We start from the raw sequence: 118,991 nt of genomic DNA on the forward strand, positions 1-118,991 counted from the left end.
TTCAAGAGTTCCTAAACACCTTTGAGCTTATAAATATGGCTGCAAAGCAACTTGTGTCAGCGTTGGTTCTAAGCATCATCAGTATCTTATGACAGGACCATTCTCCTTTCAAAGAGATAGAATGAGGTAAGTGGGTACATGTTTTTCACGGACGCCACCTCCTGTTTCCCGAGCCAATTCAAGGTCGTCAGGAGCAAAGCCTGAGTTGGGTAGATCCTTCATTTATTAACTTACTAATCTATTCTTTCTTTCAACAGATATCTGTTGAGTGCCTGCTGTGTGTCAGTGTTGTTCTAGGCTATGAAAAGAGCTAAACCTCCCTTTTGTTCTAACGATGACAACAGTAGAGTGTGCTATGAATTATAGGCATACTTTATACTATTTAGTGTACAGGATGGAGGAACGTGCTCAAGAGAAGAGTAGTGTGTGTGTGTGTGTGTGTGTGTGTGTGTGTGTGTGTGTGTGCGTGCGCGCACGCGCATGTGTGTGTATGCCTCTGTGTACAAGTAGCAAGATTAAGTTGAAACTGAACTTAAGGAGACCGGTCTCTAAGTTGCAATTCTTGAGTCACTCAGTATGCTCAATGACTGTGCTAAGCTAAGCATTCATACAGCAGGCGGGACAAGACATGAGCTCAGATCTGGGCATCATGGGAATCTGTTCTTCCACCAATGCTCCTGAGTAGTGGCCTTGGGAAAGCTGTTAACCTTTTCAAATTTAAACTCTTCTGCGGTAGGATGAGAATTCGCTTTCTATGGCCTATAGTTTTGTGGGGGCGAAATGATAGGATGTAAAGTGCCTCCTGGGGACCTCATTCTGAATAACAGCCAGTTGCTCTTTCCTGCCCTCCTCGGGACCACAAGGAAGGGTGGCACCCAGAGATCACCCAGAATAGACGATGTATGCTGTTTCTCTCTTCTCACATAGTCACAGTGTGAAGACCATAGACCAGGGGGGACTGCATTTCTAGCCCCAACTCCCTGGTTACAGTTTCAGCCAGGCCACTTTTCCTCTTGGTCAGTTTAGGCCTGGATTTACACTGGCCCCGGGAAGGTTAGGCTTGTGACCCGGGCCGAGGCTGGGAATCTATCCGGGCATTTTGGCTGCCACTTTGTGCCCCTGGCTTCACTATGTCCAGCGTAATGACCCAGTAGGAAAAGGGCATCGGCTTGAACGCAGCCTGAGCTATGTCCACCAAGCCAAGTTCATGCCCAGCCTTGCTGCAGTCCTCATGGCAGAGAAGCACAGTGATTCTTCACCCCCTAACATTTCATGAATAATGTATGTAGCTGGCTGGGGCAAGCAGTGACTATGAACTGCATATGCTCAGTGCTTACATTCTACCAGGGAATGGGTGGCCACTAACCGCACATCTTCCTCTGCACTCTGACGACATCCCCCCTCTAACACAGCATGTTAAAAACAAGAAAACTGAGCATCAGTAAGTTAAAGGAACACGTCCAAGGCCATGGCTCACAGGTAAAAGAGCCCAAATTATATGCACACTTGCTTCCCAATAAAGCCAAGGATGCTGTCCTCTTGCTCTTGCATGCAGAGCTCTAGGGACAGAGAAGGAGCAGCCCTGGCCCTGGCCCTGGCCCTGGCCCATGAGTCCTGCTGTCCCATGAGTGAAGTTCATCATTTTAATGCATGACTTCCAAGGAAATCGCATCACAAGGGCTGAGACATCTGACAGATAACTGAGACGTTCATCTCTGGGAAATAAAGGGAACAGCCTTGAAGACACATGCGACAACTTTCTCAGCCCAGGCTAGGAGTCACCTGTGCCTCTGCCTCGCCACTGCGCATTGGATACTATGGCCATCGGTTTCCTCCACAGCCACCTGCTAACTGTGGGAAGTCATGTGCCTGGAAAGATGGTGACGTTCCCGGAAATGCTCACGGCAAACAGGGCAAGTGAGAACTTCCTCTCGTCGCTTCTTAGAACGTGGATCGGGGCTTGTGTACTCCCTTTTGTGATGGGACCGCATGTGGAAGACCAGGTCAGCCGTCAGACGAAAGGCTAGGTTGCACTTTGCACACCAGTTCTGAGTAGACAAGCCCAGGGAGGAGAGTGTGGGTGGCAAGAGAGCCCGAGAGGCCGTGGCAGAAGGCGCTGAGGATGTGGGTGCTTGCACCTGGGGGTGCTCCAGCCATGGCGTGGGAACTCCCTGGAAAGCACTACAGAGTAGAATGTTCTGTGACAATGTGTGTAATTTCCAGAAATCACCCATGAGCTTGAAAGTCGACAGCTGAGCCCAACATGGGATGTCCACAGTGGCAACAAGTCCCGAGAGCTCCCATGGGCCCTCCGCACCTCCACCAGCCAGAAACATGGAGGAGCGCCTAGGTTTCTCTGCTGGGCGCTTGGCTGGCTTGCGGAAAGCACTTTTCTGCTCACTCCTGGCTGCACCTGGCCATACTGAGCACACTGTGCCATCCACTGAGGCTCTGGCAAGACCCAAGGGCAGCTGCTGAGCACCAAGCTGGCCTTCTAGGTCCTCTGCCTTCCTCTTCTGAGCCTGATTGCCCCCTGGCCTCTCCTGGAGACATGACAGCTCTGTGAAGATATTCTGCCTCTGCTCCATGTACGCCTTGCAGGCCAGAGGCCTGTCCAGTCGAGGCTTGCTCAGTGCTGTTGACAGACTCAGTTCACTACAGGCTGCACTTTGGCGACTCTTACCTGTGGCAGTTTCAGAGTCCAGGAGATCCGTTTTCTTGAGCAGCCCTGGCTGGATTGGCTTGGGTTCCATGAGTCTCCATCTCTTCTCAACTGAAGGGCTCAGAGAAGGACCTTTGCCCTCAGTCATGTGATCAATGGGGCCTGACAGGCTAAGCAAGGTAGATGCTCCAGAAGCCATTAATCTATAGGGGCTTAGGGTTCCAGAGGACTGGTCCCTGCACCCAGGAGGAAATATGAAACAGAAAAGTCCTGATGAAGCGTGGACTGGATGCACTTGACCACTGGTGTCTGCAAAAAAAGAGAAAGCAACAGACAGTGAGACTGGCATGGGTCATTCAGTGTCCCTTGTAAACTGATTCCAGACAAGCCTGCTTTTCCTGGCCTTCCTTTGATGTTTGTTCAGGGAGAGCAGTGTTATCTGAGGACAAAAGACAGAAAAGATGAGGCCTGACAGCTGAAGACTCCAGCGGCAGGTGGAGACAGGTGTCTGCCCGAAAGATCCCTGGAGCAGTGGCACCAGACTATGCCATGGTCCCACAGAAGTCAACTGGCACTGCAATTCACTGGGCCTGGCTCAGAACCATGACAGCTGGAGTGATAGGGAGGGGGAAGAGAATGGGGGATCCTAGACACCTACCAACAAGCTGACCCTGCAGAGAGGAAGCCACGTGCCATCAGCTCTGGCCCCAGGAGCTCTGTGTCCGGCCCTCGCTCAGGGTCCACAGACTGCAGAAGCCACAGCATCAGGTGGTGGCAGGTGGAAGGGTCATGCATCCATATCGTGGTTCCTTATGGCATTCCTTCCCGCTCCTGTCTCCTAAAGCAGCAGCCTCTTTCTCCACAGCACATCTCCCTCCTGCTCTCACTTGTCTTCTGATCCCTCTGGACCAATCTTCTTAGATTCCTTGTCCCTGCTTTCCCCCACCCCTACTCCCATCCAAGCCATGTATGACCAAGTTGCCTTTCACTGTGGACCCTGCTCTGGCTGAGATCACACAGCTGGCCACTGCTTTGTTTTACACATCCTCACCCCCAACCCAGGCTCTGGTTGCTGATAGGGAGTGCTTCCTGGATAGTCCCTTGGGAGTCAGGGGTTTGATATTTAAGCCAGGGATAGGGGGAAGAAGGGCGGCCTTCTGTTGTGAGGACGTTCCAGGACTGTTTCAGGGAGACCTCACTTTCACCTCACCTGAGTCACACAAGGCAAGCTTTAGAAGGGCCACACTACAAGTGGCAGGGTAGCCATGGCAGGGTGCAGCAGACTATTGCCCCTTTAGAGCAACAGAGCGGATGTCTGATGGTGGATGTGGCCCAACATCTTCCCAGCCAAGTGCAGTTTCCAACCTGCTCCTGCTAGTGGGGTTGTCTACTGCTACCCAGTTCCTGTCTTTCAGGTCCCCAGCCATCCCTCTGACAATGAGACCTACTCTGCCCCATAACCCAAGAAATTCCTTCTCTTGGGGGCTGGAGAGATGGCTCAGTGGTTAAGAGCACTGCCTGCTCTTCCAAAGGACCCAGGTTCAATTCCCAGCAACCACATGGCAGCTCACAACTGTCTGTAACTCCAAGATCTGACACCCTCACACCAACGCACATAAATTAAAATTAAATAAAATATTTTTTTTAAAGAAATTTCTTCTCTGCTGAGTTAGCCAAAGGTGCACCGTGACAGTTCTAGAAGTGACAACCCCAACCCAACTCTGAGGGTTGTGCCTCCAGGACTCTATCAGGGACAATGTCAACAGAGTACACGCTCACATGTGCATACGTGTCAGCAAACACACACAGAGGCTACCACCCAGTGGCACCAGTGGCTCAGCCCCATGCCTGCATCTGTCAGCACCAGGGCAGCCACTACCAGATTAGCAGAGTATAAAGAGTGTCACCTGCCAGCCTGGCTTCCCTGACAACTCTGACATGTTTACACCCTGCATAAGGACAGTTTTCCCTGCTGCTTGGCATGATGATTTTAATTCTTGTTGTCACGTGTGCTAGGCCACTTCAGGTATTGAGGGGCAGGAGCTTCTATGAGCGCAAGTGGCCAGAGGGCTGGAGGAACACTTGGCAGGGTGGAGGTGGGGCTGGGCCTGGCCCTTGCATCATGCAGAGACACAGCCCACTGTCCACTTGGCCTTATTCCTGCCTAGAACTTCAGTCTCCCTCATCTCTACTCACCAACTCGCTCACTCTTGACTCATCCCACAACTAACCTCACTCATTACTCCCCTACCCACGTCAGCTGTCTACTTGTGCCAGACCACTAGGCATCTGCATATGAGCTGGCCTCGGGCCATGCCCTGGAGGTGCCACGGTTTAGAGGGAACAACCTACTGTGAGGGAGGCACATAGAAGGCAACACCATCAGCTCTTTGGGGGACGTCTTCAGCACTGCCCTATCTCCATTGGCCTGGCCATCTGGTTCTAAAACTGAGAAACAGAATCTAACCATCTCCGTGCACAGTAATGGCAGAACCAGGCTGGCAGCAGCACAGTGCTGGCTGCACCAGCTTTCTAGAGCTTTTCATCACAGGAAAAAGTTACCCTGAGCCAGACTGACCTAGAAAGGGACCAGGGTCCTTACATACTGTCCTCCGGGCTTTGTTGGGCAACTTCCTCATCTCGCTGCCTTCTTCCTCCCTGTGCAGGGAGCACAAAGCACATATACCCAACCTGCCCCTTTCTTCCAGAAGTCCCCAAAGAGATAAAATCACCATCAGCTTTTTAAGAGAGTTAAAATACAGAAGTTGTCCAAAGTGCAGGAGAAGGAAGCCTCAACACACTCTCCTTTGACAAAAGCTTTTGCACAGCTGCTATGGCAAACAAACAAACAAACAAATAACCAAAAAAATGCAAACACAGTCCCCTCCTGTGTGATTCCAGGTCCCCAAGTCCCTCTCCTCATACTGTGTGCTGCCAGGATGAAGCGGATCACCTCAACATCCTTTCTAGATCACAGCTTTCAATAGGGGCTGCCTCTAGCATTGGACATCATATTCGCCAGTACGCTGAGAATGCAGAGGCAACAGCAGCAACAGGGTAACCTGAGCAAAGCAACCCAGGTATATTATAGGGCCTGGGAGCTGTGCAATGAGGAGAGCCATGCTGGAGCCGGAGTGGGGTAGACTTGTGTCCAAACCCCCAAAATCTCATCTTGAGACCAGCAGAAGTAGGACCATCCCCTCCCTGCCCTGGGCCTGAATGTCCCTGCGCATGTACCCTTACCACCCCCACCTCTGGCACCCTTGAGGTGGTCACACAGCCTGGTAACCAGGTTACAAGTTAAACTTCCTCTCTCCTTATAAGGTCATGTCCAGTACTGGAATTCCTCTTCATGCAAATAAAGCATTCCAAGCACCTTGGCCCCTGGCCAATGATGTAAACTCACCCTGAAAGCCTCTACCACAGAGGCTTAAATAGCCTTCGTTACCCTCAATTAAACAAGCTGTCTCACTGGAGCTATCTTGTGAGAAGGATGTTTCTTGCACACTTTCTGATGACCAAGATTCTGCTTTGCACCCACATGCTCTGGCTAAGCTTCTCCCATGGGAGAAGCAGAGCTGGGGTAGCAGTCTATATCTGTAAAATGGACTTGAAACATCTCCACAGTCCAGTCCTCCTCTCCCAGCTATAACTAACTTAGATAAATTACTCCTCCCTTTCTCAAATAATAGCAAGTCTGTCTGAATCCCCACCACTAAGTTTCTATTTCAGGAGCTTACACAGACATGCATATACAGTCACATGGGCACATTCACACACACACACACACACACACACACACACACACACACACACACACACACAAACCCACAAAAAAAAAAAACCAGAGGCACGCATACACATACGGACATGCAGATGCACATACATACACACACACACATGCAGACACATATATATATACACACATAGACATGCAGACACACAAACAGACACACACACACATACAGATACACATACATACACACATACAGACAGACACACATACATACACACATACAAAGAGACATAATACATACATATACACACACACTTAACATACACATAAATAAATACCTTACCCTTTCACACACATTCATACAGGGGAACTTACATGTATATATGTCTAAACATGTATTCATACACAACTATACAAACACTCCCATGATACACTAAAAGACACACATCCTCTGCCTCTCCCTCTCCTCTCAGATACTTCTCTAAAGTCAACTGGATTCAGACAATTTTATACCCAAGGCTGCTCAAGAACCTGCCTTGAAATTCCCTGAGTTCACGGAACTTACTCCCACCTCTGCAGAGACCCTGTGGTGCGGCCTTCATGGTCCAGGCAGCATTTTCCAACTGGAGACAGCTAATCCAGAACCAGAACTTTCCGTAGCATCCAAGCAGATGTGACCTCCCTCTTTTCAGGGACATGCAGGGCAGAAAGCTGGCCATCAGGATGCTTCATGTCAGCCAACAGCTCCATGCATTTGATTTCACTTAAATTTTCACAAACACAATGAGGTGCATTTGTGTCTCTCAAGCCAACTACATGTATCACCAGCCTATCCTCACCCCAGATATTGGGTTAGATATCCTATCCAACCTCATGTCCCACCAATGCCATCATCCAAATCCTTTAAAAATGGGGGAGGGGGGGATAAGAAAGGAGGAAAGGAATAAATGACGATGAGGAAAAAAGGAAGGAGAAATGGAGCAGGCAACAGCAAACTAATAACTAACTAGCGGAAGATACGAAGAAGATGTATATATGTGTGAGTTATGTGTGTATGTGTTTATGTGAGTGTACAGGTATTAGCCTTTGACTGTATATGCATTTGTGTATAAGTGTTATTGTGTGCACATGCTCCCTGATGACCACCTCTGGCTAGACATCAGCATTGCTTGGGCTTGGTCATGCAGCCAAGTGCACAGGATTTCCTATGAAGCTCCCCCCCCCAGCCCCTACATCACCCACTTCCACCCTCCAGGACAGCAGCCAGATGGAAGCTCCTCAAAATGGAACATAGCATGAGACCGATACGGCTGCCTCCTGCAGAAACCTTGCTTCCTTCGTGTGCTCACTTCTCCTTCTGTGTAGACTCCAAGTCCTTCCTTGGATGCTAGCATCTTTCCCAAGGTCAAAGTCAGACTTCTAAGTCTCATTCATCCCCAGAAGCATCTGCATCTTCTTGGTCCCTATGCCTCTCAGATGGCCACCACAGGTGTGACAGCTCATCTCCAAGTCATTCCACATCCCAAACACAGAAGCCTGACCCCTCACACAGTGCTCGGTGCTTATCTGGTCTCACCTGCACCACCACCACCCTGTGCACCTGTGGACCCGCTCTCTGTCCAGCTGTTTTCTGGAGAGTGAAACTGAACCTTCCCCATGCTCCTCCCACGGATGCCAGCTGCCCTGGGCAGTGATGGATCTATGCAGTCCTTGTTCCTTGCTCTGAACCTCGTATGAAAAGACTTTTTGTTGTCCTCGGCTGCCCTCAATAGCCTCAGTTAATCCTAGACTCTCCGTCCTGACACTCTTTATGGGTCCTCATCACTCCATCATTGTATGTGTTCCACTAAGGGGCTTTTCTTATCATCTTTGGTTCTTTTCACTACGCTGTCCACAAGACAGACCTCTGAGTTGCACAAACATAGTTCAGAACCATCCCATATTAATCTACCAGAACCATTCTGTCCTATTAGAAAGAAATTCTAAGACCCTCTCACCATTATTCCAGACCTCAGATCGTATGATGATCCCATGATCCTGAGCGTTTTCTGACACCAGCATCCCCAAATCAACAGGGCAGATTTACTGTGGCCAATCTCTCCTGCCACAGGAGAGACTTCTTCCTGTAGATCCTATCCCTCCTGAGCTACCAATATCAGGGTGCTACCATCGACCAACACAGCAAGGGCTACATTCTGAGAGATAAATTTATTTCCAGTCGTATTACCCATCATTGGGTACAAACTGCAGATGCATCATTCAATGTCTGAGAAGCACTGGCTACATTGTCCCATGTCATCTTGCTGCCTATACCTTTGTCACTTGTCCCAGCTACCGTGGAGCCCCACATTCACATCATCAAGATCAAGCACATGGGCTCCAGGGACAGGTCTGGATCCCATCGTTCTCAGCCATTACCCACACTAGGACCCCTGTTTTCCTATTTGCAAACAGGAACATTTGGGCACTCCACCTCATTGAGTTGTCATAAATATTGGTTTGGTCAATATCTCTAAAGTGACAAAGAACCTGGCTCAGTACCCAGTTTGTACACAGATTGTTGTCATTTTTAATCACAAAGGGACAGAGTCACTTCATGGCCACCTTTCCATTACTTGTGAACTCAAAGGAGCTAGCGTACAGCTGTGCTAAATGAATGAGCAAATGGCCAGGGCATCCGCTTCCTTTTTTGCTCCATTTACAGACAGTAAGATGCTTAGTAAGCAACTGGATGCCTCCGAGTCCTGAAAGTCCTCTCAACATCACATCAACCTTCCTGGATCTGAGATGCAATTCATAAACTAGTTCTGCTTAGTGACACATGGACCCTGACAGATTGTCTTCAGTCTTTGCTTTTCTTCTCAGTTGAAACAAAACAAAGCATTCAAACCAAACAACAACAAACAAAAACAAAGCAAAACAAACAAACAAACAAAAAACACAGTGCATCTAATCTTTTGGTGTCCCTAGTCTCTGGACTCTTCCCAATTTCTTTTGGAAGATTGCAGAATATATCACACATTAACATCTTCTGTATAAGGATGATGAGTACCTGTGTTTCCCTGTGGGGAACGCACATGTTTCTAGGCCTGTCCTACCTGTGGGATACTGGAAACATTAAAGACCTAACAATTTTCCAGGCTTTCACAGAGATACAGAGATGAGGGCTTCCTAGCTGCTCTTAGAGGTTTCCATGTACATCAAAGGCTCTAGCCTTCTAGAGCAATGCTTTTGTACTCAAGCAAAGCCTTCCCAGGACACAGTCAGTTCCTGGGACTACAGTGAGGCTAGACGTAGTACTAACTCAGCTTGGCCATGTGTACCCACACAAATGTAGATGACATATCATTGCCACCCCTCCGTCCACAGGAATCTGCAGAAACAGAGGCCAATGAATACAGAAGGCAAAAGCAGTGCTCCATAGAAGCTGCACTGGGTGGATAAGGGTTGGCCAGGATACTAGAGCAAGGAACAGCACTCCAATAAACATCATCAACAGGCCAACAAGTAATGTTATCTGGGACGATATTCCAGCTAGAACCTGTGAGGTTGAGTTAGCCCAAGGACTCAGATTCCAAAACACAGATTGAGTTGCTGTCTCAGTCTAGCTACTCGGTAAGTGCTTGAGCCAGGATAAGTATTCACAATGTTAACCCCCTCCTAAAAAAATGAGAATAGTGATCTTTATTTAAGGATGCTTCTAATTGGATTAAACAGGGGGTCTGTGTAAGATCTCAATAAAGGAAACTCTTGCTCCTGGTACTGTTAGAAAGGAGAAGCAGATGCCTGCCCCGGCGGGGGTTGCACCTCCAGGGCAGCATTCACAGGATAAAGTGCATGGCGTATCTACCAGGCCGTTCTACAAGGCTACTCAGGCAGTAGCATCGCCTAAAGAGAGAAGGGCAGCAGCATTTTTATAGAGATAGAGATAGAGATAGAGATAGAGATAGAGATAGAGAAAGAAAAAAATAAAATTTAAAACACTGGCACTCCAAGACTTCGCTTCGTATACTTTTTTTTAATGGCTTATACGTTGCCAACTCCTGGATTTCTGAAAAAGAATGCTGCCACACAAAACAAACGTGTGGTTCTAAGTCAGTTGAGAAGCGTCCCTTTTCTCCCCGCCATTACCAGTTCCGACTCCCTGGAGTCAGTGGTTGGAGGACTTACAAGACAACTGAATTCTCCAATGCAGAACATGTTCTCCCAAAACAAAGCTCCGAGCATGCGCTTATTAGTTGTCCAGGATTCTTTATCATAACACTGGAAACTCTTCTATTAACCACACCACAATCCTCATTGACCAGATTCAACTTCTGCTCAGTTTTGTGTGGCTTACTGATCGCCAAGTGTCCTTTTCTACAGCACTGAAAAGTTACACTGGCTGAATTATCATTAAACGGCACGATAAACTACAAGGTCGATTTAACTTGTTTCTCTAAGAAGCCAAGGTTGCAAATTTTAATTGCTAATTAACATCTTTGAAAACAAGCAACCTAGTGTATGCTTGGTATGTAAAGACACACCAAAAATATCATTAAATATGAAATATCTTTGCCAAAACTGAATCTTTAACAAAGCAACAAAAACTGCTTCAATGTACATGTTGTACTTGGCCTCCTAACAGTATAAACAGGCTGGCTTTCCTAGATTTCTTCTCCCTTTTAAAATAGATCTAAGGTAATCTTTGAGGGTTACATGAAATAGTTCCACATTTGCCCTTCTACCTAATATAGACAAAAACATACACAGCCCTGGGCTTCCATTGTCTTCCTAGAGCCCAGCTCTGAGCACCACCCCCTCTGTGCCCCAGAATAAGACAAGCACAGCTTGCCCAGAAGGCATGCATGGTTGGAGCTGTCCCCAGATGCTGCTGCTACAAGGAGTGGCTTTCCTGGTGTGCTGTCTGTGCCTATTAGGGAAGAAAGTGATGCCCAGCAAAGAACACAGAAACCTATCAAAACCAGGTATTTTCTCTCTGCTCACCCTGAAAACTCAAAAATACACAGTTTGACCATTTATCAAATTTTCCACAACAGGCGTAGAGTTACATTTCCAGATCGTTGTAAATATCTGTCATGGAACGCATCCAGAATTGTGCCATAGCATTCGGCACAAGCCCTGTTGAGAATAATAAAGCATAGGGATGCATGTATGGAAACACGGTATCAAGAAGTGCGACTGTGACACACACACACACACACACACACACACACACACACACACACACACACACACACATACACACCACGACGTCAGCCAAGGAGAAAAAACATAATTGTGTGAAGGAAAAAAATAGTGAGGTCAGCGGGAAGAAAGAGACGAGAAGTGTTTTTTAGAAGGAAAGAAAACAGGAATGCAAGGACTAATCATCAATAAAGATGAACCTACAGGGGGGGAAAGTGAGAGGAGAGAGACACAGGAATAAACAAAATGAGAAAGGCAGAGGATGGGCCCCAGATAGTGAACTGGAGAAAGATGTGAGGGCGACAGAGAGAAGGCAAATTCCGCTTGGCAAAGCTAAAGCGGGACTTGAGAATTCTTCACCGGGAAAAGCCAAGGAAAGGAGAAGCATTCCGCCGCCCTCACCCTTCCGTGAGTCTGTCCAGTAGGGCCTCCGGGCATGTCTCACCTAGGCTCTCCCACAGCATCAGCGGGGCCGGAGGGTACCAGCGGCGTGCCAGCCAGTGTGCGCTGTTGAACTTGGCTGTAGAGCCCGCGGGATTCCAGGCCCCGCCTCGGGGGCGGGACCTTCAGGTTTCTAGAGGGTCCCCTACCCTTGGTTCTTCCGGGGCGGGCAGAGGAGGCACCCGGGACCTAAGACCCAAGTAGCATAGCAAAGATCAGACCTCCCGCTCCACCGACCTCTCCCTCCTCGCCAGCCGGCTCCGGAGCTTGACAGACTGCCAAAAGCTCCAGGCTCACTCAGTAAGTCCTGGTGTTTGGAGGCGACATCTTCAGTCACCTCTGAGTAGTTGCACAGTGCACTCCAACTTCTAAGTTCCTTTTTTAAAAAATATATTTTATTAATTTATTCACATTACATCTCAATTGTTATCCCATCCCTTGTATCCTCCCATTCCTCCCTCCCTCTTTCTCCCTACTCCCCTCCCCCATGACTGTGACTGAGGGGGACCTCCTCCCCCTGTATATGCTCATAGGGTATCTAGTCTCTTCTTGGGAGCCTGCATCCTTCCTCTGAGTGCCACCAGGTCTCCCCATCAAGGGGATGTGGTCAAATATGGGGCACCAGAGTACGTGTGAAAGTCAGACCCCACACTCCACTCAACTGTGGAGAATGTCCTGTCCATTGGCTAGATCTGGGTAGGGGTTTGAAGGTTACTGCCCGTATTGTCCTTGGCTGGTGCCATAGTTTGAGCAGGACCCCTGGGCCCAGATCCATTCATCATAATGTTCTTCTTGTTTCTAGGTTTCTAGGTTTCTAGGTTTCTAGGACCCTCTGGGTCCTTCTATTTCTCCATTCTCCCATGCTTCTCTCACCTAGAGTCCCAATAGGATGTCCTCCCCTCTGTCCTACTTTCCTGGTAAGTGAAGACTTTCATGGGACATGCCCCTTGGGCTAATGTCCAGATATAAGTGAATATATACCATTTGACTCTTTCTGCTTCTGAGTTAACTCACTCATGATCATTTCTAGTTGAATAATTTTGTCCACAAATTTCGGGAATTCCTTGTTTTTAATAGCTGAGTAGTATTCCATAGTGTATATGTACCACAGTTTCTTTATCCACTCTTCTACTGACGGACTCTTAGGCTGTTTCCAGGTTCTGGCTATTATGAATAAGGCTGCTATGGACATGGTTGAGCAAATGTCCTTGTTGTGTGGTGGAGCATCTTCTGGGTATATTCCAAGGAGTGGAATAGCTGGGTCTTGAGGAAACCTTATTCCCAGTTTTCTGAGATAGCCCCAGATAGATTTTCCAAAGTGGCTGTACTAGTTTGCATTACGACCAGCAATAAAGGAGTGAACCCTCTTGGCCGTGATAGAAGTCATGAAGGCTTGGTGGCACAGGAAAAGCTACTGCCAGAAATGCTGGAGGACTCTCCCTGTCTTCTCGCTCCCCCACTCCCATTTGCTCTCGAATCGCTTTCCTTTAACTGCTAGAATCCCTCCCAAGCTAGCAGAGCTACGGTATCACAGCACCTTACCACCTTCCTTACCTTCACTGGAAAAGTACCTGTTGCCTTCCCACCTTTCTAAGTTGAGGATGACAGCAAGGTTCCTGGCTGCTAACAATCACCAAGTGTCCTCTAGGTAACTACCTTAGAAGAAGGGGTGGGGTGAGGCAGGAAGGGGCCCTGTGAACAAGACGGCTGAGAATGGGTGCCCATGAGGCCATGTCCTGCAGGACTAGGAATTTCCACTTTTGTGGGTTCCCTGGAAGATGGGGTAGAGTCGGAGGCAGGTGTTGTTTGCTGCAGTTGCAGGACTCCTGTGTACGGGGCCCTGATGTTTGAACCTGGGTTGCTAAGTATCTTGAAGGATACCCATCCAAGTCCTGAGCTTCTTCTGGCTATTCATTTACACAATTGTTCTGAGGCCAACAGGGATCCAGGACTCTTCAAAGCCTTTCCCAGGGCTGGGGAATCTGTTACCAAAGTAAATGAGAGATAGATAAGGCTGGAGATGAACTTTCCTCAGAATTATGGGTCTCAGTCAGTGTTCTGCTGCTGTGAAGGGATGACGTGACTAAAGCAACTCTTATAAAAGAAAGCATTTAATGAGGCTTTCTTACAGTATCAGAGGTTTAGCCCAGAATTAGCATGCAGGGAGCATGGCAGCATGTAGGCAGGTGCTAGAGCAGTACCTGAGAGCTACATCCTAACCCATAGGCAGACAGAGAGACTCTGGCCTTTGCTTGAGCTTTTGAAACCTCAAGGCCCAACCCCAGTAACACACTTAATCCACAAGGCCACACCTCCTAATCCTTCTAATCCTTTCCAATGGTGCCACTCCCTGTTGATGAGGCATTTAAATATATGAGCCCACGGGAGTCATTCTTACTCAAACCACCACAGCAAATCTTTCTGTTTACAGAAAGAAGCATAGACATTAGGCCCCTGGCTGGAGCTCCAGGCACCCACATAGACAATCATCAAGGTCAGAGAAACATATTTTAAAAGCCACTAAGATCGAAACATAGGTTACCCAGGCAACACTGTCAAGTAGCCACACAGTACTCAGTGACATCAAGCTGTGAAAATGTTTTGGAAAACAATGGACATATCAGGTGCCCACCTGCACTCTTACAGAGGAGTAAGCGCATGGTGAAGATATCTTCAGAGGTGCAAAGCCAGGGCATACCACTGATGCGTGTGAATCAGCTAAGACGTGCAAAGGAGTCGCATCCTGAAGACATGCTACACTGGGCGGATGATATACACATGCACCAATTTGGGGAGATCTTTGAAGAAGGAAGGAAGAAGGACTGGCGAAGAAGTTCTTAGAAGGGGAATCAATGGGCCCAGCCACTGACTAGAAGCAGCCTAGGATGGGGCGTCTTCTTGATGGAAATGTGTCAGAGTATGAGGGATGGGACAGATTCTCATAACAGTCCCTTCCAGTTACAGAGAGAGAGAGAGAGAGAGAGAGAGAGAGAGAGAGAGAGAGAGGGAGAGAGAGAGAGAGAGAGAGAACTGAATGGTGACATTGAATGACACACAGTACACACACAGAGGGGGATCTGAATGGTGGCATTGAATCACACACACACACACACACACACACACACACACACACACACACACACAGAGCGGGATCTGAATGGTGACACTGAATGACCCACACACAGAGAGGGCCAGTCCAAATGGTGACCGTGGATGATACACTCAGAATGGCAGGTAAAACTCATTTTGTCAAGCTGTATACGTTTAGAAGAGATATACCAAATAAAAGCACGCAAACGTAAAACAAGAATGGGTCATAAATGATAGCTAGGGTGGGGATGGTGGCCAGACAAAAAGAAGCATGAGTCTTCAGCACCGGAAACTGTTCTTAGAGTTAAAGAGAACAAGTTCCTAAAGGAAAGGCTTCATTTTCCAAGAAAACAGCAGGCATACTAAACATGTATGCATATATAAATAAAACAAATGATACTTAGAAAGGAGTATTTTGCCAAATTCTCTATTACACCGAGAAACCGAATACAGCACATGCCAAAATTTAGAAAACTTAAACAGCAAGACAATTATGAAGCTCTATTCAATGGGGCTTCCCCAAATCATGTGGTAAGATCAGTCCTGTCTCCCAAAAAGCCTTAGACAGTACTGTGTAAATCAGGTTCTCTGATCACAGTGCGATTAATGTGTAATAAATGACAAGCAGAATGTTAAACACACACACACACACACACACACACACACTTGAAAGCTTTAAGCCATATAGATATAATTATTTTTCAAAAGAGAAATCACTCAAAACAACACACATCAAAATTTCAAATATCCCATGAGAGAAGAAATGGGAAGGTTTGTGACCCAAAGAGCTTATGTTAACAGAAAAGAAGCGAGGGAATAAATAAGCTAGAAATCTAACCAAATATATTAGAAAATGAATAGCAAAATAAATCTCAAGAAACTGAAAAGGAGTGGTGATTCAAAAAGAAGTATACATGTTAAATGAAAACAAAAGTATAGCGGATCTGTACACACTAGGCTCCAGACGTGTCTATCATTGCAACCAAGGCACAAGTGACACCAATAGACACAAAGCAGAAGCCATGTCAGAGCCCCAGGGCCTCCATTCTCTCCTGGACAAGCAGATACCTGTCCAATCCAGCCTCCAAGTGGCCCTTAGGGAGCAACCATGGTTCTCTTAGTCACAATGATAGAAGCTAACGGTTCCCCGGTCTCTCTCATTCTGATCAGACCCCCAGATCACGGCCCTCTGTGGCTGACTTACTTCTAGAAGGCAAAAAGGCCGCTGTAGGGCTTCTGAGTGCTCTATCAGCGTCTTTGGCCCCAGTTGGGTCTTTGATGCCCCTCAGCCTACTGGATACCAGAGACACCCTTCTCAGCCACCTGGGCAGCCTACCCACGGCCTGTGCAGAGGCTGCTGGGGCTGTTCTATCCCCTCCCTCAGCCCTGAGGATCAGAGCGACCTTTCCTTTGCAACCCCAAGCATTTACTAGCTTCCTGCCCTGTCAGGAATCTACTCTGTCTTGGTGTAGACATGGGTAGGCTGGACTGACTCTTAGGCCCTTCCTGGCTGTCAAGGGAGAGAACAGAAAAGGGATCTACAAGAGTGGACTGGAATCCTTCCTTCCTGGATAAACTGAACCACAGCAAGTTAAGTCCTGGCTGGCCTCCAGGCACTTTGTCCATCTGCATCAGCATCCTTGCAATGGACTCTTGGTGTGCTCAGGGTTGTCGAGGTGCCCAAGGCACTTGCTGATGACAAGACAGAGGCTCTCTGGTCTGGGATCCTTCTGATACCCTTGGTTTACCTTCTTTCATCTTTTTCCTTGGAAATGGTGGTTGGTTAGGCATACATGATCCTAGGTCTCAGCTCCAAAGCCAGGTCAGCAATCTTCCCTCTGCAAGAGAATTCCGTCCTTCGCTTAGCCCAAGGACAAACATCTCAGAGGCTTGAACTGGCCTTGACTCATTGATGTAGCACAGGCTGGGGCAGTAGGGGGAAGGGGAAGCCTTTGGAAATGATGTCATTGGGCCAGAGCTTCCAGAGATTGGCTGTGATGCCCAAGGATACTCTCAACAGCCACCCCGTTACCTGGGTCTTACTTTCTCCCATGGAAACCTGCTATGAAGTCCACTGGGGCTAAGTCACGTGCTAGGATGGATGAAAGGGCTGTTGACCCAAGTGAAGATGTGTTGACCCAAGCTAGATGCAGCTGCTCTGGACACACCTTAGGTCATGTGCTGCCAGGCAAAGGCATTCTACAGCCAGGATGTGAACTGCAAAACATGGTCGCTGATGGGGGTCCTCTCCTTCTAGGAGACTCTAGTTTGCATCACATTGATAAAAAAAAAAAATCTAACCAGCACAGCTACTCACAGGCATGCTGCGGATGAGTCTGAAAATGGGGCCAAGTTGAACTTCTGAGTCCTCTAAGAGGCTCAGCACACAGGTGCAGGATCCACAGTATAGAAGTTTTCCAGCTTCCTCTGTCCACCCCCGAGGGCCTAGCAGCTGGACAGTCACATGGACAGGCTGGGCAGGCTAGATGGGTGAGCATGTCACATGAGGCACAACTCTCACGGAGCATACAGGACAGTAACAAGGGACACAATGGATGTCCAGAACATTCCCTGAACTCTGCTGGACTTGGGGGAGGGGTGTCACATGGTAGATCTGGAAAGAGATGTGTTGTCTTGGAGTGGCCTTGCCTCTGTCTAGGACACACCCAGGACAGAAGTAGCCTGAAACTAGAGGCCAGAGGCATAGGGCTCCATAGAGGAGAACTTCAAATGTTTTTCTTTATAAAAATCGAAGGAAGGAAACTAAAATAGTGTATGTAACTCAAACATTGGAAGAAACCAGGTTTTACAAAAATCTTTTCACATGAACATAACCCTGTCCCTTTGGAATAGATAAAAATAGAGTTGTCAGAAATACTAGTGGGCCTTGTCTAGTCACATGACACTAGAGAGTCCTGTTCTGGCAGGTGCAGCAGAAACACACATCTCAAGGAGACCATCCCATGTCACATTTGCTAATGAGCAGCAACAAGTTCCAATCCATTATTTCTTTTTATTAAAATCCTATCCTCAATACACAGGATACAGCAGCAGAGACCTCTTAGCTCTTGGCTCTGGGGTGCCCGAGAGGTTCACTAGCCCAGGGATGAAGGGGGAGCAGCCGCAACCTGGAGGGAAGCCTAGAGCAGCTGGCTGGAGGATGGTGACACTGAGAGCAGGAGGCTAGAGGAAGGTGCCAGGTGCAGTCTTGGCTAGGTGCCAGGCTGACCTTGGGGCTGCAGGGGTCCTGAGCGCAGAGGGCCTTCAGGAAGCCATAGTTGGTGCACTGCTCCTACAGGAGAGAGGAGAGAGACAGAAGAGTGAGACACCACTGCAACCAGGCCCTGAAGCTGCAGTTGCTTGGCTGGGCTGTAGGGGGCATTATGGGCAAACTCAACCCGGATCTGCCCTTCCTCTCCCTCCGCTGAGTCCTGCCCTCCAGCCTGCACTCTCCTTCCTGATCTGACATAAGTAACAGAAAGTCTGGGTGGCATGGAGACGCGGAAGATCTGCAGGTTCTGACCTTGAGAAAAATTGTCTCTTGTGCCTTACCCAGCAAAAGGATTTCTGGGACCGGCTGTGATTGAGGATTTGGGGGATGGGGAGACCTGCTAGAGATGGGGGAGGAGCATATGCAAACCCCAGCAGGAGCCTGTGTCAGGGATGCTGTGGGCAGAGGCTCTGCCTTGCTGGCTTTGGAGGTGGAGAAAGGCCCCTCCCACCCCGGGCCATCCCACCCCGACCTCCCACCCCGCACTAAGGAACCGAGTATGGATTCCTGGAAACAACTTGATTTTAGCTCACTGAAGCCATGGCATACTTCAGTGTGCAAAGTCTGTGACAAGTACAGGGGACCACGCATGCTGTGGGACAGGAGTAGGGGTGAGTTCACGGTTTTTAACAGGTAGGTTGAAGCACAGCCATTCAAAGGGAAGGCTCTCTCACATAGCAGATGGAAGAAATAGTTTGTGTCAAACAAAAGATGCCAGATGGGGGATAAAAACTTCCCTCTCAGCCTAGAGTTTTTCCCTCACTCTTTGCCCGACTCCCACTCTTCATAGTCCCAGGGTTTCCCCTAGCACACACCAGTTTCTTGTGCCCAGAAAGCCGTCTGGAGAGTCTTTATCAGGCCTTTTACAAAACCCTCCCCCATAAGCGGGGCTGCTTCTAAACCTCTCTCTGGTCTACTGCTCCGTAAAGGGGTCAGCAAAACCAAATGCTGCTCAGTAACCCTACATGCATTTACCCTCTTCATTAACAGCAGGTGGATTTTGCTAAGGGACTCCGGGTGCTCAGCTACGAAGTAAAGTGCCCCAAGGTGGCCTTGCGGGTGACCTCTAGCAAGTGGAATACAGACAGGAATTGTTGGGTAGTGTTTTTCAAAAGGCCCCCTGAACACCCTCCTTCCCGCTTTCTCCCAGGGATAATGTTGTGTTTATTGGAGCATAAGCAGACCCTTTGTGAGGATGAAAATAACTCATGAGTCTGGTCAATTCAAGAATGGTTAAGACTTCCCTGTGGCTGCCTGGCTAAAGATGTTACTAGAAGCCATTTAGACAAAAAACTTCCTGGGAGCACTAAGCTTTCTAAAGCCACTATCTTTCAAAATAAAGCCTCTCTCACAATTCCCTTCTCACTGGTATTCTTGATGTATTTTATAAGGCAGGTTGGAGGCTGTGGTGGTTTGAATAAAAATCGCCCAATGGGAGGGAGTAGCACTGTTGGGAGGTGTGCCCTTGTTGGAATAGGTATGGTTTTGTTGGAGGAAGTGTGTCACTGTGGGAGGTGGGCTTTTGAGTCCTCCAGCCAGGTCCAGTGCCACTCTCTCTTCCTGCTGCCTGCTGATCCAAATGGAGAACTCTCATCTGCCTCTCCAACACCATGTCTGTCTGTGTGCCACCATGCTTCCTGTCATGACGACAGTGGACTAAACCTCTGAACTGTAAGCCATGGCCATGGTGTCTCTTCACAGCAATAGAACCCTAACTAAGACAGAAGTAAGGGTATGTTTTTGTACGGTCAGTGGAGGCCTGAGAATTCCAATTGCACCAAAAGGCCAAGGCTTATTATGCAAGCCAGCAGCATCCCTACTGTGTGTGCACCAGAGCCCTGGCTGGACCTCATGCAGCCTCTATGGTTGGGGACAGAAAGCATCCTCAATGATATTCAGGTCATGTGGTATCCCAAGGTTTTATTGCTGTGATGAGAAACCATGACCACAGCAATTCTTATAAAGGAGAACATCTAATTGGGGCGGGCTTACAGTGTCAGAAGCTTATGTCATTATCATCACGGCGGGAAGCATGGCATCGTACAGGCAGACATGGTGCTGGAGAAGGAGCTGAGAGTTCTACATCTTGGTCCAAAGGCAGCAGAAGGAGACCGTGTCCCACACTGGGCATAGCTTAAGCCTATATGACCTCAAAACCCGCCTCCAGTGACATACTTCCTCCAACATAGCCACACCTACTCCAACAAGGCCACACCTCCTAATAGTACTGCTCCCTATGGGCCAAGCATTCAAACACTTGAGTCTATGGGGGTCATACCTATTTCAAACCACCACGTGTGGCTTTGTTCAACCTGTGAAAGGGGCTGCTATGTCCACAATCCATGATGTGAGGCTCTGACTGGGCCCTGTCTATGGACTCTTTAGCCTCTAGGGCTAGCTGGCTCTTCATCTACTTAAATCTGAGCTTCCTACTCTCTCTGGACCCCATTATGCCCCGTGTATCTGTCTGTCCCCCCCAAAAAAATCCCTCATTTTCACGGAAACTCCCTAGAGTATGCAGAAGGCACTTGCTTGGAATGGTCATCATACATGGGCTTGTGAGTGACCAAAGACCTTGATGTTGCTGCCATTCCTGGGATCCTGTGTTGCTAATACTACCCACCTCTCCTTCAGACTCCACCCTGGTGCCGGCTCCTATCTCTGTCCTGATGGGCATTAGCTAGGACAGAACAGCTTCTCTGTGGCCCAACAGATATAATCCTGGACCTTTTGGGTGAGAGCACCATCTGTTCCCCTCCTTTCCTTAGGTTCCCCTGCCCACTCAGGCCTCCGTCTTCCTCTCAGGCAGACTCAAGTACAGCTCCCACTCTCCACGACTCCACCCACCCTCGAATCAGTTCCCCACAGAAACATCCTGCAGAGATGCTCCCACTATCCACCTCCAGGTCTTCCAATGCCAGCTTGCACTTTAGGCATCCACAGTAGCAACTACCATACAGACCTCAACCCTGCCCTGTCTAGATGGATCTTTCTGCCCTTCCCTGCCCATTTTACACATCCCAACTCATCCATTTATCCATCCTCCCTGACTGAGCCTCTTGCTCTGTTCTGTACCCATCAGGTCACCCGTTGCCAGGCTAAGAGAGGTGCTCTAGTCTCAGATTCCAGAGCACATGAGAGGAGCTCTTTCTTTCTTTCTTTCTTTCTTTCTTTCTTTCTTTCTTTCTTTTTTTTAATTTTTTGCTAGTTTATTTGATTTTATTTTTTAATCTTTTATTAATTATTAACTTTTAAATATTTTACATATACATTTATATTATTACATATATTACAATGATCCACCTGCAGCAAGACTCTTTCTGCAACACTGAAGTAAGGTAGTATGTCTCAGGCTCTCTCCCTCCCTTCACACACACACACGGAAGAACCTTTAATGTTTGACAAATAGGGTCACTACTAGCCAGACATCACTCTAACCATGGCCAGTCATTGACTTCATGGATACCATGTTTAGGAGGCTCACGAGCACCAGGTCTCCTGTCTTGGGCTCATGTTGGCACATGGTTTGGAGCCACAGTCCCAGAAAGCAGTCACCACAAACAAAAGGGGTGGCCATTCTGCCCTTGGGACTGGCCTTGAGTCCCACTTACCTGGTCACCACACTGAGGCCACATCGATGGCAACTGGTGGCAGCATAGGGGATTGAAGTTGCACACGATCACATTGCCCTGAAAAACAGATATAGAGAAGCAGGATGTGCACTCTGTCCCAAAAGGCAAAAATGATCCTTCTCTCATAGGACTCTGTGCCCAGGGAATTCTGAGAAAGACCCCAAAGGTTCTCCTGAGAAAGAATCTTACAACCTGAATGTTTGGGATTGTCACTGTGGGGCCCAATTTCAAAATCTGAGACAAAACTGTTTCTGTGGGGAGAGAAGCCAGTCACTGCCTTTGGAGAAGTTTAGAGGTTGGAGGGGTAGAAGGTGGCAAGCAGAGACCACACAGAGGGCATAAGAGCCTTAGCTTTAGGGGTTGGGACCCCCACAACCTCAGCTCTAAAGTTCAGCCTCAATGGGCCTGTGCGGTAGGTGGGGGCAGGCCCTGTATGCCAGGATAGGCCCGTGGCCAGTAGACCTTCTCTCTCTCTTTCTAAAGAACCTGTATTGACAGTTCCTCACGCAATAGGAAATATATAGGCTTATCTGGGTTTCAGCTAGCCTGAGAGGCTGCAGAGAAATCGGAAGCTTCCAGAGGCAGGACCAAGGAGGAAGAGAACAAAGCCAAGTAGAAACCAGAGATGAAAGCCCAGGCTGCTGCTAAGCCAGCTTCTGCCTCCTGGAGGACTGGACCTCCCAGGAGAAGGAAGGAGACTTGGGCTGTCTGCCCATCAGAGGTCAACGTCATAGGGTTCGTGTGGCATCCATTAGTGTTTCCATGTCAGCCCTCTCCTTCCTATAATAATTCTTTGCCTAATCTTGCTAGTGAAACCACTGAGTCAGCTCTTTTCCATGTGCCCAAAGAACTTAGAGCGAGTTGGTCAGGGGCACTGGACTTTCTCCAGTTTTCATGGCAAACAAACATGTTTTTGCTTGATCCTTTTAAATTTCCTTCAATTTATAAGTCTCTGTGATTCAGTGGATCTTGACTTGCCACCTGCCTCAGAGACATTGTCAGAGCTAAGAACATGGCCCTGGAGACCAAGGACTGGCCAGATAAGGCACTGATCACTGTCCCCAAACCTGGATGCTCCAAAGAAGAGGGCAGGTGGGGTGTGGACCCTCCTGCACACTCTACATGTGGTTGTTCTCAGCCTCTTAGCAGAGAACAGGACCCTGTTACCTAGAATTGTGCCCTCCACACCCAGGCAGCTTGGAGTCGCAGCCCCCATGGGGCCCTCTCACCTCCATGTCTCTGCTCACACACAGGCCACGACAGGTGCAGCAGCAGATGATCACAATGGGGGATGGGGCTACAGGTGGTGTGGGTGCTGGGGGAGACACTGGAGGAGGGGGTTGTCTCTTCTGTCTGGGCTAATAGGAAGGAAAGAAACTTGTCTGATCCTTGTCTGTGCCCTGCACAGCACTTGGCACTGTTTGGCCTCTCAGCTATTGTTTTGGAGTGAAGGAAAGATGTATCCCACACTTTGGGGAGGTTTTCTACAGGAATAAAAACAGAGAGCCCCCTCCCCATGGGTTTCAGACACGGAGCTCCAGAAAGTAATAACTGCCCACTTCTGAGCCCTTGGCTCTCCCGAGTCCAGCCTCACTGGCAGAAGTCTGACCTGGTTGCTGTACAGCAAGGCCAGCACTAGCCCGTAACCATCCCTTCCATCTCTCTCTGGCTTTGCATAGCCATCCTCATCCAGGCCACTCTGCAGCCAGCACAGTCCCACCACGACAGGGAGGCTGCTCTTCTTCCAGCCCAAGCCCAGGCTCCACCTGCCCCACCCTCTCTCTGACTTCTGGTCCTCAGGTGACGAAAGCCACAGATGCTTACCCATCTTGTTCCTGTGCTTTCCTGGGGACATCCCTCACATCTCAGGGCCAGCTGGGACTCTCACCCTCCTTATCCCTCAGGTACCTAGGCTGACCCCAGCCACCCTGTTCTACCCTGTCAGGAGACAGGGATGAAGACAGACCCACAGAGGCAAGAAGACCTCCAACATGGGAGCCAGGGCTTAACAGGAAATCCTGTTCTCAAGACCCCAGCTGCAACCTCAACATCAGAGTCCTTTGTGGTCCTCTGAAAACCTGAGTCAGTAGAAGCAGCTGCTCTCTCACTGAAACAGCTCCCCAGGATGCTGACTGTGTGGCCAAGGCAGGAGGTCTTAAAAGTCTGGTAAGACAGTGTCTTTGAGTGATGTGTCACTGTGAGCCCCTTCCTGGACCCTTTGAGATCCTCTTTGTCCTTCGTTCTGAGTACAGATGGGCCTTCTGATGCTTCTTTTGAAGGTCATTGTCCTTAGCTATGTGACAGTGTCAGCATCTGGAGCATGACTTACCTGTGGCTGGGGCTTAGGCGGGGGTAGCTCCTTGACAGGCTGGAGGGTAAAACAGACAGAAGAAGCTGGCGTATGTAGAATGGGTTCTGCCTCAGCTCGGCAGATGGGGGACACTGATCTGGAGCAGGGATGCACATATCCTAGAATCTATGTGGGTGCCCATGTCTGTGCTGCTGTGCCCATCAGGCCCCACCTGATCTACTGGAGCTCCTCCCCCCATTCTCCTCTACAGCTGGGGAGTGATGAGCGAATGAAGGTGCTGATCGAGGAGAAGCCCAGCAGCTAAAGCGATTTGTACCTAGGTCTAGTCTCACCTGCACCAGAGCCCCCACCTTTTCCCTCCTCTAAGATAAGCTCAGGGGAGCCTGACCTCCAGGCTGGCCTTGGCTTTCTTTACTGTCTGCTCCCCTGGATAGAGACGAGACCTGACAGTTCTGTCTTTGTGTCCTGTCGTCCCCAGGGTCAATGGTGCTACCTTGTGTCCACGTCTCTGCCTCTCAGATGAGGGGGATGCTCGTGGGCCCCAGGCTGAGCAGCAGGCAAGGATACTCACCGGAGGAAGAGAACATAGCTGCCAGAGACAGCCAATCAGCAATATAGTCAGCAGCAGGGCCAATAGGACAGGGGCAAAAATGAATCCATTGCCGCTTGGCTTCGGTTGCTCTGTGAACAGGATGGTGGTGGGGCTTTCAGTGGTGGTTGTGGTAGTCGTAAGTGTTGTTTTAGTTGTGAGTCTCCTACTGGTTGTAGCTGTAGTTGGCAGAGTTGTGGCCTGTGAGAAGGAGAGGTTATATGCCACCACCTCCAGAAACACATCCCACAGAGACCAAGGGTGATTGTGCAAGGCCCTCCTAGGTGTGTGCCCCACTTGGTTTCTAGTCTCTCTTCTCTCTCTTATTCCTGGGCTTCTTGTAACTGAGGGAACACCTGAGGAGCCCACCTCTTGTCCTGCTCCAAGGCTTTTGCCAAGGTAAGAATGTCCCAGGATCCTTCATAGTCTGAGGATCATGGACGTCACAATGGCCTCAGCTAACTTTGCCCTGGGCTATTGTTGACCAAATCTCTGGGAGGGGCAGCAAGCCTGAGATGTGCAGGAACAGACTAAGACCTCTCTTCCCCCCTCCCAACTCCACGCCCAAGCATTCACCCTTTTTCCCTCTGAGCGTGTCTTGTGGCCTAAGCAGTGTCCACTTTGCTGGGCACATAGCAAGTTAGGAGTTCACAATCCTGGCTCGGGCTCAGGCCACAGAACTTCAGGATCAGGACTGTGTTCCCAGTTGCCAAGTCAGCTGCAGCCTGTCCAAACCTAGAGTTCGAGGTTTGCTAAGCACAAGGACCATAGAAATAACTAAGAGGAAGAGCCTGGGACTCAGCAACGGCTTCATTGCAAGCAGAGACCACTTGGAAGCCATCAACGACAGCTGCTGAAGACAAGCCTTCTCTGCCTCAGGGCTATGTTTGGACATTTACTGCATGGGTGAAATCCAAGTCCATCTTCCCCGCTTACATGTGGATATGAGAGATGAGCCAGGCAAACCTGGAGAGGCCACTCAACACTCTGTGGGGTTCTTCTAAGCTGAGAGAAACTTTTCTTTTCCTGGGCACACAATCCTCTCACCTTGCGCCAGACTCAACAACCTGGCTTGAAGACAGGAGTCCCCGAAGTGCTTTGGGGGCCACACTAGTGGCTGCGGCTCCAATTCTTGTCACACATACCCTGACTGAAATGGTGAAACTGGCTGCGGCTCCAATTCTTGTCACACATACCCTGACTGAAATGGTGAAACATCTGTGCTCCGACCTGGGACACCCACATGGAAGGGCCATTTGCCCCAGACATGAAGGACAGGCCCTAGCCGACAGCTAAGTACAGGCCTCACTAGCCCTTCTGGAAACTGGGCTGGGTCACAGAAGTTGCTTATGTGTACAAGCTGCCCTTGGGGCCTGCCTAGGACCCCTCTGCTCTTTGACCTACCAACTAGATCTCCCCAACCAGAGGACCTGCACAGATGGGGTTGCATCCCGACCCGGGTACTCACACAGGGCTTGCTTGCAACGAATACATTGTTATTCAGGAAGTTTTTTCCATTGTCCAGGCTGAGTAAAACATAGATCACTCTAACAAAAAGAGAAACAGTGCGGGCTTGGCTCAAGGGATAACCCCAATTCTTCTCATGCTAACGCTAAAACTCAGGCATTCTAAACTGCTGGAGTGTGGACTTGTGAGTAAAGAGCACTCATTTCCAGAGGAGCTAGGAGCGCACCACTGTAATGACAGTGAAGGGCTACAGACTGAACCATGAGAGGCACCTACACCATATGGCCTTTGTGGCAATGAGCGAAGGCATTAGAAAGGTGTGCATAGTGTCACCGTGGTGACCTTGTACCAGAGTTTGCGCTCTTATCCCAGAGAGATGGTTAAAGAACACATCCCGGCCCTCGGCCCCATCATCTCCTCCATCCTGCCCTCAGGAGAGCCTGAGCACTGGGCACCAAGCATGAACTGGGCCAGGTAGGAGGGTACCGGAGGTCATCTGCAGGCAGATAGATGCTGCACAACAGAAGGCACACCTTACATTCCATACCACACTGGTAAACACTGACCACTGGCCTTTTCCCTCAAAGCCTCCAACAATGGCCACTTACTGTCCTGGTTTGTCTACGATCGGTCCAGGACAAGTAGCAGTTGTCCTGGTTAGATTGGTGGCTTTGACATCTGAAAGAAAATGGCAAAATTACCAGTGGATGTGTCCTTCTATCACCCTTCTCCTCTACCTGCAGGGCTGATAGTCTGACCAATAGGGAGCTATCTCCTCCCTGCCTTCTTCAATTCTGCTCAGCACCCCAGCACCAAACAGCAATCAGGTGCCCAGCAGAAGCAGAGAGCAAGAGCCGCTGGATCTCAGGGCTCACCTATTAGGGGGCTGAGATCACATTCTACTTTCATAACATAAGTGCACACATGCACACACACATGAACACATGCACGTGTGTGCCACACACATGTACACACATGCATGCACACACATATACATACACACATACACCATATGTACAAATACACATGCATGTACACACACACACTCACATGTGTACATGCACACACACACAGCATGGGGAAATTCTGCTGTTGTAAGAGAAAATATATGGCATTTGACTCTCTGGATCTAGCTAATTTTGTGATCTTCTGCCCATTATCCTGAAAAATGACATGATTTCAATTTTATGTACAGCTGAGAAAATCCACTGTGATATGTGAACACAGTAAGCTCAGTAAAGCAATCAGACAGGGAAAGAGGAGAAAAGCACTCTAAATATGTGAAAAGATAAATAAAGTAGGAGCGTGGAGAAGACAATTATGGACAAGGGAGAAGAATATAGCATCAGATTAGTAAAAAGGAGGGAAAAACAATAATGAGAAAACTTGAAAACAATTACATAAATGTAAGGAGGAAAATAAAAATTAAATCATGAAAAATACAAGTAATGAAGGTTTAAAATAAAAAATAAAGTCAAAATATTACTTAAAATATGGTAATAGGGAAAGCAGGAAAAAAAGACTTCCCTCCACTCTGAGAGAAAAATCTACAGGCCACTGCGGGATTCTGAGCGGGGAAAGGAGGAGTGTCCCCCATGGAGGAGCTCCCTAAGTGATGGTCCAGTGTCCAGTACTCAGCCCTGAAAACATGTACATGCAACACTGAATGGATTCAGCAGGTTGTACCATATGTATGTAACAATAACAATTAAAGAAGGCCAGGAATTTGAGAGGGAATTATTTAAAATTAAAAATAAATTAAATGTCTGCCCAATAATAAATACATAAGAATTAGATGAATGTAAGGCAAAGAATACAAATTTTAAAAATTATTTAAAAAATAAAACATTAAGTTTAAAAGAATACAGGTAAAAGTGCCAATGAAGGAGGCAGTGCCCCAGTTATGTCAGCCAGGTCCCGCTTTTCACTTGAACACATTACCTCCTACCCGAGTCAGTAAGGGCGGGGAGACTTGACTGAGAGAACAGTGGCCCCACTTACCTTCGAAAGTCATGACTATGCCACTGAAATAGAACCTGCAAATAGCTTCTTCCTTCCGCATGGCAAAGTCAAAGCCGTATCCACGCAGTACCACCGGGTTTGATACTGTGAGGACAACATTCAAACCGTGAGGCGATCTGGGTGCTCCATTTTTTCAGATCTAACTTTTCAGGGTCATCCACCACCTAGAAAGCCTCCAACAAGGGAGAATCTGTGTGTGAACCAAAAATCATATTGGTTCCACTTGCTGACAAGCTCCTTATCACAGCAGTGGGGTTGCTCTTTCACATTGATACCCGTATATAGGAGATAAGGCGCAGGCAGCTGGCTAGCTGTTCCCATGGGAGCCATGTAGGCTTTCTTCAGCTCTGGCCCCTGTACAACCACCTCAAGGCACATAGCCAGCTCATCCCTATGCCCTGTGCACTTCAGGTGCCCAACGGTAGTTGGCCAAGGACTCTCTTCCCTCTTCAGGCCCCCTGGATCATAGGTTGCTGCCACGCTAGCCATAGGAAACAGCCCGTTCTGCTTCGTTTGGGTTGCAGCCTCCTGCCTGGGGTTCCCTCCAAACAGGCACCCTGTGTGTGACATGTTTGCGTAAGTCAGGCAACAGTTTAACAGGTCCATGGTTGAACTGAAGTCTGGAGGCGCGTGGCCAGACACCAAGGCCATTTTGCAATGGGGCAGTCAGAAAACATGCAGCAGTCAGGAAGACTGTGTGGCTGGGCTCCTTTACCCAGAAGCAGAAGAGAGCTCGTAGGGAAAGAAGGCCTCTTCCCTTCACTGTCCACACAGCAGCCTCCTCTCTCTTACCCTGTAGCAGGAAGGACAGAGGGCCTCATAGAGCCAAGAAGCAGAACAGAAATATCAGGACCAGATTCTGTCTTTAGCCCCTGCCATCTTCCTGCCGCTGCACCTGTCACCACACTACCCATCGTCCCAAATTTCCCTGACAGCCTGTGTATGCCATTTCTACCCATGAGAGGATGTACTGTAGCCTCTCTGACACACAGCACTTTGTCCTGAGTCACAGAGCTCAGACTATATAATCATAGTCCTATTTGCCCAAGCCTAGAGCAATAGGGCTCCATGACAGAACACAGACATCAGGATCCAACTGCCTAGGCTGAAGGAAGTAGAGCAACGCAGGCCTCCCGACCCTGCCTTCTTTTGCAGGACACAAATGCCAGCCATGTGGAGACCAAGCCTGAACACACCATGATCCTGACAGGAGAGGCAGCTTTCTCCCAAGGCCACATAGATGTGCAACCTCTGTACACTGACCAGAACACTGGAATGCACAGATGTCACCCGCGTCAGCTACTGTCCTTGGAGTCAGGTGTTTACCATTTCAGTGTTGAGGTGAAGTGAACATGGCTAACTTTGTAGACATTTTGCAGTCATAGAGACACACAGTCACAGAGACACCGCATGTACCTTTCAGATGTACATTGTAGTACACCCAAATCACAGTCACCCCATGAATGTTCATCCCCCCACATACGTATCACACTTGTCCATTTTCCAACATGTATATGATCCATGTACACATAGTACACCCAAGCATGCACACCAGGTTCCATATGGTCATATAATCATAATACATAATAACAACATAAAACACATACACACGGAATATACACCTATATAAACTGCGTGCACACAAAAACTTACACACCACCCAGAAACTGATATGCGTGCGTACTTATTATATGCATTATCACCCACACACCACAAACACACGCATGCAACACATTTGTCTGCCTATAACACCGTGGTCCTCTCAGCTCTTACCTCTTACGCATATAATGCGTGTCTCTGAAGATTTAAGATATGGGCAGACCTTGGACGCTATCTGGAACACAGAAAGCAGTAAACAAAGGCGGGAGAGTTAGCCTCAGGAGTGCTGTGAGCTGGCATGCCCTGCCTATTCCCAACGCACTCACTGGGTTAATGAGGTCCTTAAGGTTTTCAGGTTTCTTATATGGAAAAGCATTTTCTGGTTTGCCTGCCAGTCCTATTATCTACAAGAGGGAAGAAGTGACTTGAGCATGCAGCCAGGAGCCATGATTCAACCATGGCTCAGACACTGGCTTCTGCCCACAGCCCATGCTTTGGAAACAGGAAGTTCTGGGGGACTAATCCCAATCACGTCTGCCTTACTACAGCAGTAGCCATCTGTTGCCCATATCCCTGGGGTAGATGAGACGATTACCTCTGGGTGGGGGTTGCAGGGACGGGAACGTTCCTCACCTAAGCTCAGAGAAACATGTGGTCACCTGGACTGTTACCTGCTTTTCCTCAGAGTACCCCGTACCCACACAGTAAATGGATGCTCCGTGTTTCCGAGCATAATTAGCCTAAGAGAGAGAAAGAGTTACAAAGCACCAAAGTGTACAGCATAGAAGAGACGCGGCTGGAGATGGCTGGACTCACCTCGCCCAGAGAATAATTGTAAGCCTCTTTACTCAGGGGGCCGTTGAGCAAGGAGATAATCATGCTGGGACGCTCAACACCTGCAGGAAAGCAAGCATGACCTGGTGCTTGAGGCTCCAGGAGAGACTGCAGAACCTCTGGAACCCCTACAGGCTATCAGGCCCAACGCTACCCACCACAGGCCTGGTCGTCTCAACATCTTAGCCACTTGAGTCAGGAGCGCAGACCCAGAACCCACCATTTAGTGTTCCGTAGGGGGAAAAGAGACTTTGCTCACAACCTATTCTACAGGAGACAGAGAAGTCCAGGAGCAGCCTACAGAGGAACATTTGGCTGTTCCCCCAGAGAAGCCCAGTCACCGCTCAGGATATGGGTGTATACCCCTGAGCAATGGGAGCAGCAGAAAAACCCTCCTGCTGAGGATGCCCAGTGAGTCAGGTGGAGACTGGTGCTGATGCTGGACACAGTCCTAGAGATGCCCTGTTGGTAACAGTGGGCCAAGTACATCATCAGCACTATATGTCAGAAGGTGTTAGGCAAGGGACTTCACATCCCCTCCGAATCTTTTCTTGCCTGCTCCCACATAGTCCCAACAAGCGCTATAGGCCTACACTCTAGGCCATGCATATAAATGGCTCCTTGTGCTGTCTTACACATGAGTCCAGGAGACAAGTCAAGAGAAGAAAGAATTGAAAAGGGAGGATCTGTCAGCCATCAAGCCCTGGTTTCCATGTGTGGGTCATTGTACTTTCCCCCTTTCTGGTCACAAGCCCATCTGTAGGCCAAAGACCTCGGCATGACCAAGACCCACACATACAGGGCTTTCTGCCCCTTCTCAAAAGCATCACAAGCGCCGCACGGCACACAGGGGCCTTCAGGCTCAGAGAAGGGACCACTGGATCCTTTCTAGCACTAGATAAAAATAGAAGAGCCCCGAGGAGCTGCATCTGAAGTTTGCAAGGAAGCCTGGCTCTGTGGGGACCCGCCCAACTACAGTGCAGGCAGCTCACCTCCTGAGTTGACCTTTTTCATCTGTGTATTTGCCTGCAAGGAAACAAAGAAAAATGGGAGACATGGTGATATGACTCCATGGTACTCAACCAGTAGGCCCCTCTAGCCCTCCACACCTTCCAAATTCCTCGGAAAATGTCCAGATGTCCTGCAGGTATGCTATACTTCAGCCTTTCAATACCCTTAAGAATTTCTTCTCTGAAAAATAAAAAAAGCAAAAGGGAAAGGTGACGTGAAGACGACACACAGTGACAATATGTGGCTGTATCAGAAAACATGGAGATGAAAAGGTGAAGTCTAAGTGTCGGTGGAGACCCTGGGATGTTAGTGATGCCTTGTCCACACTTTGAGGTGAAAGAGGGTACCAGGCAAGAGGCCATGTTACCCCTTCTTCTCTGGGGATTGCATGATCACAAAGCCAGCTTAGGACAGGGATAGAAGAACAGGGAAAGTTCTCAGCCTGTGTCTGAGCCATGGACTCTCATGGATACCCATACTCCTAACAGGGACCCTGATCTCAAGGTTACCTTCCTTTCTGAGTAGTCTTTTACTCAATGGGTAGGGCTGCAGGGATTGTGTCAGGCTAGACCACTGCCCAGCTCCTGCCCTCACTTTCACAGAGCCCTGGTCTAAATCCATATTCTCTAGTCTGCTAAAGGCACCAGATAGTCTACTTAGATGTGAGCCCACCTGGGGACTCCACACGCTCCCGACAGAAAAGTCCTGAACCTGGGAATCAGGCCTGAGGGCTGTCCATGAGGCACCTGTGTTGTTCCCTAGGCTAGAAGCCATATGGCCTGTCAGGTGCTGTTAGAACACACTGAGGTTGTCAGAGCTAGGTCTAGTAGCTGTTCTGACACAGGAAGTGGGATATGAGGATAATTTAATGTGACAAGACCACATAGACACAGCAAGATGACTCACAATTAACTCTAAAGTGGATTCCTATTAGGGACAAAGAGAGCTTGCCACGAGCTGAGATCTAAGAGCCTTATGCCTGGTACCGTCCAGCCTTGGGAGTATGAGGATAACACCCGTTATGCCCAGTGGGGTCAAATCACAGCCTGCTAGACCCAGCCCAGCCCCACCCATCTACCCAGCCCAGCCCCACCCATCTACCCAGCCCAGCCCCACCCATCTACCCAGCCCAGCCCCACCCATCTACCCAGCCCAGCCCCACCCATCTACCCAGCCCAGTCCCACCCATCTACCCAGCCCCTACTGCCTCTCTGGGCTTCATACCAGAATCTTTCCCATAGATTTTTCTCTTAGCCGCCCCCAACCCAGTTAGGTCTCTCTCTGAACCCAAGCCACAGAGCACATCAGATCTTCCCTAGACTCCTGGAGCCAGCAGCCCTGTTCCTTTTCCCAGATGAGCCAGAGCTGTCACCTCCCTGGGTCTGGGACATGCTCTCTTTCACTTACTGCTCCTAGACCCTGGACAGAGGTTTCCTAGCCCCCCAAATACCCCTAAGCTTAAATGTCCATGCCCATCTCTGTTCCAATTGCTCTGTATGGATTCCCAGGCCAGGCAGCCAAAGCTCCTCCTTCTAAATAGTCAGATGTTCTTAGAATACCTTTCTCTGGCATTCTGGGCACCAGTGGGTCACCTCCCTCTGTGGGTACCTGTTCCACAAATCTACCTGTAGTATAAAGGCCAGCCTTAGACTCTTGCTTCCACCCTGGGACTCCTTATTCCCAGAGTGGGCCTCAGCTGCTTTTACCTGGACTCCAGAAATTTCTTCCCAGTTCCCAGCTATCCCTGGCAACCAGATGCTTTGAACACCAGTGGGAACACTCATGAAGGTCTCTGCAAGTGCTCAGTTCCATGGAGGCCTGGGATACCAGCCCCAAGTTAGCTTTCAAGTGAACACTTACTTGTCCCCGGTGATGGGCAGGATGATGTTGCCTTTGCAGGAGAAGGTGATGATGGACACCCGCAGATCCTGGCTGGGAGGAAGCAGATGTTTATGAGGAGCCACCACCGTTGCATTGCATGACATCATCTAGATGCCAAGAAAGGTATTCAAGCAAACGTTTCTTTTCCCTATTCTCATCACTTCTACCCTGAGGCCTTATCAAGTAGGCGTAGGGACTTTGAGGAAAGTTCATCAAAAATTCCATAGTATATGGAAACATGGCCACTGGGAAAAAGAGGAGGCCAACTCAACCCCCTACTCCATCCCTGTGTTAGAACACACACACATATACACACACACACACACACACGCTTACACTCATACATATGCAGCACACCAACCCACGCTGAACAAGCAACAAAACTCCCTCCTCCTCAACTCTTGACTACTGTCAATTTTTCATCATCCCAGCCTACTTCCCCTGCCCTCCCTTTCTCCCCCCCCCCCCATTCATTGCTCTCTACCACAGGACCCTGAGTTCCCCAGTAGACCATCATCCCTAGTTCCTGACACAGCTGGATCTCAATCTTGAGCTTGTTTCTCTGCTTTCCACAAAGCTTCGATGGCCCCTCATAACTCACATCAGAAAATCTAAGGCCCTTGACCCGGCTCAGTAAGCCCGTCTGCCTTTGTTTCCAAGCTGACCAGACGTCCCTTGACTTACCTTCCCTCACCAGCCTCAGAGAGGATCCACTTAATTGAAACCACCTGAATCTTGCCCTGTCCCTAGCTTCTCCATTATTGAAACGATCTCATGTCCACATTCTTTTTGGATAGTATCCTGACTTCCTTTAGGAATCATTGCTTTTTCTTGTATCCTTTCCATGGCGTGTTGCCTGCCCTTTTCTTTTGACCCCAAGCACTCTGTAGCCAAGTGCTAGCTACTGAGATGCCAGTCAGTCTCCCTATCCTCCCAGACCTTCCAAGCCTGAGGAGTCCCAGAAGGTGGATTTTCCCCTATAGTACACCTCGCTCCCAGGCAGGAGCAGCAGGTGCTGGAGACACCTTGTGAAGCAAGTGCACTGGGTTCTCGGCTCTGCTCACCACACCAGCCTGGGTCTGTGCTCCCTCTCTGAGGAACTCTTGAGTCTACCAAATCCAAGAAATACGTCCTCTGCATGACTGGACGCAGCCCCCCACCCCCAGCCCTGGCGTCACAAAGCAGCCTGCGGTATAAAGTCGTACTTTGTTATTCTCTGCAGCATATCCACCACAAACTTGTGAACATGCGGCCAGGCGTTCATCATGTGTTCAGACCTGAAGAAAGAGAAGACATCCCTCAGTGTACAGGGGGTTCCAATGGGCCTGCCCCTTTTCTACCTTCGCCTCCCCCCCCCCCCCCCCCCCATCTATCTGCTTCCTTCACAAGCCGCCTAGGCACCACTAGTGCTGACCATACTAGAAGAGCCTAAAAAGCAACTTTCTTCGGGGACAGCTGTGGGCAAGGGTGGCTCAACAGCTCCATCTGCTGGAATTGGAAGGACCCCAAGTGCTTCCAAAGTGGGGGGAAAATGACAGTTGGCTGCCTGAACAGTCCTTGGGCCATCAACTCTGCCTGTATCCAAACTCGCCCCTTTTTAGGCAGAATTCTGTCTGTGGCAGAAACGAGGACATTTTGCCCAATGGCTTATTTGCCACATTTGAAGCCATCTCCATAAGGAGATTCTTGGATGCTCATCATCTTCTTTAAGGTAGGTTGGGTGTTGAGAGGACTTAACCTGTGTTATTGCCAATGAATCTTTAAAATAATAAAAACATCTTTAAATGCCATATTCTGTAGGTCTCTGGGGTTTTTGAAGACCTTGTCTAACTATTTTACCTTATCTATCTATAGAATCATATCTATTACACCTCAGGTAATTAATTTTATTCCTTTTCAAGTCTCTGATGGAGTTGATGACCAGAAAGTTTAGTTTTACAGTTAAGTTTAGTTGTTTAGAGGTTAAGATGATTTTAGGTCTAGATAGATGTTTTAAGTTGATAGAGATGAGATACGATAGATATTGATTTTCATTCAAAATTTTAGACTCACCAAGATAGGAAATACGTTTTCCTCCAAAACACTATGAATATAACATACACACACACACACACACACACACACACACACACACACACACACACACACACACACAGTTCCTAATTGTTTCATGGTTATTCTTGTTGTATGTAGTTTATTTTATATACATGTAATAATATAAATGTATATGTAAAAAAATAAAGGTCCCCAGGAAAAGACACTAAGGGGCTCAGTAGTGTGTCTAGCTGATCATAACCAGGTAGGCACTGTGTAGTCTTTACATCGGAAAAGATCTCTTGTTTGGAAAAGCCTGAGTCCTCATCTGTAGCCTCTCTGGGCTCCCCATGTGCCCCTGGCTTTCCATTTCCAGCCCCACTTTTCACTTAATACCACTGCTGTCAGAAGTCCTCTCATGCCATAATCCAGGCCCAGAGGATGACTCAGGCCTAAGCCATATTATCTTTGTTGTACTCCTGAGTTTGTGAACATCAGATTTGCTCCAACATATGTGGATCCTATATTCCTTTATCATGACACTCCGCCATTTACAAGTCCCCCCCCCCCCATTTCCCAGCATCCACAAAAAAGCCTTTTTTTTTTTTTCTGGGAGATGGACCTTAGTTGTGGTCAGTGGTGGGCATGCAAGGCTGTTTTGGACCCTAGCCTTCTGATTAGCCTACGGAACCCAGCCATCCTGGACCAATAAGAGTTCCTCCTGCAGATACTGCCAGGAGAGGGCAGATGGAGACCCAGCCACTGCTGTCATGACATCATAGCTCCCCGATCAGCATGTGAGATGTGGGATCTTCCAGTTCTGACTCTCAAATTCCTGCCCACAGGTTTTTTCTCCTCATAGTCCCTAGATGGAAAGCAAGCAGGTGAAGGAAGTTGGGGCTCCTTGATCTTCCTTCCAGTAGGATTCACATCTGATCCACATCCCAGAAACAAATACCTTTGCAATTCCACACCTCTGCTAGTCTTCACATCAAGGGGGTGACAGAAAGTACATCAGGTATAGAAGGAGGTGTGTGAGTGCTCAGTGGTCATCAGCTCTTTCTGAAATCTGAATGCTGGGATGGAGTGAATTTGAGGCTGGCATAGCCCCTGGATTTTGTTGGCTCATGTGTTTTGAATGCTGTGTGCATCAGGAGTACCTACAGACAGATCCTAATTTTCACCTCCAGTGACCCTTGTGCCCATAAATGTGACCTTCCTGAAGGATATGATCATACGTGTAGTTGTCATTGCATTAGTCACTTTTCTTGCTGCTATGACGAAATATTTGACCAAAACAACTTAAGGAAAGAAAAGTTTATTTCGGCTTGCAGCTTGAGAAGACAGTTTAACACAGTAGGCAAATCACAGAGGCAAGAGCATGAGGCAGTTAGACTTACTGCATCCATAGTCAAAGAGCAAAGAGAGATGAATGCAGTGCTCAGCTTGCTATGTTCTTTGTGTTCATCCTGAGACTTCAGCCCATGAAGTGGTGCTGTCCATGTTTAGGTGGGTCTCACAACCTCAGTTGACATAACACAGAAACTCTCATATATACATATACATACATATACATATACATGTACATATGTGTGTGTGTCCAGAAACATGTCTCCTAAGCAACCCAGATCCTGTAAAGTTGAGTTAGCCTTAACAGGTCCACCCCTTGTCAACCTCACAGTAAAACATTGCTCTTACTCTGTAACTCCCCACTTTCCTTGCTAGCTCCTGGCTATCTCAATGCATTCAATCTAACTTCAAAAGTCCTGTAGTCCTCTAACCGGTCCAACACCGCTCCAAAGTACAGGTGCATAATATTTCCAGAGACTAAGCCATTGGGCTCTAATAACACTTAAAAGCAAATCACAAGAGTAAAGATTTGCTGTTGCAAAAAGGAGGAATGGGGACATAGCAAGGAAAGATCAGACGAAAGCAAAGCTAAAACCAAGCAGGGCAAACATTTCAGCATCTAGCATCTTAAGAGTCTTGGAATCCTCACCCTTGGGTAGCCCTGCCCCACTGCCTCTGCCACACATAGCCTCCCTCTGGGGTCTAATCCATGCCTGCAGCTTTTCTCAGCACATGCCCCTTGGTTCTGCAGCATCACCAGCATCCTAGGGTGTTCACTGAAACTTAGGCTTCACATCCTCAGCTTCGTGTACTCTGACCCAGCCACATACTGTCTTGACTCAGTGGCTTTCTAGAACCATGGCACCATGCCCTGTAACCTCCAAAATCTTGCATCTTCTGTGCCTACAAAATGGTACTACACAAGTGACGCTGGCAAGCTCTGTTGGCCAGCTTGTGGTGAAGCCTTGCTCCTGTAGACCATAGCTCCATCTGTCTGTGTACTGATCCTAGGGAAATACTTTACTAAGTGGTTGTTTTTAAGCAGGGAACTACTTCAGTAGCGATGTCAGTTTAGATTCTCCATTTTGGATGATTTTGTATTTTTAGAAGACAGAGCCTTTGCTGGTTAGGGTCTTGTCCTTGAGGCAATTTCCCTACTGTTTTAGGGCAAAGAAGAAGGTTTTTGCTTAAAGATGCTAGTATTTATAAAGATTGCAGCTGCTTTCTCAGTATCCATCTTGTCTGCAATGTTAGACATTCTTTCCCCACTTTTTTTTTCTGGTTTGTTTTTTGCTTTTCTGTCTCTCTCTGGAGTCCTGGATAAGAACAGGGCGTGATAACCATGGCACAGTCTACATGCCTCTTGTCTTGAAATTTCTTCCACCAAACAAACTAGATCTTTCCTTTTTTTAAAAAAAGGGTCTCATGTACACTAGGCTGACTGGCAACCTTCTTGCCTCTTTCGTGAGTGCTGGGATTATAGCTGTGCAGCAGGAATCTCAGTTTATGCAGTTCTGAGCTAGTCAAATGCTCTACTGAGTGAGCAACAGCCTCAACTCAGCTAAACCATTTTTTCTCACTAAAGTTCTCAGAACACAAGCACAATGGCAACGTGCCACGAATGATCTCTAGCCATGATCCCAGTGTCCTCGGCACTGTCTGAAGCCACAGAAGCAAAGCATCCCATTTTCTGCATCCATCTTGGCATTCTGGTCTTCCCAGCAGCCACTGGAATGACCAATGCAGCTGTCTACTCACAGCACTGAAGGTGTTTTCTGGCCTGAATTTCTAAATTCTTTCACATTTCTACTGCAAATCAGTTCTAAAATTATTTTTAAAATCATAGCGTCCAAAATTGCACCCTCTCCCCTGGGCTCCATGTTCTGGTCCACAACTCCACCAGCTCCCCTGGAGGCTACACTGGCATTAGGGGCCCCAGGAAAGACATGACCCACTGGACCTAACACTCCTTAAAGCCTGTCCAACAACCCCAAACTGCACCCTCAGGGGTCTCTATATCCCATCCCCAACTCTAGCAGAAGACTTCTCCTTTACTGGAGGCCACACCATACTAGGAACTCCAGAGAACAAATACATGCTCAGAACTCCAGAGACCACACAGGTAGTTGGAACCCCAGAGGCAATATTGTCACCCAAAATCCCAGAGGTCCTGCAGTCAGCAAAAAAACCCAGCAAAGACACCCTGCTGGACCTGAGGACTCACTAGTCACCAGAACCCCAGGTCACTCAGGCTAGAAGATCATAGAGGAAACAGAAACAAAAAAAGCATCCAAACATATCCATCTAACAAAGATAAATTCAGAAATCAGCACCTACACCAATAATAAGCACAAAACCTGGATGACTAGAGGCCAGCATAAGAACACAATCAATAACAGCCAGGGCAACATTTGGGTAACCAGAGCCCAACTTTACTACTAGTGCAAGACCTGGACAATCCAACCTAGCTGAAGCACAAAAAAATCATGTTAAACCCAATCTTATGAATATGTCCTCAAAGAGGAAATTAATAAACTCCTTAAAGAAATCCAGAAAAATATACACTAACACATGAAGGAAATGAATAAAACTGTTCAAGACCTAAAAACGAAAATAAAATCAATGAAGAACACACAAACTGAAGGAATCCTAGGAATAGAAAATCTAGGTAATTGAACAGGAACTACAGACTCAAACATCAACAACAAATACAGAGATGAAAGAAAGAATCTCTGGTGTAGAAGATTCAATGGAAGAAATTGATACATTGGTCAAAGTAAATATTAAATCTAAAAATATCCAGGAAGTCTGGGACACTATTAAAAAAATAAGCATAAGAATAATAGGAATAGAAGAGGGAAAAGATTCCCAGCTCAAAGGCCCAGAAAATGTTAAACAAAATCATAGAAGAAAATTTGCCTAGCCTAAAGAAAGAGATCCCTATACATATAGAAGAAGCTTATAGAACACAAAATACATTGAACCAGAAAAGAAATTTCCCCAAACACATAATAATCAAAACACTAAATGTGCAGAACAAAGAAGAATATTAAGAGCTGCAAGATAAAAAGGCCAAATAGCATATAAAGGCAGACCTATTAGAATTACACCCAACTTCTCAGCAGAGACTCTAAAAGCCAGAAGGGTCTTGAAAGATGTCTTGCAGACTCTAAGAGACCACAGATGCCAGCCCAGTCAGAAATATATTATATCCAGAAAAACTTTCAATCACCATAGATGGAGAAAACAAGCTTTTCTATGACAAAACCAAATGTAAACAATATCTATCTACAAATACAGCCTTATGGAAGATACTAGAAAGAAAACTCCAACACAAGGAGATCAACTTCATCCAAAAACCACAGGAAATATAATTTCACACCAGCAAAATCAAAAGAAGACACACACACACACACACACACACACACACACACACACACACTACCAACAACAACAACACTACAATAACAGAAATTATCATTGGTCACTAATATCTCTCAACATAAATCAACTCTATTCCCCAATAAAAAAGGCACAGGCTAAAATAATGGATGCAAAAACAGGATTCACCATTCTGTATACAAGAAACATATCTTAACATCAAAGGTAAACATTAACTCAGAGTAAAGAGCTAGAAAAAGATTTTCCAAGTAAAATAGATCCAAGAAACAAACTGGTGAAGCCATTCTAATATCTTAAAAAATAGATTTCCAACAAAAATTAATCAAAATTGATGGGGAAGGACACTTTATATTCTTCAAAGTAAAAATACACCAAGATGACATCTCAGTTCTATGCCCCAAACACAAAGGCACATTTGTAAAAGAAACATTATTAAATCTTAAATCACACATCAAACCCCAAACATGAATCATGGGAGACTTCAACACCCCATTCTCACCAATGTGCAGTTCACTGAGACAGAAACTAAACAAAAATTAATGAAACTAATAGATGTCATTAATCAAATGGACCTAACAGACATCTACAGAATATTTCACCCAAAGAAGAGTATACCTTATTCTCAGCCCCACATGGAACCTTCTCTGAAACTGACCATATACTAGGTCACAAAGCAAGTCTCAACAGATACAAGAAAATTTTAACTAACCCCTTCTATCTTTTCAGAGCACCATGGGTTAAAGTTAGACTTCAATAACAACAGAAATAACAGAAAGCCTACAAGCTCACGGAAACTGAACAACTCTCTACTGAATGACCACTGGGTCATGGCAGAAATAAAGAAATTGGAAACTTCCTAGAATTCAATGAAAATTAATGTACAATACGCCCAAATTTATAGGACACAATTGCTAAGATGAATGTTCAAAGCACTAAGTTCCTTCATAAAGAAATTAGAGATCTCATACTAGTGACTTAACAGCACACCTAAAAGATCTAGAACAAAAAGAAGCAAACACACCCAAGAGGAGTAGATGGCAGGAAATAATCTCAGGACTGACATCAATAAAATAAAAACAAAGAATCAATGAAAAAAAAGTTGATTCTTTGAGAAAAACAAGACAGCCAAACCCTCATCCAAACTAACTAAAGGAGTTGTAGAGAAATGTCAATTCAAAACATGGCTTTTCTGGCAAAAGATAACATCCAAAGACCTTCTAGGTCTATGTGATCTAGCTAGCAAGAGGTTACATCCAAAGATCTTCTAGTTCTGTGTGACCATGCTTGAATACAAACTCACCTTTAATCCAGGACACAGAGGCAAACAGATCTGAGTTCAAGGCCAGCCTGGCATAGAGCAAGTACCAGGTAAAGAAAAGCTTAGAACCAAGTATGGTGGTGCATGTCTCTAATCCCAAACGAAGGTAAAGTTAGTTTGTAGAAGGAAGCACCCGTGTTTGAAAGTGATGTCTAATTGAGTGGCAGAAAAGGTGACAAATCAGAGACTACTTGACAGGATAGGATATGTTCAACTCACAAGAAGAGAGAGGAAAAGGAAGCAAGTTAAGAGCCATTTTACCAGGACAGATATAGAGAGATGGGTTTCAGAGAGAGAACTCAGGTGAAGACAGAATAGACCAGAAAATGAGAAGAAGCCAGAAGATTAGAGCAGTTTGCTGAGTTAGTCTGAGGCCAGACAGAGTAATGCAAGGGCCAAAAGAGAAGCCAGACTAAATAAATCAGCTGGGAGAAGAGTTTGAGCCAGAACAGCTGAGTTGAATCAGCCAGCCCAAGAACTCAGAAAGATTGTACAGAGGTTAGAAGTTTCCAGGACTAGGCCGAGGTTGGCAGAGGAGCCAGTAAGCCTCCCAGACAACAACTGAGTCAGGAGAATAAGTTACTTTTACATATGGCAGCCCACGTTGGGTGCCAAAATACTGTTTTAATTGAAAATCCTGGATCATTCTATTTTACCAATAAAGACTAAGGAGCCAGATGATGTGAAAAACCTGCTAGCTCAGAGAGGCAGAGAAAGCATCCAGCTGAACTTCCTACTCAGCTCATGTCCCAATGGAGAAGGCCCAAAGGCTCACTAGCTCATCTGACAGCACAGGAAGAAAAGTTTAAAAAAAACAAAAAAACAAAAAACAAAACAAACAAACAAAACCCCAAGATTAAAAGTTTGCTAGCTCAAGGCAAAAAAAAAAGTCAAAGGCCAAGGATCGAGAGAGCTAAGAGCCAAGGAGCTAAAAACTAAAGAACTAAAGCTAAAATCCCAAGAGTAAAGCTCAAGAGCTAATAGCACCAAAGACCTCGTCCACTTCTACACACTGCCTTAAGTGTCCCTTCTATTCTTCAATCCCTTCAGCTGGTTTCTTGCTCCACCTCTTGAAATAGGGTTAACTTTATTAAATCCTGTGTGCTGATAGCTCTTGGATTAAAGGTGTGTGTAAGGCTGGCTGAACTACTCTTAATCACCTGTTTACAATAAAGAGAAAGTTCTTGGATTAAAAGTGTATTAGGGCTCAACCACAAGAAACAGGGATTTACAGTTCAGTCTCAGAAACCACAATGCAACCAATGAAGGATTTTTGCTGTTCAAAATCTCATGGATCACATTTAGATCAAATATTCTGCAACAAAAAGTCAGAGAGAGAATATCCAAACTAACGAAATCAGAACTAAAAGGGAGACACAATGACAAACACCAAGGAAATCCAAAAAATGCATAGGTCTGACTTCAAAAACCTATGCTCCCCAAATTTGAAAAATCTAAAGGCTCACAGGGACCCAGAATATCTATCCTATTCGAAGGAGGATCTGGGATCCAGAATTCAAGACAAAATGAAGGTTCAAGGACAAAGGGAAGAAAGGCCATTTCACAAACAGGGGCCAGAACTTCCAGAACATTGCCCATTTGTGTATTAGTGATGATCCTTGAAGGTTATCTTTGTGTTAGTATCTGAGACCAGAACATCATAGTGATACAACCATGATGGGGGGAAGGGGGTAGGACAGAATTTCAGGAAAAGCAAGCTAAGTAAAAGCTAAGTGCTCTTTTCCTTTACTTCTCAGTTGATAGAGGATCTATAAACCTCAGACAGAAACAGAAGATACTCGGTATAATCCTCTTAGTACAAAGAAGGCTATAATATCAATAGGAAAAGTCGAGAAGACTGGCACGTAATTGCCTTGAGGGAGGGGAGTCAGAAGTGAGGAATTTGACAGACACCTTGAGTTGTATGGTGCTCACTATAGTGTTGGATGTTAAATTTACTCTCCTTCGCTTGTAAACAAGCGGGTGGTATAAGTGAACAGGGCACATTAATAGGCTGCAGAATTAATGATATTTCACAGCCCCTACCTGTGCCCACAGCCCTTTCCATCCATCACAGAGATGGATTCGTTCCCTACTATACCCCCACAGTGGGGCCCTAGGGAAGTAAGTGGGACATATGAACAGGGTGGGTGCTGAAAGGACTGGCCCAACAAGGCTGTCAGCCCCACAGCCCCACAGGGCTCACCCCTCACCTGGCTGTGATACCCAAGGGAGAACACTGGACCTCAGCAGAGATATGTGTCAATGGGACAAGATGTGCCCACTGTTTTCAGAGGTCTCTGGGATGGACTGAAGAAGAGACTTCTCTTTAGGTGGCTAGGGAGGCTTCCTAAGTTGCTGGCCTATCTTGGAAGCTAGAGAGTAGACCCATGTTCCTTCACCCACCCATGCTCAAGAAGAATGAGAGAAATGAGAAGATAAAGGTCTGGACTGATGAGCAGAGCCCAGTCTAGGATGCCTGGTTTTGTCACCAACAAATACGCTGGTCACCTTGCCAACCCAGGAGTGAAGCTTCTCTGCAGCCTAGGATGTTTGAAGATGCAAGCATTTCAGGGAGTCCAGACAGGGCTTCTCCAACATTCTGCTCTGGTTGAATGGATAGAGTCTGACCCCAGCCTACTAAGAAGTGCAGAGAAAAGAGTCCAGGCTATCTCTCCCAGCCCTGTTCCACCACTCTTTCTTTCTCTCAACAGGCAAGAGGGACTTAAGAATTAGCCCAGGCTACCCAGAGCCACACTGAAACAAACTCGGTCCAGGGACTGTCTCTGGATCTTGCTGTAGGAGAAAGAAGTTGACAGCCTAGGTTAGCCAAGCAAGGCCACTTGGTAACAAGTCTCTGCAGAGCCCCTTAGTGGATTGCTCACATAAAGAGGACTCAGCTCCTAACAGATGATGGGCTGGAGGACAATGAAAACCCTTATGGGGCAAGATGCTAAGAACAGAGCCATCAAGACGCCCAGTGGTGGCCTCCCTAACTTCAGGAACTAAGTCAGTCACAGAGGCTAGGTTCTGACCATCATGACCCCCTACAGAGGCCGGGCCTTCAGTGTCCCCTATAAGGAAAAGGTACTCACTTATCCAGAACAAAGTAGATGTCCGGGGTGGCCTGGCATACTTTCTGATTCGAATCCCTTCGGTGCCACATATGTCTTGGGTTCTGGTCTTCCTGGTGCTGGAAAGTTCTGGGGCCCAAACCAAGTCCAGGGTAGTTTTCCCAGGCAGCATACTGGTACAGGAAGTCCGTTGTGCTAAGCAGTGATGGAGGCAACATCATCAGGAAGAGCACAGAGTGAGGTATCTGAGGGCAGAAGCTCAGCATTTTCTTGGTGGTCTTTGTGATCCTGTGTAAAGTCCCAGATAGGCTAACCACAGGCCACCTCTGGCTTCCTTCTTGGGTGCCTCTGCCTGCACTGAGGGACACTAGCCTTTGTGTCCTCTCACCAATGTTCACACTTCTATCCACTTAGAGCATAGGGACTGGGGACATAGTGAGCTGCTTTGGGGCATCCTGCCTCTCACTGCCTGCATAGCCCTTCCCCCCAGCACCCTGGGTTATGATGGACAGGAAGGTTGACATGGTGACTTTGTGACCTGCCCCTCTGCTCAATGCGCTGCATGCTGACAGTACCAGGTGGCAGTCACAGGACCTTTGGTGTCAGATAAGCACCTTCTTATTCCTTACCTAGCCAAGGAATATGGACATTTTACTCATTGAGACAGAGCTTCAAAATGGCCAAGATCACAGGTCACCCTGAGAGAGGAAGCCCAGTTGGGATTTGGGAAGCTGTTGAGTCCCTAAGCCAACCAGGTGATGACAAAGTCTTGAAGAGGGCGGAGGTGGTAGATTCCCACCACCATCTTCTGTGAACAGGGACAATCCAGTCATCCACTGCTGTGTGACAAGCCACCCAACCTCGGTGACTTAACGACCACTTTGTTATATTTGAAAGGTGGCACCCTCAGGAAGAATAGGGTAGGAGAGTGTTCGGGCTCCCGGGGAGACCTGAGTAGGGAAGCAGGACTAAGAATTGCCTGGAGGCACCCTCAGAGGCACCCTGGCTAAAGTTCATCTCCTTCTTGGACCCTGTGGCCTTTCTCAGTTGTGAGTCAAGAGAACCATAATACGCCGATGGGGAAGTACACCGGATCTCATGAACTCTAAAATACCAACTACGTACGACAGTCTTATCGTTTCAAATAATTCCTGAAACAGAACAAAGGCCCGCCAACCCGACGATGCAGTGTGCTGTAAGGCCTTTGCACGTTCTAGGACTTCAAAAACCTATTTCAGACTTACTAAGAACAGTTTCACCAGATTTGCTTTTGCGCACATAAAACAAGGAAAACGAAACTGAGCGAGCTAAGCCTGTTTGCACTCAGTTGCAAGGCTCCGAAACACTTTTAAATACACTTGTCTAGTCCACGCTCCCCTCCCCTCTGACACTGCAAGTGCTGTGATGCGGCAGAATCCTCGAGGGCAGAGCCCACCCACAATCCTTTGAGAGCTGAAGGCTGTGTCCATGTTTCTGAACTTCCTCTGCTGCCGGAGTTCTGACCCGCAGACATGGGTGATGTCATAAAAGGCTCCACATTTTGACCTTGCTCCCAGTACATACTCTCGAAGCTCTAAGCCTCCCATCAGAAAAGTCAACTCATCTGGACGCCACCACACAGTAAGGACACCCAAATCATAGATGTCACATGTGCTAGGGTTCCAGAAACAGCCCAGATGAGCATTTGGAGCCCTCCAGCCCCGGCACCGCAGGTGACAGCAAAGAAGCTTCCAGATAATTTCAGGCCCCACCAAACCCTACCAAAGTGCCGAAGTCTTGCCGGGGGCCCTGTCTTGGGGACCCTTGCATCACCCTCCTCAAGGGTCTAACTCATAATCTGTGAGCACAATAAAACAGTTCTGCGTTAAGTCACCAAGATTTGGCAGCTTGTCACATGACACTGGATGACCGGACTGTTCCCACTCACAGAGCATGCTGGGAGCAGAGCACAACCTCCATCCCTTTCCAGACCCTGTTAATTGCCTGGCTGACTTGAGGGTCCACAATTGTCCTCCCACTTCTTACACAGGTTTCCTGGTCCTTTGACCTCCCCCCCACCTCCCCGCCTTCACGCTCAATGACCTAGTAATTTTCCTACCTCTGCCTGGGTTCCTTGAAGTGGCCTCTAAGGACCTCTGTGAGGAGCTGTGATGATGGACAAGGGGGCATTATCTGAAACCTCTGCAAAGGCCCTATGACTGCCACCTGGTACTGTCAGCATGCAGCGCATTGAGCAGAGGGGCAGGTCATAAAGTCACCATGTCAACCTTCCTGTCCATCATAACCCAGGGTGTTGGGGGAAGGACTATGCAGGCATTGAGAGACAAGATGCCGCAGGGCAGCTATGTCCAGTCCCTATGCTCTAAGTGGATAGAAGAGTGAACATTGGTGAGAGGACACAAAGGCTAGTGTCCCTCAGTGCAGGCAAAAGCACTGGAGAAGGAAGTCAAGGGTGGTTAGAACCCAGTGTACCTGGGCTCTGGTACGAGCTTCCAAATTCTGGTAGACTTGCCAGATCAGCCACGAAAATGCAGGACTTCGGTCCCCAGGTGTCCTGTTTGGTGCACCTGCTGCTACTGCTATTGTCTACATCTCTTGTTGGAGGCCAGAGTTTCCCATACCCTCAATCTGGCCAAAACCCATATCATAGGGAATTGGCATTGTTCCATAGTTATGAAGACTGGGGTTCAAGGCAGGCTGGGGAGAAAAAGGAGGAAGATATTTTGCAGTATTGTGATGGTGACTTGGATGTTTACTTCGTCTTGGACAAGTGAGTGGCCCATGCTGCCCTGGCCCTAGATAACCCCCAGGTGCTTCTAACCCTTGGCAGAACATGGCCTGAGGGGGTGTCAGCTTCTGCCAAGAGAGAAGCAAGAGCTGTCTGTGAGTGAGACCAGAGAACTGGACCTGGCTCCCTTTCCTAGAAAGGGGGAAGAGAGCAGAAGGTCCTCGGAACAGTTTTGTCTGCTTTACTCTTTCATTGGTCATCTCTCATTGGTTTCTTCATTGAGTTTGAAAGGAGCAGGTGTGCACCTGCTTTCTGGTTTAAGTAGCTTATGAGGCTCAGGGGAGGGACCCTGAAATCCAAATGTCTAATGATTACAGTAGGATCACAGTTTAAGGAGAAGGTGGGGGCAGTGAGGGAGGGCAGAGATGAGAGGGGAGGACAGACCTAAGTGGGCATCACTAAGAAAAAGTTTGTTTTTTGTTTGTTTTCTTTTTTGTTGTTGTTTGTTGTTTTTCAAGACAGGGTTTCTCTGTGTAGCCTTGACTGTCCCAGACTCACTTTGTAGACCAGGCTGACCTTGAACTCACAGCGATCCACCTGCCTCTGCCTCCCGAGTGCTGGGATTAAAGGCATGCGCCACCATGCCTGGCTAGAAAAAGGGCTTTTATCAAAGGAAGATAGATCCTATATGTGTTTCCTAAGGAGCACTTTGCCTGGAAGAGTGAGGAATGGCTCTGGGGCTGCAGTGGAATGGTCCACAGAAGCCCACACTGGGAGAAAGTAGACTACACGCAGCCATGTGATGGCTGCGCATAAAGAAAGGAGCAGGGAGATAGAACCTGGGCAACACCCACAAGACCGAAGTGGAGAGAGGAAGAAAAGCAGGTGACAGGAGAGAGGCTGCACTACACTGGGGAGAAGAGACACTCCCCACTCCTGTGCTGGTTGAGTTTCATCAACTTGACACAAACTAAAGTCAACTGGGGAAAGGGGAGCATTTTGATTGAGATGAGTCCTCCAACAAATTGCCTGTGGGCCAGCCTGTGATGCATTTTCTGGATTAATAACTGATGTTGGATGGCCCAACCCCTGTGTGCAATGCCTCTTCAAGTCCGGTGGTCCCCGGTGGCATGAGAAAGCCGGCTGAGCAAGTCATGGGGAGCAAGCCAGTAAGCAGTGTCTGTCTCCCCCCCGCCCCCGTTGTCCCCTGCCACCCCCTCCCCATGGTCTCTGACTCAGTTCCTAGCCTGAGGTTCCTGCTTCAATTCCTCTCCTGACCTTCCTTCGTGATGGACTGTAATCTTTTAGATTAAATAAACCCTTTCTTCTCCCACATGGCTTGTGAATACAGTGCTGCTACCTTGCCAGGGAATAAGCCCTGCTTCAGCCTTGCAGTTGCTTGGCTAACCTCCACCTGTGACGTTCATGGCCACTCCCTACATGCTGGGCCTCTGAGTTCCACTGCACCCAGGCACTGCATATAGGGTGCCTGTGTTCCATGGCCCTAACTAGGCAGAGGAGACAACGGCTTCACTAAAGTTACACAGCATGCCCAGGGCACTCCGTGAACATCTAACCGCTATCTTCCAACTCCCCAGTCTGTGCATGACATGACTTTTGGTTTGGGTTATCATTATTTTTCTTGTGGGGGGAGAGAAGCGTACAGTTTAAACACACATATGCAGAGAGAGAGAGAGAGAGAGAGAGAGAGAGAGGCAGACACAGAGACACAGAGATAGAGAGACAGAGAGACAGAGACAGAGTTCTTGAGTTTTTCTTTGGTGAAAGGGTGTTTTTTTTTGTTTTTTGTTTTGTTGTTGTTGTTGTTGTTGTTGTTGTTGTTGTTGTTGTTGTTTTGGTACTGATTTTGTCATCTTCTTACTATTTACAAATCTGTTCACACTCCGTCTTCAGTGTTCGGGTTGGGTAGGCTGCATGTTTTTACTAATCACCCTGTTCCACCTGGGATTTAGGTTATTCCTCTTGTCTAAGTGCGAGTGCTGATCCTGCGTTTATTCTCCTGTTAGATTTGCAATCGTATTTTTTACCTCCTCTTAATTTTAGTCCCTCGAGTCACATTTATTTTGTTCCATCTTGATCATTTGAGATACAAGCTTGTCAATCTTGTTGAAGAATTGCATCATGATTTGTTCACAGTTTTTAATTTTCCTATTTTCCATTTTATTGGACTCTGCTGTAGTCGCTTTTGCTTCTTTCCTTTGATAGCAAAGCACTTTTTTTTTTTTTTTCGTTTCATTTTCTAGCTCTCTGTGGTGTAAAATCCATTGGTTAACTGCACAGCATGGGCCTGTGATGGCCCAAACCTGGAAGTGCCTGAGTGCAGCAGCCTTCCCAAGAAGGATGGTTGGGTTCTGCAGGTGCTTAAAAAGCTGGAATACTAAGCAATTTCAACATGTGAGGAATGCGTGTGTGTGTGTGTGTGTGTGTGTGTGTGTGTGTGTGTGTGTGTGATGGCAAAGGGGGACGAGGAGGAAGAGAAAGAGAATCAATGGCAGGGGAATGGAAGATAGAAAATAGATGTGGGGACAATATGAGAAAGTTAGAATGATATATGCATATAAAATGTCATTAAAAACCCATTATTTTGCACAGTTGCTAAAAATTAATATTAAAAAAAAAAACTAGTCTCAAGCGCTCACTTTCCATTGTTGAGGCTAAGCCTTCTGGAGGACCTATCTTTACCTGTCCTATGAGTGCTGGCAAATTTAGATAAATGACAAGAATTTGAGGTGTTGTAAGAAAGGAGTGAACACAGGACTGCAGAAGGATCTCTCCCAGGGTGGGGCACAGGTGGGATCCTTCCAGGGTGACAGCTGTGGTCAGCACATGATGGGAGGAAGCAGGCCTCTTAGAAGTCTGCTGGAAGAAGAGAAGACAGAAGACATTCCTTCTCCCATAATCCACTTCTCTCTCCCATGATCCACTTCGCTCTTATGACTCAAGTCTCCTTTCCTTGCAGGTCCAGTGCCGTGAAAGAGTGGAATGACGTGTTCTCATCCTGGGAAGATATGGTGGAAAAGTACTTGAAGTATGCCTACAGACTCCTGTCAGGCACATTCCATTTGGTGGGGGGTTGCCATGCATTGTTTAGGGAGCACAAATCAAATCTGGCATGCTAGGCAGGTCAGAGGACAGAACACTCTGGCCTCATGGATCTCTTCAGCACTGGCTAATCCTGCCTCAGAAGTAAGGGTGAGAAAGGGGGGGGGAATTGAACAAGTGAAGAACAGGAGAGTAGAAACACTGCCAGATGGGAGGGCGGGGCCTTTGAAGGAATGTCATTGTGCCAGGTGGGAGGGGGGGGCTTTGAAGGGATGTCACTGTGGACTTGCCTGTTCGGCATGATGCTAGTTAGTTTCAGATGTCGATTTTTACCGCCTAGAATCACGTGGGAAGACAGTCTCAATTGAGGAATTATCTAGATCAGATCGACCTGTGGTCATATCTTCCGGGGGCTTGCCTTGATCATTAATGAAGGCGTAGTAGGAAGGTCCAGCTCATAGTGTCCTGAACTGTCTAGAACAGGTAAGGCAGGATAACATTAAGTACATTCATTTCTGCTCTTGACGGCGGGTGTCCTTTGAGCAACTGCCTCAAGCAGCTGTCACTGTGACGTCCCTGAAATTGTGATCTGTAACCTCAAGTGTAAGCCAAGGGTGACCTTTCCTCCCCTAAGTTGCCTTTGGTCGGGGGGGGAGGTCTTCTGTCACAACAGTAGGACAGAGGCTAGGGTCCCACATATGGATATGTCTACTTGTATGCACATCATATGGGTCTGCGTGTGTCGGGTTTGGAGCACAGGAAAGGATCCAGGCTCATCTTAGCAATCGTTCTTCCCAGGAACCCTGTAGCTCCATAGGCTTCAGAATCCTTCATCAAATTTGTCTGGACTCCCCATCTGTGAAATGTCCCCAAGTGCAGAAAAGAGGGGGTGGAAGCAAAGATTTGTCATGTATCCCCCTCCCTGACTGCTTCCTGTTACATCAGTTTCTCACAGGCTGTGTTTTGTCCTCAGCCCCAACATGCGGATGTCTTTCATTTTCTTTGATTACAGAGGCGTAGTCAAAATGCCGCTCACCTCAGACAGGTAGGTACTGTCTGAACCGCTAGGCTTGCCTGCTGGGCTGACACAAGGAGTTCCCAGCTTCTGGAAGACGCCCATGTGGCTCCTGTTGTTTCCCATGGTGGCTGGCCACTGACAATTCCAGAAGTTCTCCACTCTCTCTCCCTCCATGCTCCCGGCATCTTCCCTTGGCCCTGGCTGTGAAAACACTTAGGATCTAGGGAGCTGGCAGGGTAGATATGTGTCCCCTCAAAGTGTTGCCTCTGTGTGTCCTGTTCTGAGTGCCACTGTCTGCCTGGTTCAGTAGGGTAAGCAAGTATGTGTGTGTGTGTGTGTGCACTTTTGTATGTATATAGACATATATGTACATATATACGTGTGTGTGTGTGTGTGTGTGTGTGTGTGTGTGTGTGTGTGTGTGAACCCAAGTACAGTGCTGGGGCATGGGGAGGGCAGCGAGTATACTCTTTGACTATAAAAAGAGAAATCTCAGGATGGGACTCCAAATCCCCAGAGCTAGGTGCTATAGGAAAGTATGAGAGACAGGCAGCCATTGAGGGAGGTGTCCCTTTTGTGCCCACTGTCCCAGAGGCAAGAAACTGAGAGCCTCAGTCTGTCTGAGAGGGAGAGTTTTGGATGTTCTGTCTGGGACTCGTACAGAATACAGGGAGCAGAGAAGAAGGCAGGAATATTTGGGACTAAAGGTGTGTGGAGTTGTGGGGTCTCAGAGGAAGGCTAGAAGCAAAGAGAAAAGTGGGACAGGCCCCAGGCTTATGGAGATGGGACTCCAGAAGGAACAGGGAGGGGCTATCTCCAAGGTCCAAGGAAGGCCTGGTGTGGTGCATCCAGTGGCTTGGGTTTAGAGAGACCTGGCTGAGTTTGAGATAGCAGTGAGGACATTTGAGATAAGGAGTCTTTCAAGGAACCTAGAGAGCCAGCAAGGGCTGGGCAGGGAGTAAAAAACTAACCTAAACAGAAGCGAGACAGTTAACCTGGGCAGAGAATAGAAGACTGGGCTGGCCAGGGAGGATGGCACTAGAGTAGGCATGAGAGAGGGGGCTGGGCTGGGCAGAAGAGAAGGACTAAAGTGGGAGGGGCAAGCCCTGCATTGGCCCTCACTGGGGAGAGTGGGCATGGTGTCCTCAGTTTCTAGGCAGGACTTAGCTGGGTCAGGAAAGGGACCCTTTGGAGCTTAGTCCATAGCAGGTACTCACTGTCCCAACAGAAAGCCACTCTGTTCATTCTAGGTCACTTGCTGAGCCTGCTCAGCCTTGTCACATTGAATTATCCTAAATCCCCCACACACATATCCTTCCTGTCCCGGAACAGTCACAAAAGCTAGTCCTGCCTACCCCGGGGAATTCTATCCGCTTTAATAGAACCCGACAGGCCGTGTTCCTTTCCAGCCTTGAGAACACAAGCCTCGCGGAGAGGCCCTAGGACTGATGGCCAGATTCAAATCTACTGGACATGGAGTCTGCATTGGGGCTCAGGTCTAAGCGTATTGGCTACAGTCTTTAGCAGGGCAGAAGGACGAGAGGCAGGCAGAGGTCTGCTGCAGTGAGATAAGACAGTATCAGCAGAGTGATGATGTCCTCTCCGGCCCCATCCACTGAAGAAAAGGCTACCCAAAAGGAGAGTGACGGCAGCATTGGGTCCCCATTAGGAATGCGGTGTCCCTGAGAGTCTCTGGCTCAGACACACATGCCTAGAATGCCACCATATACCTCAAGGGTAGTACAAACATGGCCTCCATCAAGGTACCCAAAGTTCGAATGCTTAGGGGCAGCAATGAACCCAGAGAAAACCTCAGCGATGTTCCTAGGGAACCCACTGAGCAATGCTGTCACCTTCTGAACTTCCTCAGTGCTAATGGGATCAGGGCCAGAGAAAGACTCGGGACATAATAGGGGTAACAGGACCTGGTGCCCTCTCCATGCCCAGTCTCCACAATGGACAAATCTGCGAAAGAGCTTGGTGCTAGCTTGGTACTGTCAACATTGCCTCACCTCACCCTTCTTCTACTTCAGACGAGAAATTCGTCACATGCTCTCCAGTATTCAGACGATTCAGCTAGCAGGATCGACATTACTACATAAAGGACTGGAAAAGGTTCGGAGGGCTGGAACTACATATGGGCAATGGCATAGTGTAGACCACCACTGGGGTCATCTCACTCCAGTGTCACCAATTTTTCTTCATTTCTTGGCAGGCGAATGAACAGATCCAGACGGCCAACTCAGGAGGTGAGCTGCCTGCACGTTCAGCAGAGTAGGTCTACAGAGCTGGGCTCCCTATAGAGCCTGTCCAGATCCTGGACCTTTTCATGTCTCTTAAAGCCAGGGCCCCTCTCCCTGTGCAGCAGGCTCCTCTGAGCACAGCACCCACCTTAGAATGCTTCTGAGATGACCGTGTGCAAGCTTTGCTCTCACCGGTCCTTGGCCTACATGTGTGCTGGTGATCAGAAAGAAGAAAGCACAAGGGTAGAGAGCAGAAGCCAGGGCTTAATTTGCCCTTAGGCGATCAAGCTTTGTTTGGCCTGCCTCCTAGGCCCAAGTATCAGCTAGCACAAGTGCCATGTAAATCAAACAACCCTCCAGAATGTAGCTCTGCTGCACTTGTCTGGAATAGGTTGGACCATGTAGGAAAAGATGCTAAGGGGACCGAGGGTCTTTTGTCTAAGACGTTCTGTCTGACTTGTGATTCAGACTCACTGTTCCCACCATTGCCAGGACAGCCCTGGCTGGGAACATGCCTAGTGTTCCCACAAACCTCACTGGGCATTATTGGCACAAGGGCTGTCCCTTCCTCCTGCTATCCAGGGACAGGCTAGACTTGTGGTGTGCCCTCAGGTCACAGATTCTGTAATTCGAGAACATTGAGAGTCCAGGTCCCCTGACAGACAGTCCCTACCTCCCCAGGGCTTCTATTTAATGGGTGATGCCCTGTGTCTGGGCTCCCGTCAGAGGCTGAGGGGTGAGGTTCACCAGGTCTGCCTGTTGTGAACACTGTGGGGCCTGTAGCTGCATCCAACATGCCCCTCTTTGCTTTCCTGTCAGCCACTACGAGATCTAGTCTGATCATCGCTGTGTTTTGGGGTCAACTGTCACAACAAGAACTGGATAAGTCTAAGGAGGAGGTGAGTCTGGCCCAGCCTCCCACGCATTGCGTGCACTAGGATGACGTAATCAATACCTTCTCCCTCTTAGGCTGATAAAGCTCGGACCATGGGGGCATATGTTTATTGTATCGGCTTGGACTACAATGATAAAAAAAAGGTAACTTAGCCTAGGTAAGCAGGGGCCCTCTGAAGCCTACTAGGGCAAGTTCTCAAAGGCAGCTACCCAGACCTCCCAGAGAATGGTCTGTACCTATCCCAGGGGGACACAGAGAACAGGTTCCACTTCAGAAGCATGACTACTGGTACTGTAAGCTGCTCTGACCTTGACACCTCACAGTCATCATCACCTGAGTGCAAGTGGCTGTGTCTCACATCTAGGGACACCCTCCTCTACCCTCTCTCACTCTCCCGACTTGGGTCTCAAGATGCCTCCTCTCTTTTGTAGTTGAATGAAATTACAGACAACGAAGAAAACGTGTTCGTTTTGGAAGGCGCATCTAACCTGTTCCATGGGCTAGTAGACACGGTTAGTAGATGCAGTGTGGTGACAGCATCTCCCTGGGCCCCCAAGGTTCTCACTGCCTACCCATTCTTCCCTTTCTCCATCAGATTGGAACACGGACCTGCCTTGAACTCAGATATGTTGAACCTTCCCCTCTGTGCCTAGGAGGTGAGATTTGAAGAGCAGCCTCTTGGGCACAGGCTGCTTGTGTGTGTGTGTGTGTATGGGTACATAGAATACATAGTATGGGTGTGGTGGCATGCTTGTGCAAGTGCTGCGTGATGTGTGTGATAGTGCACGTGTGGGTAGACGGAGCGTAGGTGGTCTATGCATCATGTGGAGTGTGTGCTTGTCATTGTGTGTGTTTGTTTTCTATGTCCCCACCTGTGGTAGGAAAATGTGTGTGTGAAGGACATGTGATGTGTATGTTTGTGCAACTGGCCTATATGGCGTGTGTGTCTTACATAGAACACTGTAGTATACATTTGGTGTTTATGTTATGTGCCTGTGTTCATGTACGTTATGTGTGTACTTTGTGGGATTTGTGCTGTGTTATTCTAGGTGCATAAGCTCCATGTGGTACCTACATGTCGCATGTTGCTTATGTGTGTCTTGTGTGATTGGTGTACCGTATGTGTGGTGGATTTATATGGTGAAGATATGGGGTATGGGCTGTCTATTGGATGTGTGTTTGTGGTGTGTTTCATGCGTATCTTTAAGAAGCATGGTATGTGATATGTTGCTATACAGTGTTGCAGCAACTACACATGGGACACTCAGTGCGTGCGTATGCGTGTTGTGTACTTAACGTAAACTGGAGCATGTTGGTGGGTTTTGTAATTTAGATGGGGGCAGGTGTGTTATCTCTATGACCAGTTATAGTGCATGTGTACTTGTCCAGGCCTATGTCTCGGTGGTGGCAGAGTGAGTTGTGTATACAATTGTCATCTTTTTGTCTCAGAACCAAAATTTTAGTTGTAAAGTAGGAAAAGTGTGCAGTCAGAAATCCATTACATGCCCAACATCCTTATTCATAGCCCTTGCTATTACAATTATTTTGGATACTTCTATTTTTGACCTTCTGATATTTACACAGACATAATAGGCTATCTTGGGGTGGGGACGCAAGTTTCATCACACACTGCGTGCATACATCCTGAGGGTGATAACAGACATCATTTCTGCTGCGACTGCATTTCAACTATGACTCACCATGATGTCCAATGTGAATTTTAAGAGAGTTTCCACTTGTGGAGTCCTGTTGAGCCTCAAAAACAGTTACAAATTCTAGAGCACTTTAGATGCCACATGTTCAAATGAAGGATGCTAAGCTGTATGCCAAGAGCAACTTGGGCTCTCCAAGAAAGTTCATGTGCAGCAAGGATTGGACATACAGGGTTTCCACACCTACAAAACAGGGGCATCAGCCATGTGATGGTGTCAATGGATGAAAATGAAGAATTGGGCCCAGTATGCTACAGGGAACAGACGGAAGCCTACATGTTTGACTGAAATATCCACAAAGACAGCCACACTCTCCAGCTTAGAGTTCCCCTGCCAGTGTGCCAAGAGCATGCTTGTGTGGCCTTAGGGAAGTGCCACCTCTCCTTGTCATGTGCTTTGTGTACATAGGCTTCGTCTTCATGTGGATGGCATTTTCACCGAGTGCCCTCTTATGGGGATAATTGCTGGGTCCTGGCTATGTGTTTTTCTGTGGGAGTTCCAGGTTTGAGAGGCCGGCACTAAGCTCTGCTATCCATGGTACCCAAAGTGTTCCATGTGGGGAAGGCTGCCATGCTTCCCCCAAAGGTTAGGCCTGCTGTGCTAGGGACTGTTGGGAGACAAGAAACAGTGTGTTTCTAGTCGGTGTGGTGACAGATGAGCATCTAGACTCTACGTTCCAGAGCCTGATACATACCAATTCTAGTCCTTGTCTCTGGCTGTCACCAACCTTCTCCACTATGCAAGAGTAGGGAGTTTGGCGACTGAGCAGTGAAGGAGTAGAGGACCCTTCTACAGTCTCTCGCCTGCTTCTAGCCACCCAACTGCTGCAAGTCTCTCTGACTGTCCCTAGACACCTCAGCCTTGGTGTCTGGGTAGCTGTGACAAACTCAAGTGAAAATACAAGTTGTCATTCTTCTTGCTTCAGCTGAGTAGTGGGGACAGGTGCCTCCAGTCACCAGCTCAGCCACTGGCCTCTTGAACTTTATTGGTCAGCTTGTGCAGAGCTGGCACATAGAGGATATTTGTCACTTTGGGGGAAATCCCAAGGCTGGTACCCATAATGAAGCAGAATGAACTGTTCCCCTTGCTATTTCTGAGCCAACCTGTATGCAATAGAGACTGGGGAGGGTTAGCTACATGGGCGCATCTGAAGCACATGGAGGCTAGGAATGTGCCAGGACTATCCTGTGGAATCCTTCCAGAAAACTGATAGTGAGAGAATCGTGCCTGCCTCCTGTGGGAATAGCTACCAAGAAAGATACCATCTTCATATCCCTTATATATTGGGCTCAAAGCCCGGGACCAGACTAACTGCTGTTAGAAAGAGCTTGTTAATGAGCTGCAGTCTTCAGTGAGTAAGAAAGGATGTGTTGGCTTTGCAGCTGAAACAAACTGGTTCCTATGAGAAGCACTCTTGGATGGATGAGGGACCTCCCTGCCTCACCATGTTTGAGCCTCCTTTCTAGGGTCTTCAACCTGGAGGGCTGGGAGTTTAGGAATGGTCTCTGTGTGCCTGGTTGGTTTTGCAGGCATATTAAATCAGGAATGGCGGGGAAAGGTGATCAGCATATGAGAGGCTCCACTAAGCTACGCTGGCACAGACCCCTGATGACGTAAAAGGATGACACAGAACCCACAGATCTTGGCACAGACACAGCTGTTGCCTGCCATGGGGCCCTGGAAGTCCTGTCTGGGGCCACCATAAACGGCAACCAGGGCCATAGCACCTCTTCCTCGTGTTGTCCTTCCAGAAAATCGCCCTGTGGCCTTAAGAGGATATGGTTTTCACAATGCAAAGGATCTCAGCCAAGTTATTTGTAGATTCAAGCTCAGTGACTCCAAGATCATCAGTAAGTAAGGCCCCTTCAGTGCCTCAGAATCGCCTATCTTCCACACAAATCCTTCCTCTCAACCAGGCAAGCTTCTCCCCTTTGCTGACCTATTCTCATTGGGTATTATGAGACAGTACAGTGTCCATGTGGCATAACCAGCCACCTCTCTTCTTTTTGTTTTTTTAAGATTTATTTATTTAATTTATTTTTTGTGAGATCTATCTGTGTGTACCACATGCACGCCAGAAGAGGGCACCAGATCTCATCATAGATGCTTGTGAGCCACCATGTGGTTGCTGAAAATTGAACTCAGGACCTCTGGAAGAACAGACAATGTTCTTAACTGCTGAGCCATCTCTCTAGCCCTCGCCACGTCTCTTCTTACGAACATAAGAAAATAATAAATCCACAGCTTCTAGGGGGCATCTGGAGTAGGCTTCATTCTTCAGAGAGGCAGGACTGCCACTGACCTACTTTCATCAAAGCATCTGCCCAACTTGTTCTCAGTTTGTTCTCTCCCCCAAGTCTATGGATAGGACAATAGCAGCTAGACTTGGAGCCCAGAGGTGTACACGGAGCCCCCCAAAACACACACACACACACACACACACACACACACACACACATGCACACATGCACACAGGCATCTTTATATGGAACAACATAAGATAAAATTTTCTGGGGTGGCCAAAGTGTTGGGTTTTATCAGTCTGCACTTTGCAATGTCTTTTCCCTCTGCCAGGCTATCCTGGGCATCAACTCACCCTGACCCAGAGTGGCTGCCTCAGTGGGCCAGATGTACATAATTTTCTCTGTCTCCCTGCAGAAGGTAGAATGCTGTCCTGGTCAGTGCCACTTTTGTGGAGACTTCTTTCCCACCCTGAATCCCACCTATTCCATACACAGGAGCAAACTCTTTCCCCTGACCAGATTTTCATTATAACGTTCATGATCAGACCCAATTAAGGAAGAAATGGTTCAAGAACTCAGGGAGTTTGACCATGGATTTAGGGCCAGCAAACTGGCCCAGGTAACAATGAGTCATTTCATATATAGCACCCCCTTATGTAAAGTAAAAAATGGAGAGAGAGTACTGATTATAAGATGAGGTTTTAACTTTGTATTTTATGTTACAAGTGCTTATGATTCTAACATTGCTTATTATGATTTACCTAATAAAAATAATACACACAGCAAAACAGAGAAATAGAAATGAATAGTATTAAACCATTAGCACTCAGCAATAGTAAGTGCTGTCAACACTCTCAAATATACAATAATAAGTTTAAGTCTACTAAAACAAACAACTCAAGTGAGACAGAGAGTCTGCTAGAGTGGCAGACATGTTCCTAGCAGTGACTGAGATGTCAGCGGCATGACTAGTGGTCTTTCTGTTAGATTATTGGTTTGAATGTAGGCTTCACAATTAAAATATCCAGGTGGCCACAACCACAACCACAACTCTGTCATAGAACATTCTAAATGGGTGAGGAGTCTGGTTGTACCAACATTTAAGAATGACCTAGAAATTTAGTTCTGACAATAAGGAAATGTCTCATGAGTGTCCCTGGAGGGTAGGCATGACCATTGAGAGAGATGGTAGAGCCAGTCTCTTGACCCTCTGACCTAGTCCTAGGCCTGAGGTCAGCAAGGGACTCTCCTGTCTCTCTCATTGGTGGCCAGAAGTGAGCAGGTACAGAGCTGTGGTTCTGATCTTTGGGATAGGGAAACTCAAAGGCTTTCTTGAAATGGAGGACAGGATAGGGAAGTGATTGGCCTCTGTCAAGCACAGGTGGCAGGACCCCCAGAGCTCTCTGAGGCCATGCAGTCCAATCTACACAGGAGAAAGCAAGCACCTAGCTTAGGGGATGAGATAGGAATGTCCTAACTATGGTATCCTTCTCAGAAACATCAAACCTCTCTGCTGGCTTCCCTGACTTGGTAAATGACATCCAGTCCCTCTGGTCATTAAGTCCCAATGTCATCTTTGACTTCTCTTACTCCAAACCCCCCCCCCACACCCACCAGCAAGTTCTGTGGCCTCCATGCCCAATGTCTGTGCAGCTCCAGAAGTCAGCAAACTTGAGTCAAAACAAGACCTCTTCCCACACCTCACCCCACACACCCTTCCTTGTCCCTTCCCCCTCAGCAACCTCAGCACGTCTGCTGAAAGCCTTTCAGTTCAGTCCCTGGTTGTTCCTCACTGGTTTAGCTTTAAACATCATCTCAGAGAGGATGGTCATGGTCCACCATATGCAAAAGTACCAAGAACTGTGTGGATTTGAAGCACCAACCATCTGCCTTCCAAGATATCTGCTCTGTTTGTCATGCATTGCTTGGGGGGACACGGGTAGATGATCATGACTCATAATTATTGACATCCCCCTCATGTCACTTTCTTTAGATAAAAACCCAACTGGTTTGAACTCCACTGCCATTATTTGTCCTAGACCAGAGATAAAGCAAGTTGGAGAGTAAGTGCTCATGATTTTTGGCTCTATAAATCCAGAGACAATGTAGTCCTCATTGTGTACAGCATTTGGCTTCCCCTCTGTTGTAGAGCATCTGTTTGGCTGCAGGTGAGCTCTGGCCTCTCTGTCACCTGGCTTTGCTGGTGATCCTCATGATAGGCTGGGCTTGCCCAGTACCCAGGCTCTGCTCAGAGCTGGGATCAAGGGATCCCAAGCATCAATACCTGGTGTTCCAAAGCTAAGGCAACAAGCTTTGTAAGTCCAGAGAACTGTGCAGGGCATGAAGCAACACTCCCTTGTTTATAGCCTACTGCTATGATGACACCAAAGGCCACGAGGCCCCCTCATGTTGACCTATACACTTGGCCATAATTTCACAAGTTGACTCCTTGTGTCTTGGGCAATGTCCAAGTATTGGAAGTTCAGAGCTGTTTCCATGAAGAAAGCCCCAGTACCGATCTCTGGGCTACTTCCTGAGGTCTGCCTTTCTGTGCATTAGAACCATCTTAGTTGATGTCAGCCTGAACAATGGGAGAGACTTCCTTGCCCACATCATTTCTGTGAACACTTCTGACTGTGTGAGTATCCCAGTGGGTTCAATGACCCTGGCTAGTCAGAGGCCCTGTGAAAATACAGCTTTTCCTGGAAAGTCAAGCATGGAGAGGGTGCTAGGTGAGACCCAGAGGCATATCATGATATACAGGCACTTTGGGTGGCCCATCTTAGTTTCTAGAAGGAGGGATAAGAGGGTAGGCAGGTGCCATCCTGGCAGCAGCCACCACCATCACCACTGCCCTCCACTGTGTTTTCAAGCTGTTTCTAAGTCCCAGGGACCTCCCATCAGTGCTATCTGCAGTCCTTGCTCTAAGCAAGTCTGTGACCCCTTGAGGAAGGGCCAAACAGGCTGAGCTCATTGTGAGTGACAAGAGAAAAGCCAGGATGATGTCTGAGCTCTAAGGATCCAAGTGTCCATGACGGAAATGCTCCTTCCCCTGTGCAGATAGAAATCTAGGGCCCAAGGGGAAGAGGGGCAAGTTACACACTGTAGAGGTGGGAGGAAAGACAAGGTTCTATATCTTGGGGTGGGGCAAGCAGCAGCTTGGCCTTCTGAGATGTGGCCACCTGTAGGCCAGTATATTGTCAGGCTGAGACCCCAGTGAGAGCTGGGATTCATGAAGTGCTGAGGAGCCTAGGCTGTCTTCACCTGGGTTCAGAACATAGCCTTGGAGCAAGACCCAGAGCTAGACAAGAGACCTACCCTCTACCACTACTGTTGTACCACCTTGAGGCCAGGCAGCTTGAGAGAATGGAGGGGAGACAGAGGGAGCAGGCAAGCACTGGGCATCCAGGAAGGGTGCTCTACGTTAAAGCTAGGCTGTCTGCTAAGGACGCTGATCTTTCTTTCCACAGAGAACTACACCAGTGACCACCACTCCTGTCCCTGAAACCTCTACCCCACCACCAATGACAAATTCAACAATTTCACCAACAAACCCTATCCCAGGCCCAACAGCTACCCTAGTCCCCACTGCTCCACCTCCTCCTCTTCCACGCCCTCCTCCTCCTCCGTTGTCTCCACTACCACCATCAGCCACTGTTCTCCCACCAGCTGAGCCAAGCACGGAAGTTTTGCTCAGCACCATGGTTCTGGTACTGATGATGATTCCTGTATTGCTGTGGTGGGTCTGGTGGCTATGCTGCAGACAGGTGAGCACCCTCTGCCCACCCAGGGGCATGAATATGGGACAGCATCATGACATTTACGGCCCGCTGAGGCAGATGTTGAGCATGCTCAAGGGGCTTCCTCAGAGTCAGGTGGAGCACTCCAGCACACTGGCACTGTGTGTGGTGCTTAAACATGGGCCCCAGGACCATTCTTATTCCTTTACTCCAGATGAGGGTCATCTGTAGGGCTGAGTTACAATAGAACTTTGTTAGCTGGCCTCCTGTACTACAACAACAACAACAAAAATACATGAAATAATCAATTTTGAAAAAAGAAAATTTTATTTTAGCTCATGGATTTTGGAGATTTTAGTTCATAGTATCCCATGCCTTTGAGCCTGTGGCAAAGACACATTGTGATGAGATTGTGGGGCAGGGAAGTCCACACCTCATCTCCATTCTGAAAGAGAAAGAATTATTCTAGGATGCATTGCCAAGGGTTAACTTCCTCCCATGGGTTCCCCGATGTCTACTGTAGGCTGCAACACTTCCAGATAGCACCATAGGCTGGGACTGAAACTTTAGCACACAGGGCATCTGGGGAACAGTTGTACAAACCATAATAGTGCATGTTTCACCCTCTAGCCTCCCAAGGCACTGCCAGCACCTGCACCACAGTCACAGGTGAGTCATTCTTTGTGTCCTGGTATGGTCACATGTCAGAGAGGTGAGTGGCCAGCAAAATGACGCTTCGTGCAGCCTATACCCAGGGCTTCCCACTCCCTCAGCCAGGACAAGAGGTGAAGGGACTCCAAAGGCTGTGGGACTTGCAAGATCACCAGATAACGAATATCCAAGAGCCTTTTTCTGATCTAGACCTTGGTCAAACAATCAGTATGAACAGCAGCTCCTACTGCCTGGGTGGCTTTCAGGAGACTTCCAATGGACTCTGCCTGATGCTGAGGTGGCAGCTGGGCTGCTGGAAGCAGAGCCTTCCGCAACAACGTTGACCCTCATCTCCAACCTGGGGGGCGGGGGTCTTCTTGCTCCTATGGATCTGTCTCCATCCCTGTCTCCTGGCAGGGGAGATAGGGGTGCCTGGGGCCAGCCAAAGGACCTGAGGGATAAGGAGGGTGAAAGAGTCCCAGCTGGCCCTGAGATGTGAGGGATGTCCCCGGGAAAGCACAGGAACAAGATGGGTAAGCGTCTGTGGCTCATATCAGCTGAGGACCAGAGAAGTCAGAGAGAGCCTGGGGCAGGTGGAGCTTGAGCTTGGGCTGGAAGAAGAGCAGCCTCCCTGTTGTGGTGGGACTGTGCTGGCTGCAGAGTGGCCTGGATGAGGATGGCTATGCAAGGCCAGAGACAGATGGAAGGGATGGTTACAGGCTAGTGCTGGCCCCGCTGTACAGCAACCAGGCCAGACTTCTGCCAGTGAGTCTGGAACTCGGGAGAGCCAAGGGCTCAGAAGTGGGCAGTTATTACTTTCTGGAGCTCCATGTCTGATAACTATGGGGAGGGGGCTCTCTGTTTCTCTTCCTCCCCCCAATGTGGAATACATCCTTCCCTTTACCCCAAAACAATAGCTGAGAGGCCCCACAGTGCCAGGTGTTGCCCAGGGCCCACAGTGTCCCTGTTCCTGAAGTGGCAGACAAAGCTCAGACAGATTTTCCTCCCTTCAACCAGCCCACAGAGAAAGACACACCCCCTCCTCCAGTGCCTCCTCCAGTGCCTCCCTCAGTGCCTGCACCTGCACCACCAGTGAACGTGTCGCCCATTGTGATCATTTGCTGTGGCTGCTGCTGCCGCAACGTGTATGTGAGCAGAGGCACAGAGGTAAGAGGACGCCGTGGGAGCTGTGGCTCCAGGCTGGCTTCAGGGACACAAGCACACCTAGGTCTGACAGCAGAGGTCTGGGTGTAGGAGGGACTATGGCTTGGTGGGACAGACCTGGGTTGATTTGTTCAAGATAGCATCCAATGCCTGTCCTCCACAGTAGGAAGGGCAGCAAATAGGCCTACCCCTACCCTACCTGAATTGTCCAGATACTTGAGTCTCCCTTTGGCGCTATCAAGGTGTTAGGACAGTAACCACTGAATGCACTCACAGGCCAGCCTCTGCTCCTCAGAGGTGTTGCTCCAGCCAATGTCCCTGGACAATTTTGCAGCCACGGGTAAGTATCTCTGATGTAACCCTTAGAATGTGGGTAAGCCAAGACACACTGAATGACAAAGGGGCTCAGAGACAATAAAAATAGAGCAGGCAAGCTCTGCAAAACCTCTGCCCACCGGGAAAATTCCTGGTCCCTGGACCTCTTCAGGCACAAGGAGGAAAAGAACTGGTCCATGTATTTCTGCTTCCTGCTGAGATGGCGCCTCCCACCCCACCCCACCCCCGAAAGAGTAAGAAGGAGGACACTGACACAGAGACCCTGACAAAGGCTTTGCCACCTCCTTGTGTGAGAGTCAAGCCCTGGAAAGTGGTCATTCAGCCTGAGGGTCTCCTCTTTGCCCAGAAGGGTCTACGTCCATCTTGAGGAGGGAGAAAGTAGCAGAGCAGCAACCCTGGGCCTTGGACAGGAAGGATCCATGAGGTCAACATTTAGGATGAAAGAGTCCCAGTTTCCATTGGGTTTTGTTCTCTTCCTCGATGTACTTTCTCTGGAAAGGACCTATCACTTCATTTTGAGGACTTCGGCTTCTCCATAGCTGTCCAGCGAGACAAGAGCCAGCCTAGTCCTCCCATGCTCGTGGGTGGCCACAGAAAAGTCAACCCACACCTTCCAGAGAGGAAGTCTCTGACAGCTATGTGCCCTAGCCTGAAGGGCCTGGCCCTGCCCACTCAGGGCCTTCGGCATCTAGCTACAGAACCTAGGCCATAGGGTGCCCACCATAAGAGCTAGGGATCGGGCTGGAGCGATGGCTCAGAGATTAAGAGCACTGGCTGTTCTTCTAAAGGTCCTGAGTTCAATTCCCAGCAACCACATGGTGGCTCACAGCCATCCATAATGAGATCTTGTGCCCTCTCCTGGCATGTAGGCACACACGCAGGCAGAATATTGTATAAATATTAAAGAAATAAATCCTTAAAAAAAAAAAAAAAGAGCTAGGGATCTTTGGGCCTCTTTGCCCTGGCCCAGGGTACCTGCTTCTGAACAGGACATAGCCCTCTCCTGTGTGGTCCCAGGCACAAGCCCTCCTGTTCTCAGGGACCCTTTCTAGGTAGGTTCCCACATCATGTCTCCCCTAAAAGCACTGCTTACTATCACACACCCCTCGAGCCTCCACATATCTCCAAAGCCAGCTACTGGCTTCTCCCCCCGGTGGAAACACTGTCTTATCTCAGATTCTGAAACTGTCCCACAATGACAATTCCAGACATTCAAGGTTGTAAGCATCTCAGGGAGCAGGCTGGGGATTTGTTCACAGTTTCCCCACCCCCACCCCCTTGGGACAGAGTCAGATGAGTCAAGAGTCCTTGTGCCTTCAGGGACAGAGTCCATGCCCTGCTTCCTCTTCATGATGGCCCCTGCTTTTCAGGGCAATGTGACCGTATGTAACTTCAGTCCCTTAAGCTGCCACCAGTTGCCAGTGATGTGGTCTCAGTCTACTGACCAGGTGAGTGGGAGCCAGGGCCACTTCTAAAGGGCAGAATGGCTGCTGCTTTGGTTTTGCTGTTTTGTTTGTTTGTTTGTTTGTTGCTTGTGCTATGCCCTCTGGTTTCATTTGTGCCTAAGAACAAGGGCATGCAGAGCCATGTTCCCTGCATGAACTGAAAGAAACCCAAGCCATGGGGACCTGAGGCTAATGAGCCACCCAGGTGCCTTCTGGACGTGGCCCTTACACAATCCATGGGTGCTCACTGGTCCAGAAGGACTGGCTGTCAGGCATGATTGACAGTGCTGGGTGGACATCACTGATAATGCTTAGTCCCCAGCTGTGGTTTATTTTAACCTTGCACTCGCCCCAGTGTCCGCCCCCAGAATACACGCAGCCCTCAACTTCTGTGCCTCTCCTGCAATTCTGCATTTGTAATTTGTCTGGAGCAGAAGTCTGCGGTGTGTTTTTCCATCCCCTTAACTGCTAAGCCATCTCTCCAGCCCAGAGTCCCTTCTGCCAGGAAAGAGCCACTGGTCCCAAGAACTGGGGCTGCCTCTGTTTCAGGCCCTCCCAGCAGGTTGACTTCAGCCACCAGCACTGAGTCTAGGAGGAGAGTAGGACCTGGAGAACAGCTCCCTGGGGAGAGAAACTTCCTCCAGGTCCAATCCACCCTGTGAGGATGCTGGTGTTGACCCCAACCCCTGAGCAGGCATTGCAGCCTTCTGGGCTAGTTTCAATGCCACTTTTGGGCTCTCTTCTTTCTTCTCTCCCTGCAGGGGCAGTGCACCAACCTCGACCTCCTGAGTGTCCTCTCTTCTCACGTTCCCTGCACCTCTAAGGCCAGCTTGCCCTCAAGACAGGAGTACCTGCCCCTGGCCTCCTGTTCTCAATGTCACCAACTCCCAAATAGCTATTGCAGGATACATCCTTTGCTCTCTCCCACTGCCCAGGTGTCCTCCAGAGCCCCACTGCCATTTCCTCCCCTGCAGCAGATGTCTCAGAGCCAAGATTGAGAGGTCTTTGCTGCTGATTTGGACCCCTGCGTCTCTGTTCTTGCACTGTAATTTTAAAGGAGTTGGAACGTGTTGCTTATCAGGAAATTTGTCATCCAGGGGGTAAACCTCAAATGTGTTTCTGTGACACTCAGAAGGACAAACCTCCATGGGGTCATGTGGCTAGGCATGGATGAGTTCCAGAGTTTTGTCACCAGATCTGTGACATGGAAGTTCTTAAGTCAAAACCTCTATGAAGAGCACACCCAGTGTCACCCTGATTCATCCTGACAGAACTTTAACAGCTGCCGAAGCACACCTGGCCACTCCAAGGCGTGTACCCTTGCACCCAGCTTTTTAAGTTAATGCTGGGGATCCCAAACTGAGGGTCTCATACTTGTATGCAATATACCTTACTGAGCCACTTTATAGCCCAGTGGTTCTCAACCTGTGGGGTGCAAGCCCTTCGGGGGTCACATATCAAATATCCTGCCTGCCCAATATTTCCATTACAATTCATAACAATAGCAAAATTAGTTACGAAGTAGCAAAAAAGTCACCATAGCATGAGAAACTGGATCAAAGGGTTTCAGCATTAAGAAGGCTGAAAACCACTGTTCTAGTCCCTTGGCTAATCTTTTATTTTGTTCTTTATATAGGCTTTGCTTTGCAAAGAACTTTCAAGTCATGTATATACAGAGATTTTTTTTTAACAAAGTCCAGGTGTTGGTACTGCACTGTCAGACATGAAAAATTATATAGGATAAAGGGCTATGGAGAGTGACTGGCAGGTGGCAGAGCCCCCGTGTGCAGTCCCATGGGGCAGGGTCCAGAGAGAATAGACACAGAGATCCCTGAGCACATCACTCAAGATGACCTATAGATGTGTCCAGAGCAGCGACCTGCAAACTTTACAAAAGTTATTGGGACAATGGATCTCTAGAAACACAGAGAATAAATATTTGTGGTACTTATTCCGAGAAAAGTATATATGTGCAAGAGAAATTTCTCAACTATTCCTTAGAAGCAGGGTGCCTGTGGCTGTCTCTACCTGGTGTTCTCTATCTCTGAATAGGGCTCAGTTCACACTTCTCTGAGGCCAGCCTTGGGGCTCTCCATGTGAAGAGTATATGTAGCCTGCCCTTCTAGAGATCCTGGGACCCCACCCAGCATGCACCAGCCCAGCTTGCTAGTTTGCTGAAAGCAAAAGGCCGGTTTATGAGCACAGTGGGAACCTTTGTGCTCTAGCTGCCATGAGGTAAACTTGCAGCCCTGGCTGGAGGAGAAGAGCATTGCTGAGGAGCCAAGGGACTTGGGAAGAAAGTTCCCTCCACTCTGGCCATCCCCAGTGACCCTCACCAGGCTTTCTCTATAGTGGTCAGTGTCAGAGAAAGCAAGGGGAAAGGTCCCACGTCATCAGGTCCCCCTTGTCACTCTCACTCTTTTCTAGCTCAGCCAGTCTGGCATTGGTCAGAGAGCTCCCACCCTAGTGAAAGGAAGATAGGGTACAGCTCTCAGTTACCTGACTTACAAGGAGATTACATTTTGTTCAGCTATCAACCGAGCCTCCACCCCTACATCTTTGGGATAAGCGGGATATTGTCAGACAAGTCTCACTCTGGCGCATCACCCAAACCTAAGTAGACAGAGTCAATTCTTAGCCTAGACCAGAAGGGTAGAGAGAACACCCCATGACTGAACATCACCTAAGTCACATGACGCACCCTTAGAAGAGTCAAAATGAGCCAGGGTGGGCGTGGTAATGAGCAGCACCAACATAAACTGCCAAGCACTGGTCCTATACAAAGAAGGCACGGGTGGCACATGAGCAGAAAGAGAGTAGATACAGACCTCTGAAGGCAGCTTGCATGCCAGGCAGTACTATCAAAACCAGCTGGCAGGCTGAGCCTTCCAGGGCTCCTCTCAGTCTGTGAGACCCCTTGACAGTTCAGTAGGAATGGAAGGCTCTCACTGAAACCTACTGGGAGCAACCCGACTCCTGCAGATGTCTGGGAAAGTCTAGTCTTTACTGTGATCAAAAGACAAAAACAGAACTGTATCCCCAATGTCAAGGCCCTCAGTTATCTGTCTGACCCCCACTACCCAGTCCCTGGTTGCCTTTCTGTGGGATGGACTGCATGACCACAAGATCTTGAGGGGCTTCTTGCTGCATGTACTTTAGAGATTAAAATTCCTTTACTGTCTGACTTCAATCTGTGGCAACTGAGTGCAACTCTGCCCTCAGTCAAGGGTGACTTTGGACACATGAGACCAAGGTCTCACACTGACCTCAGTTGAGTTGGAAGACAAGGAGGATGCTCTGCCCACTCCAGCAGGGAATATGCCTGTTGTACCAAAGATGCTCTCAGGAGACAGCTCCCTGCTGGCAGAACTGGGTGCCAGGTTGCTCTTCAATGCTGAGGAAAGCAGTTTCACCATCAGTTTCAAATATTCTGTGATTTTTTTTTCACAAGACAGGAGTCACAGGCATAGCTAACTGGACACTTGAATTGCAGGACCCGCAAATCAATATCTAGAAAAATTACCAGTCAGTCATACCCCTACCCTGTCAGTGCCTCTATTACGTCCTCTGTATGTCTGGGCTCCGGGAAGGAATGAACGCATTCTAAAATAATATCCTAATGCAATGGTGGCAGTCTCTTCACCTGAGCTGAGTATCTTTCTCCATCCTGTTCAAGTTAATTTGAATGAATCATGGCTTACTTAACAATGCTAAAATACTTGTCTTTATCTACTACTAGAAGTGGTTTTATTCCTTCATTTTCTTCCTTTCTCCTTTATTGTTTTTAAGTTATCTGTATTATCAGTAGGGCCTAATAATTGTTTATTATCAGTATTATTACTTCAGTACACCCGGCTAGCAATCAATGAAGACACAAACACTTCTTATATTTTAAAATAGCCTTAGTTAACCTGGGGCAGGGCAGATATCAATCCTCTAAACTACCTCCCATAGTGGGGCAGGCATGGGATCCCTGCCTCAATCCCATGCCATCTGCTCCTAATAATTTCTATCAAGCTACCTCCCATCCGTAATCCCAAATACTTGTTAATGTTCATCCTCTGGGCCGAATTCTCCATCCACGCCAGCCATGTGCTTCTCCTCCATCTAATCCATGGTGGCCTTCCTTTCTCTCCTCTCTACTCTGGGGTCTCTCTCTTCTTCTCTTTCTTCTTCTTCCCAGAATTCCTCTCTCTCCTAGCCCACCTATCTCCTTTGCCCTGCCCAGGTGGGATGGCCTTTATTAATCAAAAGGTGGGTCACAGAGACAGAAAGCAGTAACTATCATCAAAATATATCAGACCATCCCCCAACACTCATTTCCTTTTTTCTACAGTACGTCTTTGTTTTGTTTGTTTGGTTGGTTTGGTTTTTGAGACGGGTTTCTCTGTGTAGCCCTGGCTGTCCTGGCACTCTATCTATAGACCAGGCTGGCCTCGAATTCAAAGATCTGCCTGCCTCTGCCTCCTGAGTGCTGGAATTAGAGGTGTGTACCACCACCTGGCCATTACATCATTTTAAATTATCGTAAAATTTGATAACATTAATTTGGGGTGTATTATTTTTTTTGTTTTGAGATATGGTCTCAGTTTCTAGCTAGGGATGATCTCAAACTCCACTTGCTCCCCTCTCTCAATAGTGTTAGGATTTTGGGAATATAATATAAAGTTATAGGTAAATTACACATAAGAGTAATTTCTTTTTTTTTAATTTTTTGGTGTTTTGTTTGTGAGATAGGTTTCTCTGTGTAGCCTTGGCTATTCTGGCCTCACTTTGTAGACCTGGCTGGCCTTGAGCTCACAGAGGCCAGCCTCTGCCTCCCTCAGTGCTGGGATTGTAGGCGTGTGCCACCACACCAAGCTTAAATGTAATTTCTATAAGGAATTTGTCTTTACAGTTTAGGAAATACTTGCCTCCAGCCTCTCAAATCAGAACCCCATGCACACACCCAGAATCTACCCAGCATTCTTTGATATGACATAGAAAATTATTTCAGTAAACACATGCAACCCCCTCCATCAATTTGATGTCTGTTTATTTCTGTGTACATTTTCTGTGCAACATCAGATAAAAGCCTCAGGCAACAGAAAGACATCAACAAACTATGAAATTGGTTTTAATTGGTAAACAACGTTGGTATTTTGTGTTTTGATATATGGACATATATAATAATATGTATCATAAACATTAAAGATAAAACCATGTCTGTGACGAGACTGAATTCTGTAAGAAATCAAAAGCCTGAATATATTATTTCTGCTTCCCCAACCTCCAAAGTTAACCTGACTTGCTTTTATAAATGTCTTCATTTGAAATGTGGCCAAGAAAATCTGATAGTGACATAAAATACTTTCTTTACATTGACCTTACTACTTAATGAACACATGAACATTAATTTCAGCCACCACAGTTATAATTCTATAATGCTTTGTGTTTCACTAAGCAGTAAACATGTGTCACTTAATATACAAATTGCCAGTGGCATTGGCAAGCATTGAGTTTACTGTCATTTTTACTTCCACTCACACCTAAAGGTCTCAACCACACAGCCTGGCCTCCCATTGCCTTCTCATGCTCATTTGGAACCCTGTTTCTTTCTGTGTCTCCCAACTTAGCACTGTCCACCAGCCAAGAAAGGGCCTGCTGCATAGGTCATCTTCCTGGTGTGCTATGGGTGCCGTGGAAAGCCAAACTTGAGGGCAAGAGTCCATCAGAGCCACCTCTCTAAAACCGAATGTTTTCTTTTCACTCATCCTGAAAACTCAGAGATTTGTAATTTGATTGTTTGGCCTCTTTTTTCCCCATGATGGGCCTTGAACATGTTATATTTCCAGATGTTTGGAAGTGCCTGTTAAAGACCTATGGCTGGTGTGTTCTTACCCTCGTGCCCAGCACACACCCTGGCTGAGAAGATCAGAGCATTCACCAGGGATGGAGTCATTTATGGCTGGAAACACAGCCCAGAAAGTCAACTTAGGAGTGAAGAAATTAAAATCAGGCTTCGCAAGCTCAGAAAAGCGGACCCCAGAGAAGAAGGAATTGAGATGGACCCCTATCCCCCCAATGCCTCTAGGTTCTGCATGGGTCAGCATAGGGCACAGTCCAAAATCTCTGAACTTGGCCCACCTCAGCCACCCATGCCCTCACTTGCAAGGAGGGCTGTTCAGGCACCTGGGCTGGAGCCTCCACAGTGCACACTTCCAAGAGTCTGTATCTGTAGCCCTGAACCCCAAAGAGAGAACACCAAAACAGCATCAATCCAGGTCCCAGGTCTGCAGCCAGCAACTCCAGGAGACTAGCTGCCTAGGATTTGGGCCAGCTGCCTCCAACTGAATTGAGCCAGGCTCAGGCAGCTGTGAACGGGTAAGGTGCTTGTCTGGCTCAGCCATAGTTGCTGGAGGCTACCTCTCCACCCCTCTTCCACCCAACTGTCCCTGGCCCAGCACACTCCCACCACTACCTCCTCCCCTAGTGTCACTCTAACCTCTGCTTTCATGGTTCCTGCCTGTTCTACCCAAGACTCTCTAAGACCCCTCCTGCAGTCCTGCAGCTCAGGACCCCTGTGTCTTCTTGGGCCTAGACACTCTCCCGCATATTTGCCAAAGCTTCCCAACTGCCCCTCCACCTGTCTGGAAGCTCCCACCCCTACCACTCTCTCCATTTAGAAAGACAGCCTTGTGCCAGGTTGGGATAAGTTCTGTAGCACGGGAGAACCTGAAGACTCCAGTAGGAAAAGGGTAGAAAATGAAAGCTAATCTGTGTGTTAGCTGTGTGGTGTCATAAAACACCTGAACCAATAAGCTTTTTTGTAATGGGTTTATTTTTTTAGAGTATATTTGTTCTGCTATAAAAAATATGTGTAACAATATTACATACTCACATAATTGTAGCGATTTAAATCACATTTTTAAAAAATATTAGATTACTAAAACTAAATATAAAAATTTCAAACTGTAATTACGATTTTTTTTCCCTTTATGACCCACTGAGTCTACTTAGAGCTGCAGGTATCGAGTAGGTGGAGGGCCAGCACTTGAGTGTGGGCAGCACCCCTCAAGAAAGTGTTCTAGGGTTCTCCCCACCCCCTCCCAACCTCTACCCCCGACCCCAGCAGCCAGCAGCTACCAATAGCACTCAGCCAGGAGTCCTGTCTTATCAGCATCTCCTTGGCCCAAGTTTTGGCTCACAGTTGTGAAGACTCCTGCCCAACATCAGGCTGTCTTATGTCTTTGGGACTTTAGAAAGGTGGTACTTCGGGTCAGCATCTGGTGTGGACGCTGTATCTCATGAGCTAGAAAAAGAAGTGGAAGAGATGAAGGTCTCACTGTCCCGTGGAAGGATATGTCCCCAGGGATTAAAGATTTCCCACTAGGCTACAGTACTGCTACCCTGGGGACCAAGGCCTTTCATCTAACCAACATCAGTGTGCATAAAAACTAAGAATGTGTGCATTTTTTTCCTAAAATTCAGTGAAAAAAAAAAAAAAAAACAAGCCATATATTGGAAGAAAAGATTGCCATACCTGATAAAGGCCAGGTATTCAGAATACACAACGTAAATGAACAAATAGGAAAGCTAAACACCTCTGATGGGAGAAAGAACACACACACACACACACACACACACACACACACACACACACACACACAGGCTCTGCAGAGCAGGAAACAAGGGCCAGCTCGTGTGAATACATGGCCAAACTACCTAGGAATGATAATGAATATAAGGCAGACTAAGGCCACAGTCTAAGAGATAGCTATTCAATGGGGGAAAACATAAACTATGACAATAAGAAGTGTCACAGGAGATGTGATGAGAAGCCTTAGGTGATAAAGCCAGTATCCTAAATGTGATCAGTTTCGACTCATTACATATTTGAGACAGTTATTATTTTAAAAAAACCAAGATCTCCAGAGACCTAGTGCTATACCTTGTAAACTTTATGTTGTATATATTGAGATCTATTTCAGAATTAATAAGAGGGAAGGGTTTAAATTCTTAATGACTTTTATGAGTATCAGACATAAAAAGAAGAGTGGTCATGGTACTTCTACACATAGTTTCCCTTACAGTCTGGGTGATTCTGAATTCCTTTCGAATGCGGGTGTCTGGCGCTGGCACCGTCTCCTTCCCCACCCATGACACTCCAGGGACTTTTATGCAAGCGAGTGAGCACAGGTCAGGCCCATCCACAATCCTCCCTGAACTTTGACAAGCTGCTGAAGCGCTGACCACAGAACAGCATAAATGACAGCATGCCTGGTGAGATGATGTCATAAAGGACACCACAGACTCAAGCTGCTCACTGCAGGCACTGTCCCCTCAAGCTCTGAGCCTTTGTGAAGAAGGTTCATGCGCACTGATGCCATGAAGAGGCCTAAATCACAGGGAGAGACCACAGGTTAGGGCTTCAAGACAATTCTAGCTGAGTCCCACTCTGGAGTTCCTTAGCCCTGGTGCCACAGGAGACAAAGAAGAAGCTTCCAGACAGTTCCAGTCTCTCCTAGAACTCGGGACTTCCCAGGGTCCCTTTCCGAGGGGCCTCCCACCCTACCTTTGCTGAGGGTCTGACCCAGTTAACCTGAGATCACAATAAAATGGTTCTGTTAAGTCATCAAAGTTGGACAGCTTGTCACATGGCAGTGGATGGATGAACTACTCCCTCTAATATGGGACCTGGACAGCAGCACACAATCTTCATTTCCTTCTGAAATCAGACATTGCCTACAGCTTTCAGGACCCACAACTGGCCTCCCACTTTTCACACACTTGCGCCTTGGTGCCTTGTCCTCTTCACTCACAGTAAGTGGAGAGCTCGACCACCTTTTCAGTTAACAAAACACATAGATTCCTTGAGATAGTCCCTAAGGACACCCTGTGAGGGGCTGGGATGAAGGACAAGGAGTCCTCATCTGAGACTCCTGAAAAGGCCCTCTGACTAGCATTTGGCATTGTCAGCATGAAGGCACTGAGCAGAGGGGCAGGTCACAAAGTCACCATGTCAACCTTTCTGTCCATCATAGCCCCAGGGTGTTTTGTCCCAAGGTGGGGGAAGGGCTCCTTAGGTAGCTGGGGGAAGGACACCCCAGAGTAGCTGCCTCCCCAGTCCCTATGCTCTGAGTATACCAGGTGGAGTGCTACCATTGGTGGTAGGATACAAGCGGTGATCCTCGGCCCCTAGGTTCAGGCAGAGGTGGCTGCTATTCAGCCTCCATGTGACCTGCCACAGCATCCCAAGAACTAGCAAAGTCACAGGGACAGTCAAGAACATAGCCACAGTCCCCCCATGCCTTGCTCGGCGGCGGCACTCTTTCTGCTCCTGCTCCTGTGGCCTCCTCCCATTGTTAAAGCTGGGGGCCTCCGATACCACGGCCCTGGCTGGAAACTATTCCACCGCATGGGCAAGGGCTCCAGAAGTTCTCACCAACGCCAGATCCAACACATGAGGCAAGACTGGAGCCAGGATGCGTCGGTAGAGGGATGTCAGGGTGTTTTCGACCTCTACTTCATCCTGGACAAGTGAGTTGCCCTCCAGCACGGTCCCTAGATAGCGCTTGGGCATCAGCGGTAGGTCAGACTCTATAGGACAGCCAAGGTCATTGTGAGCAGACCCCGGGATGTAGGCTTCTGTCACTGGCTTCCTGGATGCAGGGAAGCCAGCACAGGGATGCCTCTGTCCCCATTGCCTTGGCCCTGATCTAGTTGTCATGCCCCTCAGGCCCAGAGGCTATTGGGAGGTACCTTTTCAGTGAATTACCCACAGAGAGACTCTGCAGGGATTGCCACTGCCACTGTGGGCACTCTCCCAGCCCTGCTGCTCCAAATGGCCTTTGTTTTACTGCCCTAAGTGTCCAGCTTCTTTCTCCCAACTCAGGAACCATGCACAGTTCCTCCCCGGGAAGAGCCTGTTTTATCTCAGCTTGGTAAGACCCCCGCTCCTGGCTGTCACAGGAGGGAATGGGGACTGCAGACTCCGAGACCTCAGGGCTTCTGTCACTGTCCCATATAAGTATCAATTACTTGGCTTACAGAAATTGGTAGTGTGCTCTTAATCTTTATAAAATTGGAAATCATGTTTACACTCTGATCACCTGATTTTAGCCATTTAACTAGTCTGCATTTTTCTCTTTTATTTTCATACATGTATAAAATGTCTTTTTTACCATTTCATTGCTATTTACCTCCCGCCACTACTAATCCCCTTCTCAATTGATCTCCCTTTCTACTTTCATGTTTGTTTGTTTGTTTGTTTTTTAATGACCCAATGAGTTTCACTAGGTTATTTACAGAAGCATGGGCACCTTACCAGTGGCTACACTACTGAAGAGAAATTGTCTCTCCTCTCAGCAACCATTAGTCACAAATAAACCCTCAAGGTCGGGTGGGGCCCCATTAGCCCCTCCCCGTTTCATGACTGAGCATGTAAGTGTGTGCTAATTGTATGTGTTTGTGTGTGTGTATGTGTGTGTAACTGTGTTTATGTGTACATGTGTGGGGTGCATTTTTGTATGTGTGATTGTGTGTTTGTGTGTGTGTGTGTGACTGTGTCTGTGTATATAGGAGTATGTGATGAGTCCTAGCTGCTGTGAATTCTAGTTCAAGAGTCAGGTCATATCTAGAAGTCAGTGTTCTGCACCACTCCCTACCCTTCCCTACCCTTTTCCTCTGGCTTTTAATTTTTTTCCAATATTAGGTAATACTCCACTCACCTTAGAGGACATGATATATTTATATCTCCTTTTCATCTGAGTATTCAACTCAGAAGCAATCACTTGTTCTTTAACCATTTGTGAGCCTCTGCAATTGTTGCTGCTCATTGCAAAAACAAACCAACCACCTTTGGTCAAGGTGGCTTGGCTAAAGTTGATGGTGGCAGCAATCAACCTGCATACACACAGTTATTTAGAGGGCAGTTTCGTAGGCACATTATACCCATTTATCAAATCAACAGTCTTAACTTCCTGACTAAGGCCCATGATCTCCTCATCCACAGAGGCTAGGTTTTTATAAGACCAGATGCCAAGTCTCTGTTGTGGGGTAGGTCTCAAATCCAACCAGAAAGCAACTGCTTATCCATAATAGACTTGCTTCAGTTACACCAGTGGGCACAAGGCTTGCCTGGACAGTCATGGGCAGTCAACAGTGTAGCATACAGGTTCCACAGCTGAGAAAGAAATTTTTCCACCAACAGTCTACATAGACCTTCCAGCAAGGTGAAGACCTAGCCAGACAGGGGGTAGCCTCCAGCTCAGTCCCTGCTTGACTTCTCTGTGTCCTTCCACCTGAGTGTATGATGTCATTGGCAATAGAGTCTTAGCATCTGCTTTTTATGGACAACTCCAAGCAGTGGCAATTGGTCTGTGTTGCTTTGGGGGTCTCCTAGAGACATAGGCCACCTCCAGACCTCCTCAAGCTTTTACATTTTTATTTTACTTCTTAATCAGATTTACATCTTAATCACAATACCTTAAGGAATTTCTCCATATAGAATATTTTTACTAAAAAAGTAGATTGCTATAAAATCCCAAGTGACAGGCTCTCACTAAAAATTTAAAATACAAACAAGCGAGAAATATAAAAATCTCAGATACATGGGTTAAAGACAGCATCAAAAATAGGGAATTTATGAAAGTTCCAAAACAAAACAAACACCTGAAGTTTTACTGTTATTTCAAAAATCTATTTATTATCAATTTTTATAAAATATCAGGAAACATTCATTAGTGGTTTTCCTTTTTTCTTATTTCTTCTCTCATATATTAATTCCCTCCCTCCACAGTGATATCACAGGCTTTTAATCCTGGCAATTGGAAAGCAGAGGCTGGTAGATCTGTGAGTTCAAGACCATCCTGGTCTACAGAGTGAGCTTTAGGACAGCCAGGACTACACAGAAAAACCCTGCCTCAAAAAAACAAAAACAAAAACAAAAACAAAAAACCCACACAGTTGTAAGCCAAAAACCATTTTGTAATGAGGAAGCATTTTAATGAAACTAGTGTTATACTCAGCAGCCCATCTCAACCGAAAACAGCTTCATTAGTAGTAATCTATAGAGAGCGTGATTGGAATAGGAACCAAGAGGGTGCATTGAAATATAAGTTATCACTTGCTATCTCTCTACACTTTGGCATGGGAAGATAAGGAAATGTGACATTTTTTCACCATTAGCTCTGGGAGAAAATGCATATTTCATATGTTATCTATGTTTTATGTGCACAATTAAATTATTTTATTAAGCCAAAAATTATATTTGTAGTTCTCTGGTGGTCTAGCAGTTAGGGTTTGGTGCCTTCTCCTTATGGCTTTTTCATACACTGTTAATTTTGGCTGATCCTGTCCTTATCAACTCTTCTCCCCAATCTCTCTGCCCTGCCACCTTTCTACCCTCGGTGTTTGTCTACCCTTCCATATCCTCCTGTTTCCACATCACATGGGTGGGTACATGGGCTCTACTACCCTCCTCCTCTAGCCGTAGAGCCTCCTGCTCCCCTCTCAGGGGCCCCTTCTCGTTTATTAGAATATAAACACACTCCCACATAAATGCACACACATAAAGGTTAGAAGCTAGGATTCACATACCTCACTTGATATCGTGCTTTCCAGTTGCATCCATTCTCCTGAAAATATTAAAGAAGAGAGGGGGTAGGTCCTGAGAGCTTAAAGTTTAAGTGGAAGTGGGGACAGGTGGTGGAGGGAATGGAGTGGTTAAAGAGTAGGCTCATCGAAACCAAGGACATATGGGTAAGCTTTAGGAAGCCTAACTTCTTCATAAGCTAACTTAAAATATTTTGAAAGAAGTTTGAACAAGTACCCCACATGGTGAACAGTGCTGCTCATAGAAGACATGAGTTATTAAATGAAAATATACATAATCGGTTTAAAGATTCCCAAAGGTACCCAAAACACCAGAGGTTGCTTCCATTTCTCTTGGATGCCCACCATAACTAGATGATAAGGCTCAGTTGCTGAAGGCATCACATACTTTTGATGCAGGACACAGAGAAATCAATCTTGAACTAACCAAGAAACTCTCTCCCCGGCGTATAGATTTTTTATAGTCCTAGAAGGTGCTATTCAGGGTGATGAGGGAAAAAAAGTTAGTGGTCTTTATCCAGCGCTGGCCCCTACATGCCACAATACTGACCTGCCAGGCAAAAGGCATCCACTAGTGCAATAGAAGCATGGCTGTTTATGGAGGTAACAATAATTTCATTTTTTTCTTTATAATGAAAGAAATCTCTCTCTCATGTGTGTGTGTGTGTGTGTGTGTGTGTGTACAGTGTCATAGCAAAGATTTTCCCTATTCTCTGTGTGTTGTCTTTTCACCAGATTAACTATTCCTTTTGATATAGAGAAGTTTTTTTTTAATTTTATAGGTCCCATTTTTTATTAATGGCTTTATTTATTGAGAATTAGAAGCTCTCTTCCAAGTCCTTACCTATGCCTGTATCTTGTAGTATTTTCTCTACTTTTACCACCAGCAGCTTCAGAGTTTCCAGTCTTACAGTAATATCTTACATCCATTTGGAGTAGATGCTTGCACAAAGTAAGATGTGTAGTTCTAGTTTCGTTCTTTTACATGTACATACTCAGCACCAGCTGTTAACTCTGTGTGTGTGTGTGTGTGTGTGTGTGTGTGTGTGTGTGTGTATGTGTGTGTGTGTATGTGTGTGTGTATGTGTATGTATGTGTGTGTGTGTATGTGTGTGTGTATGTGTGTGTGTGTATGTGTGTGTGTGTATGTGTGTGTGTATGTGTATGTATGTGTGTGTGTGTATGTGTGTGTGTGTGTGTGTGTGTGTGTGTGTGTGTAGCATAACTTGAGATAAGACATGCTGATATTGCCAGCATTGTTTTTTGTTTTGTTTTGTTTTATTTTGCCACAGACTTTTATACTTTTACATGAATTTTTACTTTTTTTCTGTGAGGAAAGGTGTTGGAATATTTTTATGGAGATAATACTGAAACTATATATTGCTTCTGCTAGGACAGCCATTTTCCCAATACTGATTCCTCCAGTCCATGAGCATGAGATGTCTTTCCATCTTCAATATCTTCCTGAATTCCTTTCTTCCAGGTCTCAACATTTTTGTTGTAGCGTTCTAGGACTTCTGTGGCTAAGTATATATCAAGGCTTTTGTTTGCTTTTGTTTTTAGAGGCTATTGTGACTAGAACTGTTTCAGAGATTTCTTTCTCAGTATGTTTGTGATTGATATTTAATGAGGATGCTGTTTTTTACACGTTGTGTATCCTGCCACACTGATGAAAGAGGTTAGCAGCTCTAAGAGTTTCCTAGTGGACCCTTAAAGTCTTTTATGCATAGAATTACAGCGTCTGCAAAGAAGGATGCTTATACCTTTGTCTCTCTTATGTGAAACCCTTTTCTTGTTTTGTCTGCTGGTTTTAGCCAGTTTGTCAGTTATATAGGAGTAGAAAAGGTACACCTGAATCTTGTTCTTAATCTTAGTGAAAATGTTGATATTTTTCTCCATTTAACATAATGATGGCTATAAATTTCCTGAATAGTTTTCATTAAACTATACTGAAGTATGGCCCCTCTAGTCTTCCCACAGCTATTGTAATGAAGTGAGGTTGGGTTTATCAGATCTTTTCTATGTGTTTTGAAATGATCACATGATTTCTGTCCTAGAAACCACTTACATGAGGTAGTATGTTTATTTATTTGCCAACTTCATCATAATGATTATTCTCTCTGATGTGTTCCCAGATATTGAGATTTTTTTTTTTAATATCTACAGCCAGTGATGGATATTGCTCTTTAATTTTCTGTTTTGTCTTTCTCTGATTTTAGTATTTGGGAAATAATGGCTTTGCAAAAGGGATTTGGAAGCATTTCTTCATTTCCTACATTATAGAATGATTTGAAAAAGATTAGTGTTTATTCTTTAAAGATCTGGTAGAACCTTGTGGTAATTTCATCTAAGATTTATTTAGCTGGGAGATTTATTTTGTTAGTTTAAATATCATTGTTTGTTTTAGATCTAGTTAAATTACTTAGTTCATCTTGATTAACTTTGGTAAGCCATATGCGTCTAGAGATTAATTTCTTTCAAGTTTTCCAATTTAATGGAATGCATGTCTAAATTTTCCTGAATTTCATTGGTGTCTGTTGTAATATCTCCCCTTTTTTAAATCTAATTTTATCAGTTTGGATGTTCTTTCTCTTTTGGCTAGTTTGGAAAAGGGTTTGTCAAGTTTGTTTATTTCTCTTTTATTCTTTTCAAAACAAATTAGTTCTTTTTTTATTGATTTTTTTTCTAAATTTATATTTCACTAATCTTTGTCCCATTCCTAATTTTTTTCTTTACCTTTACTATGTAGGGTGTTGGCTTGTTTTTGCTTATTCAAGGTCCTAAGATGTGTTATTATTCATTTGAAATCTATCTGACTTTTTAAGGTTAAAAAAGCAATAAACATATTGTAATACATTTCCCTATTAAGGCCGTTTTTAATATACCACGTAGGTATTATACATTGTGGTTTTGCTCCCAGTCAATTCTAGCACTTTTTGGCTAACTTCTTAGTTGTTTCAGTGGCCCTGTAGAGAACGGGTATTATTAGATAATATGGTGGTGTTAAATCTCCATGAGTCTATATTTTCTCTAGTTTCTCTCACTGCTGCTTTCTAGCTTTACCCTACTGTGTTCAGAGAGACGCACACAGGAAAATGTCAATTTTCTTGAATTTGTTGAGGCCTGCTTCATCTCCTAATGTATGATCATATTTAGAGAAGTTCCACGGGCTACTGAGAAGAATGTACCTTCTGCAGTGTTTGGGTGGAATGCTCTGAGGTCTGCTCGGTTCATCTGATCTATGGTGCCATTTCATTCTAACACTTCCTTGTTTTGTTTTTGGTTTTGTCCCATGTACTGGTGGCAACGGTGTACTCAAGTCACCTGCTGTTACTGTGTCTGGGTTAATCTGTGCTTTTATAGCTAGTAGTTTTTTAAAAATAAAATAAAATGTGTTCATGTTCAGTGTGTATGCGATTAGAATTGCAATGTCTTCTTGATGGAATGTTACTATAATCAAAATGAGGTGACATTCTTTGTCTCTTCAAGTTGGTTTTGGTTTGAAGTCTTTTCCCACAGATATTAGGGCAACAACGCCATCTCTTCCCTAGCTCCTGTCGCTTTGCTGATTTCTGGTGTTTAATGTTTTCCTAACCTTCATGTCCCATGCTTCGCTTCTCGGATCATTTATTTCTTTCCAAGATGTGTTTATCATTCTCTTCAGTGCAAAGAATTCTTCCCAGTACCTTTTGTAGCACTAGCTTAGTGGCCATAGTTTCCTTTAACCCAATTTAACTGTGAGATGTTTCTCTTTCTCATAAATCGTATCGGATTGTTTTGCTGGATGTAATAGCTTAGGTTGACAGGTGTGGTCTCTCAGAACTCGAAACTCATCGTCCCAAGCCCTCTAACTTTTAAAGTCTCTGCTGAGGTGTTAACTGCTATTCTGTTGGGCTGGCTATTAGAGTGACTTAGTGTTTCTTCTTGCAGCTTTCAATTTAATTTCTCTGTTCTATATATCTAGTGTTTTGACTACATTGTGACATGGTAGTTTCTTTTCTGGCCCTATGTGTTATTCTGTATGCCTTTCATATCTGAATGTGCCCTTCTTTCCCTGGGTTTAGAGATTTTTTTTTCTGATGATTGTATCAAAATTATTTTATTTTTTAAATTTTCTCTGTGTCTCTCTATGTGTCTCCTCCACTCTCTGTCTCTGTTTTTCTATCTGTCCGTCTCTGTCTCTGTCTCTCTCTCTCTATTCCTCTTTGTCTATCTTTCTGCATCTGTCTTTCTGTCTCTGTCTCTCTCTCTCTCTGTCTTTCTGTCTCTCTGTCTTTCTCTCTCTCTCTCTCACTCGCTCCCCCCCCCCCGTGTGTGTGTGTGTGTGTGTGTGTGTTCATTTGTGCCTGTGAATGTGGGAGCAAGTCAGAGGACAACTTCAGGCGTTCGTTCCCTCCCACTTGGTTTGAGACAGCCTCTTGTTGATTTTGCTCTGCATGTGCCTCACGAGCTGGTTTGACAGTTTCCAGAGACTCTGTAATCCTGTTTTCTATATCCTCCTTGGAGCACTGGGATTGCAGGCATGTATGCTACTGCAGGCGTGTTTGCTACTGCATACTTATGAAGGTTCTGGTCTGTGAGTTCTGACTCGTGGCCTCACACTTACACAGCACTCAATTCACCCACTGAGCCATAGGTTCAGCCCCTTTGAAAATACTTTTTATGCCTTTTGTATATTTTTTTCTCCTTTTTCTATGACCCTACTTCATAGATTTTGTCTTTTTATGGTGCCCCAATGATTGCACATGTTCTCTTCACTTTCTTAAATGTTACTTTTTAAAATTTTTGTTTATTTTACTAATTCATTCATATTACATCTCAATAGTTATCCCATCCCTTGTATCCTCCCATCCCTCCCTCCCTCCCGCTTTCCCCCTACTCCCCTCCCTTATGACTGTGACTGAGGGGGACTTCCTCCCCCTGTATATGCTCATAGGGTATCAAGTCTCTTCTTGGTAGCCTGCTATCCTTCCTCTGAGTGCCACCAGGCCTCCCCATCCAGGGGACGTGGTCAAATATGGGGCACCAGAGTTTGTGTGAAAGTCAAACCCCACTCTCCACTCAATTGTGGAGAATGTCCTGTCCATTGGCTAGATCAGAGCAGGGGTTCAATGTTTACTGCACATATATTCCTTGGCTGGTGTCATAGTTTGAACAGGACCTCTGGGCCCAGATCCGTTAAATGTTATTTTTATCCTTGACCGGATGCTCCAGTCTCTCTACCCTTCCCTTCACCCCTCATGTTTCTCCTCCTCATAATCCCTTCTGCTGTGAGGTTTTCCACTGAGCGTTTTATTCAACTTATTGGTTTCCTTCCCTTCCGGCGTTTAGTTTTGGTTCCACTTCAGTATTTCTATCTCTTCACTGAGTTCCACTCTCATACTCTTTATTGACTCGTGCGACTGTTTGTGTTCTCCTGTGTCCAAAGGCAGCCCGTGTCCTCTTTCATTTCTGCATATGCATGGATAGTCCTTCTTCATCTCTTTACTTTCCATGGGACACAGCAGAGAAACAGGGATCTGAGAGTCTTGATGGAAATAAGCCAAGCATGGCTCTTGTACTAACTGAAAGTGACAGCCCCGGGGCAGAAATGAGCAGGGATGAAGCCTCATTTACTGGCCACATCTGCTAGAAAGGCTGATCCTGGTTCAGGACAGCCAGGTTTTGCAGAGTGCTCAGAAAATGGTGCCTCATTAACTGCCTCCAGCCCTGAGCTTCCATCCCTTCGTTCTGCTGTGGATGCTGGGAAATATGGAGAAGTGTGTGGACTCTCTGACTATTCGTTACTTCCATGATCACTATGGCAGGATACCTGAAAAGTTTTATATTTGTGTTACTCTAATATGGAGGAGAGAAGAAAATACATCAGTCTGGCAATTCTCCACGCCAAAGTTTCTGTCGTGGATGGGTTTTCAGAGTCAAAGCTTACCCAGCAATTGCTGAACGCTATAGCATCACCTAAATACATGGACAGTGCAAGAGACTTGAAGAAAGATCCTGGTTCAGACCCGTGATGGTGTAAATATTACTTTTTTAAAAAATGAAGGACTGTATTATGACTCATTAGTGGCTCAATAGTCCAGTCTATGCTGGTGGGGAAGGCATGACCACTGCAGCTGGTTATGTTATGGTGACCAACCCTCAAGATCTGCCCTATACTGGAGATGTTCCACAACCTACAAAGTCATCTCACCTGCGAGGTAGTTCTGATTCCCTAATAGGCCAAGTGTTCGATGAGGAAACTATAGGCCAACCCTGCGTCATCCTCTAGGTTTTTTCCTAGTTCTCAAACTCCTTCCAATGACAGTAGTGCCAGGAGCCCTAGCCCCATGCATTCATGGACACAACTGAAAATTGGTAAGTTAAAAGTCAATAGCAGCGGGGTGGAGAGCCTCCCATATCAGAATACTAGGCAGCGTTTGCAATCAAGACATCTCTTTTCACCGTGAAACTATGTAGCCCTCATCTAGCATACCCAGGCACCATGGTGAGCCATTAAAGGCCTTGCTTGGGACCTCACAGTCTCAGTAGATGAGGCTGTTTGGTTACCTTCTGTTCACTACTGACCCTTAGGAAAGTCACCTCTCACAATGATCATGGCCAGTGGCACTGACAAAGGGGCAGGTTGCTTTAAAAAAAAAAAAAAAGCTGATGGAAGTCTGGAAGACAAGGAGCGCTGAAACTTCCCATCCCCACCCCTATGAAGTCGCTTCATACCTTGACATATGTCTCCTCTGTCTTCAGGTCAGGCAGTGTGGGCAACAACTGGAACCACATTTATTCATTTATGGAGAGTTTGGTGAAGAAGTTTCAAAAGTATGGCTTCTCCTGGCTGCCGTCTCCTCTGTGCTTCAAGGGAGTGGGCCCCCTGACAGGCAAAGAGCGTGTCTCTTAGATCTGATGGGCATGAGAGTCTCTCACAGAGGGAGATGCAGGCTGGTGTGCCTACAGAGTGGAGGACAGGGTGCAGTGGGCAGGGAGGGGCCAGGGGGTGTGTCTGCAGCACTGGCTGATTCTGCTTGAGAATGAGATGTAGTGCAAAGACAGAGTCCACCCTCTGGGACCCCTCAGAGTGGAAAGGACGTCATGACACGTGGGAACTGACACTTAGTACAGGATGCTCAGGGCCAAGGGGAGAAGATTGAGGAGCATGCGATGGAAAGACAAAAGAGAGAGCAGGAACCCTCATAGGAAAGTTTCAGTCGCAGAGAAACCCATGTAAACTGGGTCCTCAAGGCTGGAGAATGAGCAGGTTTGGAAGGTAATGTTACTACGACCACAATACTTAAGAGACACAGCTTAAGAGAGGTATCTGTGGCTCACAGGTTTGGAGGGTTTCAGTTCATCTTCACAGGCATGGCAAGAGGAGCATGTAGCCAAGGCTAGCCAGATCATGGTAGACCAAGAAGGAGAAAGCTAATGGCAGAGGCAGGGACCAAGCTATAGCTGTTAATGGTCTGTACTTGACGATCTTCTTCAACCAGCTAGATACCATCCAAAGATATCTATAGCCACCCAAAATAGTGTTACCAGATGGAGAACAAATGCTCAAAACATGAAACTATGAGGGACTGTGATACAGCACAGGTAACTCAGGAAAGCCTGGGAGAAGAGGACCATGGGTAGCTTAGGGACAAAGCCATAGACAACCTCATGCTAAGCCAAAGGGCTCTGATTTCCTACTGTAATGTGCCATAGGGAAAGAGGGGAGTGGTAGGCATGTTTGTAAAGGGCTTCCCAGAGAGGGGATGATCTCTCTGAGTCGGAGGTGGGGAGGGTAAAGAAAGGTGTCTAGAGATGCAAAGAATTAGCTATCAGGGACCAGAGATAAGGATGTCCCCACTGCGTGGCTTGTTCAGAATGAATGATTTGAGTGTGTGTACATGTGAAAAAGAAAAGGATGGGGAGGCAAAGAAAGAGGAGGGGGGGAGAGGAGAGAGGAGAGCTGAAGCATGGGAGGGAGCAGGGGTTGTCCTGACACGCTTCTGTGGACCTATGTCTCTCCATAGGCTTTAAAAGTCTTTGCCAATTTTACCTTGAGTCCTCAGTGCAAAGAGCTGGGTGGGAGCAGGGGCTTGGAGTATGTCTACTCCAGGACAGGTTGATGATCTAAGGTTGGCTTCTCAGTGGTTATGCTTTGTCCCCAGCCCTAAACTGCGGATGTCCTTCATTACCTACTCAACAGATGCCAACGTTGTCTTGCCACTCACGTCAGACAGGTAGGCGTTGCTCTGAACTCTGGGGCTAGCCCAGCGGCCAGGAACAGAGATCTTAAGGAAATGGAAAGGCCTGTAGAGACCTCTGGGGATCCCCCAGCATTGCCCATGCTTAGGGGACCAATGTACCCAAATTAACCTCCAGCCTAAGTTTCCTAGCACCCTTGAGCCTGTACTTAGTTAGAATGGGCCCGATGCTTCTGGAAGTTCTTCACTCCTGAATTTTACCAAGGCTCTGTCTGTAATAATATATGGGGCCCAGGGAGCTGGTGAGGTATGTCTGTTAGTACCTTTAGAATACTGGTCTGTGTGTGACCTTCTGTGAATAAGTTGCTCTCTGCTTGGGCAAGCGGAGCAGGGAGACAGCTGGGAAATCCTGAAGAAAGTGATAGAGTATGGGGAGGGCAGATTGGTTCCCTGTGATCATAAGTAAGAAAGCCTAAAGATGAGGTTATGAGTCACCTGCACTGAGTCACCATGCAGGAAGGCATGGGGAACAGGTAATCACAAAGGGAGGTGGGCCAACTGTACCCAAAATCCCAAAGGTATGAAGCTGGGGCTTCTGACTGACTTGGAGCTGGAAGGTCAACTTTGGATGTTTTTACAGAGACTCCAGAGTTAAAGAAACAGAAAGAGGTATAGGGACATTTAGGATTAGAGTGTCTGGAGGTATGAATAATTTCTGTTCAGGGTCCTAAAGAAAAGGTAGGAGCAGAGAATGAGGGAGACCAGCCAGCCTCAGGGAAGGAACAAGAGTCTCTGAGTCTATGAACATGGCATCCCAGGTCCATCTGGGAGGTGGGACAGAAAGAGACTGGTGCCCAAGGGTCCAGTAAGGCCTGGTGTAGTGCACCCTTGCCCCTTGGTTTTGGGGGAGACTTGACTAGATTCGACTGGCAGAGAGAATTCTTGAGGGAGACTGGCAAGGAGTGAAAAGAAGCAGCCAGGCATAGGAGGGTCAGAAGGAAGAGGTTGGGCGGGGTAGGAGGTTGTCCTGGCCTGAGTGGAGGATTGAGTCCTTGCTGGGTGGAGGGTTGGGATAGAGCTATGTAGAGGACAGTGGGCTAGGCCAAACCGAAGATAGATTTGAGGGCCAGATAGTGGGGAAGGTGCTGGGATAGGAGAAAGCTAAGGGTAGGGCAAGAGAGAAAGAGGTGGGCGAGGCTGTACAAAGGGGAGAAGAACTGGACTGGGCTGGCAAAGGGATGAAGGCAGGACTGGGGTTGGAAATCCCTGATTTGGCCACCATTGGACATGGCCATCTCATTTTCTAGTAGGGTGTACCTGGGCCAGGCGTGAGGCTCTCAGAGCTCAGTTACTGTGGATCACCTTCCTATGCCTGCTTAGCTTTGTCACATTGGATTACCCTGGACCCCATTCTCCCTTTTCTTGTCCTGGAATGACCATCGGGCCCAGCTCTGCTGGCCTCAGCATGTTCTGTTTTTAACAGCACCTAACAGGCCATGATGTTTCTAGCCTAGAGACTAACACAGATGCCTCTTGAACAGCCCTCAGGGCCTGACTCCCAGGTTCAGGACTCCTGTGTCGGGAGCTTGTGGAGTCCACAGTTGGCCTCACATCTTAGTAGACTGCCTGATGTCTTTAGCAGACTAGAGGAAAGGGAGTTGGACCAGGGCTCTGTAAAGGCAAGGGTGGGAGCTGGGCAGTGGCTCAGCAAGCTGACACACACCCTAGATCCCTAGCCATTGAATAAACTACTCAGAAGGAGGGTGACCTTGGCATTAGGTTGCCCATGTAGAATTCAGATAGTCCCTGGGAATCTTTAGCTTAAATACATATTCCAGGATGTTCTCCAAGGACTTAATAGGCAAGATCTCAGTCGAAATCTCCAAGGTCTGGTTGCCCCCAAAATATAGATAAACTCAAGAAACCCAAACCTTCCCATGGGGCCCACTGAATTCCCTGTCCCCTCCTGACCTGCCTCAGTGCTCCTGGGGTAGGGACAGAGAAAGGCCCAGCTCAGAAGAGAAAGACAGTACCTCTTGTCCGGTGCCCTTTCTTAGCCAAGTAGTCTGCACAGTGAGCAAGGCGGTATGATGGCCTGGAGAAGTCTTACCACTGTGGGTAGCCTTCATGGCATTTTTCTTTTTTATTCTTTTCAGAGAAGAAATCTACAAGGCCCTTGGCAAACTTCAGAAAATGGAGCCTCGGGGACTTACATACATGCAGAAAGGATTTATAAAGGTACAGACAGCTATAGCCACCTAAGGGTGCTGGCTCAGTATGGAGTCCCACTGGGGTCATTTCACTGTGTCACCATTGTTATTTTTTTTTTTTTTCATTTCCCGCCAGGCAAATGAACAGATCCGAAAGACTGCCTCGAGAGGTAAGCTGTCTGCACCTTCAGCAAGGTGGGGCCCACAGAGCTGGGCTCCCTACTGAGTTTGTGTGCAGATCCTGGATCTCTTTAGGTCTGTCTCTTGAAGCCAGTGCTCCTTTCCCTGTCCAGCAGACCCCCCCACCCCGATGCAGCAGCACCCCATTCAGAATGCTTCTGAGGGGACCAGAAGCTGTGTGTGGGCTTTGCCCATAGATGTGCTGGTGAATAGAAAGAAGACAGCACAAGAGCCGAGCCAACCAAGGGCTTGGTTTTCCTCTCGCTCCTAAGTCTTCTCTTCTACCTCTTGCCTTGATCAGCTTTCTAAGCCCATAAATCAACTATGTGCAGCCAAGACCTGTGTCTCTCTGGACTACAGGCCTTCAGTACATGTCTGAAATATGTGGCATCCAGTGGGGAAATTTGATGAGAGGCCATTGGGTCCCTTCCTAAGACTTTCTGACTTGAGGTCGTATGGTGAGCAAAACGGTATATACACATAGATCGTATAACAAAATTTATGTTTTATTATGCTGAGGGTCATCACACAAGGTTCACACTCTGAATTCCTAACTATGGTCCAAGCCTATCTCCCCAAGGCTGCATACCCGTGCAATGTATCTTAGCTGAAGGTCAGGTCCAGTCTCTAAAAGAAGTCTCTGGTTTGAGGGTCAGGATCCTGGGGGAGAATCTCCACCCACAGGGCAGATCAAGGTGGCATCTCTCCAGATGTGCAAAGCAGAGAACATTGCTCTTGGTCCCTGCTAATATACTGTCCAGTGGGCGTCATGGGGTTCTAGGACCATGTTTGCCTATGTTGAGCGAGTGATATCACTGAGTTCTGGTCGTCAGATGCATACAACCTTGGGTATAGTCAGGTTCCTGACTAAGCTCTTTTTTTTTTTTTTTTTTTTTTTTTTTTTTTACATTTCTAAAAGATTTTTACTATGCCCATTGCAGGTCTTGAGTCATTGGGCCTCCTGTTTCCCAATAAATTGTCCCTAAGGTCATATCTAAAGCTGGCCCCAGATTCCACCTGAAGGCATCCTCAGCAAGGAAGGCCTTCCTGCTCTCCCACCTGCCCAGGGAGAGGCTGGGCCCTTGGTTCAGTAACTAGACTGCCTTTAGGACAGAGGTTCCATAGCCAGTGAACACGAGGCCAGGCCTGCTGGTAGGGTTCCAAACCCCATCTGACTCTTAAGCTGCAGACTAGGCAGTGAAGAAAGCCTTCCTTTTACTCTGAGGCCAAGGACTGAGGAACAGCCAACTTCACCACAGAGGACAAGGCTGTGTCTGCAGCCACACTCAACTGGGCAATCCCTAGAGTCTTTCCCACTAAGGCCATCCACTCCTTGCTTCTTCTGCAGGCAGCAATGTCAACAGTGTGATTATTGCTCTAACTGATGGAATATTGATGATACAGCCATTTCAAGAGACGATGGAAGAGGTGAGCCCAGCCCACAGATGTTCATGCTTTGCCTCTGGTATTGGGGGATTTATTTTCAGCATTCTTCTTTCTTTCAGGCTGACAAAGCCCGGAAAATGGGAGCAATCGTTTACACCGTGGGTGTACATTTGTATAACAAATGGCAGGTACTTTAGACCAGGTGACCAAGTGGCCTTGTCTAGGAGCAAGATTGTAAATGCATCTTTACAATACCAAGAGGGTGGTATTTTCACCTACCCAAGGGGATGTGGGTCAAAATTAAGCCACTGTGGATGGGTGGCTCATATCTTCGCGTAACCCAACCCCTTATGCAGAAGAGCTTCCCATTCCTTAAGTCTGGGCTTTACAGGAAAGCCAGCTAGCTCCTGATGCCCTACTGTCTGTCACCATAGCCTGAGGGCAGCAGCTCCTCCGTCCCAAGTCTGGGAACCTGTTGAGTCATGCTTCTGGTTTCTGGTTTTGGGGTTCAACCCAGTTGCTTTTCTCCTATTATAGATGTTGGATATTGCAGACAGCAAAAACCACACTTTTGGGGTTGATGAAGGGTTCCCTGCTCTCCAGGGTATCATTGACACGGTGAGCAAGAGAGATGTGGAAGGCTGGGGAACCCCTGTCTCTTTCCCCCTGAGACTTACTATTCTCTCTCTCTCTCTCTCTCCTCCCGTCTCTCCTCTCGCCTCTCCTCTCTCTCTCTCTCTCTCTCTCTCTCTCTCTCTCTCTCTCTCTCTCTTTCTCTCTCAGCTTGCTTACAGGTCCTGTACTGAAATATTATCCGTGCAGCCTTCCTTTGTGTGCGCCAAAGGTAAGCACTGAGGGGTCACTGACATGGGCAGATGGTATAAATCAAGAGTGTGTGTAGTTGTGGTACTGTGTCTGTGTGTGGTGCTTTCATGATGTGTGTGGTAGATGTGACTTAATGTATCTAGAAATAACCTATAAAACAAACTTCTTAGCATGACTATGAGGAAGATTTTAAACTGGGTTAAATAATGAGTGTTGGGGGGGGTGCAGGGGGAATCCACTCTAAATATAGACCTCACCATCCTGTGACCTGAGGTACCAGGCTGAATAAATAAAAAGAAGAAAATGAGCAGAGTGTAGCATCCATCTCTATACCTTATGACTCTGGAGTAATATGACCAAATGTCTCAAGTTCCTGCCACCATGCCGTCTTCCCCTACATGAAGAACTTTGCTTTTAGAGCTGTGAACTAAAATAAGCCCCTTGAAGTTTATTTTGTCTGGCATTTTGTCATATCAACAAGAAAAGTAAGTCATGCAGAAAACTGGTATCGGGAGTAAGACTCTTACAAAATGCTGGCTGCGTGATTCCTAAGCCTTTGAAAAGAGTTTACAGGAACAAAGTACAAGAGTTTGGAATTTTGAGAATGCTCCAAGCAAAGCCTAATGGGTCATTCTAATGGAAGTTTGGAAGACCAGTATGCCAAGAGAAATTGAGACTCTGGAGGCCTTTCTGGATTCTATCAGAAACCCAGGTAGAGGCCGTTCCGGTCATATTATGGCAAGAAATGGGGCTGTGTGTGCTTGAGAGTTTGAATGAAGCTGAATTCAAACTGAAAGGACTCATCTGTTTGACAGAAGAAATCGCAAAACATAAAATAGTGTTCAGGGTGTGTCATGGTAATTGCTCGAGGCTAACCAGGTCTACAGAGAAAGGGAACCACAAAAGTAAAAAGATGTGGGGAAAAAAATGTGCTATTTGACAGGAGAAAGTGGGGAAATTTAAGGTTGTAAACAAAACTAGTAGTGAGAAAACACCTGTAATTGATTAAAGTCATTAGCATCAGTAAAGAGAAATCTGATCAGAGCAAGGACAATAGGAAAGGTGCCCTGAGGGCAAGACATACCCCACCCCACAAACACACACCCATATAAACTGGTCCACCTTGTGAAGTGCAAATTTATTAAAAAAAAAAAAAAAAAAAAAAAGAGCCTGAACTCAGAAGGGATTCCCAGTTCAAAAATAACTTTGTAGGGAAGTGTTTTCTCAGATCCAGCAACCAAGACACATAGATGCCATTTCAGCTTTATCCCAAAGAGACACGACTCCAATCCAAGCTGACAGCAGAACTTGGTAGTGTCATTCATGTGGTCCTGGTTTTGTAGACCCACAAGATGCAAGATTGAGGGGGTAATGGAGTCTTGTGAGAGCTCTTTAGGCCACCCAATTTGTAGCAGGGTCAGAGTACAGAGAGAAGAGACCCTAAGAGACCTTTGTTTAAAGCTATGGAAGTGAAGCCTACAGCCTACATTGCAATGGAGACCCCACCACGATGGCGATGCTAGAGCCATGGAATATCCATTAAAGAAAGCTATAGGCATGTTATGGAGCTGTCTAAAGAGATCCTGGGTGTGCAGAAGGAATCCGAGGCTACCTACTGCAGAGCAGGCCTACCCAAGCCCTTTGAACCCAGTCGTTCCAATATGAGCTACAGCATGCTGTATTTCCATAATAGTGAGTCAAATAAATCCTTTTTTAAGTTGCTTTTATGAGGTACTTAGTTGCAATAATGAGAAAAGTAATATGTGTATACACTGTTTGAGGGCAGTGTATGGTCTGTAAACATGTGTTTCTATGTAGAAATGTGTGTGCATAGGAAATTTGTGTGTGTGTGAGATGTGTTTGTGACATAGATAGTATGTGTGTAGGTATATGTGGTAGACAAATGTGTAGGTGTGGTCTTTTTGTGTGGTATAAGTATGGAAAATTGAGTTGGATTAGTTTATATCAAGTATATGTCCTGTGTGGTGTATATGTTTTGTAGGTGAATGGAAAAAAGAAATTAAAAAGGAAAGGACAAGACTGCTCCTAGGTATAGTAGTGAAGGAAGTTTATTGTAGATAAAAGGGAAAGGATAGTCACCTGGGAGAGTCTAGAGAGAAAACAGCCAGACTGAGCTGAGCCATGTGAGGAGAGGGGGAGGGAAGAGGGGAGAGCCAGACCAAGAGGCCAGGAAGGTGAAGGGCAGAGAAAAGGCCACATAACCAAAAGGTTGAATTATAGAAGGAAGTGCAGCTGGGGGAAGGGCAGCCCAGCCCCTGGCCTGGAGAAGTTTAGGGTAAGGGACCAGGTACAGTAGCCATACCCTGTAACAGGTAGGGACTGAGGGATGCTGGGAGAACCTGGCAGCCAGCGTCCATATTCATGCGTTAAATAAGCACCTAAGCCATTTGTCCTGGGTTTAACCTAATGTAGGTAGAAAAATCTTCATGCAATTCTTCTGTGGTAAGGTATGTATGTATGTATGTATTATGTAGTGTCTTGGGAGAATATTATGGGAGAAGGGTACACATGTGATTTAATACATGGGGAAGTGGTAGAGGTAGCATTTGTGGTCATCACCTGGTAGTGATGACTCCTGTGTGGTAAGTGATATAATAGGGCTCTGGAGAGCTGTGGAGAGAGTGGCACAAATAGGCATGGGAGGAGAAAGTCTGATATTTGACTGTGCTTTGTATGTTGGGGTGTTCTGTGGTGTGACATATTGGGCTGTGGAAAGGTATATAATGTGTATGTGCCACATGATGTGTTTACACGGTATGTGCTACATGTCTGAGCTGTAATGTGGCATGTGGTGTCTAGTGTATATTTATGGGATTTATGGCATGTATTTGTGTTGTCTGGCATAGAAGAGTAGTGTTATGATATCAGTGGTGTGTTTATAGCCGTGAGTGTGGAATAAATCATGTGTGTTGCTTTGTGTAGGGCATGAAGTATGTCCATTTGTGAGTATATATATGGTATTAAGGAGTTTGGTGTCTGTGTGTGTGTGTGTGTGTGTGTGTGTGTGTGTGTGTGTGTGTTATGCGTATGTGTGACTAAGTATGTGGAATTTGTAAAGGGCACATGGTGTTTGTGGGTTTGTGTTTTGTGGTTACGTATGACATAGGATATATGCATGCATGCATCGTTTGTAATGTGTATTATAGTTAATATGCAGTGGTGCTCAGTGCAGATAGTATGTGTGCATGACGTATGTGTGCCTATGATGTTACTGTCTGTGTGTGGGGGGTGAGCATGCTTTGGGTATACTGTGATGTAATTTGGAAGGTAAATGCTGTGGTGACGATGTGATGTATATGTAATTGCTGCCTATTTATCTCAAAACAAAAGCTGTCTTATAAAGCTAGGAAGAAGGAATTTTAGAAACGTTCAAGGAACCCTAGAAAATGGGATGGAGCCACCAATACATCCAGAACACCTTGGCCTTGCTAGAAATATCAGGAGCAGCTGGGGTGGAAATACCTGCGGGGTTTCCACTTCCACAAAGTAGGGGCAGTAGCAAGGTGATCATATCCACAGGTGAAAACCTACCTGTTGGGTACAGTGGGCATCTATGCTGCTCCTGGAAACAAGAGGAAACACCCATGCCTGGCAGTGACAGCCACATTTACTTCACCCCAGCAACGACACAGTTCTGACCTCCAGAACTAGAACTGACAAGAATGACCTCTGACCCTCTATGCCAAGGTCCCAGCCTCTGTGTGCCAAGGACATACACATTTGTTTCTGGAGGGAGGCCTTTCTTGTCAGTACTTGCATGCAGACTTGGTCCCATATAGCTGGAATTTGTACCCTGCAGAAGAGGGAGATACAGGAAGCCCCTAGTCTCCTTTTCCAGCTTCAGGACAGCTCCTCTCTTCCTCTGCCTTACAGCTCAGGCAGCTGAGTCCTGACCTCCACTCTCTTCAATGGGAGCCCAAGGCTGAGGGGCTTGAAAAGACAGGACGATGCTTGCATGTGAGCTCTGCTACCCTCAGTTCCTATCTGAGGCCAAGTGCCACATATGTGGGAGTCTGGGGGACAGAAATAGGCTGGGAGATGTAGAGAAGTTGGTGGGGGGACAGGCATAGCATCTAGAGGATAGTGGGTGCTACAGACAGAAGCTGGCCCTGATATTTCCATCCTAGTCTTTGGCTCTGGGCTGCTCCTGCCCCTCCCCATGTTGTGGAAGAGTCCAAGGAGGCCGTGATGAGGGATGAAGGGAGAAAACATCTCTATTGGAGTGCTTCTGGAAAGTAAGCAAGCCCAGTAATGCAGTGTGCCTGTGAACATACAGGCCTTGGTGTCTGGGCAGTTGTGACAAAGCCCAGGTGAAAACGTGGGTTGTCACCCTTTCCTCGTAGCAGCCGAACAAAGGTGACAGATGCCTCCAGACATCAGCTTAGCCACTGACCTGTTAAACTGTTGACCATCTTGTGCAAAGCTGCCACATAAAAATACCTGTCACCCATCCAAGTACTAACCAGGCCTGTCACCCACAAGAAAACCTACAGAATCAACCAACCTGTGCCCATGGGCACTTACAGAGATGGAACCACCAACCAGAGAGCCTACATGGGATGGACCTAGGCCCACTGTGTATATGTTACAGTTGTGCAGCTGGGTCTTTGTGGGGGACTCCTAACAGCGGTAGCAGGGGCTGCCTCTGACTCTGTTGCCTGCCTTCAAGATCCTTTCCTTCTACTGGGCCGCCTCCTCTAGCCTCAATAGGAGAAGATGTGCCTAGCCTTACTGCAACTTGATATGTCAGGGCTGGTTGTTATCCATGGGAGGCCTCCCCTTTTCTGAAATGAAAAGAAAAGAAAAGAAAAGAAAAGAAAAGAAAAGAAAAGAAAAGAAAAGAAGAGAAAAGAAAAGAAGGAGTGTGGGAAGGGTGGGTGGGAGGAGAAAAGGAAAGGGAAACTTCAGTCAGGCTGTAAAGTAAATGTATGTATGTATGTATGTATGTATGTATGTATGTATGTATGTATGTATTTAACTGATCACAAAATCAAAACTTAAAGTTGTACCTCCTGTGGACTCAGTGGCAACTTTAGTACTCTTTCCTGTCAAAAAACAAAGAGACAAAAAAACCTGGAATACCTGTCACTCCCAGGGAAGCCCAGAGCAGAAGTCTGTACCCCAAATGAAACAGAACTGGCTGTTTGCCATGGCACCAAGTCAACCTGTGTTCTATGGAGTCTGAGGAGGAACCTCATAAAGGAGGGTTCTTGACCACTTACCCTGAAGCATTTGAAATACATGGGGGACAGGACTGAGCTGGACCTGGGCCCCAAGGCAGCTATGCATGCAAATGAGGAAAGGGTAGAGAAATCCTGGCTACCCAGCTGTCCCCTCTGTGCCCTTTCTATATTGGTGTCAGTGTCAGAGAGCTCTCCTACTTATGTTAGAAGACCTTGCTAAACCCCAGAGTGATGGGCAAAGTGAGTAAGTGAAGAAGAAGGATGCGTTGGCCTCTGGACCTGTATCTGAGCCAGGCCATCTGCTGTGAGGGACTCTCTTGGGGGGTCAGGGACTTGCCCTACTCTTTATATCCCAGCCCTTGATCCTGTGGTCTCTATTTCCACACCATAGAGACAGAGGGAAGAACTGATAATTCTTTATCCTCAGGGGTACTAGAGGTATCATGTAGGGAGCTGGCCCTTCCCCTATGCAAAGAAGGCCCTGGCTTTGCTATGGAGCCCACGTGGATTAAGGATTAAGGTCTTGGAGCAGGAAGGTTTCAGCTTAGGTGACCTAGCTTGGAACAGGCTGGGACTCTGTCATGGACTTTGGGCTTGTTGGGTCAGGGATCACAGTAGAACACCTTTCCCAGCTACGTTATTAGCATGGATGTTCAGTGACACCAGATAAGGATTTGTCTACACTACATGTCCCATAGACGATGGCTCAGACACTGATCCTGTTTCCTAAGGGCCCCTGAGAAGTCCATCTTCAGGGTAGCCCTCCATGAAAGGTTAACACTGGAGAGAGCACAGAACTCAAAGTGTGAATTTCTTCTTGCAGAATCCTACCAAGTAAACATTAGCGGACACGGGTTTCATAATGCAAAAGACATGATCCAAGTTATTTGCAGATTCACATTCAGTGATTCCAGAGTCGTTGGTAAGTAGCCCTTTGGTACCTCTAAGGTACACAATACCACACAGCATCATTTCTCTACGTCAGCCATGACTTCTGTTCTTGCTGACCAGGTCCAACGGGCACTGGGTAGCTAAAGGCAGCAGGGACTGATGGGAAAAGGACCAGGCAGCATGCCTAGCCACCTCTCCCTTCATATAAACTAGGGGAAAGAATAAGCCTCCAACTCCCAAAGGCATCTGGAGGCTGGCGTGACACTGGTCTGTCCTCATTTAGCCTGTCTTCTGTAACCCTTCCTAAGAGTTGAATACAGAACTACAGAAATACAGTCTACAGGTGAGACAGAGCATCAGCCTCCAGACTGAGTCTAGAAGATGTCCAGAAAGCCTTTCTGGGAAGCCATTCCTTACAGCACAGAGGGTAAACCAGGGCTTGGGAAACTTGAAGCTTAGCCAGTGGGGATACAGCTCAGTTCATGGCTTTTTGCCTCAGATCAGTGGACCTGGAAGATAAGATATGTCACTGAGTGAGAGGCTTCTCATGCCACAGGCTCATCTCAGGCTCCCAAAGCAGGGAAAGAAAAGTCTCTAGTCCCTTAGGAGCCTTCTTCAGCTCAGTAAACAATAGCTACCCACCCATTTCCTAGGTCTACACCTGGATGCCATTTTTCATCCTCTTATCCTATCTCTGTCCCTAGTCGGCCAGCACGTCATGTTGCTTTTATGTCAAAGCTGTATCTGGAACCTCCACAGCCCCTGACAGATCCATCTTACTAGCAGTAAAACCCAAACTTCTTCCCAGGGCCCACACTTCGCAACTCACTCCTTTCAGCAACTTAGTAGATTCTGCCTTGGTGCCTCGCCAACAGCCTTTCACTTATCCCAGAGCCCCCAACCCTCAGATCATCCCCAGGCTTCTCCCAGCCCAAATATCAGCAACTCGCACAATCTCAGTGGATGTGGTACACCAAACACCAAAGCACGGAGCATGTACATGGTCATCAAGCACCCATGGCCAACTCTCAGTAGTTCACAACCCTGATCACCAACACCCTCACCACTGAACATCTTTAATTAAATTCCAGGCAGGGCACCATTTCATGTGTAAATGCTTCTGGTTCTTTAAATAAGACATCATATCACTAAAAGAAGGGACAAGTCACCAGTAAGAGAGCATCCGTCCCCACTCCAGCATGCCCCAACCACTCTCTCTGCTCACAGCACACTGTGCTCTGTCTTTTATGTTGTTGCACATTTCTGGTTTTGCTCTCTTCCATTCAGTCCCCAACAAATGAGCCCTGGGATGCAGGAACCCTTGCTGCATGTGCCTGCTGGGGTATGCGTGCCCCCAGCACTGGGTAGAGTTGGAGCTCAGCAGATAACAGGGAGTAGGCAGTCATCAACCTTGTCAGCTCTCACACAAGGTGGCAGTGGAGGAAGGACACCCATATTGACCATCTTGTGTGTCATTTTCTTTTAGATGAAAGCCCCAGTGATATGAGTGATCACCGTATAATTTGTCCTGGACCAAAGATACAACACACTGGAGAGTAAGTGCCCCTTGTTGGAGGCCTTAGGGGCATCCATTGAGGAGTTTATCTGAATAAGTTCCCGCTGCTGGAGGCCTTACTGGGGAGTTGAGGGGTTTGTGTTTATCAGCTTGTGGAGAACCTGGGGTGTCCTCTCTGCTGTAGAGCACCTGTCCAACGTGTGGCTTCTGTTTCCCTTCCACATGCCCCTGTTAGTGACCCTGCTGATATTCAGGAATCCACAGTGCCCAGGCTCTGCTGAGGGCAGCATGCAGAAGATGAGTTAGAGGGTTCAACCCTGTATTCGAATAGCTCCCTGATTCCTTAGCTCATGGCCACTATGGCCATGTGACACACAGGCCTCTTCCAGCCCCGTCTGCAGCCTTCACCATCACTGTGCAAAGGTCGGCTCTTTATGCTTTGGGGAGTGAAGTGTCTCTGCTTACCTGCGGACTATCAGGGAGTCCTGTGCTAGAATCCCAGCGTCATTACACCAAGGGTTGATGTGTGCAAGAGTTTGAGCAAACTGTGTCTCCAGGGCCCTTTGCATCATCTGTTCTCTTTTCTGTGTGTTAGGGAAGTCTTTCTTCAAGTCAGCCTGAACAATGGCATCTCCTTCATTGGGAACAAGCTCGTCATAACCAGTACCAGCTGTGGGAGCACTAGGGTAAGAGCCCCAAGGACCTCAGGTAGTCTGCAGCAGTTCCTAGAAGAGCCACCTGGAATGGGTGTGAGGCTTTCTGCCAGATGTTCAGGGCAGATGACACCTCTGCATGGATGTTCCAGGCCCAGGAATCCAGAGTTGCCACCACAGCAGTCAAAGACCTGTGCCAGGAAATCAGCTCCCCAGCAGCTGATCTGGTCTCAAATTTACTCAGGCCTCGCCACCACCCTCAACTTGCTTGGTGACCCCTGTCCTTTACAGTGTCCTCAGCCTCCCCCTGGATCCCCTCTCCTCTTCATCACTGGCTGCCCATCTATAGGCTTACTATCATCCTGGTGAAGGAAGCTGTCAGGCTTGTGGACCAATGGCTCAGCTCAGCCAGGGCCCCTGAGGGGGAAAATGCTACCTGTCCGGTTATCCATCTGTCTTCCAAGAGCCTGAGTTAGTTCAGTGTGACAGGGTGGTATGCCCAGGAGAAGGAGCTTTGTGTCCACTGTGACAACTCTCAAGTTCCTCCCAAAATTCAGAGAGAGGAGGGGAGAGCATCTCAGGCAGAGCTTATGGGCAGAGCTGGGACACAGAGATTGGCCTTGGAAGGTGGACTCACATCTTCTGGCCCTACCTCTTTAGTGGCCTGGCCTCTCAACCCTCTCCCAGCGATCTGATCACTATAGCCTAGTGTACTGTCAGCGAAGGCCACAGTGAGAACTGGGATCCTCAGACTATGGGAGATCCTGAGTCGTCCTCTCCTAGGTATAGAGCTGGAAGCCCAGGAAAGGTAGGTTTCCTTCTGAGGACCAGCCTAGGCCACTAACTACACTGAAGCCCTTTGTGTCTAGGCAAGCTGGGTGAAGAAAGTGTGTGCACAAACAGGAAGTGAGGGGTGGGCACAGGGGAAGAAGTCACTGGTGCTATTGGCCACAGGGAGATACATCTAGCCAGCGACAGGCAGAAGACATAGACGATGAAGAAAGCGAAGGCCACTTTGACTTCGACTGGAAATTGCTCATCTTCCTGCCAGTCTTGCTGGTGGCTCTACTGCTGTTGTATGGCTGTTGGATGTTTTTCAGCAGAAAGGTAAGTCCCCTGGCCACTCCTTACCTCCTTGCCCGGCACCCACACACATTGCCCTCTCTCCATGGAACAGTGTCATATGGCCTGCTGGCAATTTCCCATCTGTCCCCAAGTCCTCACATCATCCAAGGTAGGCACAAACTCTTAATTTCATATACCCAAGCCCTATACCATCTTCAGTTCTAAGAAGCCTCCAGCCTAGCTGGCAAAGGAATTCAGTCTGAGATGCTTGGCCTGTAAGCTAAGGTTACCCTCATCCCCGGAAAGATGCCATGCCAGCACCCTTAGACCAAGGCAATCTTGATTCAGCTGCACATGAGCAGGCTTCATGAGGACAAAGCGTCATAGGCAGCCCTATGTCAGGGCAGGATCCCTCATTTAGTGCTGGTAGCCCAATAATACAAGGTGATGCCCACTGGGCAGAATTAAAAACTCTTAGGGCAGACCTACCCTTAGCAGCAACTCCATTTCTGATGCCAGTATGTCATAGACAGCCCCCACACTGGCCTGCAAATACAAGGAAGAAGCAGAGCCATCGTGCCCCACCAAGAACTTCAGTCACTGTGCAGGCTTGAGAGCGAAATGTCACCCTTCCAGGTATGGAACCAGGGCTTAGCTAAAGCAGGTCAGGCAGGATGCATGTCCCTGGCACCCTGAGACAGGGTGGGGAAAGGCAGGAGAGCTGGTGAGCTAGGATGGAAGGAGGCTTCCAGAGAGAACGTAGTGGCCCTGGGGACGACCTGCAACACAGAGCTGTCGGGGCCCATCTTCTCCTAGGGGTACTGTGAACAGAGTGAAGAGGCCACTGGAGGTATGGGAAGGCTGAAGGACAGTGAGTTTCTGCCAAGGGAAAGGATGAGTGTGGACTCCACTTCAGGGCTGTGAAAAGTGTGCAGTGCTCAGGCACCTTGGCTCAGGTGCTCTCCCTCCTACCAGGGAGGGATGGGGCTGCCTCGGGCCAGATGGAGTCTACTGAACACAGCACCACAGGCACTGGGCATGCACCCAGGCACCCCCAGGCCATGTTGTTTCCCTGCTCCAAGCCAGGGTCCCTTCTGTCTTCAGGGGTAAGGTAGAGCCCACCCTCCCCACTCCAGCCCACTTCTGTCTGTTTTACATTCCAGCCTAAGAAGTCAAAGCAGAAGCAGCAGCAGCAGCAGCCACCTCCCCCACAGCCAGAGAAGGTGAGTTGGGGGCGGGGTGGTGGAAAAGGGTGACACTGTACACTTACCTTCAAGAGGTATCATGAAGCCCGAGGCCCAGAGTCTTTCACTACTTTTAACAGTGACTAGGGGAATGCAGATCAAACCAGACACCATTACCAGATTCCCAGCATTCCCCAGTGAGGCCTTTGGTAACACAATCAGCACTTTGGCGGCCTGTCCCAGCACATGGAGCTGTCCATTACTGAACTGGCATCTTTCAGTGGATCCCACCGGACCCTCTATAGAATGCCGAGGTCGCAAATGGGCTCTTAGTATAGGGGCTGCATGTGTCAGATCCATCTCAGGGCTCAGAAACTTTGGGCTTTGTTTACACCCATCTTTATCAAATGCTTGAAGGCCAAGGGCTTCACCAAGGTCAGCCTATAGAGCTCGGGGCTGGGGAAGGTTAAGGATATCCTAACAGGCCCTGAGCTAGGAGGGATGTCCCCAGGTTAGCACAGGGACCAGCTGAAGAAACAACTGTGCCTTCTTTGGGGTGGGGACCAGAAGAGGTAGTGGAAGGCAGATGCTGGACCTGGGCCTGTGCTGGCATGAGAACAGCTTCCCTGTCCGCGTGGGATGGTGTTAGCAGCAGAGTAGCCTAGGGAGGCTGCCTCTGTAAAGGCCAGAGCCCAGCAGGGGAGACTGCCACCTGACATGGCCCATCCCCTGCACAGTCTCCAGGCTAAGCTTCGGCCGGCAAAATGGCCTCTGGAGATCCAAGAGCACAGAGGCGGGCCCTTGACACTTCCGGAAGCTCAGTATCTGCAAACCAGAAGGGCTTTGGTCATTTTTCATATGAATGACCTCCCTGGGTTGTAGGTGACAACCTTCCGCTCACTCCACGTTAGCTGTCTGACCCTAGGATGCAGATGCTGTACAAGGGACACTGTACACACACACATACACACACACACACACACACACACACACACACACACACAAACACACACATCAAAGAGCTGCAAACAAGAAACAGACCAGTTCTTTTCACTTCTAGAAGCCAGAAGAAGAGACCCTGCCCTCTCCTTCTACATCACCAGGTGCTTCTCCTCCTCCTCCTCTACCTCTTCCTCCTCCGCCAGCTCCAGCTCTATCACAGGTCAACCCAAACCCTACTGTGATCGTTTCCTGCTGTGGCTGTGGGAACAGAGGAGTGCAGGTGACTGAGGGATGGGCAGGTTGTGAACTTATGCTTGGCTGGGGAGGTCAGGCACAGTCAATCATCACTACAAAGGTCTGAATGTGGGAGGGGCCTGGGACATATATCACTTTATGTCTGAGGACACATGGTTCCCTGTCTCTCCCCCATGGCTGGAAGAAAGCAGCTCACAGAAGGAATCCAAACATGCTTGTATCCTTCTTTGTCAGTGTCCAGTTCTCTGGACATGACCACTGTGCCCCATCTTGCCAGGCTTTGGTCCCCAGATCATTGCCTCGGCCCCAACAATGTCTTTGATGCCACCCTCAGTCTGTGGATGAATGAGCCAAGATGTATTGGGTGTATCTTGCAAGGTCAGATACAATAAAAACAGAAAGACCCAGCCATGAGCTACTGTCTGTCCATGAAAACTGGTCAAATGCCAGTGGCCCTGGCCAGCCTGGATCAAGACTCTTTCTTGGAGGCCACTCTAGCAACAGAGATCCCAGGCCATGCAGATAACTAGGGATTCCAGAAACAAGATTAGTACCCCAAACCCCAGAGACCATACAGGTCACAAAACCCCAGGGGAGAAACCCTACCGAACCTGAAGATTTGCTAGTCACTAGAACCCTAGGCCACTCGGGCCAGAAGACAGAAGAGTACAGAGAAACCGGGGGAGGGGGGCATCCAAAAGGAGCTTATGCAGCGGTCCTGATGTCCACTGAGGTGGGCAAAGAGTAACAGGATGAAGGTAGTTAACATTGAAGTTTTAAGGAGCATCACATGCTTCTCATGTGGAGTTGAACCCAGGAAGCAAACAGCCATGTATTTATCTGAAGTCCCTCCTCCCAGGAGGTCAAGGGCACCCCAAGAAAGGGGAAAGACAGACAGCAGTCCCAGGACCCAAGACGGAGACCCTAGAGGACAGTGCAAAGGAAGAACACCATTGGTTTACCCCTGGCTTTGCAGTCTTCCTCTGGTCATCTTCCTTCCTGCTCTGCCTCTGTCTGGGGGTGGGCCCATTGCTTCCTCCTGAGAGCTTCTAAGTCTTCTGCAATCACCAAGGCCATGTGAGAGCCCTGCCTGCCCATTCCCTGCCTGTGAGCTACAGAGAAACCAGCACAGGTCTCCTGAGAGAAAAAGGGCAGTGCCAGTGGCTCAGCCCCACCCACTCCATAGGGTCCAAGGGGTCTGAGCTTCAGGGCTGAGACCATGAGAGTCTCTACAATTAGGTTTGAGGTTTTTCTAGCCTCCCCACCTTCCTTTATGCTTCCTTGGCCCATTGTGACTGACCCTGATAGAGACATGAGCCTCTTGCCTGCTTGACATATATATCCCAAGTTCTGGTTTTTTTTCCTCTTCCCAGGCAATGTACTCAAAGCCTTCACAAAACCCATAGCTCCCCGGGAGACCTCTGCTTGCCACCACACACACCCTTGAGCCTCCAAACGTCTCCAAAGCTGGCACCTGACATCTCTTCCCACTGGGAGCACTCTTCTGTCCCTGATGGTTCTGAATTCTCTGTCTTCTACCCCTCCAGACACCCAAGCCTTTAGACTAGTCCCTCTCAGGAGGGGGATGGGTTTTGTCCTTTTGTGCCCATGTTGACAGAGTTCTAGGTAATGCGGGCCCCAGTGTCACCGAGCGGGCAGCTCCCATGCCATTTTGCTTGCTCATGGTCACATCTGCTTTTCAGGGAAACATGGACACATGCTGTAGCTACCTCCACCCAAGCTGCCACCAGGTGCCATTGATGTGTTGTCATCCCAAGGTGCAGGTGAGCCAGACGCAAGGACACTCCTAAGGCACAGAATGGTTTTATATTTTAAACATTCAGTCTTATGGTTCTGCAGTTTAGTGTGAGCCGTGCATGAAAAAGGGTAGGTGATAACTGGGACTTCTGAGTCCCTTCAAGGGGGTAACATGAAATGAAGAGTAAATGGGACCTGAAGTTCCCCCAATGAGTACAAAATTACATGCTACTGAGACCTATAGCTCTCTTCAAGGCTTTCAACCCCTGTAGGGACAGTAAAGGTTTGGTGGGAACTGTTTAGGGACTCAGGAGGGCTTCATCTGGCACCTAACGCTTCCTGCAAGATGGTCAGCCTGTAGCACTAGGCTTGTACCTATAGAACCAAACAGGCCAGCTCAGCCAGGTTCCTGCTTCTGAAGGGCAGCCTGGGATGCTTCACCTGGCCAGTTTTCTGCCAGAGCAAGGAAGGACCCCCATCTAAGGGGGAAATCACTTATGAAAAGTTGGGGGGCCTTAAGCCCAGCCTAGCAGCAGGGAGCAGAGATAGCACTCAGGATCCCTAGTCACGCCATCTCCCACTACAGGCCACTTGTGTGTTCCATGCCACCCTCCCTGAAGGCCCCTCACCCAGGCCCTCCTTCTGATAGGCAACCAAAGCAATAAGGATGAGATCCTGGTGGAACTGGGGGCGTGTCTCCTTCCCTCTTTGTGCCATGCAGCGGTAAGGCTGTTTGTAAGCTCCTGTTCCAGGCTGGGAATGGCCCCAAGCATGAAGAGTTGAAGGGGTCTCAGAAAGTTAATGAATCTGCACAGAGGCCACCTGGCCTTGAATTTGGGAGGGACTGCTTTCTAGAACCTCATCTAGCTGTGTGTTTGTTCTGGTTAGTACATGTGCTTTTGTGCCTCAACAAATCATAACCCAGGAAATGCTGTAGAAGATTTTGGGTTCCATCAAGGTCAGCAGCAGATCTGGAACCAGCGGGGCCTGCACAAACTGATACACCAACCAAGGACAATGCGTGCAAAGACCCTGGACTCCTGTTCTGATATAGCCGATGCACAGTTCTTTCTCCATGATGGGGTTGGGGGTTGGGGACTGCCTCTGACAGGAACTCTGGTACCCTGTATTTGATCACTTCCCCTTGGTGGGGAAGCCCTGCAGGCACACAGAGGAAACAGTTCCAGGCTATCCTGATGAGACCTGATAGGCTCTGGTCAGCCGGTGGGGAAGGAGGGTCCCCCTGTCAGAGGTCTAGGGGAGAGGAATAGGGCAGAAGAGGGAGGGAGGTTGGGAATGGGAAGATACTAGTGAGGAAATAACAATTGGGATGTAATCTGAATAAATTATAATTTTTAAAAAAGTTTCAGTGTACCGCAAACCTGGGCATTTTTGTGGCAGAAGTTAGTGGTTTTGTTTACTTTTTAACTTTTGTAAAATGAATGTCTGTCCCCTGGCCTTGAACTTCTAAAGGAATTTGTCCAGTTGGCAACCATCTCCTTCATAAATGTATACAAAATCCAGTCCAGTTTGTGAATCTTGCGCCCCCATTGAGGTCTGGGGTCTCTTCATTCTGTGTTTTATCTCTGTGCCTGGAAAACATTTCAGAATTTCTCTTTGATTAAAGCTATTAATTGGAACTGTATGTAGAAAATTATTCATGCATTACATTTCATCTTTAGGGAAAACTAACTGAATACTATTTTGAAATAAGAATAATTCAAGCAGCAAATTGAAACATCCCACAGAGCCCCTTAATATCAATAGGCACTTCATTAAGTCATAACACAATTACTTAGAATGTATAGGACAGAGCATTTGATAGAAATCACTGCTAGTGCAGGATATTAAGTAACTTCAAAATTAGCTGCTACACTTCTATTAAACAGCCTTTCTATTTTTCTTTTTTTACATATACATTTATATTGTTACACATACATACAATAAACTGCCTACAGCAAGAAGAACCACAAAACAATCAGGACTTATATAAATGTTATATTCATAGCTTTTGGGGGGATATCAAGTATGTAAATATATATTTCTTGAGACATTTTTTGGGATTTGAACACTTTATATTACAATTTTCAAAGGAAAATTACACCAATACAGTTTTACTAAAATGTAATTAAAATACATTTATTGAAAATTAGGAAAATACCAACAAATACTGTCACTTAATAAAAGCTTACATTTTTATGTTGAAGGCAAAAAAAAAAAAAAGATGAAAAACAGGTCCCCAACATCTGGGAAATCAGGCTAACTGTGGGGACTCTCAGTCTGCTCCTGAGCAGAGTGTCTCATCCTTCTATGTTCACCCCTGCAGGAACTGCATGAAGCCTGGACCTCATTTTATTCTCACAGTGCCTCAGAAAAACTCTAGATAGGCTTGTTCTAACAACTTCCCACAGGCTAGTGATTAACCAAATCAAATGAAACTAGAGACCCTGTGAAGACTGGCACAGTCAGGAGCCGGCCAGACCAGCACCCTCCTGCGACTCCAGGATTCTTACCTTGTGCGTGCCTCTTTCTCTGTCCTGCTGTCTTCACAGCTGAGGGAACTGAGGCACTGGCATTTAGTTTGGGGGCTCAGCGTGGCAAGGTTGTTGAGTGGTGCAGTCAGGTTGTGAACTGATCCTTCTGAATCTAGACCCTGGCTTCTCATGGTGTCGGGGTGATGAATGAAAACATTTGGACAGTAAATCTTATAGTATAAAGTGTGACATATGCAAGGTGCTTGTGAATATTCATATCTCATGGTCCTTAAAATAACCATTTATTTATGTATTTATTTTTGTTGTTTTGTTTTTCCGAGACAGGGTTTCTCTGTATAGCCCTTGCTGTCCTGGACTCACTTGGTAGACCAGGCTGACTTCAAACTCACAGAGATCTGCCAGCTGCTACGTCTGCCTCCCAAGTACAAGATTAAAGGTGTACACCACCACTGCCCAGCTCTCTAAAATAGCCATTTAATGCCCATCATTTAGAATCTTCTTCTTTGTTCTTGAAGTTCAGAAATAACATATGAAAGAGACCAACTGTTTACAGATACATGTAAACAAACAGAACGGAAATAAGAATTTCCACGGCATCTTAACTGTGCATAGGAAGCAAAATAACTAGATATGTAAAGCCAAGAGTAAATCCTCCAGAAACAAGCAGACAGTCATGAGGTCCTTTGAGGTCCTTGCAGATATACTGTAAGTTTACAGAAGCCAGAAAGATATTTCTGTAAGAAACCAGAAAGATACTTTACTTGTGATAATACTAAATAGGGTTTGTAGAAGAAAGGCGTTCACAGTCCTAAGGCAGATGCCAGGTTCTTTAAAGAAAGTTATTTAAAGCAGTCAAGTCAACAGGGACTTTACTGATACCAACTGAATCAACAACCAGAAAAAAATTCTCCAAAAATAATAATCTACTTGTGAGTAATGCACAGCAATGGGGGTCCCACATTCCATAGCAAGCTGTACGTATTAAAAGAGTTAGAATAAAGGGAAACTTTAAAGGCAAACCTAAAAGGTTCACACAAGTTATTTTGAGATCCTTTAGCTACAAGCATCAAGACCAAAGGTGGCAATGGCACCATTTCACCTTTGAACACACCATTAATGGGTAGATGTCCTTGCACATATTTTTGTATAAGGAATTTAATAGGCAACGTATCTTTAGGCATCTAGATTATAGGTTGCTATGGAGTTGCTGTGTATGCACATCCATTGATGTGAGAACTCTGTGGTGCTCTTTAGGCAATGTGGGCCCAGCAGTGTTTTGTGCTAGTTTTTCTATATGAATGAAATTTCCTCCTTCATAAATACTCACCGCTCCCTACTTTAATCTTGGTTTATACTAGGACTTGGCACAAGCAACTCCATGTTGATTATGATTTGATTTGATTCAAAGGAGCATCATCAAGGCCTGCACTGTCAGTTGAGTCCTGATGTGTTCTGACTACACCACCTTAGGTCGGGCAACGTCAGCCCTCTGGCCCAATTTCTATGACATCTCTACGACCTTCACTTTGTTTTTCTTCCTTCCTCCAGGGGAGATGTGCCAACTTCACTCTCATGAATCCTAGCTGCTCACAGGCCTCCTGCAGCCAAAAGGTCTGCCTTTGTTCCAATAGGGACTGCTTCCGTCTCACACACCCACCATGCGCCTCAAGGATTGTCCTCCAACCCAGTGAGGACTGTTTCAACAACCCACCACGGGCAACCTGCAGATCAAAAGTCTGCTTTCAAGCCAACGGAGAAAGTCTCCCTCCTGCACGGATGCAGTGCTCAAAGATGTGCCCACCTCCCGATCAGGAGCACCACACTCTGAACTATTCACAGTCCCTATGCCCAACCAAGTCTCTCTCCAGGATGCTCCCTCTGCTCCCTCCCCAAGCCCGCCAATCTGTAGAATCCCTTTGTCACACCTGCCCCAATCGCCCAACCTCTAAAAGACTCAAATTCTAAGTTTTGCTTATTGCACTGAACACATGTAGCCGGTCTTAGAGTGTAGTGAGAAAAGCTCTGGTTTGCTGCCCATCAGCCAGCTTCACACCTATGGAAATGCTCACCCGCTGAGGGGAGATCCTGCTGCATGTGCCAGGACAAAGCTCCCTGGTCCCACTTCCTCCCATTCTGCCCTCACCTATCTGCAAAGGCTGGGACAAAAGGGATCCTCCCCGCAAAGGTCTCTGTGAAACAGCCCCTCCCAATCTTTAAACACTCCCCTGAGCCCCTTTCCCTAAGTTTTTGCAAAGAGATGTATGCTTGAATTCTTCATCTGGATTGCATGTTCCTTGTTTCCGTTTTCTAGACCCTTGAAGTTTGAATGTGTCCCAGGAGGAAATAAAGTCCCTTCTGGAAGCAAGACTTCTCTTTCTAGAGTATGCCGTGTACCCCACCCCCACCCCCCTACCCGTGCCCAAGAGAGCCTTGGAGCTTTATGGGACCCAGCAGACCCCACCTGTGTGCCCTCTGAGTCATGCTTCAGCAGGGCTGAGTGTCACAGTGTTCAGCCACACGTGCACCATGGCTATGTGGTCCCACAGGGGCCAGGTACATCATCATGAGGACCCAACAAGCCCCCCCCCCCCAACCTGGGATCCTTCAAAGACTACAGAAAGGTCAGGAAATAGGTTATCCAGTTGTCCCAAATGTTGATAGTTATTGGAATGGCAGCCTTCCCCGCTCCCCGCTTCTGTGACGGCTATACTTAGGCATTGTAGTTGAACAGTACAGGTGGAAATATGTCACACCTTCGCTTGTAACTGGCATCGGTTGAATCCATGGATAATATAATGGTTGTGCCATCCTGCCATGTTTCCAAAATGAAAGCTATACTGGAATGCCTTACATTGTGTGAAGGGTTTTATGTGGGCTTTTTCTCTCTGCTGCATAACTTTGACCTTCAAAGCACCCATGCGAAGGTTTTTTTTTTTTTTCCTTATCTCGACCCCAACTTCCCTGCCTTGTCCTGCCCTTAACTATATACTCAGACTATATTCCTGAGTCTCATATTTTACCTGGATGTAATCTAAGTCTCTCTCACCCTTCCAGTCCCCAACCATTTCTAGTAGCTGTTTTCTACTGCCAATCAAACATCTCTTATGGGAGGAGTAAGGGCAAATTGGAGCAGAAGTTGCTGGTGACAAGGTGTGACCTCAGATACCCATGACCCTCTCCTATTGCCAAAGGCGTGCACTGCAGCAAGACTGACTGTTGGAGCACAGCAGGCTGGGTTGGGCCTCAGTGACTAGGCCTTCTGCCTGCAGCCTAGGATTCTGTCACTACACCTAGCTTTGTCCTTAATCTGCTTCCATTGTCAGAGGCACCACCAGTGGCAGCATCCTCACCAGTGTTTTGTAAGATTAGCTATTGCCTTCCTCTTAGTGGAGAAAAAGACCCTCTGCTCTGAGCATTTATGGGGGCTTTCCCAAGACACTAGAACCTTTAAGGGGGAACCAAGAGTCAGCCCAAAGAAGCTGCCTGCAAGTGCATCCTGGGGTCTTTGTCCCTGTCCCCAAGGGCAGAGGATTATTCCCAGACTGTATTGCTCAGCACTTCCTTCCCTTTGCTTTGTATAATCTCTTATCCTGGACTCCTGCTTGGGCTCCTTGAAGCCAGGAGTATCTCTCACAGCTGTAGCAGTGGCAGCCTGGTGTCTCTCTATAAGTACGTTGCACAATCATAGCTTCACACCCAACAGGAAGTCCTGGTCACACAAAAAAGGAGTCATTGGTGCTATTGCTCCATCCCTTTGTCTCTGCACCAGGACTGGCCCAGAATGTAGCCGGCTAGATATATAACAACGAGGTAATCCACTGAAAGCCCTCCTCTCCTCCCCCACTCTCTCTTCCTTTCTCTCCTTCTCTCTCCTCCCTTCTATGCCTCCTTCCCTCCTCTTCCCCTCCTTCTCTTTGTCCCTGTCCCTTTTTTTCCCTCGTCCTTTCATTCTGTTCTCTACTCCATATTCCAAACATATGAATAGCAAGCTGTTGGTCATGTTTATTGGCTGGGATTTCCCAGAGAGGCAGAAGTGATGGATCAGCATGGGGTACATAAAAAGAGAGTGCTAACACCCAAGTAGCTCATCGTGTTAGAGAGAGGAAGAAGTCCCATGTCTGCCTTGAGGAGATGAGAGGGAACATCAAGTCCAGCCAGCTTTGGCTGTGGTCTGAACGTGTCCTGCTCCCCTAGAATATGTATAGGGAAATCCCTCTCTCCTCACAGTGTGGCGTGAGGCCATAGAGTGATCAGCAGGAGAGCAGGGCCTCGTCAGTGGGGATTCGTGGCTTTGTCTATCACATGAGAACACAGCCAGAGGCACTACAGAGTTCCAGAGCTCCAGCAGACTCTGTAAGACTCTAGTCGGGAGAGTCTATTCCTGGAAGCCCCCAAGTGAGAGACAGAGACCGGATCGATGCAAAAGCAAGAGGTTTGGTGTCCCAGTGCACTGGGGTCTACCCACACATCAGAGTGAGGCGACCCTGAACAACAAAATTGTAGGATTTTTATAGGTTTTAGACAAAGAAATGAGTTTTACAGTATGTGATTGGTTGGCATTTGGGCAGAAAAGCTGCAAGAAGGGAGTTATAAGCTTTGGCATTTTGTGGTTGGATAATAGGTGGAAGGGCAAGTTAACCTATGGAAAAGATTGGTTGAAGCAGTCACAGGGGCGTTAGGAACTTTGGCCTGGCTTCTCTTAATTTGTTGCTGTTATGTGTTAGATCATTTGCTGGTCAGCTTGACTAGGAGAGAGTATGTTTGGATTTTTTCGAGGCAAGTTGGCTGTTGTTAGTCTAAACAGTGTTTTGGTTTTTTGTTTTTTTGTTTTTTTGTTTTTTTTTTTTTTTTTTAATGAGCCTGAAGCTTCTTCTTTTTTTTTTTTTTTTTTCAAATATTTGTTTATTATTATGTATACAATGTTCTGTCTGCATATACACCTTCAGGCCAGCAGAGGGCATCAGATCACATTAGAGATGGTTGTGAGCTACCATGTGGTTGCTGGGAATTTAACTCAGGACCATTGGAAGAGCAGAGAGTGCTCTTAACCACTGAGCCATCTCTCCAGACCGTGTTTTTTTTTTGTTTGTTTGTTTGTTTTTAACTCTTGGGACACTCTGCCTTGGCAAGTGACTAGGGTCAGTTATCAGTTGTGGCTCCTCTCAGAATTGTTTTACTGTCAGAGAAAGGAAGTGTTAAAGTAGTCTGCAACAGTGGAGATTTACGGACTTTGGCCTTACTGGGGGCTTTTAGCGGGGGGCTGGTTTCTCCAACTCCAGTCTGCCCTGACTTTGGACTTCATCCTCCAGAGCTGTGAGTTGTAAATCCCTGTTGTTTGTAAGCCACGCAGTTTATGATAATTTATTATACTGCCAGAATGATCAGAACCAATGGAAAGCATTGGGCCTGGAGTTACCTCTCTCCATCTTTCAGGGCTGGAGATTCTAAGAGGTGACAGTGTCTCTGAATAGTGTGGGTAAAGGGAAGAAAGGCAGGTAGAAGCCAGGGATTAGAGAGAAGTCATCTGCATTAGCTAAGTATGACCAGGCCCAGAGACCCAGCCCCATTATAGCTACCTGAACTGAAATATCCATGCAGACTAGACACTGGGTGACATGAAGGCAACCATGGGATGGCTGGCTGGTGCCTTCTTGGCCATAAGACTTTGCCCGGGCTGGAGAGATGGCTTAGTGGTTAAGAGCACCTCCTGCACTTCCAGAGGTCCTGAGTTCAATTCCCAGCAACCACATGGTGGCTCACAACCATCTATAATGTAATCTGATACCCTCTTCTGCAGATAAAGCACTCATATGCAATAAATAAAATAAATAAATCTTTAAAAAAAAAAAAAAAGACTTTGCCCAACACTAAAGGAGGGGAATCCCCAGATGAAAAGTATCTCGAATTATAAAGAACTCTATTTCTATCTTGAATCTCTAAAACGTCACTGACCACTTCAGAATGCACCCCGGCTCACAGGCACATATCCTTCTTGTCAGCTGGGGAATCACCGTGGGAGTGGGGGTTAGTCTGAAGATGTGGCCACAGACTGACCAGGTGTCTTCAAAGTGGTCTGCAACATGGTGAGGAACCTGACCCAACAGTCTCCGCATGAGTGACCCCTATCACTCCGCATACTTCTTTCCCGGGCTGCCCTGCCCTTTTGTGGCAGCCTCAGAAAGCTGAGAGCTATGCAGGCAGAGGAGCCCATTGCAACATACCCACCCAAGCACAGCCTCTCCTGTCAGAGCCCCACACCTACCTGCTGCCTGCTCTCCTGTCAGAGCCCCACACCTACCTGCTGCCTGCTCTCCTGTCAGAGCCCCACACCTACCTGCTGCCCGCATCCTACAAACTGGGTCTTGCATATATGAACATGGCTGGGCCCAGACAGTGGGGAGATGGAGAAAGTTCCACCCTGTGTTCAAGGTGTAAATGAACTCACCTCACACAAGGCCTGCACAAGTTCAAGCCAGACAGGGTCCTGGCACTGAAAGGGGGAAGCAGACACAGGCCCCCACCTCTAACTAAGAAGCTATTTGTAATGGGTACCCAATAATAAAAGAAAAGTTACCTTTCTCCAGTGGAGCCTCACTAGATATATTGACATATTTTGGGGCAGGCCACACATCCAGGAGTACTTGCCAAAGAAAAACACAATGGTATTTTTGTGGATATTTTGTCTCATTTTTCTTTGTTTGGGGTTTTGTTTTTTGTTGTTGTTGTTGTTGTTTTGTTTTTGTTTGTTTTGTTTGTCTTATTGGCCTTTTGCTTGGTTATTTTTGTTTCTGTTTTGTAGGTGTGTGTGTGTGTGTGTGTGTGTGTGTGTGTGTGTGTGTGTGTGTGTGTGTGTGTGTTTCTTGGGTTTTTGGTTTGTTGAAAGAAAGAAAGAGAAAGAATATGAAGTTAAATGGGTAGGCTTTGGTAAGAATGGGGGAGGGAAAACATAAACAGCATCGTTACTGCATTGGTTTTCCCGAGCCACCTTGACTGAGTACCTCAGACTAGCACCTTGACAGCAGAGTTTTGTGGCTCCCTAACTCAAAGTATGCCCCTCTGCTTTCTGGTATGTGACAAATGTATGGGGTCACAGTGGCTTGGGGCTCAGCATCTCAGCCCAGGCTGCAAGGTTGTGAGAGTAGACTTACTACTTCCTTGGACAAATGAGTGAATACTGACCCTGGGCCCATGATCTGTGTGGCAGTTTGATAAGGACACCACGGCTAGAAGGCCAAGGTTCGGCTCGGGAGCCTGGAATTAACTTATGAGTCTCAAACTTAGAGATGAATCTCTTGTGCCTAAAATGTTCTTTCCTGTTGTCCTGCTGTCTGAGGGAGAGTTGAGAATCTGAGGAAGGGACCCCAGACACCTATGGACCTAGTGGGATTTGCCAGGACTCCTTCCTAGGAGTCCAAGGCTCAGTTTATGAGGTGGTCACAGGCCACATCTGTAGCAACCGTGTCTAGGCATAGAGGGGACTGAGAGTGTCTCCTGTACACCCCATGCCTCTGCCTAGGGCCACCCTGCCTTAGTAACCTCAGGCATTCTGCATTCTGTGCCCAGGCATTATTCGGAGTTCCCAGGAATAAGGAGGGAGCTGATGTTAATGCTACACTATTCCAGAAGGTGGCGCCAGAGCTTACCTTTGTCCACCTAGCCACCCTCCAAACTCCACTGGACCAAATAAAAAGCAAACCTCTGTCTCATCTTTTAGCTGCCCTTGTACCACATTTCTAATGGTTAGAACTACTTTCCCCTTTCCAGATATGTTTCTTTAAAGTGTTGAGAGTCTGCCAATGCCTGGAAGCAGCATCCTGCTTCCCCCAAATCACACAGGCCCCAACCAGACTCACACACTTCCTGTCCTGAGCAGCAGAGCAGAGCTGGGGCTCACCAGCCCTGAGCCAGCTCCATCCTCTACAGGGCTGACAAATTGCACTTCTGGGTCCTACGCAATCAAGTGCCCATCAAAGAGCCTGCCCCTCCCTTTCTCCCAGCATCTTCCATCTCTCTCATTCTGGGAGACTTGGGTGTTTGGCTCATACACCTGCATCCCAAAGCCACATGGTACTCAAGGACACCTCAACACCTGTGATAACCTATCAGCTGTGGGTTTGGACTATTCTTTGTGCTATCTTCCTCCCCCACCCTCAGCCAGGTCTTGAACCTGGATGTCTGCTAAGCACACAGTGCAGATATCCTCTTATCGGCTCCATGGAACCTTCCAATTTATACAATGGGTAAATATATACTCCCATCCCATAATTCCTTTAAGTTTATTTTAACCATCATCTCAACCACACCTCCATTTTCTCTCCAGTGCCACTCTTGAGCCAGGCTCATGCCTACTCAAAATGTGCCCCTCAGCTTTCTGTTATGTGATATGCTAAATGCCTCTAGTTTTTCCCCAGCCACTCCTCCTTCATCTTATTTTAAAACAGATTAATTCTATAGCCTAGGTTGACCTGGAACTTACTATGTAGCCCAGGCTACCCTCCTCCCTCAGTTTTCAAAGGGTAGAGCCACCACACCTGTCTTTGGCTCCATTTTTAAATTTTCTTTAATTTATTTTATTTTTGTAGCCATGATTGGGTTAACTCTTCAGATCCAGATGGACAGAGGCAATTGTTTGCCTTTTTTGTGCCTGTCCTGGCCTCCTGCAGCCTATCAGTGGAAGACAAACACCAGAGATGTTTGTCTACCAACCAGTCACATGGGCGAATGCTTACTCACCTTAGCCAAATCCTTGATGCTGAGCACAACTCACCAATGCAGAATTTAGCTAAAAGCAAGAGGTCAGTTTTCCAAGTGTCAGAAAATTTGTAAGGAATATTATAATAAAAGAATCTTGAAGCTGAATTATTGAATGATTGCTTAAAGAACTAAGGGCAGGCAGGGTGTGGTGACGCACACCTCCACTCCCAGCACAAAGGAGGCAGAGGCAGTCAGATCGCTGAGTTCCAGGCCAGTGTAGTCTACATAAGGAGTTCCAGGACAGAGAGAGACCCTGTCTCAAAAAAAAAAAAAAAAAAAGAACAGGGATTTTTGCCTACAGGGATAAAAATGCTTCTTGCCAGACATTAGAATTGGAATCTGCACTCCTACAAGCCAGGACTCCTACTCCAGTCCCAACTTCCTAAAACAGAACCAGAAACCTCATCCCTACCCAGGACAGAAGGCCTCCTGTCATGGACACTGTGGGAAATCACTGCTCCAAGTCCACAGTGAAAAATGAACATTAATTACAGGCCTCTACAGCTGAGGAAGTTTGACAGGTTTCAGCAAAACACCCACTAGAGACCCCTTAGCCACCCAGAGTACTAGAGCTCTATGGGAAAATTCTCCTGCAAGAAGAGGATCCAGCATTATGCCACAGTTGTGTGGAGAGGGGGGACTGACTCCGACATGAACTCTGGTGCCCCATATTTGACCACTTCCCCTTGGTGGGGAGACCTGGTGGCACCCAGAGAAAGGATAAGCAGGCTACCGGGATGAGACCTGATAGGCTGTGACCATATGGTTGGGCATGAGGTCCCCTTCTGTCACAGACCTAGGGGAGGGGAATAGGGTGAAAGAGGGAGGGAGGGAGGAATGGGAAGATACAAGTGAGGGGATAGCAATTTAGATATAATCTGAATAAATTAATTTTTTTTAAAAGAATAAAAAATAAAAATGATAAAAAGAAAAAAAAGAGGAGGATCGAGGAAGGGGAAGTTCCCCACATCTAAACAAGAAGAGTCAAGAAACAAGAAGCAAGAAGCAAAGAGATTAAAATCTAATGCCAGTTATATGTTAGTATAGTGTTCAGGTTTTTTCCCTGCTTATATCTGTGTATTCTGGTTACAGAATTGTGCTTGCTCCAATACACAAACTTTAAATGTCTAAGAAAGTGACGAGAAGCCAAGAAAGGAGGGAAAATAGAACAGTCTGGAAAAGGCAGAGTTTGAAAAGAATGAAAGCAATATCCTGAAAACAGATGGACTTAGAAATATAACATGCCTAGATGGAGCTGACAAGAGGGATGGGTGCCCACGGTGTGTCCCAGGAGACTGACTTTGACTATGGAGGACAGTGACATCTGACGAGCAGATGGAAGGCAGCAGCATGTGGCAGCTCTCCACTCTCTGTGGTCAAAGGTGACAGGAAGATGCCAGAGCAGAGCACACAAACCCACAAGCTGGGCGTGCTGCCTCATCAGGCAGAGCAAACAGTGGAAAATCCATGGTGGAGCCTTCTATGATAGGGAGAGCCAGGTTTAGACCCCAGCAGGCGTGGGGTGGGCGGGTGCATGCTAAAAGGTAAGCTGGGCAGATGCAATGAGTCGCTCCACTCATGCGGGAGATGCTATTGCTGGGCCTCTATATGGGCCTATGTTCTGGGACCACATAGGTGTTTCCTCAAACCTGATACACTGGGGCTTTTATCTCTAACCAACACCAGGGCTGGGCAGCTTCATTTACACCACATGACTATTCTAACGTCCACCATTTGCACCTCTTCCGCCTGATCTTCCTTCATCTCTCATTTAAACCAGAGTCATGCTGAGTTTGGCAGGTCACCTAAGCATCCTGAGCCAGGCCCTCATGGAAGAACACAGTGCACCATGCACTTCCTACAGGCACCCTGACTTTCCCACCAGTCAGGTGGGACCTGGGAGTACATCTGGGTGGAGCCCTTGTTGGACCCTACTCTGTATGTTCATCGCCTCGGATAGCTTTTGTTAGTCTGTGAACCTCACCCAAACTCCACCCGCTTGCTTCCTCCCCACCCCTGAGCCATTTTCAACTGCAACATGCCAGTCCCTTTCAAATTACATGTTTATGCATGTCTCTAGCTCCTTGTGCCTAAGATTTATATAAATGAGAACAAGCTGTGAGGTGCAAGCTCCTCCATCTCTCTACGCACATGTGTTTTGACCCATTGCATGCATGTTTCAAGCTTACACAAGCACTACGCCAAGGCCCTCTTCTGGTTAGCTAGCGCTGTGACACAGCATGACCCAGTGGAAAATCCTATTTTCTGAGCACCCTTCCCTAGCACCTCAGATCCAAGCTAAACAGACTTCCCAGCCTTCTCTCAGACTAAATCCTCTACTTTCCTCTATGCGCTCCCCTCTGAAGCATGGAGCTAATTGTACTCCTTGCAGGGCTGGAGGCACACAGCCTGTACCATGTCCTCAGCTCAGTGTCTAGCTTGCAACCCAAAGCATTGCTCTCAACCTTGAGGCTTGGATGGCACATATAGTAGGATCTGGGGACCCATGCACTGAGCTGGATTAGGGCCTGGGGGTGCTGAGCACCCCCAGATCCTAGGTAAGTTTCTGCCACCCCCATTTCTTGTGTGATCCTCCAAGGGTCGACTAGATTGTGGGGAATACAGGGTACAGTGACTCCCTCTAACAAGGACCCCCATCCAGTGCATTTAATAGCTCAAGTTCTGTGTGACTCATTTGTTCAGTGAAGGGAGGAGGTGGGCACACATTGGGGAGTAGGGGGTTCTAT

At 47.3% G+C, this 118,991-nt stretch overlaps 3 protein-coding genes across 3 annotated transcripts; 1 reads left to right on the top strand and 2 right to left on the bottom strand.

Annotated features, from left to right (window-relative positions):
* Positions 1-1,704: 1,704 nt before the first annotated feature.
* Znf488 (zinc finger protein 488) lies at positions 1,705-2,968 on the bottom strand. The gene has a single exon (XM_051143294.1). The coding sequence runs from the start codon at positions 2,859-2,861 to the stop codon at positions 1,848-1,850; it is 1,014 nt and encodes a 337-aa protein (XP_050999251.1). The 5' UTR covers positions 2,862-2,968; the 3' UTR covers positions 1,705-1,847.
* Positions 2,969-11,763: 8,795 nt separating this feature from the next.
* LOC127187102 (anthrax toxin receptor-like) lies at positions 11,764-45,177 on the bottom strand. The gene is made up of 19 exons (XM_051143334.1): positions 44,933-45,177; positions 34,939-35,010; positions 33,713-33,784; positions 31,951-32,032; positions 31,834-31,867; positions 30,824-30,903; positions 30,679-30,747; positions 30,334-30,411; positions 30,182-30,242; positions 28,388-28,492; positions 26,995-27,064; positions 26,376-26,466; positions 24,902-25,120; positions 24,349-24,387; positions 23,249-23,377; positions 21,999-22,076; positions 18,346-18,408; positions 12,031-12,215; positions 11,764-11,785 (listed from the first exon to the last, which is right to left on the bottom strand). Exons 1-19 carry the CDS (start codon positions 45,175-45,177, stop codon positions 11,764-11,766), a joined length of 1,794 nt encoding a protein of 597 aa, XP_050999291.1.
* A 2,262-nt stretch (positions 45,178-47,439) lies between these two features.
* Positions 47,440-109,455, top strand: LOC127187103 (anthrax toxin receptor-like). The gene is made up of 28 exons (XM_051143335.1): positions 47,440-47,681; positions 50,620-50,688; positions 51,676-51,747; positions 53,754-53,835; positions 53,936-53,969; positions 54,747-54,862; positions 54,933-55,001; positions 55,290-55,370; positions 63,184-63,222; positions 64,222-64,371; positions 66,075-66,152; positions 75,394-75,668; positions 85,488-85,559; positions 86,891-86,962; positions 89,083-89,164; positions 89,273-89,306; positions 90,665-90,744; positions 90,822-90,890; positions 91,240-91,320; positions 91,486-91,546; positions 97,555-97,653; positions 99,109-99,178; positions 99,734-99,824; positions 100,746-100,898; positions 102,020-102,079; positions 103,101-103,262; positions 104,941-105,021; positions 109,039-109,455. The coding sequence occupies exons 1-28, from the start codon at positions 47,440-47,442 to the stop codon at positions 109,453-109,455; spliced, it is 2,991 nt and encodes a 996-aa protein (XP_050999292.1).
* The last annotated feature ends 9,536 nt before the right edge of the window (positions 109,456-118,991 follow it).

The sequence above is a fragment of the Acomys russatus genome, chromosome 3 (genome assembly GCF_903995435.1).
Source record: "Acomys russatus chromosome 3, mAcoRus1.1, whole genome shotgun sequence".
NCBI lineage: Eukaryota > Metazoa > Chordata > Mammalia > Rodentia > Muridae > Acomys > Acomys russatus.

What these genes read in the sequence shown, in the direction of transcription:
- Znf488 (XM_051143294.1), bottom strand. Translation starts at nt 2,861, where the DNA reads ATGGCTTCTGGAGCATCTACCTTGCTTAGCCTGTCAGGCCCCATTGAT.
- LOC127187102 (XM_051143334.1), bottom strand. Translation starts at nt 45,177, where the DNA reads ATGCTGAGCTTCTGCCCTCAGATACCTCACTCTGTGCTCTTCCTGATG. An exon ending in ATCTACTTTGTTCTGGATAA is followed by an intron (nt 35,011 to 44,932) that starts GTGAGTACCTTT and finishes CTCTTTCTTCAG; the next exon opens with GTCTGAACACATGATGAACG. An exon ending in TTAAGGACCTCATTAACCCA is followed by an intron (nt 30,243 to 30,333) that starts GTGAGTGCGTTG and finishes TCTGTGTTCCAG; the next exon opens with ATAGCGTCCAAGGTCTGCCC.
- LOC127187103 (XM_051143335.1), top strand. Translation starts at nt 47,440, where the DNA reads ATGCAGGACTTCGGTCCCCAGGTGTCCTGTTTGGTGCACCTGCTGCTA. An exon ending in TCCATGGGCTAGTAGACACG is followed by an intron (nt 55,371 to 63,183) that starts GTTAGTAGATGC and finishes TTCACCCTCTAG; the next exon opens with CCTCCCAAGGCACTGCCAGC. An exon ending in ATTTGTATAACAAATGGCAG is followed by an intron (nt 90,891 to 91,239) that starts GTACTTTAGACC and finishes CTCCTATTATAG; the next exon opens with ATGTTGGATATTGCAGACAG.